The sequence below is a fragment of the Manacus candei genome, unplaced genomic scaffold (genome assembly GCF_025592945.1).
Source record: "Manacus candei isolate 608988 ecotype Guabito, Panama unplaced genomic scaffold, ASM2559294v1 h1tg000070l, whole genome shotgun sequence".
Lineage (NCBI taxonomy): Eukaryota > Metazoa > Chordata > Aves > Passeriformes > Pipridae > Manacus > Manacus candei.
Window position 1 is genome coordinate 752,243 of NW_026138118.1, and position 101,448 is coordinate 853,690.

Genomic DNA, 101,448 nt, shown 5'->3' on the forward strand with positions numbered 1-101,448 from the left:
CTCCCGGCGATCCCGCTGCCATCCCCGGCCGGTCCCAGGCTCGCTTGGGATCCCAGTCCCAGCCGTGACCATCTATGGTAGCGCAGCGAGCGCAGGAAGCGGCGCCGGGGGCAGCCGAGCTCGGCGGGTTTCTCCTCCTTCCCATCCTGTCAACGTGTCCCAGCCCTCGCCGGGACAGACACGCCGTCTGTTTGTCTGCACAGACCCCCAGCTCCGTCTGTTTGTCCGCACCAGACCCTCGGCTCCGAGGGCGGGTTTAACCCCCTCCCCAGGGCGGCTGGGACCCGAAAACAGAGAGAAAAGCAAAGCTCCGGTCCCCACTGCTGCCCTTTCCCTAACCACAGCAGCAAAGACACCTTTTTGGAACGAGTCTTGCCCTGATGGTAACAGCAGACAGTGGAGCCTCCTGTGGGAACAATCCCAAGCCGAATCCATGGATCTCTTACTGCATCCAAGTTATTTTCCTCTTGACCACCCTGATCTCAGTCTCTCCAGCAACAAAGTTGGGACGATATTTATCCACGCTCTGACAAGTGATTTGAGACCCTCGGGGGTCTGTGAGCCCAAGGCTCTGGAGTGCTCCATCCCCCTGGAAGCACAGGAGCCTCGCAGGAGTTTTTTAATGCTTGGGATGTGCCAGCACTCCCCACAGAGCCAGCAATGACAATCACCCCTGGTACGACGAATCCAGGGCCCAGAGCCCCCCTGGATTTACCCTGAGAGAGGGTGGAGCTGCTTTGGTGGTCCCATGAGGACCTTTCTCCCACCCTGAACCACCAGATGTAGCTTGGAGGGGCCTTGCCCTCAGCTCCTGCTGTTGCAGCCATTTGGGAGGACCCGATGATCCCTTCCACCTCCTCCCAGCCCCAGCCCAAACCACCCCCCTCCCCAGCCAAGTGCTGTCCTTGCAAGAGCAGAACGATACTGACCCCAAAGGGGGCTCATCCCACCCAGCCCCCCCCTGGGGTCCAGGGTGCAGCCCCAGCCATGTCTCCAGGGCCCCAACCTCCAGCCTAAACTCCCTCTCAGGGGTGCCAACCTCTCCCAGCACCGTAAACCACCCTCAGCCCCTTTGGAGTGGTCCCAGGCCTCCTGAGGACCCCACTGCACCAATAACCCCGATGGGGCCCAGCCGTCCCTGCAGGGGCTCTCAGGTTCCCCCCAGCTTCTCTTTGGGGGTGTCAGGCATGTCGAAGCCCCTGGAGCCCCCCAGACCCTCTAGAGGGTCCCAGACCTCTTAAGGACCCCAGAGGCCCAATAACACTTTCTGAGGGGGGGGGTCTGCAGCCCTCCCCCGGGGGGGTCCCAGATGCCCCTGCTGGGGCTCTCAACCCCTCTTTGTGGATATCAGGCACCTCTCGGTCCCTGGAGCCCCCCCGACCCCTCCCGGGGGGCCCAGACCTCTGAGGACCCCACAGCCCCAATAACCCCTCCTGGGGGAGTGGTCTGCAGTCCTCCCCCGGGGGTTGGTCCCAGCTGCCTCTGCCGGGGCTCCCAGCCCTCCCAAACTCTCTGTGTGATCCTCGGGCACCTCCCGGAACCCGAAGCCCCCCAGACCCTCCCGGGGGTCCCGCTCCCCCCGGCCCCTCCCATAGCAGAGACCACGCCCATAAGCCCCGCCCCTCGCCCTCTCCGGCCACGCCCACACCGCACAGCCGCCAATCGCGAGGCGGCAGCCGCCGCAGGCCCCGCCCCCTCGCGCAGGGCCGTGCGCACATCCGGCGCGCGGGGCGGGGCCGGAAGCGGCGGGCGCGGGAGCGGCGGGAGGTGAGCGGGGACCGGCACCGGGAACCAGGAACCGGGAACGGGAACAGCGGGAGCGAGAGGGGGGACACGGCCCTGGGCACGGTCACGGCTGCGGGAGCGAGCGGGGACGGGCATCGGGCACCGCGCGGGGGGACACGGCCCAGCCCCGGGGGCGGGAGGGGACCAGGAACCGGGTGGGGAGGACACGGCCGTGAGCCTGGTCCTGGGGGCGGTACCGGGGGCTGGGAACCGGGAGGGGCGGAGACACGGTCGCTGCCCGCCGGGAAGATGAGCCCAGTACCGGGGTCACTGCCGGAGGGGTCCCACCCGCCGGGACCGGAGCTGCTGCGGTCGATCCGCTAAACGCGGTGCTTTTGGGGTGATTTAGTCACGGAACGGTGCAAACGCCTCGGCGGGGCTGTGACCGGGGCAGCCTCGGGGGTCCCTGCGGGAGCGGGGGTGTCTCGGGGGTGCGGGGACACACGTTCCCGGGGCTGGAGCGACTCACCGGGCAGGCAGGTGTGTGCCAGGGGATTTGTGCTGGACAGGCAGGTGTGTGCCAGGGGATTTGTGCTGGACAGGCAGGTGTGTGCCAGGGGATTTGTCTTGCACAGGCAGGTGTGTGCCAGGGGATTTGTCTTGCACAGGCAGGTGTGTGCCAGAGGGTTTATCCTGGACAGGCAGGTGTGTGCCAGGGGTTTATCCGCCTTCCCACACTGACTTGCCGCAGCCCGGAGCGAGGATGTTGGTGTGGTTTGTGCTCCACGCCCCAGGTACCGTCTCCGTCTTCCCGGGGTGGTTCCTGCCCTCAGCCTGTTGCTGATTCCTCCTGCTGCATCCCGGCGGTGCTTAGGGCGGGACAAGCGTGGCATTGCTCTGGCTTTTGTGATGCTGAAATGAAAAAATAACAGTGTGAATGTTTTACACATCAAGTCACAGGATTTTTGCCCATCTGGGATTCTCCAGGACCTGTGCTGTAGGTGCACTGGAAACCCAGGAATCCATGGCATCAAGGAACCGCTGTGTTCCCATCCTCTTCCAGAGGCGATCCTTGTGTCCCTGGAATATTGCTGAGCTTTCTGGAAGCCAAAAATACCCCCTATTATTCATGTAGAAAGTTCAGCCAAGCAGCCTGTGCTGGAGCAGGCACAGCTCAGGAGGGATGCTGACGAGCTTCCATGCTCTGAATTCCTGATATGGAGCTTGGTGCTGTGTCCAATTTAGCTTAGATCCGAGATCCTCAGTTACTTCCCTAGTGGATTCATTGCCCTGGCTGGGAATGGAAATGAGAGGAGTGTGGCAACAGAGTCTGGGAAATGCAACCCCCCTAATCCAGTTAATTGTGGTGAAAAAGGAATCTTTGCTCTAGTGCGGAGCGAGGCGACAATTTAACCGTCTCTTAATGTGTGAATAAAACACCAAATAACATTTTTAATGGCTTTGTTATATGGGAGAGCTGGAATAGAGGCCAGATGGATTTTTTTTTTTTTTAAAGCACTTTTGGTTTTCTAAATAAAGTGGATGTGACATAGCAGGAGCAGCCAGCACGGGTTCTGGCACCATGTCAGAAAGTATTGTTGGAGTATAAACAGCCGAGATCTCTGTCCTGGCAGCTGCTGGGACCAGCAATAGCTGTCTTGTGTTCGTGGCTGGTCCTGACCACTGGCTAAATTCAGGCATTTGACTCCTGTCTTGCTTCAAATAATTCCTTCCTTGATGAGCTGAACTGTTTAAAAAAAAAAATTCTTTGGGCTTTTGGCAGATATAAATGTTGGAAATCATCTGGTAGCTGATCCCCTGAGATATTCCAGTGTCAGCTCAGAAATAAACTGTGGTATGTTCCTAATTTAGTTGTCCCATCTTTATTTCTCTTGCCCGTAGAAACAGGAAGTCGCTGATGTAAATCTCATGGTGCTGACAGCAGTTTGTCGGGCTTCTCACAGCTCAGTGTGAGCAGGAGCGTAGGTTTGACTTGCTTTGGCTATAAAACCAACATTTGTGTCTTCCAGAACGTCTAAGGAAGGGCTCAGGTTAATGTGCTGTCTCAGGCAACCGAGTAATTTAATTTGTGCTGGTTTTATGAGAGCTTGCTCCCCGCTCTGAGGAACCTTTGGCTGGGATGTGCCACTGCTCGATGTTCCTCGAGCAGGAGACTCCTCTTGCTGTGATGTCCAGGCTGGCTTTGGGGTAACTGGTGTTTTTACAGATAAAATCCCTTCTCTTTACTGCTCTGCTCAGTGTATCCAAACAGTCTCGCTGTAGATGGAGCCTGTTTTTGGTACAGCGTGTTCAAAACCGTGTTCCCAAGCTGTGATGGAAATAAAGGGCAGTTGATACATTAACAAATGTGCTGTGAAAAGGAATGGCCTCCCTGGCCCCCAGTGAAATGTGTGTTTGCTGCGAGCCCATCACTTCCGCTCCATTGGCAATCGGAGTTCAAGTGAATTTAAACAAGACCTGGGTTTAAATCCTGCAGGGAGAGCTTCCTCTCCACTCTGGAGAACTCCAACCCCTGGAAAGTCTTCCTCACCCCTCCAGAGCACAGGATGATGTGCAGAACAACAATGACTCTTTGATGATCTGTGTGTCTCAGCCTCCCCTTTAGAGAAGGGAAATGAGACCTGATTATTTGCACTGAGATTTGTGAAGTCAATTTGTCACTTGCTGTCAAATTATTTTTACATTCAAAGTGATCCATGGACAAAACACTCTCTAGCTGTAGCCCAAGCAGGTCCTCTTTTTGATTATTTTTATTTTCCTTGCTAAATGTTAATCTCTGGATTACAAGCTCTGATTTAGTTACGACTAAATCTTTTTATTTCACTCCATATGGGTATGCAGGCAGCAGAAATAGCTGCATCCACAGTGCAAAGAGCACAGGGGAGGGTGAGTCAAGAGACTGACTGAGATCCAGGACTTTGGGCTGCCTGCACTTAGTTCTCATTTTGCTGCCAATTTACCAAGTGACTTATCTTTTAAGTTGCCCTAATGCCACCCATTAAAAACAAATTAAAATGAGTTCACCATCTGCCCCATAGCACCAGGTTTACAGAGCACTGTGAGTTTATGGCTGTTGTCAGGAAAAACAAGGAAGGGCATGTCAAATTGGCATGGAGAGTGGAAGGAATGTGTGTCTCAAGGAACAGTGGGGTGTTAAAGGACATTAATCCCAACAGCTGATGTGATATGCTCCTCGCAGCAGCGTGTTTTACTGCTGGGGGTAGGAAGCAGCCCTTCCATCTGGACTTTCTGGTTTGTAATCCTGATTTGAACTGCAGTTTGCCACTGGGTAATGGGGCTGATCAGATTAGAGCCTCGCCTGGAATGTGGTGGGGATCAGTGGTGCAGAACAGCAGCTTTGTCTGCCCAGCACACCCGGTGTCCTTCCTGAACCCCCTGTGTTACATCCCTCTGCCTTGCTGCTCTCAAAGCCAGGCAGAGCTCCCTTAACAGGTGGCTCTTTTGGGGGAAAAAACCCACACTTTGAGCGTGCTGAGAGCGGGGGAGGCAGAGCTCTCTCTGCTCTTGGCTGTGCTCCCACAGGGAGACGTGAGCCCTGTGCTGGATGCAGCAGAGAACTGAGGATCCTGCGGTCGGGATTTCTACATGGCACAGAATTCAAGAGGCAGAGGTGTCATTACTGTGATTATAGGGGTGGCTGCCATCGAGTTTCAGCTTCTCTGAACTCTTTCTTGTGTGTCTGGAAGCCGTCCAGTCACTGCTGTCTAGTTTTATGCACAGCCTGTCCTCTGGCTCGCTCTTGGGCAGAGGAGGAAACCGCTCTTTTCCTCTTGGAAGGGGGGTGGCCTCTCCCCTGCCCCCCACAGCAGTGCTGCTCCTCCTCATGTAACCAGGGGAGAGAGGGGTGGAAAATGGCCTTGTTTGTCTTGTGACATCAGCGCTGCTGCTCGTGACTAATGCTGGATCTGCCCCACATCCTCTGGAAATTAGGTGAAAACATGCACTTTGGAGCAGGGCTGAGAAGGCTTGTGAGTGAAAGCAAAACCCTAGTGAGAACGTGAGGTTTCATTTCTGAGGGGATCTGGTATCATTTCATCGTTCAGTTGAGTAAACCCTGCCTCCCTCTTTGAGTATTCTAGGGAATATTTTGGGAAAGACCCTCTCCTCCAGGAGCTGGAGCTTTTGCAGGCTCTAGCAGTGAGAAGGAAGCTGTGTCCAGGCCATAAGAGTGATTCATACTGTAAAATCTTTTGGTGAGTGGTGATAAGATAAAAATGCAATTGGTGACTTGCTGCTCCCTCCCTGCATTCCCTGTGCATTACTGTGCTCCGAGCGTGACCCATCTTGTTGCTTGGTGCAGAGGCTCTGCAAAGCAGTAATTAATGGAAAGTTTAGATGACTTTTAAGACTTTTCCAGATGAGATGCTGCAAATGGCTTGTGTGTGCCTCCATCTCTCTGCTGTGCAGTGCCTGCAGAGGAGGCTGTAGAGGAAGAACAGGGGCGCGTTGTTGCAGCAGCGGCTCTGCCGCCCCAGCTCGTGCAGCTGCTCCTCTTGGCGTGTGCCAGGGCGGCTCATTCTGCAGGCTGAGGCTCTGCACTGTAGTGATGCTGGGCTTACAGATGTTCCCTGCAGGAATTCAGGGCCCCAGGGGGTCCCTGTGGATGCATTTGCAGGGTCAAACTCTCTGGTTTTCACCTGGAGCGTGTGAGCTCCCAGCAGAGCAGTTGTGCTTCGTTTGCTGTGTGGTCGTAGCTGGGACTTTGGCCAGGAACTGACTGCAGTGAGATTCTGGGCAGACTGGTGTGTTACTTGTGTCACTACAAGGTTAGAAGGCGGAAGTTTTGTGTCATTATACATGTAAGAAGTTCTTAAAATGGAATAGAAAGTATTAAAGGAGCGACTGTGGCAATAGCAAGTGGCTGTTGTGTAATCTGACTGTCTTTGCTAATGTGAGGGTATTTGCTGTCCATCATCAGGGTGCAGAGCTGGGTAGGAATTATTCTCCTGGAACTGGTAGAGCTTGTACCAGACAGCTGATAAACCCTCTGCAGTGTTTGGCACCCGAGTTCCACACTGTCAGAGGATGCAAATAATTGCCTTCTGCCTCTGCAGGTTGTGGACAGCGGTCGATATGGAAAGGCTGGTTGAACGGTTGGAGAAGGCTGTGGAGCGCCTGGAGACGGTGTGCCAAGGGCCTGGCATGTGTGGAGAGGGCTCCTCCAAAGGTAAGGCCCAAAGCACTTCCCCGGGGCAGTCTCTGTGCTGAAGGCCCGGCCGGGCAGTGCCGGGCACCGGCAGCAGCTGTGCCGAGCTGGCACAGGGCACTTGTGGGGCTCTGGGGGAGCTGGCCCTGCTCAGGGGGAAGTGGGGTTGGGAGCAGACCCTGCGCAGGCGCAGAGGGCTGTGGTTACTGTCCTGTGAAGATAAGAACTTCCTGTGGCTGCAGCACTTCCCTCCAGGCCGAGCCTCCTGCACTCGGATGGTGTGCCCCAGGTGGGAGGTGCAGCCTGGGAGCTCAGTGCCTGTGTGGGTGCTCCCAGTGCCTCCCAGTGATCCCTGTGCCCTGGTTCCTTCTCTGCAGGAGTGGCTCAGTACGTGCAGGCTTTCGATGCCCTTCTATCTGGCCCAGTAGCCGAATATGTGAAGATCAGCAAAGAAGTCGGCGGGGATGTGCAGAAACACGTAAGGACTCGTGTTCTCCCTCTGCTCTGGAGAGATGCTGCGTGTCCTTCAGGGCTGCAAGGGCCACATTTGCTGTCAGTGTCTGCATTCCTTTAGTGCTGCATTCTAGGATCTTTGTAATCCCTGAGGATTCAAAACAGATGCCCAGATAACCTCCAACAGGTTGCCACCTACGCACACACGATGAATCAAACCTGCTCCTGGAAATCTTAGGTAGTTAAGTACCTGGCTTTCTCTAGACCTTGTTGCAGGCCTTTAGGAGGCCTGAAAACTACCCAGCTCAGGAGCTGTTACACTCTTTTGAGGTTTCTCTTGAGGATGGCTGTCTCCAAAATACGTGGTTTGAGATCAGTGTAGCTGCTTCCTCCCAGAGCAGGAGCTGAGGGCGGTGGGATGACTTGTTAACATGAGTCTGGGTGCACGGGAATCTCTCTCATGTTTGTCTCTGTCCTTAGGCTGAGATGGTTCATGCGGGTTTGATGAGTGAAAGGGCTCTTCTGGTGGTGGCATCTCAGCATCAGCAGCCAGCAGAGGTGAGTCTGGGACGTCTCTGATCAGAAACCTGGTGGGCTTTTCCCTCGGAGCCAGGGGTGTCTGTGAGTGTAGGGGAGCCTGGGCTGTTACAGCTGCTCCAAAAGAGGAACTGGAGGAGCGCTGGGGACACTTGCACACCTGAGTGACACTTGCTGAAGGCATGAACTGCTCTGGGGGCTCCCCCAAGACCAAGCAGAGTTCTGGAGGTCGATTCTTAGAGCTGCAGAACTGGCATTTCCCAGTTGTTACAGCAACAATTGTTCTGTAGCTGTCGGAGCAGCTTGTGAGTGTCACCTCACAGCCTCTGTCTCCAGTTTCACCTGGCACCAGCACTGCACAATCACTGCTCCCTGAGAACCTGCAGACAGGAACTTGTCTGAGCCAGGAGCCACACTGGGATTTGTGTAGCGTGTGCTTTTCATTATGTGATGCTCACAGACTATCAGGCATCAAACTCCTCCTGGAGCAAAAGAGACACTTGTGTCTATTGAATGGCCTCTGAATAATAGCTGGGCTTTTAGGATTGATTTGTCCTTAGCAAGTAATTCAACACTTCACCCTGGGCTGCTGCTTCTCAGCAGGATGTGTGGCTGAGAATCTGATCCTGAATGTATTGGCTTTTCCCTGCTGAGAACTGTTTTCCCTGAGCAACAGGATCCCACCTTGCTTTTTGCAGTTATTATCTGGCTCAGCCATGGCTTCTACTGTTACCTTGTGGGAGCTGGATTTCTGTGCTCCTTCCCTAGTCACTGCAAAATAAATCTGCATCTTTTTCCCCAAACTCAGCATTGGAGGGTTGTTTATCTCTCACCAGGCTGGCTGGGATGCTCTACGTAGCCTCCAGCCTGAGAATCTGCTTACAAATCCCACTGACACGTTATTTAAATAAAGGATTATGAACAAAGAACACCTTAATCTAGGTTAGGTCTTTGTGCAGGTTGTCTGGCAGGAGTCTAGTTCTGGAGCAGCCAGTTTAAAATGCAAAATGTGTGAACTCTCAGTGCTTGTGGTGAAGAATTTCCCCATCTTGTGACTGGACAGTGGCACTAGGCCAGAGCTTCTGGAAGTGTGGCCTGGCCAGTGGTGCTTTGGGACCTCTCAGTTTTCATCTAAACAGGGGAAGGGACAGCAAGAGAAGCTGAGGCTTTGAAGAGCAACTTTTGCCCAAATTTGTCTCTCTCTGCTGCCACCAGCAGGAGACTTTCTAAGTGTAAAGGAACGAAAAGTTGCCTAAGAGGCAGCTCTGGAAACATGTAACCTTCTTGTTGCTTTGCTCTGACCCCAGAGCCCTTTTTAGCACTTCCAGTCAGCATTCCAAGTGAGCAACACACAGAAACAGTTTTTACCATCCAAATACTAAAGGTTTGGATTGATTTGAGAAATAACTGGAATCCTGAAGTCTGGCTTGGTAGGATGACCTTTGAACTTGCTGTGACTCTTGATTGTGGCGCAGGCTGCAGGTCCCAAACCTGCCCAGCACCCCATTCTCTGAGGGTTTGAGAAGGAGAGGAAAAATGTAACAAACTGTCTTAGAACAAAAGAATCCAGGAGAGGCAAATGCTATTTCTGTCCTGGTTACTAACAAGCTTTGTCAGTGTCTCCTAGATTGAACATGAGTCACAGTTCTTGGCGTACTCCCATCGTACCAATCCGACTGGGAGCAATGACTTCAGCCCTGGAGGAGCTGGGCTGTGGGGCTGAGCTGGGCTCGAGGGGAGGGCCAGGCCTGGGCAGGAGCTGGAGCAGAAACTTGTGCCAGTTGGAATCTTCTCCTGAGTCACCATCATCTCAGCAGAGCCGCCCATGAGGACGTGCAGCCGTTCCAGAGCAATGCTAATTAATCTTCTTACTTGTTATTGTCCCTCTGCAGAATGCCTTCTCAGCACTCCTGAAACCCATCTCGGAGCAAATCCAGGCGGTGCAGAATTTCAGGGAGAAGAACCGTGGTAGCAAAATGTTCAACCACTTATCTGCTGTCAGCGAGAGCATCCCAGCCCTGGGCTGGGTGGCCATGGTAAGGACTGCAGTGGGGAGTGGTTGGACTGGTGGGAAAAGTCTGGCTCACTGCTCAGCTGTTCCAATGTGTTCTTTCTGCTCTAGGCTCCAAAGCCTGGTCCTTATGTGAAGGAAATGACTGATGCTGCCATGTTTTACACCAATCGGATCCTCAAGGAGTACAAGGATGTGTAAGTTCATCTCATCCCTTAAGGATGTCGTTGAACTCAGTTTGCTGGGTGTGAAGGGGCTGCTCCAGTATCTGACCACAGCCTCCTTGGTCTTTAATTCCTCCTTCTTTGATCTCCTTGTGTCCTCAGAGATAAAAAGCAAGTGGACTGGGTGAAAGCTTATCTGAGTATCTGGACAGAGCTGCAGGCCTACATCAAAGAGTATCACACCACAGGGCTGACCTGGAGCAAAACAGTGAGTGCTGGCTCTGTCAGCAGGAGCTGATCATTGCATGATTATTGCAGCAGAAACAGAGCTTGTGCAAGTGCCTTTCCTCTTCTCTGCCCTTACAGGGTCCTGTAGCCACAGAAGGGGCTAAAGCAGCACCTGCTGCCCCTGCTGGGGTTGCACCCCCCCCTCCAGGCCCTCCCCCTCCTCCTGCCCCCGTGAGCTCCAGCACAGACGACTCTGCCTCGCGCTCCGCGCTCTTCGCCCAGATCAACCGGGGAGAAGGGATCACCTCGGGTGAGTGGGAGTGGCAGAGGGAGGGGAGGAGGGAGAGCAGCCACCAGCGAGGGAGCTGCTGTGCTGCAGGCCCTGGTTTTGCTGCTGTCCCTCAGTACACCTCCTTAGAAAGTACATGACAAAAACCCCTCTGGTCCCAGTATGGGGCAGAGGCAGCGCTGAGACAGATCAGTGGGACAAAGGGAGCTCACCCAGGGGAGAATTCCCACCCTCACCTGGCAAGTGCAACAAGACATTAACCTCTAGCTGGAATGGAGACTGTGCCCTGCATGTCTCCAGTGTAAAAGGTGCAGTTTTGAAACAAAGGTGAGGTCTTGGCTGAAGGCTTTTTCCAGCTGCAGAGTGGAAGAGCTGGCACACTCTGGTTCTGTGGCACATGTTGTGTTCTCATCAATATTGCATCGGTGTTTCCTGCTCCCTCCACTTGTCACAAGCTTGGGCTCAACTTAGGTCCAGTCCCAATAATTTATTTGCATTTTGACAAATGCTGTCATGATTGGTGTAACCACTGATGTCTGCTGTTTGTGGAACTGCATTCTTGGAGCAGAGCTGGGTCTCAGGTTTGACTTCTCTTGCAGGCTTGAGGCACGTTTCAGATGACATGAAAACCCACAAGAATCCAGCCCTGAAGAACCAAGGGGGCCCTGTGAGAAGTGGCCCCAAACCTTTCACTGCTCCCAAACCAGCCTGTAATGCTAATCCCTCCCAAACCACCTCTCCAAAGGCACCTCCACTGCTGGAGTTAGAGGGCAAAAAGTGGAGAGTGGTGAGTGCCTGGTGTTGGCATGAGTGGGTTGGAGGGATGGGAGCTTTGGAGCAGGGAAGGAGGGTCTCCTGGAGACCTTTCTTGTAAGAGGCACCAGCCTGAAAGCACCTGCAGTTTGCTTTTAAAGGAGCTGCCGTGCCCTGCTGCTGGTGTGGGTTAGTTGCTCTGCATTCAGAAAATGAAGGGTGTTTTCCCTGCCTTTTCAGGAAAACCAGGAGAATGCCACTAACCTGGTAATTAGTGACACAGAGTTGAAGCAGGTAGCATATGTTTTCAAGTGCACAAACAGTACACTCCAAATCAAAGGCAAGATCAACTCCATCACCCTCGGTGAGTGGGAAAACCCTGAAAACTGCTTCTGTGTGCTGGTGTGTTTGCAGAACCTGAGTCTCCAAAACCTTTCTGTGCTCTACTCTGCTTTTTTTTTTTTTTTGCAGATAACTGCAAGAAGCTGGGTCTGGTGTTTGATGACGTGGTGGGAATTGTAGAGATCATCAACAGCAGGGATGTTAAAGTTCAGGTGAGCGTCTGTCACCTCTCTCTGCCAGGAGTGTGACTGCTGCATCTGCAGCATCTGGTTCTTGGAGTAGTTTTATTTCCAGAACAGGAATGTGCATCTCTGGAGAACATTTATGAAACACCATCTGTCCTACTGCTCTGCAGCTCACCCAGCCCTTAAGAAAGGGCTGAAATTTGCCTCACTGAAAGGGTACAATTTGCCTCCTGCTTCTGGGCTGTAAGGAAAAGCTGAGGCTCTGTGAGGTGGGCAGCAGGAGGCCAGCAGTAGAATATACTCCAATTCCAGTTTTGGTACCTGGTTTGGGATGGTCAGTTTGCCCAGCACCCACTGAAATTTTGTTGTAGAGCTCAAAACAAGAAGTTAACTTCGGATTTTTGCTAAAGGTGGGAATATTTGAATCCCACGTGTCTGGGAGGGGGATGGTTGGAGACAAACGCCAAAGAAAAATGCTGTGGCTGCCCAGTCCAAGCTAATGCTGCTCTGGCCCTGCCAGGTCATGGGTAAAGTGCCAACGATTTCCATCAACAAGACAGACGGTTGCCATGTGTACCTGAGCCAGAGCTCCCTGGACTGCGAGATCGTCAGTGCCAAGTCGTCGGAGATGAACGTCCTCATTCCCACAGAGGGGGGGGACTTTGTAAGTGTCTGCTGTGAAATCCTTGTGGAGCTCTGCTTTGGGGGTGTGTTTTGAGCCCTGCAGGGAATGCCAGTTACAGCATGGTGTGGAGGGACAGCTTCTAGAGTCTGGTGGTTGTGAATGGTTCTTGGTGTTTTGTGAGAGCTGCTTCTTCCTCGGCATCTCTCGGGGGCAGAACAGGCAGTGATGGTGGCACAGGAGGGGGCACAGTACATATCTACGAAAAGAAATGCCTAAAGCAGTGGGAGTAGTTATTAGTCTTAGCCATAAACTGATTTTTGATCTGTTTTCACCCTCCAGACTGAATTCCCTGTCCCAGAACAGTTCAAGACAGTGTGGAACGGTCAGAAGTTGGTCACCACTGTGACGGAAATTGCTGGCTAAGCAGAAAAGCACCAAGGCTCATGCCCTCCCCTGGCCCTGCTGTGGGACAAATCTGCTTTCAGATGATTCTCTTAGATTTCTTGTACCTTTCTGCTCTCAAACTGCTTCTCTTCTACCCGAGAGACACAGCTACCTGCCGTCACTGAAATTCCTCTGCCTGGGGTTTGGGGTAGGTGGCGGGTGAGTTATTGTCCACATCTATCAGCAGGAAGGTGTATTTTCTCTCCCCTCTAACTGCACCAATTGATCAGAGTGAACTTCACAGCCAGTCCTGGCAGTTGGCTTTCAGAGTGTTGTTCGGGGTTTTTTTTGTATTTTGCCTTTAAGCAAACTGTTAATGTGAGAGGAATGTTGTCCCCTTTTTAACGAGTAACGGTGTCTGTCGGAGTCCACAGTACCCAGTTGCTATGGCAGATGTCTTGAGAAGGTTCTGGAAGCTGCCAATTCCAGCTCCATGTACTAGCTGGTGGCGTTACAGGACATGGGAATGGTTTTGTTGGACCAAAGGGCCGTAGCATTCCACCCTGACCTCTCTTTCATCATTCCTACTAGCTCAGTGTATTTCTGATTGTGCCATGACAGGAGGCTTTAATTACCCAGTGCCACAGGAAGGCTGCAGTGGTGTAACCCTGGTTACTTGGCAGCCTGGCTGGTAGCTTGGAGCTGAGCACCTCTTACTCCATGAGCCCTCCACCTTCACAAGGGAACCTTTGCCCCAGGGCTTCCTTCTTGGGAGCAGCTGAACTCAGGTTCAGTCTTCCAGGTTGGTTCTTCTGAACCTGTTCCCCTTCCACCGAGGAAGGGGCCTCCTCCATTCCAGGTCAGTTGTAAATACCCGAGTTGGATCAAGTCGGTTCATCGCTCCCTTCCTCATCTGCAATCAGCCCCCATGAAGTGAATCCTACCCTTTTCCCCCTGTTGCTTGGCTCTTTTATTTTGGTGGGAGGTCGTAGCCTCTGTTCCAGGGCCCTGGAGCAGAGAGATGGATCACACAGTACTGTACTGGCCCATAAAGGGAGCTGCACGTGCTTTGACCTTCATTTTTTCCAACGCCTCGGGTGGCATAAGCATATCTTAAAATGCATTCCCTCTGTAAAAGTGTCAATGTTCTTTTTCTCTAGTACAAAACTTACAAAAAAAAAAAAAAAGCAAATTTTTTTTATTTTGAAACTGTCCTGTGACTTGTACTCGTCTTCTCCTGAGGCTTGTGAAAAAAACCTTTCTTATGTACTTAAGATTATACAGAAGATAGAATAAAGTTAATGCCAACTTGCTCATTACTGTGGCTCTGGTCTCTTTTTGGGGGCACACAGGAGCTCAGGTAGGACAAGATGCACCTCTGCCTTGCTTTCCTCAATTCCTTTGAATAGTTTTCCACAGGGAAGCACAGACCTTCCTCAGCTCCCCTCGAAACAGTCTCAGTAGTTGTCAAATCTCACCTTTTTTAGTTGGTTAGATGTAAAGTTCTTTATTGATTTCAGTTGTACAAAAGTGCACAAACCAAGCCATTAGTTGAAAACTGTTCAAGCTGTTAATACCTGCTGAATTCCAAACCCTCCTTTTTCCCCAGAAACGCCTAAATTTGGCCCTTTTCCCCATCCTGAAGGACAGGCTGTAATTTAATTCCCCTGCATACAGCCATGTAAGTCTTGCTGATCCCTGCACTAGTGATTTGGGTTAATACTGCCATTGTGTCCTGCGAGGAACAGGTGATGGAGAACAAACCTCTGGCACAGCTGATCCTTCTGCACCACCCAGAGACCAGACTGGCCACAGCTCTGAGAGCTGAAGCAGATTTGCCAGGCCCTGTGCAGGATGCAGTGTGTCAGACTCAGTGCAAGGCTCAGCCCACCCATGTGGGACTGGAATTACACCAGGAATTCCACTGCTGTGGAAGTGCTGAGCTAAACCCCCTCTTCTTCCCCTTCCCCAGATCCCTGCAGGCTTGGACACACAAAGTGCTGTTGCACAGTAGCATTAACTAGAGCAGTAAACCCTTCCCAGTGCTCTCACAGGAGCTTCACTGGAGGAAGGGGAGGATAGTGGTGTCAAACCACTCTTCTGAGAAGTGCAGGTGATCCCCTTTCACCCCCAGGAACACCAGCTTCCCTGCTTTGTCCATCTCCTGCAGCCCCAGGCGATCCTATGGAGAGAAGTACAGGGTTCCACCTCTGCTCTTCAAACCTCCCCCTCATGGAGGGGAAGAAGGAATTTTGTGTGAATCTTACAGGAGCAGATTTCATTAAACACACACTGAAGGGGATCCTGAGCCAGGCATGAACCACCAGTGGCACTTCCACTGCCAGAACTGGCTGGAGAGAAATGCCTTCCCAAACAAACAGCTACTGGCAAGGGGAGGCAATGCCCCAGGAATGGCAGAGATGGTGAGAAGAGCAGAGCTGTGGGGTTTAGAGCTCCTGAAGGCCCCAGGGACACTAAAGAGTGGAAAGAGCAGAAGACACTCCCCCCAGCACGTACCTCCTTGTACAGCGAGGTCTCCTGCAGCGGGACGGTCTCCTTGGCTTGGCCACTTCTGTAAAACCCAAACCACTGCAGGATAAAAACAAGGGAACAGCTGCTGAAGGGCTTCCAGGAGCCAAGCAGGCCTTCAGCAGCTTCTGCTGGAGACTGTGTGGTGTCAGGCCCGTGTTTGTGCCCAGCCTGCTCCTCAGCAACCTCCAGACAAAACAGAAGCCCCAAAACACCGCCCAGAAGCAGCTCCTGCCCTGCCTTCCTCACCTCAGAGGCTGGAGGGTCCACCATGGTATCGTTGAGGAATTTCACCATCACAAACTTTTTCAGAGCCATCAGGTTCTTCTTGTAGGTCTCGTTGATGCCCTGCATGGAAGCAACAGAACAGATCCAAGCCACTGGAAAGCCCAGAGACAGGTCAGGGAAACTGCTCCAACCTGCTCTTCAGCTGCACAGGGAGCCCTGGACTGCCCCAGCCTCGAGGGTGGGAATGTGCCACGTGTCAACAATCCCATGACATTTGGGTTCATCTCCAGGCTGTAGGGAGGGGATGGGCCTTTCCTGCCTTCCCAGGAGAGGGAGAGGCTTCACCCACTTGAAGGTGGTCTGAGCACGTGGCATGTCCACACCAACCACTCCAAAGGAGCTCAGTGACACAGGAGCTGCTCTGCCACAGACCAATCTCACTCATCAGTCTACCAGCAAAAATACCTTGGGATTCAGGGCAAAAAGGGCTTCCCTTGGGACTCCAGCAAAGCTGCTGCCAAGGAGAACCAACATAAATGAAGTCACTGCTAAAGCTTCTGCTCTCCTGGTCACATCCTCCTCCTCCTCCTCCTTACCCTCTCCTGGTTGATATCAGCCAAAAAGATGCTGTTTTTCCTGTAGTCCTCCTCCTTCAGCGGGTCGTGCCAATACTCTGCTTGTACCAAGCTGGAGAGGAGAGAAAGCAAGGATCAGACTGGAAACCCAGAGCTGCTCCCATGGCTCTGGCTGCTGATGGATGTACTCACTGCTCCTGAACAGCTTGAGTGTAGGCTCCCAGATCCAGGGTCTTCCGGATCCAGTCGCAGATGTGGGAGCTCTCCCCAGGACAGCGTGGAAAGCCGTACACGCCTGGGGGATGGAGAGGTATGACAGCTCAGGGAGCCAAAATTAAATCCCTTAATCCTTCTGGAGGGTAAAGAACCACCTCTTACAGAGCAGGAGCCAAGAATTATCCAGGGAATCAGGCAGCCTTTAATCCTGCAATCCCATTAGGCAGCCGTCCTGCCCCAGGAACTGTGGCAAAGATAATGGATGGGGAGTGCTGGACACTGTCCAGCTCACCTGGGGTGTTCCCAGGATGGCTCCCTATAAGTCTCCCCCACTACACTACAAAGAAATACACTCAAGCCATGGAACTTCTAAGGAGAGAGTATGTGAAACTCATTTCCAGCCACTTTTAACTGTACACCTCTTAAAATTCCATTTCATACCTCCCTTTCCCTGGGGCTTTGGCCTTCCAGGTGCTGATTGTAAAATACCCAGGTGGTTTAGTTGCACAAAGGCTTTGATCTGTAGAAATTTCTCCTGAAATACCTAATCCCTAGTGCCCTCAAGGCATGTAAGAAATCTACTCAGACAATGAGTCATCTACTTACAAAGGTCCCTTTTCACTGCTAGTTAAGCAAGCCCAGAAGATAATGCAGTTGGCTGAAGCTAATAATTGGGCCAAAGCAGATCACCAGATCCAAGAGCAAAGGGACAGTTTAATTCATAAAGAAAAGGTTCAGAGTTAAGGGAGAGGCCAAAAAAAATCCCATTCCTCTTGCTAACAGGAGCCCCCCACCCCTTCAGGGTGACCAGGAGGTGTGACAGCTGGAGAGGACACTACCTTGGTGCTGTCCCCCGATGGAGATCAAGTTGAGCATGGGAGGAGAAGGGCACCTCTGGGCCACGGCCCTCCTGTGGGGGAGGATGAAGAGCTGAGCTCGGCGTGCCAAGGCCATGAGACCTGGCTCACATGCACAGCTCACATGCCAAGGCCACAGGTGCTGGTTCTGTGTGGGCTTGAGCACTTGTGTAACGTTTGCAGAGAGAATTTTAACCCTTCCTGGGGGAGAAGGGCCACAGGCAAACGCGCTCTGAGCGCTCCTGCCTCTGTGAAGGAGTTTGGCAGTTTATGTCTGCTTAGTACTTCTAAAGGGTTTTAAATCAGAGCCTGAACCCCAAACAGAAATCACTGGAGATGGAGCAGGATGTGAACTCACAGGAATTGGCCTCCCTGGGAGAAGCCCATGGCATTGTAGCCTCCCTTCAGATGTGGGTCCGCGGCGAGTTGGCTGCAAACCTCCCTCACCTGATCGTTCACGTTCATGAAGAAGCTGTTCTCCATGTCCTGAGGGATTAGCCAGGTTAAAACATGTCATTTGTACACCTTTATGATGCCTGGTGTTATTTGAAACTCTGCAAGCAGATCACAGTTCTGGTTTTGAAAGAAGACCTGAGCTTTCACAGTGAGGGAAGTGAAACCCCAGTTCTGAGACTTCACCACATCTTTGTTCCCTCCTCTGGCAAAACCGCCTCGTGTGGGGACAGTGACATTTCCCCAAACTTCTTCACAATTTGAGTACCTTCAAATTTTATATATATAAAAATAAAATTAAATGTATAGGTACATAAAACTAAATCAAACTTCACCCATCTCCTCCAGAAAACAGAAAACTACATACATTGCACATTATCCTGAGAGATTATTCAAAGGAATTCCAGAGGGCTACATTAAACTGTCAAAACCCACAGAGGTGCAGAAGTCTAATTTGTTACACTGAAGTGAATAAACAGTTGTAAATCAAGAAGGGTGGGCAGGGATAAAGCTCTGCTTTAGCACAGCATCTATCACATGTATTACCTGGAGTGGTTAGGGTGTGCTAATCAGTGGATTTGCATATTAATCCAATTTAGATTAGGGATTTGGTTTTCCCCAGTTCTTTTCTGCAGGTATTAGCTGGACTTTATTAACGTGTCAAAGCTGTTTACTTCACTGAGAAGAAAACAATTAGCAGGGAAAGCACAACACGAATCGTTGTGGAATCCTGTTAATACCAGAGACTGCAGCAACTTCAGACCCACCCCCTGGCCACCCCTGTCACAGAAACCCCAGTGACACCCCAGTTACCTGTATCAGGTTGCTTCCAATCTTGAGAGACAGAACGTAAATCCCCGGGATTTTTTTCTCCACCATCTTTTGAACGTAGCCCATGCTCATCGGGTTACAGCAGCTGTCTCCTGGGAGAGGGAACACCGGGATGCACCGTCACGCCACGGCCCGGGGCCCTGACCTCCACAAACACACGGCGAGCCCGCGCTGCGACGGGGCCGGGACCCGCCAGCCACTCGCAGGGCCGGCGGAGGAGGGTCAGCACCTCCCGGCCCCGGTGGGCACCGGCGGAAGGGGACACCGGAGAGGGGCCGGCGAGCGCCCCTCGGGCCTGCTCGGCTCCCAGCCTCCCCCGCCGCCCCGCGGAGGGTCCCGCTCACCCATGCCGTGCCAGATGACCAGGGGTGCGGCGGTGGCCGCGCGTTCCAGGCACAGCCCGAGCAGCAGCAGCAGCACCGGCATCGCCGCCCTGAGCGCCGCCATCTTGACCGACCACATGACTCGCCCCCGGCACCGGGGGGCGTGGCCTCGTGGGGCGGGACCAGCGCTGGGGGCGTGGTCTATCAGCAAGGGGCGTGGCTGGGGAAGCTCCCACCGGGGTCGCGGGTTCGAGTCCCAGCATAGCTCCATCCCCCCGAAATCTCGAATCCCTCCACGGGACACAGAGCCGGGAGATCCACGAGCCCTCTGGTCCTCTCTCTGGGCTGGGGAGACACCTCTCCCCCTGCGTGAGCTACCCCTGGGGGACAGGGTGGGGCAGGGAAGGAGCCTCCCAGGGCAGTGGGTACCCCCAGGGGACAGACCCCGCTGCCCTGCCAGGCTGTTGTGGTCGAGGGTTATAAAGCAGAGGTGTAAGTAAGGCTGTCCTGGGGAGGTTTGAGGCTGCTGTAGATCCCCGTGCTCACGAAGTGTCCATGCCGGCAGCGCAGCCTGCTCCGCTCTCACCGTGCCGGGAGGAAATGCCAGTGGTCACTGCCTGGCTGCTCCCGTGTTCGTTGACATTTTTGGTTTGCTTCCCAAGAGGGAGCAGGCAGCAGCGTTGCAGGCAGGACAGGATGCAGTGCCACGAGGACAACACGCAGGCAGGGGAGGGGGGGAAGCAGAGCAGGATGAAACCCCTCCTGCAGTGAGGGAAGGGACTGGAAGCACCCACTCCTCTCCCTCCCTGTGACAGTCACCTCTCTGCCCCACTCAGGAAACCTTTGCTTTCTGTCCCCAGATATGCAGGGTTCCTGCTGGTTATCACAAATACCTTTGGCATAGTCGCAGGAATTATTGCTCCCACTGCAGTTGGACTTTTCGTCAGCCAGGTAATTTGGGGCCACAGACCAACAGCACATCCCTGGAAAAAAAAAAACAACACCACAAATCTGCTCTCAGCAATGGATTTCTTTCTTTGCACTGAATCAAAAATTACACCAAGCCAACCCACTCTCCCAAAGAGCACATGGGATGTAACACCCAGCAAAACAGCTCAGCACTATTTTTGGGGACACAGGGATGACTCAGAAAGCAGGAAGAGCTCTGCATGGGACCCATCTGGGTGTACTTGGAGATGGGGAGAGGGTCGAGGGAGTGGAGTGAGGGGGAAGCTCTGTGCCAGGCAGGAAAGCTTCCTGAATTCAGCACAGCATGTAATGCTTCCGAAAATGCCAAGGCAGGAAATGGTTCTGCAACAAGAGGGGTCTGGCAATTCCTCCCTGTGAGCTGGTGGGTGCTGACACAGGTTGGACTGTGGTTGGAAGTGTCCAAGGCCAGGTTGGACAGGGCTTGGAGCAGCCTGGGCTAGTGGAAGGTGTCCCTGTCCATGGCAGGGGGTGGAACGAGGAGAGCTTTAAGGTCCCTTCCAACCCAAGCCATTCCATGATTCCCTGATTCCATATGTCTGGAGTTGAGCAAAGCTCTTCTGCTGTTGGCAGGAGTTACAAGCAGAGGATGGAGATGAGTCAACGCCTTCCCTAGTGGGTGGCAGCAGTTGGGTGGTCACTGCAAGGACACAAAGGGAAGGCTGACACCATCGTGCCCTATTTTTGCCCCCCAGGATCTCCACAGTGGCTGGAGGAATTCCTTCTTCCTCCTTGCAGCCCTCAACCTCTTTGGCCTGATCTTCTACACAGCCTTTGGCAGTGGGACCATCCAGGACTGGGCCAGGCAGGACAGTGCTGTGGGGTGAGAGCCACGAGCTTGGGAAGGGGCCCAGGGGAGCAGGGGTAGCACTTCCACCCACCTCTGTCCACCTCCTGACCCAAATCTGCTCCCCTGGGGAGGCACCAGCCCTTCACCCTGTGAGAAGGAGCACTGCAGCATGGACAGATCCCAAATGGGATCCATGGATTGCTGGCAAGCTGGACGCCAGCCAAGCCTGCAGCTATTTCCAGCAAAGCTGTTCTGAGATGAAGTAAATTGATAATGAAGCACTAACGTTAGTTTTTAACCAGAGGCTTTTCACACCCTCTGCACACAGACTGCCCACACTTTTTTTTCCTCTTCTTAATGAGACAAGCTGATTATTCATTTATCCTTCATCCTCTCTTAGAAGCAACTGGGGCAAAAAATAATTGATGGCATTGCAAAGCCCAGGCTGCAGCAGGGAGTGGGCTGCGATCCACCCTTGCTCCAGACTGTGCCAAAATGGTGCAAAAAGAGGATCCAGATCCCAGGCAGAGCCCCAAAACCCACCAACACTTTACTGAAAGAGTGAAGTGAAACTGAACTGTGTTCCCAAATCTGGTTCAAGGAATTTGGGGCTCTGAGGGTGTGAGAAGCTCTGATAAGTTACACTTGCTGCTGGTTGGGAGTGGAGAAGCTTCAGCATTGAGTCCAACTCCTGGCCCTGCACAGGACACCCCAAGAATTGCGCATCAATTGTTTTTCTGGGTTTGTTTTTTTTTCTTTCTTTCCCTTGTATTATTATTATTGCTGTTGTTGCTGTCAGGATCAAGTCCAATTCCTGGCCCTGCACAGGACACCCCAGAAATTGTGTTCCCTTTCCTTTCGTTGTTGTTAATATTATTATTATTACTGTTATCATTATAATAATTATAATAATAATAATAATAATTGTTATTGTCATAATTATCATTATAATAATTATTATTGTTATTGTCGTTGTTATTATTGTCAGTGATATTGTTATTATTGTTGTTGTTGTTATCATCATCATCCATTGTTATTGTACTTTAACTCGTTTCCAATCATCAGCAATAATCAATATCGGGGGCGGAGCCACGGCAGTCCCGCGGTTGCCATGGCAACCGCCCGCGCCGCCCTCCGTCCGCCAGGGGGCGCCGCCGCGGCCGCGCCCTCCCATAACCCCCCGCGGCGGCGGCGGGCCCGCCTCTTCCCCGCCTCCATCATGGCGGTGAGTGGCGGCGCCGCGGGCCCGGCCCGGCTCCATCCGCCGCCATCGCCCGCGCCGGGGCTCGCCCGGCCACGGCAGGAGCGGGACGGGCAGGCGGGACAACTGCGGGGGCGGGATGGGCGGGCAGCGCTCGGTGCGGCGCCCGTGGGGAGCGGTTGCGGTGACAGGCCGCGGCCCGCCCGCTGCTGGGGAAGGGGCGGCGGGGGCGCGGTGTCCGCCTGCGGGAGCCCTTCCCCCGGGCACCCCCGGTTACCGCCGGTGTGGTTTCTCCGCAGCAAGACCAGGGTGAGAAGGAGAACCCGATGCGGGAGCTGCGGATCCGCAAACTCTGCCTCAACATCTGCGTCGGGGAGAGCGGGGACCGGCTGACCCGCGCCGCCAAAGTGCTGGAGCAGCTCACGGGCCAGACCCCCGTGTTCTCCAAAGGTGAGGGGCAGCAACAGTTTGTTCCTGGTGGTTTTCCTGGCTCTTCCTGGTTGTTTCTCTTGGTTTCCTCCCTCTCTTGGGCGTGCGGAGGGTGCAGGGGCAGCGCCCCTCCCAGGAAGGGGCTCCGGTGTGGGAAGGGCCGCTCTGATGTGGGTCCTGCTGGAGAATTGAGGGTTTTAAATAATCAGGGGCTGGCGGGTGGTTGCGTCAGGTCCATTCTGCCTCCAGACTCTGCTGCTGCTCTGCCAACATCCCCAAAGAGAGGCCGCCTTGGCTCTTTTTAATTCTCTTTAATTTTTTTGGTGGTACGGAGCTCTGAACCCCCCGGGTGGGGATTCTCTGGCTGTTCCCTGAGTGCGGTTGTTGCTGCCCACAGCCCGGTACACGGTGAGGTCCTTTGGGATCAGGAGGAACGAGAAGATCGCTGTTCACTGCACGGTGCGCGGGGCCAAGGCAGAGGAGATCCTGGAGAAGGGGTTGAAGGTGAGAATTTGGGCTGGATCTTTGGTCTGTGGAAGAACAAAACCTCCCCGTTCCTAGTGAAGAGATGTGTGTTCCAAAATGCTGCACCTGATCTGGATGCCAGTCAGTCGTGGATACAGTCTGATACAGGGAACGTTCAGTTTCTTTGGGTGCTGTTTCATCCTTATTTATGAGCTCATTTTGGGAGGGAATTTGTCTTTGCTGCTGGGATTTCTGAGCAGCCTGGGGGAGGAAAATCTCAGGGATGAAGATTTAGTAGCATGTGAGCGGGTTGGGGGTCTGGTAGCAGCTGGCAGAACACGTTACTTGTTACTCCCAGGATTTGTTACTCTCAGTCAGTAACAAAATAGTGACCAACAACCAACGTTTCAGGTGAGAGAATACGAGTTGAGGAAAAACAACTTCTCAGACACCGGGAACTTTGGCTTTGGAATCCAGGAACACATCGATCTGGGCATTAAATACGATCCCAGCATCGGTATCTACGGCCTGGACTTCTACGTGGTGAGTGTTCCCTGCTTCCCTGCAGCAGCTGGGCTCGTGGGAAAGCTCTGGAAGGATAACTGCCTTCCCATGGAACTTGCTGCCAAGTGCTGGAAGGTAACCTTGGTTCTAACCTGAGATTCCCAGGCCTGCTGTAAAATCCTTGATTTATGGAAAGCCTCCCAAAAGCCTCTTCAGAAGCAAATACTGTTGCTTTGGGATGACACAGAGATAGCTGGGCTGGGTTTGGGGAGGGAAAGAGCAGCAGCACTGTGGAACTTCCAGGCTCCCCTCCTAGAGAAAGGTTTAATTTAAGAAAATCAATAAATACAGGGGGTGAAGCAGTGCTGTTGGCCTCCTCCTGCAGGTGCTGGGCAGGCCAGGCTTCAGCATTGCTGACAAGAAACGCAGGACTGGCAACATCGGGGCCAAGCACAGAATTGGGAAGGAGGAAGCCATGCGCTGGTTTCAGCAAAAGGTAAAGGCCCTCTTTGTTTTTCTATGCCAAGGATTCCCAAGCAAGAGTCAGCAAAATGCTTTGTGGAAGGGCTGCAGCAAGTTGCTGGGCAGGGGAAGATCTTGATCAGTGCTTAAATCAGAGATTTTTACTGCTCCAGAGCAGTAGAAGCTGCATTTGAGCACGAGGTGCTGTTCGTGCTTTTTTATTTGTGTGTGTGGTGAACTGAAAGAGCAGCTCTTGCAGGAGAGCTGGAAGGAGTGGAAAAGGTTTTTGGAGATGTTACAAGTACATGGATCACGAGTGATGGGGCAGGGTTAGGATTTGTTGCTCTGACCCTGCTCCCAGCTCAGCTGCCAGGCTTGGAGGATGGAGCTATCCAAATAAATCCTTGGGGCCATATAATGAATAATTGGATCATGAAGGGGAGCTGCTGAAGGCTGGGTTGGAAGTCTCAGGGGTGGGGACTGCTGATAGTTTTTCAGAGGTGGAAAGGATGGATGTTCTGTCTGGAGGCTCTTTACTCTGCCTGGACCTACACGGGTCATACCCTGCACAGGGAGGGCTCCAGCCTGCTCCTGCTGAATCCCTTTCCCCTCCTCCTGTCTCACTTGGTTCTTTTGTTTTTCTTTTTGTTTTTCACAGTATGATGGCATCATCCTTCCTGGTAAATGAGCAGTTCCTGTTACCAAAAAAGTAAATAAAATTTTCTAACCCCTTACTTGTGTTGTGAATTTTATGGGGGGGCTCTTCCAGACCTGGGAAGCTGCTGGGAGCAAGAGACACCTGCACTCGAAAGACAGGAGCTTTTCAGCTGGATTTGGAAGTGAAAACACAAGTTAAATATTGAAATTTCACAGGAAGTAAAAAATATTTTTTCCAGTTTTTCTCTCCAGATCCCTCAGACCTGCTTCTCCCTGAGATACAGCAATGCAAGAGCATCCTTACTGCCACCAGTCCCAAGGAGAAGCAGGACCTACATTGGGTGACACTGTGTCTTCAGAAAGTTATGTCAGGATTATTTTCTTAAATATCCAACCACACAGAGTCCTTCTCCTGCTGGTGCCTCCAGCCCTGGGTTCAATCAGAGTGTGAGTCACAGCAAACTCCAAGCCAACCTGCAAAACTACTTGGACACTGCAGCTCTAGACACTACTTTGCTGCAGCCCCATTTTAGAAAGCGCCAAAGTCTTTCCCCATGACATTATTTCCATTATTCAGCAGTTCCTGCGCCCCACACAAATCTCTGCAGATCCTGCCAGGTGAGCCCTGGCTCCCTGTGACTCACCAAATGCTGGGGCTGCTCTTACCTGGCTCTCAGACTGGTTAGTCCAGGGTGGAAGCACTGGGATTTGCAGGTTGAGGCACAGAGACCCTCAACTTTTCCCTTTCAACATTCTCCTCACCCCTCCCCGCCCCCAGACACCTGACTGCTTATATCACTTCTACATTCACAGCAGGCTTTTGGGGTGGTGTGGGCTCAGTGGGGGGCATGGAAAGGGCTGGACTCAGGTCCAGACTCAGACCTGAGATACAGCACTGCAAGAACATCCTCACTGCCAATCCCAAAGGGAAGCAGGAGTTATCCTGGATGTCCCCAGCCAAGGGCATTGCTGCAGCAACAGGGGAAGGCAGTGAACCACATGAGAAGTGGTTGAGGGTGCTTGGGAAAGACAAGGAGCTGCTGGAGAGTGTCCCGTGGAGGCCACAAAGATGATTAAAGGACTGGAGCATCTCTGTGACGAAGAGACTGGGAGAGCTGGCCCTGGTCAGTCTGGAGAAGGGAAGGCTGAGAGGATCCAACCATTTGTATGGATCCATCAATCCATACAAATACCCATCAACCCCTACAAATATCAATCCACACAAGTATCACCAAGGAGAGTCAGAGGATGGTGCCAGACTCTTTTCAAGTGACAGGACACGGAGCAATGGACATAAACTAAAACACAAGTTCCACCTCAACATGGGGCAGAACTACTTTCTACGGAGGGTGGCAGAGCCCTGGAACAGCTGCCTAGGGAAAGCGTGGAATCTCCCTCTCCGGAGACACTCCAAACTCACCTGGACGCGTTCCTGTGTCACTGGATGATCTCCAGGGGTCCCTTCCATCTCAATCACTCTGTAATTCCGTGGAAACCCGTTACGATCCCGGCAACGCCCCCTCAGCTCCCTCAGGGCCGGGCATGGCGGCCGCGCCCCCCTCAGCTCCGCCCTGCCCGCACTCAAGATGGCGCCGCGCGCGCCGCCGCCAGGCCTCAACATGGCGGCGCCGAACTCTGCCCTCACCCTTCATGGCCGGGGCCGCGCTGCGCCGCTTCCGCTTCCTGCCCGCAGCCAAGATGGCGGCGGCGGCGGGGCCGCGCCGTGTGCCCGGCGGGCGCTGAAGCCGCTTCCGCCGCCCGGCCCGGCCAGCACTAAACATGGCGGAGTCGGTGCTGGAAGTCGTGGGCCGGCTGCAGGCGCGGCTGGCGGGCAGCGCCGAGCCAAAGAAGGTGACGGCGGCTCCTCCGGCCCGCCGGGGGGGGCCCGACGGCGGGGAGGGGGCGCGGGAGGGCGCGGGGAGCGGCGCGGGGCCTGCCCACCGCCGCGGGTCCCCCTCCGCGGAGTGCCGTGCCCGGCTGCGGTCCGTGGGGCGAGGCGGGCAGGCGGTCCGGGGGCTGTCCGCGATGGGATCCCCTGCTCTGTCACCAGCCCGGGCCGGGCTCGTTGCAGCGGGCTGCGGTCCCTTTCGGGGTGCCCCCCTGGCAGCGGCGGGCAGGGGTCCCGTGTGGGGTCCCCCCGTGGCACGGGTGGGGTGCGGGCAGGAGTCCCTTTTTGGGGTCCCCCTGTGGCACACGCGGGGTGCGGCTGGGCAGGGATCCGTTTTGGGGTCCCCCTGTAGCAGTGGCGGGCAGGGGTCCCTCGTGGAGTCCCCCCGCCACAGTATCGGGCCGGGCTCCCTTTTGGGTACCCCCCGTGGCAGTGACAGGCGGGCGTCCCTTTTGGGGTCCCCGCTGGCAGGGGCTGGGGCGCGGTTGGGCATCGGGAGAACTCGCCGGAAGAGTCTTTCCCTGGTGACGTGTTCCCCGTGGAGGAGCCGCGGTGCCCGAGCGGGGGCAGGAGGGGACGGGGCGGGGGGGGCACAACCGCGGGGCTGGAGGGGGAGCGCGGGGGGGACGGGACCCCCTGGCACCGCCGCGGGCGTGGGTGGGGGCGAGGGGCTGGCTCCGTCTGGGGGAGTTTCTTGGCTCTTCTTGCCCCTTCTCCACGCCGGGAACGTGCCCGCTGCCAAAATGTGCTGCCCGCAGCAGCTGCCGTGGGGCGGCCGCTGTGCTCGCATTGCCCCGACCTGCCCCGGCTCGGCGTGCTCGGTGACATTCGGCTGCCGGCAGCGAATTGTCCCCTGCTGGGACAAACCGGCCTCCCGAGCTGCTTTTTCAAGGGAAATTTTGGAGTTACGGTTGATCCCGGGCGTGCTGTGAACCCGTTCTGCGAGATGTCCTGTTTTAAAGGGGGAGCATCTGTTGTGGCTGCTCACGGATGTTTGGTTCGTGTTTTGTGTAGTTCGGGTGAAAGAGGAGGCAGGGAGGGCTGTGCAGGTGCTCTGTGCTTGTCTGGCTTTGTTTAACTGAGGCAAACACCTGCAGAACTCTCTTTCTAAGATCTCCTGCTGCCCAGGAAGAAGAGTGGATGATCAAGTGCTGACCCTTTGAAATGGGAGCCCCTGCACCAGCTCCAGCCTCGCTGGGGGTGATGTGATAGGATCAGGTTACTCTCCTCATCCTGTCAGCCAGGGCCAGGGCAGGGTTTAACTGGTGGAGCCCCAAATGGAGCTGAGGGACTGCCAGGGAGCCAATTGCAAGGGGTGTGGGCTCTGTGGTGCCGAGAACACGGGCGAGACTTCAAATATTGCACAGAGAATTAGTGCTGCTGTTCCCTGACCCTTGTGTCAGCTTGGGGCAAGAAGTGCTTGTGTGTGTTTCTGGGGCGCTGCAGGACTTGGGGCACTGTTTGCACAGCCTGACTCTCTCTCCAGTGACCTCGTGGAGTAAAGTGGTTTCTTGCTCTGTTGATCCTGTGCAGTCTTGCGAGGGCGGGCAGAGGAGGTAGAGCAGGGTGGTGACACCAAAACCTTTTCCCTTCCCCAGCAGAAAGGTCTTTTCATCTGTACTCTTGATTTCTGGTACCTTTCCAGCTATATCCTTGAAAGCATTAGTGTTTTAAAGCTTGAATTTAGTAGCCATTGCATTTCTTTGATGGATTTTCTGAGGATCTTCGTGTGCCATAAAAGTTTACCCTGCCAGCAGGACAAATCCACGGCATCCCTGGGTGCTGCCCACACCTTACACTGTTTCCAGTCTTCACTTTTCTTGCCTTGTCCTTTGAAAATGTCATATCAGGAACGTGAAAGAACAATATTTGCCCAGTAAAGTGTTCAACTCGTTGCCTTGCTGAAAGGTGTTAAGTATTATTATTGATTTTAGGTGAAAATTGGCACAGAATGGCGTGAGGGAAATCTTGGACAGTGCTGTAATGGTTTGGAAAGTCTTTTTTTTCCCAGCAGAGAAGGTACAAACTCTGCTGCAGGACTGAGGGAAGAAATAGGAGAAGGAAAACATGAATAAGAGCATCTTCACGGAGAGGAAGCAGCCAGTCTGTGCTGGAGTAATTTGATATTAATCTGTGTTTTTAGTGTCGTAACGGTCTGGATGAGTTTTAGAATAAGAAAACAATCCACCCATGTTCAACAAAACCTGATTGGAGCTGGAACCAAGGGAAGTTTTCATGGGTTGTGTCTTGTGGCTGATTGACTGGAACTCTGCTCTGCACTGGGGTGTTTTGGAAGAGCTTTGTCCTGTGTGTTTGATCTGGTGCCTCCCAAGATACAGGCCTGGTGTTCTCTGTCTTCTGCCTGGTCGCCTTTTCCTCACAGGACTCGTAGGATCTTGGTTTTTTCTGAGATGAGCTGCCAGATTTAGAATCACAGAATCATTAGGGTTGGAAGAGACTTCCAGGATCATCGAGTCCAACCTTTGACCCAACCCTTCCATATCAACTCAGTGCCACATCAAGTCATTCCTTGAACACCTCCAGGGACGGTCACTCCACCACCTCCCTGGGCAGCCCCTTCCAATGCCTGACCACCCTTTCCAGGAAGAAATTCTTCCTGATGTCCAAAATTCTTCCTGATGTCCCTTGGAGTGGGTTTGGCTGATTTCAGTGGGATGCACTCCATCAGCTCATTTCCATGGGAAGTACACATTAGTACAAGTTTTTAAGCCTCACTGCTTTGGATTTGTCTCACTTTGTGCATCTCATGCACGAGGACTTGTGCTCCACAGAGGCTGCAGGCGTTGACTGAAGTGGGTGTGGAATAACCCAGCTCCCTGTGAGACGTGTTCTGGATCAAATGTGTGGGTCCCCTGGTCTCAAACCACATTGAGAACAGCATTCCCATTGAGAACAGCGCTTTTCTTCCTGGAATTCAGCCCTGAAGGCAACAAATAACTAAAGAGCTGTGGGAAATGCTACAGTGGGGTGTAGCTAGAAAATAATTGAGAGGCTTTATGGATACCAGAACAAGTCCTCCCCAGGCTCTTATTCTCATGGTGGGATTTTGTAAGCTCTGAAACAACCTCTCTAGGAAGTTAATCAGCTTAAAGGGATGCTGTTGTCTTAATAGTGTCCTGTTTGACTTTTTCTAGCTCGTGCAAAATCCACCCTTCTTCCCCTTCCAGTGGACCTTTGTGCACACTAGTCCAAACTCCTTTGCTGTCATTGCCAGAAGAATCTTGGCCTTCCTAGAGGGATCCTGACTCAGGAATTGTGGCAGGCCTTGCCTGTCTGGGGGAAGGCAGCAGAGCTGGGCTATGTCTCTGCTGTCTCTGGTTTGATGGCTTCAGTTGCCAGTGCACTTGTTGAGCAGCTGGGCTGGCAAGGCAACAGAGCAGTTACTCTTGGTATCACTGTTTCAGTCTTCTAAAAAACAAGAAAACCGAAACCTTGTGTCACGGTTATTAAGTCCTAAATATAAAAGAGTTGGTTTCTAGTGAACAGGAAGTGTCCTGGTTTTGCTTAAGCCAGGTGAACCCTCGGTGTCGAGGAGGGTTTTCTCTCTCGAGGCTAAAAGAACTCATTTCCTTCAAAAGGGAGACTTGTAAAGCTCTCTGACCCTTGCATGGTGGACGTGAGGGTGACTGGAATAGCTGAGGCTGACAGTGCTGATTTGAGCACGAGCACAGTGTTTTAAAGAGAAGATCTGGATCAGGGGCAGCCCTTTGTATGGCATATAGCATAGGAGTGCTGAGCAAAGCCTGGGCTGTATAGGGGCTATAATAATGGGAATGCTGATGAGGCTGGACTGTGGCTATAGCTGAGCTGTGGGAAATAATGTGAGGGGCAACAGTGCTGTCAGATGTGTTCTACCATGTGCTGTAGCTACAGAGCCAATAGACGTGGGTGAAGCAATGTCCCAAACCACCTGGGTGGCAGAGGTACAAGTACATCCCATTCACCTTGAATCCCACAGTCATTAGGGTTGGAAAAGACCTTCGAGACCATCGAGTCCAACCTGTGACCAGTCCCCACCTTGCCAACCAGACCAGAGCACTGAGTGCCATGTCCAGTCGTTCCTTGAACACTTCCAGCCCATTCCAATGTCTGGCAACCCTTCCAGTGAAGAAATTCTTCCTGATGTCCCACCTTAACCTCCCGTGGTGCAGCTTGAGGCCGTTGCCCCTTGTCAAGCTCCTGCACCTTGTTGCTGGGGTGACATTGGAGTCCCTGTCCCATGGAGTGGCTGTAGGTGCTGACAGGGCCTCGCTTGGGGTGCGTGGAGGAAACACTTCCCTGGTGTTCAGTGAAGGGAAGAGAAACGAGTGGGATGAGAGGCAGAGGCCGTGGAAGGGCTCAGGAGCCTTTTTAGCACCTGGGAGCAGAGAGACTGTCAGCAGCACTGGCCCGGGGGGGGTCAGCACAGGAGACACAGGTTCCCCTTTTAGGTCTTTTAGAGCATCTTGAAATCTTCCTTCCCCTTTTTTTTTGTGTTTGTTCCCACCTCCCTTGCCAAGGGATTCGATTCCAGCGCCGCTTTCCGAGTCCTTCCTTCCTCTTGCTGCGTGCCTCTTCCCAATGCTTTAAGCCAGATTTAAGTTGCAGGCCCGTGTGAGGAAAACATTAATATTTGATTGCGTTACAAGACTCAGATGTGTTCTCTTAGGCAAAGAGATGATAATTTCTTTACAGTTTGCCCTTGTGTTCAGCTACTCAGGAGCTCTTTTGGAGCGAGACAGCAGCTGGCAGCCACTTGGATCTTCCTAACAGGCTCTCAGGCAGTGCAGAATTTTCCTCCTCCCTAATCCCGGTCTGTGGTTCCGTGTGACAACTCCTGAACGCTTTTCCTCTTGTCTCCACAGCTGCTGAAAAGTCTGAAGAGGCTCTCAGAGTTGCCCATCACAGTTGACATTCTCGTGGTAAGAGCTGTGAAATCTGTCCCTCTTTCATCGTGTCTGTCGAGTCACGGGATAAGTGTTTTCCACGGAAATGCTGCTTTCCCTGGAAGGGGGTGTGTTTCCTTGGCCACCTGCTCCAGCCTGGTGTCACGGGCGTGATTGTGATAAGGTTCTGGAAGTGCCAGGAACGGGCAAGGAGCGTGTCAGAGCGGGTGGGAAGCCACGGAGGACAGTCTGTCATCCTCAGTTCTTCCAAAAGCTTAACACTTGACTGGGATATGAGAGTCGGAGAGGATCCCAGTGATAAATCAGCATGAAATTAGGAAGAGAGCTAATCCTTAAAATTATTGATGGCTTCTGTTCTCAAATTTATCAGCTACCATGGCAAATACTAACCTGGTTTATTAATACACATAATTAGACTCAGGTAGGATTAAGTCTTTGATTTACCCATAGTAAATGACATAATGTCAGCAGGAAACATGGTAAATGTGGTCTCTTTGCTGCTAGATCAAGGAACTTTATCCCTACCTCTCAGCAGGAGGTGGTGTGTTGACTTCATTGACTCCTTAGGAAGCTTAGCAGGGGTGAGAATGCCCGTTTTGCTAAGATGGATTCATGTTCTTGGCTCTCCCACGCAGGAGACGGGTGTTGGGAAGACTGTGAACAGCCTTCGGAAGCACGAGCTCGTGGGAGACTTTGCCAAGGACCTCGTGGCCAGGTGGAAGAAGCTGGTGCCAGTGGCCCAAGAGGCAGAGCGGTGAGTGAACCTCATGGATGAGCCTTGGGATGTCTCTGCAGGGGACATCATAAACCTCTCTGGCCAAGGAAGCAAAGTGAAGGCTCTGGAAAAGCTCATAAAACAAATGTCTAACTCTGCCTGGGGGTTTTTGCCTGGTTTTGGCACAAACTTCCTGCCTTTGCTGGCTGATGGCTGCAGTTTTGTGTGGAAGTAGGGGGGCCAATTTTCAAGAATTTGATGGAGAGATTAACAGGAGATGCCAGAAGAGTGCCTTAAATAAAGCAAGAGCTGCAATGTGCTTGCTTCCCATTTTATGGTGCCAAAGACAGGAAGTTCCAGGCCCAAGGAAAGGAAGTGGCCTGCTTTGAAAGAAGGCTTTTATGAACCAAAACCCTGGGGAAACTGGGAGTTGCTGACAGCAGGCATGTTGCAGTAACAAAGCTGTGTTGAACCCAGCAATGAGATCAAATAGATTTGAGTGATAAAGACCCAGTTATTCATTCCTATGTGCTTCCCTGGGAACTGGGTGACATTCCCCATGGGCACCACACAGCCAGGGAGAAGGTTCTGTGCACATCTGTCTCTAGTTCTAATAAAAGTGTTTAATCAATTCTTGCACTAGAAATGCAGTTTTTAAATCCCTGAACGTTGCCATACCTGAGAAAATCAGTGGCATTCTCACCACAAAACTACCAAATACAGCCTTAGTCTTCTGTAAGAGATGTTCCAGTCCACATGGTCTGTAGGGATTGGCTCTTTTCAGTCACAGTGGGAAGTTTTAATCTAACTGTTTTGGTTTTTTCTCCCCTCAGAAATAACCTGGACTCTGAAGACCGCGACTACGAGAGGAGCAGCTCGAGCAAAAGACATCAGGAGTCCTCCCTCAGAGAGGATGAGGAGCCTGACCAGGATTATTCAGAACCCTTCCAGCCATCTTGCAGCCAGTCCTACAGCCCAGATCATAGGGAAAAGAAGTCCAAAAGGTATCCCAGGCCTGAGAGAGCCCATGAGACTTACGGCTATAGCAGCCACCAGGGGAAGGGTTGGGGCAGATCTTCCCCGGTGCTCTCTTCAGATCAGGAGTACTCGGACTGTGGACAAGCTGTGTCACCTGAGCCGAGCGAGAGCCCTCAGGATATGGACACAGACCCTTATGCCTCTGAGGAGCAGGAAGAACCCCCAGTGTTCCACCGGAAAGCCAGCAAAGGCCACAGCTTTCAGGAGAAGCTCGTGGGAGGCCGGAACTCCGGTGACTTCTGTGACAAAGGGAACACGAGTCGAAGCAAAGAGCACAAATCTCACAAGAAGCAGCGACTTGATGGCAGGGGGGACGAGAGGACCTCTGCCTTCAGCCCAGAAAGATTGCACAAGACCTCTTTTAAAGAGCAGCTCCGAGAATCCCCGGTGGCAGCGGCCGGCAAGGAGAAGCAGAGGACGTCAGATGGCACCAAGAAGGAGAAGAACCGAGAAAGCAGCACCTCCAAAAAGGAGAAGCTGCACACGGAAGAGTCTTTGGACAACCACGTTAAGAAGCAAAAGCATCGGGACTCTGAAAAAAGCAAATTGGAGAAGCCCAAGCCGAGCCTGGAGAGCTCCAGCACGGAGCGGGAGAAGCGGAAAGCTGAGGCTGACTCGTCAAACAGGGTCAAGGAAAAGGGGCTTTCTGGGAGCTTAAAATCCTCGGAGGGGAAGCGCAAAATCTCCGACGTGGACAAAAAATCGGCGGGTTTTTCCTCAAATTCTGGGGAGGGGGAAGCGGAGGATGAGTTTGAACAGCCTACCATGTCCTTTGAGTCGTATCTCAGCTACGACCAGCCCCAGAAAAAGAAAAAGAAAGTGGTCAAACCCTCGGCTGGGTCAGCGGGGGAGAAGGACCGAGGGCACAGCAAACAGAACGGATCCAAAGCCAGCAGCAACAGCTCGAGCTCGAGTCAGAAAAGTCCAAGCCACAAGAAAACAAGTGAGAAAAAGGCAGAGAAGAAACCTCCAGAGCCTCCTAAACCAAAGAGGGTAAGGTTTGGAAGGATGTGACAGTGAGCAAAGAAGGCAGGATCAGCTGCTCTCGGTCCTCTGCTGTCTGGGGCTTGTTGGTTTTCCCCTTGGAAAAGTGGGTGAAGAGGGAGGGGAAGAAAGAAATGCAGTGGGTGTTTTTTATGCTTATTATTTTGTGTTTGGTCAAAAAATGGGGAGAGTAAAAGAGAAAACCTTCAGCTAAATACTCATATGGAAGAGTATTGGACAGTGATGCACTTGTTAAACAGGCAGAGTATCTGTAGAGGTGAGTCAGCTCAGAATCCAGCCCAGTGTTCAGTGCATCTCCTGCTAACAAGGTTCCCATGTGTCCCCTCTCAAGTATTTACACTCTAAAATGAGTCTTTTTTTATCTGTATTGGTACTACAGTTTTGTTAATTAAATCTGTTGGTATCCAGAAATGGGAGAACTGGTGTTACAGGCAGCTTATTCTAAAAGACAAACCTTCTTTTGTGAAAGCCTGGAAAATGAGCAGTATTTCTGTTCGTATTCATTGTCACATGGGTACCAGGGCTTGGTGTATAAATAGGGACTAACATATAAAACCTTTACTGTTTCATCCTTTTACTGAACTTTGAAGCACTTGGCTCTTCAAAAATTGTTTTTTATAATGTTAACAGCATTTAAAATTCTGCTTTGCCATTCATTCTAAAACGTGCCTCATATCAAAGTTTTAAGTTTCCCTCAGTTTGTGACATTCCCTCCTCTACCACTGCAGAGTTTTTTTGCAGCAGGAGGAGAAGAGGCAGAACAGGTAAATGACATATCAAGGATATGTTTCTGCTTGTCCTGGGTAGGTTAAAGATGTGGATGGCTCTTACTGGAGGAAGCTGAGTGATTCAGATCCCAGATTTTGGCTTCTTCATATTGACAGCCTAGTCAGAGCCACCCCCGAGGCTGTTTCCCAGTGGGAAGTGATCAGCATTGAGTGGTTTATTCAAACTGTGCAGAAGAATGCAGTTCAGTGCTGTTTGTACACTGGTGGGATGTCACATTCTCCTGTACTCCTGTCTCACTTGCATGTCCATCCTCTCTTTCCAGATAATCTTAGATGTGGTACCAACGTTACCAGACATCCCACTGCCCCCGATCCAGGCCAACTATCGTCCTCTTCCCTCCATCGAGTCCATTACTTGCTCCCAGACAAAAAGGAAAGGTATGTTGGGCAGGAAAATAGGTTTGGAACGAGCCAGTTTGTGGGAGAGAGCAGGAGTGGATGCTGGCTGGGTCCAGGTCTTTCTGTTGGGCTCTTTTCAGAGAAAAGCAGCTGCTTTCCCACCTGCTCCGGCAGAAACGAGGAAAATCCTTTGCTGACCCTTCTTTGGGGTTTGGGCTTTGGGCTTTCCCTTCCTGAGAGAGGTTGCAGGTCTCCTGGAGAAGGCTTTGCCCGTGGGGTTGCTCCTGGATTAATCCAATTTGTGTCTCTGTGGTGTTCATCGGGGTGGGCTCTTCATTTCTCTGCTCCCTTCTCACTCCGAGTCCTTCCCCTCACAGCAGTGTCCTCGCCGGTCGAAGAGAGCGAAGCAGGTTTCACAGGCCGACGGTTAAACTCAAAAATGCAGGTGTACTCGGGCTCCAAAACCGCCTACCTCCCAAAGATGATGTCCTTGTACCAGCAGTGCATCAGAGTCCTCAGCAACAACATCGACTGTAAGTGCCTTGCCTCAGTTACACTGAAATTTTGGCAGCTTGTTTGTATAAATCCCGGCAGCGCCTGGAGCGTGGGAACACCTGCCCCTTGTCACAAATATGGGACAGATCTCCCTGAAAGCTCATGTGCTGCAGGGATCAGCACCCAGAATGCTTTCAGGCAGTGCTAAAGCGCTGGGAATTGTGGCAAACAGAGCCTGCATGGGCACTTCTTAACCTGGAGGTACCGGTGCCTCAGGTTCATTTCCCCTTCCCCTGCAGTTTTTCCCACTGCATTTGAAGGTGTCAAACCCTTTCCTAGGCAAGGAAGGAGCAGGACAAATAATACTCTGTGCATCTTGCTTCTCTCTAGCAATCTATGAAGTGGGTGGTGTCCCTTTCTCCGTGCTGGAGCCGGTGTTGGAGAGATGCACCCCGGAGCAGCTGTATCGCATCGAGGAATGTAATCATGTGAGTGCCTCAGCTGGGAAGGGATGTGACATGGAACAGTCATGTTCTGTCCTCATCTGCAGTAGCAGAATAGCAGAGAACAAAGGGTTTTTTTATAACAAGAGTTGGCTTTTGATAGTCCTGAGTTCCTGGTTTTCCCATCTTGCCCCTCTGCGGAATTCCAGCGACGCCGGTGCCGAGGGGAGAGGGGAGTGGAGGTGTGCCCGGAGGGATGCCAGCTCCGTGTGGGTTTGTTTCAGGTGCTCATTGAGGACACGGATCAGCTGTGGCACAATCACTGCCTCAGAGATTTCAAGAATGAGAAACCAGAGGAGTTCGAGTCGTGGCGGGAGATGTACCTGCGGCTGCACGACGCGCGCGAGCAGCGGCTGCTCATGCTGGCGCGGAACATCGGCTCGGCCCACGCCAACAAACCCAAAGGTGGGGCTGAGGGAGGGTGTTTTGGGGTGACTGGCTTAAAACTAGTCCAGTTTAGGAGGTGCATAGCTCTGGGTTCTTTATGTGGTGGCCTTTGCTTCTGGGTTTGGCAGCCTCTCGCTCTCGTCCCAGCGGTGTTGATGCGGAGCGATCTTTTGGTATTTTACAGCAGGAATGTTTAGGGCTGAATGCTGGGATTGAAGAAAAGTAGAGTGGGGAGAATCATTCCTGCTCTTTTGATGAATGTAATGAGAACTCCTGAGCTGATCAGTCTGATTTTTCACAGCTCATGCTGTGACTGCAAGAGGTTCAGACCTTGGGGAGGAGACTTGTTACCAGAGCTTGGGAGTGGATGGACTGGGGAGAGGTGGATGAACTTGAAGACAAGCACTGAGGAGCCTCCTTTATAGTAAGCTGAATCTAAGTGATGTTTCCCTCTGGCCTCTTGCAGGGAGAGTGGCCAAAATGGCATTTGTGAACTCTGCAGCGAAGCCCCCTCGGGATGTACGAAGGAGACAAGAGAAGTTTGGAACTGGAGGGCCTCTTCTGCCAGAGAAGACCAAGTGAGTGTTTCTCAGTAGCTCTTGCTGCTCAGGACCTCCTACCAGCTTCCCCCTGAAGCTCTGCATCCGGGCAGGAAAGGATACTGAGTGTCTGGGAGCTCCTTTTGCAGTGAAAGTTGTAACTCTGCTGGGCTGTTTCTTGCTGGGAAGTACAGAGGTGGTTCCACGTGGTATCAGCCGTGGTGCTGTTGGCAAACATGGCTCATGGCTGTAGAACTGCATCAAACTGTGGTGAACCTTTACTGAAATGCCTGTCCCCTGTGTGTTTCAGAATCAAACCTGTCCTGTACACATCCAGCAAAAGCCACGCTCGAGTGAGTGACGAGCAGTCCTACGATGGGCCCAGCACCAGCAGTGCCCACTCTGTCCCATCTTCAGGTAGCACCTTCTCCTCCTTCGACCCCAGGAAACCCCCAGTGAAGAGTAAGTACAACCTGCAGAACATCCCTGTGGCCTCTTTTTGCTCCTTCTTCACCAACAGCTGCTTGTGCTGCAGGAGAATTCCAGGCTATGCAGGAGGGTTTGATGTTGGCATCTCCTCTCCCTGAGGAGAGCCTGTTCAAACTTGTTTCACAAGGGAAAGCACAGGGAAACATCCAATTCACTTTTTCTTCTCAGAGCTGACTGTGTCAGCCTGTCCTACTGGCACCAGTGCCCTCCTGCTGTCCTGTGTCTGTCCAGCTGTTGGGAACTATGAAAATGTGGTGGAGTTCTCTTGGGAGGGAAGCAGGGAGGGTTTAACCAGAGGTCTGTGTTCTTGCAGTGCAGAAAGCAGTGGGTTCTCCTCAGTCTGTGACCTGATAAATAGGATGGGCCACGATCAGAGAGCACACACTTACCAGGGCTGCAGCTTTGAATTGCTCTCTGCTCTTACTCTGCCACTGCTCCTTTCATGTGTGGGAGTTTGTTGTTTGATTTGTCTTTTTTTTTTTTTTTTTCCCCTTCTTTCTCCGTTGCAGAAATTGCACCAATGATGGCAAAGACTATCAAAGCTTTCAAAAACAGGTTCTCTCGGAGATAAGTTTGCAGTGCTGACCTGGGACTTTCTCTCACGGGAAGGAGTGGCACTGGAGGGGGAGAAGGTTCCCAAACAGCCCTTACCCTTGGACTCTTTGGAGGCTGCAGCTGCTGGGAGAAGCTTCAATCTGCACAAGATGACGGCACAGTATTTTATCTTTTATTCTGGTCCCTTTCTCAGTGTCAAGCCCCCCCTCTTTCCCCCCTGCCCTCAACATCCTGTTTCTGGCTTTGGCATCCGTCGAAAGAAGGGTGTACAGAATCTCCTGACACAGGAAAATGTGAAGTCTTGGCACCTGCTGAGAGTGGAAGATCCAGAGACTTATTTACTATTTAACCTCTTAATAAATTATGAAATGGTTTTAATTAATATTTTGCCCCTCTACCCTGCTGTGTTATTTATGTTGCTCCCAGTAGTCTCTCCCCTCCCAGTCCAGTGCAAGGGGTCATCCTCTGTGACTTGAGCTGGAATCCATCTGTCTGAGTGGAAACTGGGTGTCACGGGAGTCTTTCCTTGTGATCTGGTACCTGCTGGGCCCAAAGTCTCACCTGGAGACTCTGGGACAGGTAGGGCTGGTGGCCCATCCACTTGTCACTCCTTCAGCAAGTGCATCGAGTCCCGAGGCTTCACTCCCTGCTCGTGTGTGTTAATAAAACCTGAGCTCTTGACCTTCCCCCCTGCTGTTGCTGTAGATCCTGTACAGATGCTTTTGTGGCCGTGCAGGGATGCCAAGAGCCTTTGGGGACGTTTCCTCTGCTGCTGTTGTTGTCTTCTGCTGGCTACTGGGAATAAAATTGCAAGGGATTGGGGAGGAATTTTACTGTGCACCAAGTGGGATTTTAACTTTTTATTGGGAGAGGAATAGGGGACTTTGCAATTGAAAGAAGTTTTTAAATATCAATGAAGGCACAGTTTGCCTCTTTTAGTGGAAAGAAGGAATACTTTTATCTTGTTTTCTGTGTGGAATTGGAAAGGATTTATTTCCAGTTTGGAAGCTGGTGCCTAAATCCTGTCTTTGCCTCTGTATGTTTTGCTCTGCCCCCTCTTTGGAAGAGTCCAAGGACTGTGGTCTCTGAACCTGGAACCACTTGAACGAGGTTGGAGGGAAGTGAGTGACAGAACGTGGTTGTTCTAACGTGTGTCCTTCACAGCAGGAGTTCAAAAGGCTCCGTTGTACTTGGTGTCTGAGGAGCTGGAGCTCGGGAAGGAAAAGGTGTGTGAGGTGACACGGTGGAGCCAGTGGCTGGTGGGAGTGTGAGGAAGTGCCCTGGGGCTCCTGGGAGTGTCAGAGCCCGGTGCTGCTGAGGGGTGTGGTGGCAGCTGGGCTCGCTGGACACACCCAGGCTGTGCCATGTGGAGCCTCGTGGGGAAGGTTTCTGCTCGTGGGTTGTGTCTGTCCCCAGGTGAATTCCTCAGGGCTGGTGCAAGCAGAGGATGGGGCTGGTGAGACCCAGGTCTCGTGGTGGCCTCTGTGAGGGCTCAGAGGCCCGACTGGATCGGAGAGGGGAGGGATTCTCCTGTTCCAAGCCATATTTGCTGCCCTAGGACTTCACTGTCTGGGTGGAAAAGATGCTGGTAGTGGATGCTGTTGTTGTTGGCAGCTCCTGAGAAGCTCTGCTGCTGGCTTTCCGTGGCTGCCAAATCCCAAACCGGTGGAGTTGTCTGTGTGCACTGACCGGGGGAAACCTCGCTGGGAAGGGTCCTCCCTGGAGGGCTCTGGAAAAATCCCTGTTTGCTTCTGCTTTCTCTTGGGTTGTCTGTTTCTTTCCTTTTTTTTTTTTTTTTTTCTTTTTCTCCCTCCCTTTTAAAAGATTTCTTGCTTTAAAACCATTCTGTCTGCTGTTTATTTGGTCTGTTCTTTTCTTAGTTTGAAGTTCTTGGAAAAATGTTCTCAGACTCTCATGTGCTGTAAGTTTGTTACAGTCCCAGATGCTTAAATGTTACCGTGCAGCATCTTCAGTGTGTGTTGTGCTGTAAAATAATGGCTCCTTACTCCTGCGTTTTTGCTGTATTTAATTTTGCTGTATTTTTAATTAGATAACAATATATTCTCTTTCTGCTGACCGTTGTGCTACCGTTTATTTCTCCTCTGTACTTGGGGCAGGGGCAGAGGGGAGGGAAGCAGAGCTTGGCATCGTGTTCAGACACGATGGAGCTTCCAACAAAGGAGCTGGGTGATGCCCAAGAACAATTTTGGGCGCTGCTAAAACTGCCAGTTAATTAATACTCCAGCTCAATATTCAGAGGGGGGTGTTGCCCAGTCGTTGCTGTTTTGGGGTGATGCTCCTTCCCTCTCAGAGCAGCCCCTTTGCTCCAGGCTTTGCCAGCTGTGTCCGTGTTTTAGCTCTGTGGGATGGCAGGGAGGTGACCCTGTGTCTGGAGTGACTCTGCTCTGTGCACCCCACGGGGATGATGCCAATTCTTTGCCCTTCCCTTCCTTTTGCTCGGACACTACAGGGCAGAGGAGGGTTATCCCCCGACCGGGAGCAGAGGAGGGTTATTTCCATGGGATAAGTCTGGGATTAAAGTGCTCATTCCCAGCCTTGTGCAGTTGTTCTGTGCTCCACCACACACAGAGGACCGAGCAGAGCTGCCTCTTCCCCCTTCCCCGCCCCATCCCGGCGGGATGAGTTGACGGGAGTGAGGAGAGGGGGGAGGGATTTGGCCTCGTTTGTATTTTGGTCCCATAACTGTGTATATACGATTTTCTATGTTCCCTTTTTTTTTTTTTTTTTTTTTTTTGTGGTAACCGAGATGAATATTTTAATTAGATAAGTTATATGAAAAGAGGAGAATCATGTTTCAATAAAAGCCAAACGCTGGACCCTGGGCTGCTTGTTCTTTCCTGGCTCTGACAGTGGATGTTAAACTAACGGGTCTCTGTGGCCCCTTGGAGGGTGATGCTCCGGGATTGGGATTCCCGAAGGGAATGCTGCTCCTGCTCCCTTCCTGGCTGGAAAAGGCCCCCAGGTTTGACGCTCGGAGCCTTTCCGAGCCCTCTCGCCGGGACCACCGGGGTTACCCAGCACGTGCAGCGCCAGGCCACGCCCACATGGGCGGGGCTTTGGGCTATGTGGGCGGGGTAATGGGCGTGTTCGGTGTTTGTGGGCGTGGTGATAAAAGTGGGCGCGGCCTCGTGACAGTGGGCGCGGTTTCTGATGCACTGACTCCCGTGCTCTATGGGGCGGTGGGCGTGTCCTGGGCTCTGTGGGCGCGCCCACGCGACTCCGTGGGCGTGGTCAGGGGGCGGTGGGCGCGTCCGGAGGGCTCTGTGGGCGGAGCAACAGGGTGATGGGCGTGTCTTCTTAGCTCTGTGGGCGTGGCAACCCAACAACGGGCGTGCCCTGAGCGCCCTGTGGGGCGTGGCTTTCAGTGCAACGGGCGCGTCCTTATGGCTCTGTGGGCGGGGCGACACCACAATGGGCGTGCCCTGGTCGGCTGTGGGCGTGGCCTCGGCGGGGCAGTGGGCGTGCCCCGACGCAGCGCATGCGCGGTGCGCAGCCATGGCGCACGGACACGGGCCCGGGCGGTGCCGCTGCTGCTGCGGGGAGGAGGCGGCGGAGCGGGGGGCGGCCTGGGCGCTCTACCTGCGCATCGACCGCCAGCGCCTGCAGTGCCTCAACGAGCGCCGGGAGGGGTCCGGGGCTCTCGTGTTCCGCGCCTGGGAGGAGCGCGGCGACCGCGCGAAGGTGAGGGCCGGCGGCGCGAGGGGGTCCCTGGGGCGTGTGGGGTGCGCGGCAGGGCAGGGAGGGGGGTCCTGGGTGCTGCCCCTCGGCTCGGGGCTGGGCGGGCGCATCTGGAGCGATGCGGGCAGTTCTGGGCTGTTCGGTGCGGGAAAGAGGAGGAGGTGCTGGGGAGGGTCCGGTGGAGGCCGCAGGGATGATTTGGGGTCTGGAGCATCTCTGGGATGAGGAGACACCGCGGGAGCTGGGCCTGGTCAGTCTGGGGGAGGGAAGGTGGAGAGGGGACCCATAAATCCACACAGATATCTCATCAATCCATACAAATATCTCCAGGGGGTGTCAGAGGATGGTCCCAGACTCTGTTCAGCGACAGGGCAAGGAGCAATGGCCATAAACTAAAACACAAGTTCCACCTCAACCTGAGGCAGAACACCTTTCCATGGAGGTGGCAGAGCCTGGAACAGCTGCCCAGGGAGGGTGTGGAGTCTCTGGAGACATCCCAGACCCACCTGGACACATCCCTCTGTCACCTGCTCCAGGTGACCCTGCCTGGGCAGGGGGGTTGGATTGGGTGATCTCCAGAAGTCCCATCCAACCCCAAATACTCTGTGACTCTGTGAGGGAGGTGCTGTAGGGTCTGCTGTGCCCCTGAGCCCCTCTGGGGTGACCCCCCTGCCTGTCCCCCTGCTCCCCCCACCAGCCCCAGTCCTGACCTGCTCTTCCTTCTCTTCCCAGTTCGTGGAAAGCGATGACGACGAGGAGCTGCTGTTTAACATCCCGTAAGTTCCACCAGCCCTTGTTCCTCCCCTGGGGACGAGGCACAGCGTGTGCCCCTCCAACAGGGGCTGATTTTGGAGAGACTGGAGGTGCAGACGGCGCTCTGTGTGTCTGGGCAGGTTCACAGGCAGCGTGAAGTTAAAAGGAGTCCTTGTGATGGGCGAGGACGATGGAACGCACCCGGCAGAGATGAGGCTGTGAGTAAAACCAGCTTTTCACCTTTCTGGAGCTGAGCTGAGCTGAGCTGAGCTGAGCACCCTCACGCTGTGCCCAGGCACCACTGAGGGCTGTGCTCTGGTGCTGTGCTGCCTGGTCATCCCAAGGACCCAAGAGGGAAAATAAACTGCAGCTTGTGTGGGATGGGTGCTGCCTTTTCTTCAGAGAAATGAGGGGCTGGTTTGAGTTAGAATATTTGGTTCAGACACTGGCTGTGCACTGTGAGGAACCAACCTGCCATGGGCTCAGTGGGGTGGGACAGAGGGTCCAGAGGGGAGCTCTGAGCAGTGGGAAGGAGGGACTGTGAAGAGAAGTGACAGTATTCTGCAGTCAGGTGAGGTTTGTAAGGCTCCTGCTGTGCTGAGCCACGTGGCCTCTTCGAGCTCCTGAAGGGAGACAGATCCTTCTTTACACTGCTGCTTTCTTATTTTAACAAGAGTGTTGAGTGCTCTGCAGTTCCTGCTTCTGAGGGGAAAAACACACCTTAATCGAGCCAACATTGTCCTGTGTGTCCCACAGAGAGGATGTGAAGCCCTGCTGGGCTCACCTTGCACCTGGTCCTGTTGTTGTGCTCTGAGGGACAAAGGAGATGCACAGCCCAAGTGCTGGTGCTGAATTTTAGCTGGAATTACCTGCTATGTGGCACCCAGCTTCCCTTGTTTTCCTCCAATATCTGGACTCCCTCATGTACCCAAGAGAGATCTGCATCTCCCCAGCTTTGTCCCATGCTTTTCCATGTTATTTCTTCAGCCTTTTGTTGTTTTCTTTGTGGGGACATGAGAAGACAAAGTCAATTCAGCTTCTCCTCGAGAAGAATGTGGGCAGTGCTAATGGATGGGGAGGAAAACAATTATCTTGCCCTGCTGTTAACAACTCCCTGGGTTTCCTTCCTGTCTCCCCAGGTTCAGGAACATTCCTCACATGTCCTTTGATGACACAGCCAGGGAAGCAGAGCAGACCTTCAGCCTGAACCGGGACCCCCTGGGCGAGCTGGAGTATCCCACCAAGTGAGAGACACACCCTGGGGGGTTGGGGGCTGCTCCTCCCTGCCACAGGAGCTCAGTCCAGCCTGCCCACGTGCTGCCAAATTTAGGGCAGTGTCAGCCCAGGGCAGAATTCGCCTCCCCAGCTCTGTCCTGCCCTTGCCAGGTTGGAGCTCTGGCCTGAAACCTCCTCCCTGGAGCCTGGGGGTGGCAGTTCCAGTGCCCCAGGGCTTCTTGTGATGCCTTAAAATCTATATTTTACCTTAAATTCTTAACAAGGAATGTTAAAGAGGTATTTTTAAGAATTTTGTACAGAGGTAGTAGCAGGCTAAAGCTGTACTAAAATTCATATAATATAGATTTGAAGGCATCACTGAGGGTGCAGAATCACCCTGGTGTCCTGTCCCCTGTCCCTGGGCCCTGTGACAGCTCGTTGCTGACCCACGGCTGTGAGGGAGCAGCTCCTCCTGCACCTCAGATGTTTGATCCCAAGTCCGAGTGGGATCAGGGGGAGCTGGAGTGGGGCTGTGGGGCTGTGCTGGAGTGGCAGCTCCGGCCTCAGGGTGTGTTTCCTTCCAGAATTGCCCGTTTCTCCAACGTTTACCACCTCTCCATGCACTTCCCAAAGAACTTCGGGGCGGAGACAACGAAGATCTTTTACATCGGCCTGAAGGGGGAGTGGACAGAAGTGAGTGAGGGCAGAGAGGGACGAGCCCGAGCCAGGGGGGTGCGAAGGGCTCGAAATCATTGATTAAGTCAAATTCTGGTGGTGGGACAGAGCCGCGAGCGGTGCGGGGGGCCCGAGGGCGGGTTGGAATCCCGCTCCCCCTGGACATAACAGCCCCCATCTCCACCCAGGCTCATCGCCACGAGGTCACCATCTGCAACTACGAGGCCTCCGCGAACCCCGCCGACCACAGGCTGGAGCAGATCACGCCTCAGACACACTTCATCTCCTGAGGGCTGGGACGGGGCGGCTTCCGGGACACCGGGGCGGCTCCCGGGACACGACATCCAGCCCCACGTGTCGGGACAGGCGCGGCCGGGCCGCGTGTGTGAGGCGCTGCCCGCGGGCCGGGCTGTGGCGGGCAATAAACAGGCTGAGGTGCAGAGCTGTGCGCTGTCCCTGAGTGCGGCCGTCGCGGGGGTGTCTCCCGGTGCCCGGTTCCATCATGGCCGCCGCGGCGTCTCCCCGCCGCCGTCGCTCCCGCGTGACGTCACTTCGCGCCGCGCCGGCGGAAGTTCCGGCGCGAGGCGGGGGGGGAGAGCCGCGAGGAGCGCGCGCGCCGGGCCGCGGGAGAGGTGAGGGGGGGGGGCGGCGGCACGTACCACCGGGGGGGGCGGGGGGAGACGGGCGGGAAAACCGGGGTGGGGGGGATGTACCACTGCGGCGGGCGCGGGGGGGGGGAGAGCCGTGAGGGCCGCGGGGATGGGGGGGGGTGGCGGGGCTCCCTCACGGGGGTTAACGGGGGAGGGGGATCCGAGGGGCCGCGGTTCTGGCTCCCGTAGCGGGGCCACCCGCTTCCCACCCCCTGCGAGCCTTTAGGAGTCACAGCGGGAAAAGCCTCTCCGAAAATCCCTGTTTTCCACGGAAAACCGGCGCTCCCGCCCCGGCCGGGGCAGGTCAGGCCGGCTCCCGCCTCCACTGCATCCGCTTCCAGGCGGGATTCGTTTCTTTGGGGCCCGTGCGAGCGGCTGGGCCGCCGTAATTATTAACGCTAATAAACGCTAATTGCGCCCCGTCCTAATGAGCGTCGCGAGGGGTGTGTGTGTGTGTCAGTGTGAGTACCACACTTTAACCAGCCCCAGTCGGACCCGGCTCCCCCCGCACCCCCCGTATCGTTCTGGTGATGCTTCCACACCCACGCGGGCTGTGGGGCTTTGTCCTTCCCGCCGCTCCCGGTGTCGTGTTCCCTCGCAGGGCATTCCCAGTGTCCCCACGGGGTGTTTGGGGCAGCTCTGACCAGCCCTTCCTTTCCCCCAGAGCCCCCCCCCCAGCAAGGCAGAGCCGTGAGGGGCTGAGCCTGCCCGGGGGAGCGGCTCCGTCTGCCAGGGTTTTTCAGAGATGCTTTTATTTATGGCTCCTGTCGCCAGGATTTTTGGCAGGTGCTGCTGCTCCTCCTGGCTGGTTGTTTTGCCCCTGGAGTACACACACACACACGAGCACGTGGGCCGCGTGTCTGTGTCAGATCCGGGGAGCCGGGTTGTTTCCCGGTGTTTTTATTGGAGCCGGGAAGCGGCTGATGAGCAGTCGGGCGGACGAGTCAGACAGGTCTTTGGCCCGGGCTGGGAGAGGAGGAGGCTGTTTCCCTTGGGTAAGGATGTCTGCTGGGACACCGCGGTTTTGGGGAAGGTTTGGGTGATCCGAACCGTGCTGGGGATGGTGCTGCCGTGGGATGTGAGGCTGGAGCAGGCTGTGGGCTCTGCAGCTTCCTCAGAGGGGCAGCTCCGATCTCTGCTCTGCGTGAGCAGGGACAGGACCTGAGGGAACGGCTGGAGCTGTGTCAGGGCAGGGTCAGGGTGGATCTCAGGAAAAGGTTCTTCCCCCAGAGGGTGGTCGGGCACTGAACGGGCTCCCCAGGGCAGTGGGCACAGCCCCAGAGCTGAAGGAGTGTTTGGACAACGCTCTGAGGGACAGGGTGGGATTGTTGGGGTGTCAGTGTAGGGCTAGGAGTTGGGCTGGATGATCCTTGTGGGTCCATTCCAACTCAGGATATTCTGTGATCTTCCTCTGGGAGGCTGATCCTGCTCCTGGGGGATGATGGCAGTGCTGTAAACGAGCTCTGATCTAATTAGTCCTGGTGGGTCAGCGGGGTCATGTGAGGAGCTGGGAATAAACACCATGGACTGTTGTGGGAGCTGTCACCCCTGCTGAACCCGGGATCTGGGAGGTGACAGCCCTTGGTGCTGGCAGGACACTGTGGCAGTGGGGACAGTGGTGGTGGCTTTGGCTGCAGTCACAGGGCAGGACAAGGATGTCATCCATCACTGGGGGGGCACAGCTCCAGGAGGGGCTGGGGCTCAGGCCAGCTGCCAGTGCTCCAGCTTATCCCTAAAAAAGCTCCATAAAACAGGGCTGGACCTTTTTTAGTGCAGTAAACCCTGTGCTGCTGCTGGCATTTCCTGCTTTCCTGTCGGAGCAGATGTGGGTCAGGCTCCTCCATGGCTCCACTGGCAGGGATGAGGGGATGAAGGAATGAAGGGATGCTGGGGCTGCACCCTCTGCCCACGCCGGTGCAGTCACAGGAATAACTTTGGCTCTGAGGTGTAATTTTTGAGCTAATTTTAACACTTCCAGCACCCCACAGTGTGCGACATAGGAAGTGTTTGCTGCTTCCTGACTCTCCAGCACCACCAGGCCGGGGATGGAGTGGGGTGTCCCGAGGGCTTGAAACATCAAAGCCTTCACCTACCCTTTAATTTTCCCCCAAGCAGCTGCTGCCTCCACAGCAAATAGTTGCTGGGGGGGGGGGGGGGACAAGAGAGGGGAAGAGGAGTTTATTTTCCTGCCTCACCCTTGTCCCTGTGTCCTGCAGGTGCCAGTGTCGAGTCCCTCTCGGTGTATGTGTGGTAACAACATGTCTGTCCCCCTCCTCGCCGACGCCGTGACCGTCTCAGGGGCAGAGCGGGAGACCGCCGCGGTAAGGGAGGGCCCCCCTCCTGCTGCCTCCCTCCTGGCAGGGGGCTGGAAAACAGGGAGATGCTTCCATGAGGTTCAGAGGAGCCTTGAGCCGGGCCTGTGGTCCCTCAGCTCATCAGAGTGGGAGGCAGGGCCAGCAAGGGCTCGCCTTGCTTGGGAAAAGTGACTGTCCTTGGGCTGGGATGTTCCGGTGTGGAAGCACAGACACAGCCTCGCAGCTCGGCCTTGGAAGCTGGAGCTGATTTGGCTATTTAAGCTTTTAAAAGAAAACCCCCTCCCAGTCCTTCCCTGGGGTGCCCAGGCTGCTTTCCCTCTGCCCCCCATGGCTTTCTGTAGCCTCAGATGAAAAGCCCATGGGGATGGGTTTGTGAGTGTTTGGTGATACACAAAAGAAATTCCTCCCCATGAGGTTGGGGAGGCCCTGGCACAGCTTGCCCGGAGAAGCTGTGGCTGCCCCATCCCTGGAAGTGTCCAAGGCTGGGTTGGAGCAACCTGGGCTAGTGGAAGGTGTCCCTGCCCATGGCAGGGGGTGGCAGTGGATGACATTTAAGGTCCCTTCCAACACAAACCATTCTGCAGTTCAGACTGAGCCTCTGCCATGTCCCTGATCCACCCATCCCTCGTGCTCCAAACAGCACAGACGTGTCCTGAGCGTCGCTGAGTCTCTTCTAGGCAGTGACTCAGTGTCCATTTGCCACCTCACTGCTGGCCCAGCCCAGCCCAGCCCTGCCCCTCTCCCAGGGCTCCAACTCTCACATCAGCTAATCCTCTCCTTTTGCTGTTTGACAGGTCATTTTCCTACATGGCCTTGGAGACACGGGGTGAGTATCCCTGGAGCAGGCTCTGCTGGAGACGTGTGGCTTTGCTGACGTTTGCATTTTGCCCTTTGCTGCTGCTCTCCCCGGGGCAGGGGCAGCCCGAGATCAGTGTGGGGCTTTGGGCTGGGGTCCATAACTGTTCCTGCACTGCCCTGACAGGGAATGGCAGGGAATCACAGGGAATTGAGGCCGGCAGCTGTCTGCACTTGAATATTTATGATGCCGGCAGCCTGGCAGCCCCCACCCCCCGCGGGTGGTGCTGCCTTTCAGGATTGCTGATAAGCACTGCAGCTTTTCCAGTCCTTGGGAGCTGGGCTGTGCCTGGCCCAGGGCATCTCTGGCGTGCAAGGCCACCTAGGGAGGACAGTGTGGGGTGTGGAGGTGACAAAGGCGCTTCTCCCTCTGCAGGAGATCCCCTCCCCCTTGTCCTCCCTGCCTCCAGCTCCAGGGCTTTGTGTGCTGCCCTCGCCCTGATGCAGAGGGGGATCAGCGACAGCAGGGGCTCAGTGCTGGGGCTTCACAGGGGGATCAGGCTGTTGGGGAGGGCAGGACCTGGTAAAATAACATCAGGGGAGGGGCAGGGTGGGCACAAGCCTTGGGGCAAGTGGCTCAGACAAGCCTTGAACACCCTGTGCCCTCCCTCTCTTGCAGGCACAGCTGGGCCGACGCTCTCTCCTCCATCCGCCTCCCCTACGTGAAATACATTTGCCCTCACGCGTAAGTGCTGCCCCTGCCTGGGGGTGCCCTGGGGGGGGTCCTGGGGGGCTGTGAGACTACCAGGGCTGTTTGTTGGGGGAGGCAGATGGTGGCCTGAGCCCTGACCTGCCCATGGGGCTGCACAGCCAGGCTGGCTCAGCTGCCGTGGCCGGTTCCTGCTGCAGGCAGAGCGGTTCCCCACAGAGCTACCAGCACAGGAGCTGCTGCTCTGAGGCTCTTTTCCTCCCCCTCCTGTCCTCTGCTTATCCCTGGTGGCTGCAGTGAAAGCCAAAGGCACTGGAGCTCCTTCTCCGTCTGCTGGTCAGGCAGGAGGGGGCTCAGCAGGAAGGGAAGGACACAGTCCTGATGTGTCCCCAGTGCCAATAGCCTGTGCAGGGGACACTCACTGGGCTGGGAGAGCTCTGCTGTCCCTTTCCAATGTCCCATCTTGGCCTTGGGAGCAGCAAACAGGAGAGGGATGCAGGTGCTCTGCTCCCCACCTGGGCTGCTTGGCAGTGCCCTGGAGCCTCGAGCTCATCCAGGATCTGCTCAGGGATGGCAGATGATCCCCGGGGTCACCTTGCAGCCCCTGGGCCGGGTCTGGTGGCCCTGATCTGCCACTTTCCCTTGGGAGTCATGTCCTGCAACTGTGGACAGGAGGGACAGTCCCCCCTGTGCTCCTTGACTCTGCCTTGAGCTAAACCACCCCCACTGTTTCTCCACAGGCCCCGGATCCCAGTGACCCTCAACATGAAGATGGTCATGCCCTCCTGGTCAGTGCTTTGGGGGGGCAGGGGTGGGTGGGACCCTTTTGGGGAGTGGGAGGGATGAAGAGCCAAAATCCACTGCCCTGTGGGAGTCAGGGAGGGCAAAGCACACTCAGCTCCTGCCTCCCCATACCCTGAGTGCTGGGAGAGGTTGGGGCTGACCCTGCTGCTTCTCCCAGGTTTGACCTCATGGGATTGACTCCGGACGCACCTGAGGATGAAGCTGGGATCAAGAAAGCTGCAGAAAACAGTAAGAAGCCTGGGGAAGGGGGAAGTGGTGGGCTCCTGAGTGCCTCTCCCTCGCTGGGGCTGAAGCAATGTTTTCCTTCCACCTCTCCTTCCTCTCTGCCCTTCTGTGATCCCAGTCCACCTTCTCCCTGGGGTCTCTGCCTCTCCCTGATGTGCCAAATGTCCTGTGTGCATCTGGAAGTGTCAGGTGATGCTTTTTACCCCTTCCCCACCTTCCACTGACCCGCTTCTCCGTCTTCTCCCAGTTAAAGCAATTATTGAGCATGAGATGAAGAACGGGATCCCCGCCAACCGCATCATCCTGGGGGGCTTCTCACAGGTGAGCTGGAGAACATGAGGGTTGGGACCCCAAAAGACACCTCTCAGAGGGATGTTCTGTGGTGAGGAGGTGGGTGAGTGCCCCAGGATCCCCCCCCAGCACTAACTCCATCCTCCTCTGCTCCAGGGCGGTGCCTTGTCGCTGTACACGGCTCTCACCTGCCAGCACCAGCTGGCTGGAATTGTGGCACTCAGCTGCTGGCTCCCTCTCCACAAGGCCTTCCCACAGGTATCCCGTGCTGCCGTGTCCACAGGGAGGGGCGGGGGGGATTTTCCCATCTGGACTTCTCCAGAGCGGAGTTTCCCAGCAGCTTTCCCCCACAGCCCTGTTGAGCTGCTGGGTGGTGTGTTGGGCACAGGGATGCAGCAGTGCCCCCCCATCCCTGCTGGAATGCCTTCGCCTGGGCACGCCTCAGCATTCCCTTCTCGCGGCAGGCGGCGAACAACGGCGTGAACAAGGACATTGCCATCCTGCAGTGCCACGGGGAGATGGATCCCATGATCCCCGTCCGCTTCGGGGCCCTCACTGCCGAGAAGCTGAAATCTGTCGTCACCCCCACCAAGGTCCAGTTCAAAACCTACCCTGGCGTGATGCACAGTTCCTGTCCTCAGGTCAGTGCCGTGGGAGGGGATGGGAGCCCCCCGGGAATGTCTCTGCTCCCTGTGAGCAGGGACAGGGCCCAGGGAACGGCTGGAGCTGTCCCAGGGCAGGGTTAGGTTGGATCTCAGGAAAAGGTTCTTCCCCCAGAGGGTGGTTGGGTACTGAACAGGCTCCCCAGGGCAGTGGGCACGGCCCCAAGGCTGCCAGAGCTCAAGAAGCATTTGGATGATCCTCTCAGGGACAGGGTGGGATTGTTGGGGTGTCAGTGCGGGGCCAGGAGTTGGACTGGATGATCCTTGTGGGTCCCTTCCAGCTCAACATATTCTGTGACCCTCAGGGGTTGGAATCACCTTTGGGATCTTTGGGACCATCCCCAGCACGGTGGGTCAGGGAAAACACACGGGATGTGTTTGTTCCCACCTCGCACAGGGGAGGCCGCAGAGCCCCCGTGCCCCCATGCCCAGGGCAGGGCCCACCCTTTGGGGTGCCCCCGGGGTGACGGGCCCTGCGCTCCCCGCAGGAGATGATGGCGGTGAAGGAGTTCATCGAGAAGCTGCTGCCGCGGATCTGAGCGGAGCCGCTCGGGACTGTCGCAGGGGAGGGTGCCGAGGTCACAGCCGCCCATCTGCCCCCCGTGACCCGCCTGCTGCAAACGGAAGCCATGGCCCCCCACTGCACCTCCCGCCGCACCCCCACCTCCCCCCGCCGCCTCTCACCGCGCCCGCCCGGGCCGGGGGTGCCCCCGCTCCCCCTGCTGCTCTCGGAGCCGAGGGTGGAGCGGTCGAAGGCGAGTCTTGGAGTGGCCTTTTCTCTCCTCCTCTTGCTCCGAGCGGGTTCCGTGGGGGTCCCGTCCCCCCCGGGCCCCTGCAATGTGCGGGCTGGCACAGGGTGGGGGAGGTGTTTCTGTTGGGTTTGGGTTTTTTGTACCAGTATTAGGGGTGGGACGTGCCCGGGTGCGGCGGGGGGAGCGGGACGGGCACAGGGCAGGGCTGGGGCACCCCTGTGGCCTAGCCCGGGCTGTGCCCTCGGGGGCTGCTCTCGGCCTTCCCTCAGGTGACTCACGGGTTTTCAATCAGAGCTCAGGAACCCGGGACTCCCCTGCAGATGCCCCCAGGCCCCGGGGCAGGCTCTGCCCTGGGCCGGTACCGCCAAAGGCTGCCCGGGGCCGGGGCAGGGTCAGCGCAGCCCCCGCACCTCCTGCACGGCCCCGCCTGTCGCACACGCACACTCCCCCCGGCCTGGGCAGCTCTGCCCTCCTCAGATAATCGCCTCCTTCCTCCTCCTCCTCCTCCTCCTCCTCCTCCTCCTCCTCCTGCTTTTACAATCTCCTCCTCGGCCCTGTGGGGGTCCCAGAGGTGTCTACCCCCATTCCCCAGCCCAGCTCTGCGCCCTCAGAGCCCTGAAGCTTCGTTTACAGTCACAGGCGGAGCCGCCCGGCGCCGGCCCCGTCCTTAATGTCTCTCTTGCTGCTACTTGTCCTTTCCTTTGGACTTGGGCTGGCTCGGGGAGGGAGAGGTGATGTCCCTGGACCCCAGGTTTGGCTCCTGGCGCAGCTGGAAGAAGCAGCTTTGCCCCCAAGCCATCATCTCACCAGCGTCTGAGGCCTGGGTGCTGCTGCGCCCCGTCCTGTGGGCAGCGCAGGGGTCTCTGTGCTCCCTGGGGGTCTCTCTGCTCCCTGGGGCTGTGGGCTCTTGTCCCACCGTGTACAATCACCAGGGTCCCCGGGGTCCCTTGCCCATGGGTTTGTCCTCTCCTGAGTGCTGGCATCGTGCTGGGTGCGGGGCCGGGACCGTCCCCAGCAGCTCCCCGGGTCAGGGCCCCGAATGTCTCCTCTGGGTGGGCTCCTGGCCCCCCCTCCCCTCCCCTCCTGCAGGGCCAAGGGCAGTGGCTGTGGAGCAGCACTGCCCTCACCTCCCCCCCGGGCTGAGCCCACACCCCCATGGCCTGGGGCTGATCATGTATTTTAGAAACCCCCACACCACCCCTGGCCCCAGGGCTGTCCCCACTCTCCCCTGGTCTGGGCCCAGCCTCTCACCCTGTGGAGCTTCTGCCCAGTGCCCCAGGACCAGCAGTGGGCTGGGGCCAGGGCTGGCAGCTCCCCAGGGCCAGGGGCTGCTCTGGGGGCTGGTGGGGGACTCTGGAGGGGGCTCTGCTCCAGCCGTGCCCCCCCAGCCCGGGATGCCCAAAGCAATAACCTGCTCTCCGGAGAGTTGGATCTGTGGGACCCACCCTTGGTTGGGTTCTTGGCTTGGGGTTTGGTTGGGTTTTTAATTTTTTTCTCCCCTTTGGGAAGTCTTAAACCAGCAAAGCTGATGCTGGTGTTGGGGGGAGCCCGGCACTGCCCCTGCCCTGGGGGTCAGTCCTGGCCTGGGGGTCAGTCCTGCTGGATCTTCTGTGTTGTGTTTTAACACTGCTCTGTCCCCTCTCCCTGTGCTGGGCCAGGGTGGGGGCACAGGGGGCTGGCTGGGGTGGGAGTGCAGCTCCCTGTGGATCACTGGCTGGGGTGGGAGTGCAGCTCCCTGGGGGTACTGAGGGCTGGCGATGGACAGACCGACCTGTTTGACTGTGAACTGGAACCGTGTGCGATGGGGGGACCCGGGACCATCCCTGGGGGGCCTCGTTTGGCCCCCTCCTGCAGAGCATTCCTGCTCACTCCCCACCTGGGAACCCAGGAGGGAGAATGGCTTCTCTCCATTCCTCAATACAGCTTTGGTTTGGTTTTTTTGTTTCGTTTTTTTGGTTGTTTTTTTTTTTCCTTTTTTTTTTTTCCTTCTCTCGTCTTCCTTGTACATGTTTGGGGTTTTTTGTGTGTGTGTGCGTGTGTTCCACAGAGAAACAAGGTTAAATAAATCCTGAACCTACCCCAGAGCTGAGCTGGCCTCATTCCTGGGCAGGACCCCCAACAGCACCTCTGGGAAGGGAGGGTTGGGGAGGGGAGCGGGTTAGAACGAGGCCCCAAGGTGCCATTTTTGGGGGCAGCAGCTCTGGCTGAGGGGAAGCAGAACAAAGCTGCCACTTAGAAAGTAGGAAAGTTTATTTAAAAACAAATCAAAAGCTCAATTCATAATTTAGAAGCATAAGTTATTCATCCAGCCGACAGCAAAGGGGGCTGACTGCGTCATCCCTGCCTGACAGAGCCCTTGGAGCTGCCAGGAATAAACAGGAGCAGTATGAGAGGCTCCTGGGCAGCCTTTGGCAACAGGATTGGGGAAGCAGCTGCCACAGGGAACGTGGAAGCAAAACCAGGCACCAGTGGGGTGATAAACCAGGCCAGGCTGGCACAGCCCTGGCAGGGGCTTCTCTGGCTCAGCAGGAGCACGTGGGATGAGATTTGGTCCCCAAAACCATGCTGGGGGCAGGGAAAAGTGTGTGTGTGTGTGTGCAAAGCCCTTGGCCCTGGAGACCTGGGCTGGGGAAATGAGCCGTGGTGGCCTTGGAATGTGACTGGTCCCTGTGGGAATGGGGAATGGGGGTGTTCCTGGGGCTCAGCACCTTCTCCATGCCCAGGGCAGGGGCTGTGGGTCCCTCCCCCCGAGACCAAGAGCCAGGTGGGGCAGCAGGGAACGGGGGTCTCCTCTGCAGTCTGGGCTCAGCAGGACTCACAGTGTCCAAGTGCTGGATGCAGCCACTTCCCAGGGCACAGGGAGGGCCCAGGAGCAGCTCCAGTGGTGGCTGCAGGGCCCAGCCAAGCACAGCCCCTGGACATTCCCATGGGGGGTTCCATGGGAGCCAAACCAAGCCCTGGCTCTTTTCTCCATTGTGGTTCTGCTCTGGGAGATGCAAAGGACTTGAGGGGGGATGAGGATGAGGAAGGCTGAGGATGCTCCAGCCTTCCTGCCCCGTGCCAGAGGCAGGAGGGGGAGCTGGAGCTGCTCCCAGGACGGTGATGGCCTCGCTGGGGCCATGGAAGGCAGGAAGGGCTGGCCTGGAGCAGCCCCGGAGCCCGGCCAGCCCTCGGCCATGGCTCAGTTCTTGCTGAAGCCCGTGGGATTCTGCAGCTGCCACCGCCACAGGTCCTCACCTGGAATGGGGAGAGGGGAGGTGAGGGTGGGCCAGGCCTGGCAGTGCCCCGTGGGCCAGGGAGGGGGTGTCCTTACACATCTTGTCCAGGCCAAAGGCAGCTTTCCAGCCCAGCTCCCGCTCGGCCAGCGCCGGGTCTGCGTAGCAGGAGGCCACGTCCCCCTCCCGCCGGGCCGTGACCTTGTACTTGATCTGCAGGGAAAGCAGCTCTGGGGGCACTGAGGGGGCAGTGCCAGGGGCTGCTGTGGCAGTGATGGCTTGGGGGGGGGGGTGAGGGAGGTCTCTGGGAACAGCTGGTTCTGTGCCCTGCAGGTCAGACCTTACCTCCCTCCCCGAGGCTTTTTCCATGGCCTGGACCATCTGCAGGACGGAGTAGCCGGTGCCTGTGCCCAGATTGTAGATCTGGCAGGAGGATAAGGGACATGGATCAGCTGCTTTTGGAAGGAGACAAGGGCCAAACTCTGCCTTTATCTCCCTGGGGACCCCCACGCCCCCCCAGGGCTGGCAGCCCCCAGTGTCCCCCGGGTACCTTGCAGCCACAGTTCTCCTTGAGCTTCTTCAGAGCAGCGATGTGGCCTTTGGCCAAATCCACGACGTGGATGTAATCCCTGACTCCTGCAGGGGGGCAGAGGGTGAGGGCAGAGCCCTGTGCCCGGGGTGACCCCAGGCTGGGGGGGCTGCAGGGCAGTTCTGCTCCACCCTTTCCATGCCATACCTGTTCCATCATCTGTCTTGTAGTCGTTCCCAAACACACTCAGGAATTCCCGGCGTCCCACTGCCACCTGACAGAGGAACAAGGAGCCCTGTCAGCCTGTGACCCCCCCCCCCCCATATGACCCCAGGGGTCCCCAAAGGCTGCAGTGGGGCGGTACCTGCGCCACGTAGGGCATGAGGTTGTTTGGGATCCCCTGAGGATCTTCCCCGATCATCCCTGACTCGTGGGCACCGGTGGGGTTGAAGTAGCGCAGGAGAACAGCGTTCCAGTCCTGGGGGGACACAGACACTGCCTGGGTGGCTGCCTGGGGGGCTGCCTGCTCACCCCTGGCTCCAGTGGGAACAGCCCTTGGCTCCCGGCCCCGCGGGGCAGCCCCTCACCCGCTCTGCTTTGCAGAGATCCCGGATCATCTCCTCGATGAAGAACTTGGATTTGCCATAGGGGTTGGTGCAGCCTCCCACCGGGTGGTTCTCGTCCACGGGGAGGTATTTGGGGTCCCCGTAGACGGTGGCAGAGCTGCTGAACACGATGTTCCTCACGCCGTGGGCCTGCATGGTCTGGGGGGCAGGAACAGCCAGCGCTGAGCCAGGGAGGTCCCTGTGCTGGGGGGTCAGCCCTGCCCAGGCACCACCACATCCCAGGCATGGGGAGCACATGGAGCAGCACATGGAGCAGCACAGCCACCTCAGCACAGGATCACGCCCTTGTTCTTCCTGTGGAACCCAGCCAAGATCCTGGTCTCTCCCATATCCCACAGCACAGGTCCCTCAGGCTTTACCCCAAGGCAGGGAGTTCTCTCAGTGTTCATTTGGATGATCTCTGCCCTTTTCCACCCATTCCCCGTTTTTCCTGCAGCTCTGAAATTCCCCCTTTATGGTGGTCCCAGCCCCCCCTGCAGCCCCTCAGCACCACCCCGGGCACCCCCTCTCACCTCCAGCAGCCGGATGGTCCCGGTGAGGTTCACTCTGTAATATTCCAGAGGCTTCTGCACCGACTCCCCCACCGCCTTCAGCCCCGCAAGGTGCAGCACGGCCGAGAACTGGTGCTGCACGGGAGGGGGGAACAGCGGCAGGACATGGGATCTCCGGGCAGGAACCAGCCGGGATTTCCCCCCCCAGGAGCGCCATTCACCCCCCCGGGGGGGCTCCACGCCCCGCAGGAACAGGGGTTTTCCTCAGCGCTGCCCTTCTTCCCCCGGTTCCCACCTCACTCCCCCCAGGGGCCACCTCGGGCGCCGCAGCTCCTGCTCTCACCTTCCTGAAGAGCTCCTGGAGCGCGGCCCCATCGGTGATATCCAGCTCCTGGAAGAGGACGGGCCGCTGCACGATCTGCTCCACCCGCCGGAGGCTCTCGGGGAGCGCGTCCGACCCTGGGGGATGGAGGGGAGTGAGGAGCTGGGATTTCTGCGGGTCCCGGTCCAGCCCGGGGAGGGACGAGGCTCCTCCGTACCTCGGATGGCGTTGTGGAAGTTGTCAATGACCACGGGGACGTATCCAGCCTCCAGCAGCTCCAGCACGCAGTGGCTGCCGATGTACCCAGCGCCGCCCGTCACCAGGATCTTCTCGGCCATGGCTCTCCCTGGGGCAGGAAAATCCTTCAGCTCCGTGTGGGGCGGCCTGGAACGGGCACAGCTGGGGCACTGTCACGTCAGCAGCGCCTCCGGCACTTCCTGCAGCTCTCCCGGGGACAGGGATGGGCTGGAGCGCGACCTGCCAGCGCGAGCACACCTCCCGGACACGGAGGGTGGGTCTGGCACTGCCACAGCCCGGGAAAAGCCCTCGTCCTTCCTGTGAGATCCCGCTCTCTCCCGTATCCCACAGCGCAGACCCCTCGGGGTTCGCCCCAGAGCACAGGTGCAGGGAGTTGGGATGAATTCGGGTGGTCTCCACAGGGGGCTCGGCTCTGCCCTTTCCCCACCCATTCCCTGGTTTTCCTGCAGCTCTGGAGTGCCCCCTTCATCGCGGTCCCAGCTGCCCTTACCAGCGCTGGCCCCGTTCCACCCCCGCTTCCCAGGACACCGCAGGGATCTCTGTGGGACCCGGGAAGGAGCTCCCGGGAAGGAGCAGCAGCTCCTGTTCCACTCCCGGAGGGAAGGACCCGCCGCGTTACCGGGATGTGGGACCAGCACAGGGAGAGGTTCCACCCCGAGCCCCCCAAAATGCTGTGAGGGCAGCGCCGGGGGGGAACAGCCCCTGGGGAGGGAGAATAAGGCGGATTTCAGCGCGGGGGAGGATACGGGGGTGGGACCGGGGCACGGGCAGGGCCGGGCGGGGGTGCCCGGGGGGGCTCAGGGGATCCCGGGGGGCTCCCCTGGGGTGGGACAGGGCCTTCCTGGGGGTCCCTGGGGCCGAACGTGCCCCGGGGGCTGGAATTACCCCAGGGGCTGGATCTATCCTAGGGGTCCTGGGGTATCCCAGGGGCTGGAATTACCCCTGGCTGGAGATACCCTGAGGGTACCCTGGGGATACCCTGGGGGTATATCCAGGGGCTGGAATTACCCCAGGGGTCCGAGGACATCCCAGGGGCTGGAATTACCCCGGGGGCTGGAGTTACTGCAGGAGCCGGATCAATCCAAGGGCTCCTGTGCTATCCCAGGGGGCCGGATTTACCCCAGGGGTATCCCAGGGGCTGGAATGATCTCGGGCGCCGGGGTTTTGGGCTCTCCCTGCTACAGGAAGGCACGGCCGAATGGGGCAGCACATCCGTCTTCCCATTCCCGTCCCCATTCCCATTCCCCTCAGTCACTCACCCTCCGCTCCCGCTCCGCCCGCGGGCGCGGCCCCTTTAAGGCCCCTCCATGGAAACGTGTCCCCGCTACGGGAACCCGGCGCGGACAAAACACCCCGAGGGACGGCGGCGCCCGGCGGCGGGAGGAGGGAACTGCGCCCTCCCCAAAACCCCCGGTTATTGCCCGATTCCGCCCCATTTCAGCGCCGGTTGTTGTTGAACGTTTATTTAATTGCCACAGTTCATTGAAGGGATGTGGAGAGACGGTGCCGCACGCAGAGAAAGGCGAACCCCACCCGGAAGAAGGACGAGGCTCCCGCCTCGCAAATAAACTGTTAAAATAAATTATTTTAAATAGATTTGGGGGGTGTGGGGTGTTCCCCGTGACCTGTGAGGAGCAGGGGGTGTTTCACACTCTCTGCCACGGCCCCAGATGATGTGGTCTTTCCACGTGGAGGAGGCACTTGGAGCTGAAGCAGCAGCTTTAACTGGTTCAGTTTATTAGAAACGTGATTTTTTCAAAATGTTAAATAATGTTTCTTATCCTAGTGTTTAAAGGTATCTTACAACAGATACACTGTCCTTTGCCACAGTCTCTGTAAGACTGTCCAAGGCTGCCCCAGGACATTCAGAGGCTTTTGACTCAGGCTTAACATTTGTAGTGAGAAGGGAAGGGCAAAGCCCGACCTGGAGAAGTGCTCCAACTGGAAAAACTGTGGATTATCCCTGGCTGGTGGCCTAAGGCTCAAGGCAGGAGTCAGTGGATGCTGGTCTGACCAGAGCCCATCCACATCCTCCCTTCCCTAAGGCAAATGGTGACATCCTCAAGGTCAAATCTAATATTCTCGTTTCCCTCATTTCTTCACAAATTCTGGTGGATTATGAGTTTCCTCTCAAGTGCTGGGCCAGGAAGGAGCACTGGAGATCAGAGAGGAATTCCAGGCAGTGCCAGATCCTCGCTTTCTTCTCGATCCAGGGAGAAACTCCCCTCAGTGTCACAGTCTGCAGGATGCCTGGGACACCTTGGAGTTGGTTCTTCGGTTGAGAGCGTTGCAGATGAAGGTTCCCGTGTCCATGAGCTTCTGCAGATCCACACCCTGCACGGGGGAAGCACAGCATGGCCTTGGCACTGCTTCTGTTGGGTACAGCTGCCCAGTAACAACTGGGATCACTGGGAGAGACTACCAGGGAGCGAGGGAGCCTTTGGAGGGAACTTTAATGCAGTCTCACTGACAGCAAGGGTCAGATCCCAGGGTGTGATGTGGGAGAGAATCCCAGAGTGGTCTGGGTTGGGAGGGACCTTAAAGCTCATCTCACTCCACCTCTGCCATGGGCCTTCCACTATCCCAGGTTGCTCCAACCTGGCCTTGGACACTTCCAGGGATGGGGCAGCCACAGCTTCTCTGGGAAACTGTGCCAGGGCCTCCCCACCTTCACAGGGAAGGATTTCTCCCCAATATCCCATCTAATATCCAACATCCCTCTGTCAGTGTGAAGCCATTCCTTGTGTCCTGTCCCTCCAGGGACAGACTATTTACCAGATAGTCTCTCTCCACCTTTCCTGTGGGCTCCCTTCAGGAAGGCCACAATTAGGTCACCCCAAGGCTGAACAATCCCAAGAGGAGGGAATGCTCCCAGCAGAGGGGGTGGGATTGGTGTGGAAGGACCACACACAGACCCAGTGTGACTCTCCCCATCCCCACCAAGCTCAGGCTCCCTGGGCCGAACCCTGAGCCCTGCTGAGGCCTGAGCAGAGCCCTGGAGCAGGAGGGGGATGCAGGGGCTGCCCCACTCACCGTGTGGATGCCCAGCCCGTTCAGCATGTACACCAGGTCCTCCGTGGCCACGTTCCCCGACGCTCCCTGGGCGTAGGGGCAGCCCCCGAGGCCGGCGACGGACGCGTCCACCACGCTCACCCCCATCTGCAGAGGAACCCACACCACAGCCAGGCATGACTGCTCTGCCAGCACAACCTCCTGCCCCTCACAGCTTCCATTCACAAGCAAAGAAACGAACAAACCCAAAGGAAGATGCTTTATTTGTGTGGACACCCCATCCCTGGAAGGGTCCAAGGCCAGGTCGGAGCACCCTGGGCTAGTGGGAGGTGTCCCCGCCCAGGGGGAACGAGATGGGATTTAAGGTCCCTGCCAACCCAAACCACCCCATGAGTCTGTGATCCAAAGGAAGGATCCTACCTGGAGGGCCACCAGGATGTTGGCCAGGGCCTGTCCATAGGTGTCGTGGCAGTGAACAGCCAGAGCCCCCACGGGCACCTCCTTCATCACCATGCTCAGCATCTCCTTCATGCTCCCGGGGGTGCCCACGCCGATGGTGTCCCCCAGGGAGATCTCGTAGCATCCCATGGAGTACATCTTCTTGGAGACCTGTCCAAAAGCCAGGATGTGCCCTGGGAAGTACATCACCCCCTTCCCCAGAGCTGCACACAGGGATAGGTGTGTGATGACCTGGAGCAGCCACGAGACTCTTCTGTGGGACTGAAAACCTCCAGGTGCCCAAACCTCCCTGAATTCCCCTGTGCAGTCCAGCTGGACTCAGTCTCCCCTCCCTGTGGTGGCTGGAACCTTTCCCAGCCTTCCCTTTCCCAGGCTTCCCTTTCCCAGGCTTTGGCTAAATGGTTTGACACCCCCCCCAGCCCCAGTGCCCAACTCATATCCCTAAAAATGAGCCGAAAACTTCCTCAGAAATTCTGGTTGTATCTGTGTTAAACTCACCTCTGCAACTTTAGCTGCAGAAATCTTCCCTTCATAGGGACATCCAAGGACACAGGAAACGTATCTGTGGTTAAGAAAAGCACACACTTTTCAGCTAGAAAAATGGCAAGGACATTCAGCTGGCCAAATCAGTCAGGACTTAGTGCATCTTGCATGTCTTTATGATGGAAGAATTAGTTTCATGTTCCAAAAGTTCAGTGGCCAAATCTTATGGAATTAATTACTGAACAATTACAGAATTAACTGCTCAACAATTGCAGAATTAACTGCTCAACAATTGCAGAATTAACTGCTCAACAATTCCTTCTTCCAGGGACATGAAAAATCTGCCAAGACAAGAGCACGCAGCATTCCTGGGATTGTGATCTTTGCACTTCCATGTGGAATGTCTGCCAAGAAACTTGTTATTCTGGATCCTTCTGACAACAGAATAACCACATGGTGGGTGAATCCAACTGGAGGAGCGTGGACTGCCCTGAGCAGAACAGGCTTTGCACCAAGGCAGCAGCTGAAACCTTGAGTGTGGTCCAAACTAAAGCTCCTCCATGCCCTGAGCTCACAAAAATCCAGGCAGAGACATCCCAAAAAATAGAAGTTGTAAAGAAATCCTGCCCCTCAGTGCTGCGTGGGCTGGGCTCCAAAGGGATAAACTCCAGCAGCCACGTCTCCTGCTCAACGCCAAGGTGGCTGCAGGAATTCCTTACCCCTGAGTGGGAATGCTGGCTGCAGGAATTCCTTACCCCCTGACAGGAATGTTGGCTGCCCTTGCTGCTGCCATCACCTCGCTGAACCTCTCCAGGCTCTCCTCTATGGAGCAGTTGATGTTCTTCTTCGTGAACAGCTCGGACGCTGCTCCAAAGATCGACACCTCCTTGGCCCCTGCAGCCACCTGCAAATAAACACCATAAATCACAGAACCATTAGAGCTGGAAAAGACCTCTGAGAGCAGCAAGTCCAACCCTCAGCCCACCACTGCCAGTTTTTAAATCCCAGCTGGGTGGTTTTTCTTGCATGGGAAATGACAAGCTCAGCCATGACTGAATTCAAGTGATTTCAGGAGTTCAATTCAAGTCACTTCATGGCCAAGTGTTAATTCAAGTGTTTCAATGGCCTCTCTTGGTAGAGAAGTCTCAAACCAGCCCCATAAAACACTTCCCTTTACAGAAACTTTTCTGTTCCTAAATAAAACTGCCCTGATTATCTAGACTTTAAGGCTGGACCTGATGATTTTGGAGGTCTTCTCCAACCTCAGTGACTCTATGATGTTCCATGATCTATAACTACAGTTCTCTCACTCTGTAGAAGTACTTTTTCCCCAAATAACCCAGTTCCTCCCCAAAGTTTGTTCCACAGCAGAACCACCACGACACATCCAAGTTTGCCTCCAAAAGTGCAAAGTTACAGGTGCAGCAGCAAAGCTGGGAGCTGTCAGGAGAGCTGTGGGACACCAGAGGGGACTGAAAGCAAGACAAACACGTGGCTGTTGAGGTGCTGCCAGCCCTTACCGCTGCCTGGAATCCCTTCAGGTTGGGGGTCAGCACAGGGTAACTGATCCCAGGCACCTTAGTGATGCCCTGCATGACCTCGGTGTGATCAGCCATCTGCAAAGAAACCAGCAGAGCTCTGTAACAGGGACAACAGCCAACCTAGAAAACAATCCTTCAAATGCCTTTTTGTAATGGGAACAGAAATACTTAGGGCTGAGAGAAATGGGCCTCTGAGAGCAAACACTGCACAGTGTGAGGGATCAGAGGTCAGTCACTCAGCCAGGCTGACGTGCACGACCAGCTGTCCCTCTGCCCTTCCCCAGGGTCCAAAGGGGAAGTCTGGAATATTGCAACTGGTTCTTGCCCAGCAATGAAGGGTTTGGAGGAGCAGAGTCACTGGGTTACTGTTGTGACACTGTAAATCCAGCTGGAACACCGACCTGAGGGACCCACTTGGGGGACACAAAGCTGGTGGCCTCTATGACCTGCAGCCCCGTCTCTGACAGCATGTTGATCAAACTGATCTTCACCGGGGTGGGCACAACGTTCTAAGGGGAAAAAGAGGAAGAAAAGAAAAGAAAAACGACCTCAAGTCATTATTTCCACAGTAAAGTTTTCATTGAAAAAAAAATAAAATTAAAAATTAAAAAACAAAAGATCGTTTTTCAACATAAAAAAGGCGGCATTTAAAGAAAACGAAAAAGAAGAAGAAGGAGAAGAAGGAGAAGAAGGAGAAGAAAAAGGAAAAGGAGAAGAAGGAGAAGGAGAAGGAGAAGGAGAAGGAGAAGGAGAAGGAGAAGGAGGAAAAGAAAAAGAAAAAAAAGAAGAAGAAAAAGAAAAAAAAAAAGAAGAAGAAGAAGGAAAAGAAGAAGGAAAAGCAGAAGGAAAAGCCCTGCTGGTGGGCAGAGTGGCACATTTGGGGTATTTGATTCCAGAACCCCCCAGGGAGGGGTTGAGGGGCCGGGCAGGGCTGAGGTTGAGCTGCCCCCCCTGTACCTTCTCGTTCTGGAGCCCGTCACGGGGTCCCACCTCCACCACCTTCACCCGCTTCGGGTACGGCCCCGTCCCTGTCGCTGCCACGCTCACCTGGCACAGAGGGCAGTGTCAGCAGGGACCCCGGAGCCCCCCAGCCCGCTCACCCCCACCCACCACAAGATCTGAAAATACACTCTAGGAAGCTAAACCAATCAAAGGTTGTTTAAGTAAAAGTTTAAGTTGTCTTTAACTAAAGATTGATGTTGGTGTCTCGTAGCAATAAAATACAAAACTATTTCAAAGGTTAAGTAAAAGAAGTCTAAGTTATCTTTAACTAAAGATTAATGTTGATGCCTTGTAAGGATTAAATGACTGACTGTCAAGGAGGGGCTTGAGGTGTTAAAGTGTATAAAAGCTCGCAAAATCCTTGTTTCAGTGGGGTGTTTATGCAGGAGCTATCCCGACGCTACCCCGACGACATGGCTTAACAGCATCATGCCAAATTTGATTGTTTTGAATCACCGGCCTCGATCTCCCCCATCCCGGTGCCCCCCCGGTCCCCTGGACCCCTCCATCCCGCCCGGGTGTCCCGGTCCCCCCTCACCGGCCCCGAGCGCTCCCCGGCCCCGATGCTCCCTCGGCCCGCTCCCCCCGGCCCCTCGGTCCCCTCGGTCCCCTCGGTCCCCCCGTTCCCCCTCACGGGCCGCAGCGATCCCGCCCAGCGCGGGAGCAGCCGCCGCGCCGCCGCCATGTCCGACCGCGATCACGTGACCGCGCCCGCCCCCCGCACGTGACACGGGCGGTCACGTGGCCGCGCCGCCCACGTGGAGCCCGAACCGGGGCTTGGACCCTCCGTGTCGTTCATCCCTCATCCCCTCCATCCCCTCATCCCCTCCATCCCCTCATCCCCTCCATCCTCTCATCCCCTCCGTCCCCAGCCCCTACCTGTGCCCAGGCGCCGTCCCTGGGCGCTCCCGTCGTGTCGTACTGTGGCATGTTTCGCTCTGGCCCCGGCACTGCCCGGCCCCGCGCCCGCCGCGCACTTATAGGATGGGTTTATCCGGTGGCCCGGGCGCTGAGTAAACACGGCGCTGTTTGTTTTGGACGGGCCCCCGCGCTGCGACAGAGGTTACCGGCATGATGGGGTGGCTCTCTTGTCCCTTTTCGGTGTCTAACGGCGTCATCGCGGGGCCCGGTGATGCTCCTGTGAGGGACTCCTGGCAGGCGGTCAGGATGTTTGTCCATTGAGAAACAGCCCAGGGGCTCTGTTCTGGCAGCTTTTGCTTGTGCTGGGTGGGGCAGTAACCAGCAGTGCCTGTTTGCAGCGTTGTGGGTCCTCCACCTCCACCCGGGCTGCTCTGGTGAGGAGTTTCATCACTCAGAAAGTTCAGCCCTCTCTGGAGAGGGTCAACATGCACGCTGGAAATCTGCTCTCACTCAAACAGCAGAAGTTCAGCTCAGAACAGTGGCTTTTCTTCAATTCACTAAGAACAAAACCTCTTCTCCTTGTAGCTGTCCCCACAGGATATAAATAAAAGTTTGTGGGTGGATTCGTATTAGATTACGGTTTTTGTGTAGATCTCTTCCAACAAGCTTCTGTTGCATTTATTTGTGATGAAAGAGGTGATCACAACTGTTCCAATCAACACCAAAGGAATACAAGGTAGAAGGGATTAGAGGAGACCTTCTCTTAAGTGAAACATTATTTATTCAACAATAAATGAAAAATCCTCTTGGATTCAGTCAAAAAGAAAGGCACTGGGAGATGCTGTGCCCATCCCACAGCTGTCACAACACACCCTCGAGCTTCACGGCCCAGCCAGACTGAGGGGGGAGAGGAGACGGGAGCATGTAGGGCAGGGTGATGAGCAGCCCTTTCCCTGGGGTTTCTTCCTGCCACTTCAGAGTCCCTGCATATCCCAGCATGGTCACCTGCAGAGGAGGGCAGGGGACAATCAGCTGGAGCTCACACAGGCCCCCTCTGCACACCCCAGAGCATCTCCCATTCATCCCCACCCGCCATTCACAGGGCACAGGGCACACTTGGGATGTTTTGAGGCCAAACATTTGATGTTTGTTGGTTGTTTGTGGGTTTGTTTGTTACTGAGGCCTCGCCTCTGTTTGTTTAGAGCAGAGGGCACTGGAGCATTTGCGTCAGGGTGACACCTGCCATGAGCAGGTCAGTGCCCCTGAGCACGGGCTGAGGTGCAGGAACAGCCATCCCTGCCCTGGGTGAGGCTGGATATGGATTTACTTCCCCTCCCTGCATCAGCAGGACCGGAAGATTCCAGGGGAGAAGAATCTGCCTATTCCATGGCAGCTATGAGCCTGTCCTGGCAACTCCTGTCCAGTGTTCCATGTTCAGCGAACCAAGGAATAGCCTGGGATGCTGCAAGGATCTGGAGGGAGGCCAGAGCACACAACTCTCCTGCTCTCCCCAGTTCCCAGATGAAGCCAGACTGGCCCTTCCCGGCCTATAAACACCCAAAATATGCTCTCAGTGTGTGTTGTCTGTTTTTCAGGTTCCTTACTTGTGTGGCTGGGCATGGAATGGGCGAGCAGAGCTTCAAAACGCTGTCCCGAGGCCAGAGCAGGAAGATGGCATAGATGACCTGTCCCTTGGAGGTGTACCTGTGGGACAGGGAGTCCAGCAGGGTCAGGAGCCCCATGGCAGCACCAGGCACGAGAACACCAGCTCACCTGTCACCACACAGGGGTCACCTACTTTCCCCTCATTCCAAACCCTGTCACTTTGGACCCGCCACCAGCGCTGGCTGATGAAACCCAAACAAAGTCCATGTGTGCAAATGTCATCTGTGAACGTGTCCTGGGCTCAGCGTCATCCCCGTCACTGCTCTGCATTTCCACACTGAACACACTCGAGGAAACAAAAACAACTCCAGTTTGTAGAGATTTCTGGCCAGAGCCACTGCCTAAAGCAGTCCTGACTTTTTTTGAAAAGAAGGGTTGTTTTTTAACAATTCAAGCACGGTGGGTGACGTCCTAATTTGTATTCTCTTCTTTCAAGCAAGATATTCCCCAGGTAACAGCCTGGGGCAGTAACTGAATGTTCCAACTGTAGGATATTACCTAAACACCATCTGCACCTGATGGCAACGGTTCAGAGTGTGCCAAATTTAAGAACAAATAAGAAACAAATGTCAGCTGGGGAAGTCCCAGCCCAGATGGTGCTGAGCAGCAGAATCCTTACCAGACTGTGTCTGTGCTGTTCTCCATCTGCACTCTCCAAGGCCGGGATTCATAAATTGCCTCCCCATTGATGTCCAGCCACCTCCCAAGGGCCAGGAGTCTTTCTTGGAAGATGGGGACAATCACCCCTTCTTTGGTAGGTCCCACGTTGAGAAGGTAGTTGCCTCCCAGGCTCACAGTCTGGACCAGCTCCTGTGACAGATAAACCAAGGTAACAAGCTGCATCACCTTCACCTCTGAGGACACAGAAACACCTTTTGTTTTGGTGTTTCTTTTCTCCTGCCCCATGCTGCTTCTTTCTCACAGCAATTAAATCATCTGTGACACTTGAGCTAATGGCTCAGTAGATTAAATGAAGGGCAGTATTTACACAGCCCAGTCTGTTAAAAGCATAATAAGCTCTGGAAATTGGTTTGATTAAAGTATGATTACCTTCAGATCACAAAATAATGTTACAAGTTGGAATAAAAGTATCTAGCATATCTGAAAATGTGTCAATATTTCCCATGAAATATATTATTTTCCCATTATAGACCAGATCTTATTTAGAACATCACTGTATCTAAATATGAATGATGGCACTCATCAACTGCTCCTTAACTCCAGCCTGAGTGTATGGAACACACGACAACTCCTTTGGCAAGTAGGGGGATGAAGGAAACCTCTAGTTCTCAGATTTTCCCCCACAGCTGTTATGATTTCAGCTTCCTCACCTCAATGATACTTGCTTCATCCATGACCTCAGCGATGCTCATGTTGCTCCGGTAGCCCCAGGACAGCTTGTCAATGGAGGAGCACATCTCCCACTTGTGATCTGGCAGAGTGCCTGGCCTGTATTTGTCAGCACAGTTGTAGAACCCTCCGTGCCGGCACGAGCAGCGGTTACACCACCGGTCGTTAACGACGACGGTGTCCTGAGGGAACACACTCAGCTCAGGGCAGAGAACGTTTTGTCTTGGATTGTTCCACCTGCAATCACCCCCCTAAGCCAGCAAAGGCGTCCAAGTGAGGAGGTAAACACCTAAAATTAAAATTCCCTGTGTATTGAAAGAGAGAATCCTCCTGAGAAGGCTGAGTCCCTCCCTGAGAGAGCCCCTCCCTGTTCTCTCAGGCAGTGCTGCAAAGGACAGTGGAGCTTCTCACAGGAGCACTGTGGGGCCTTCTTGGTTTTTGTGGAAGAATAAAACACATTTGGCATCTGCCAGGCGGGTTTTTGGTGTTATCACACATCTCTCTGCTGCCAGACCTCCCACACCCACACAAGGAGGGACAGCAGACACTGGTACCTTGACGGGACTGTCGTTATAGAGCCAGGCAAGGAAAGAGGTGGAATTCCAGTAGGAATCTGGAGCTTCCCAGTCTCCATCCGACCAAATCAAGTCTGGTTTGTACCTAAGAGAGATAAATGTTATCTCAAAATGGCTCATTTTCTCCTGCCACAGTGTTTCCTGTATCTGACATAATTTTACTTCCCCTTCCCACTGCCTGTGTCACCAGGAGGTTTTGCTTCACTTTCTGCTTCACACAAAGCTCTAAGGGAGGTTGTTGCAGCAGCAAAGAACGATGTGTTGATCCACAGCTCAAGAGAGGATGCATTTTCTTCCAAAAAAACAGAATTTGGCATCTCAAAGGCACATTCTTTCTGTCCGTGTGCCCAAGCCTCGTATTTTTGTCAGAAAGGGGAGGCAAGGCAAGGATGTAAATCCACAGTGAAATCACTCTTCTACTCTACAAATACCAGGCAGGTTGCCCCACTTCCAGCCACCCTGCACAAAGGCAGGATTAAAGGGAATTGTTTTTCCACGAAAAATTTGTCCCTACCTTATTCTACAGATTAGACTGTTCACAGGACAAATGTGAATCCATTTTCTAATGGTTAGTAATGAGATTTGCCTTGGCAAAAATTAACACTCTCTTCTCTGGAACCGGGAAGTGCTCACGGTTCTGAACTGGCTGTAGCTCTTACTTTAACACGAGATCATAAAGTTCTGGCATCATCTTCTTTACAACGAAGTTCTGGGTCTTGAAGCCATTTTTTTTGTCAGCAAGATAGAGTGGGTTAAACCACTCCATGAGGGAGTGATAGAGCCCATAGCGTAGGTTCCTGAAGGACAGAAACGGAGGGAAGAGTTAGGCTCCAGTGGGGATTAAGAACTGCTGGCATTATTATTTCATTATTTGCAAGCACTAGGTTTTTCACACTAAACTTATCATTTTTTGCTGTTTGTCAGCACAGCCAGGAGGATTCACTGCAATATTATGCAAAAAAAAAACCCCAAACAACTGATTCAGCTGACAGAACAGCAGTTTGGCAGTGCCATACCTCTCCCTGAGGGCTTCTCCCAGCTCTCCTACGAGGTCTCGGTGGGGCCCTACATCCACAGAATTCCAGTTCCAGGACCTGGGCGACCCCCAGTTGGTGAAGCCTTCATGGTGCTTTGTGGTCAGGACCACGTACCTGAGGGGAAAAAGCTTTTGATCAGGACAGCAAGGGGACAGCTGAGATGTTCCACAGTCACTAAAACAGCCAGGGACTGGATAACCACACTGCGAGGAGCCCTCTGCCACTACCCTTCAAATTCAGAAGCAACTACAAGAATAACAGAGGTTTTAAGTGGATTTTAATGCCAGAGAAGAATGAACAGTCGAGACTTAGGAAGCAGCAAGACCAGGCATCTCCTCAGCACTCTGGGCATTGACTCATCCCCTCAGGGACCCCTGCAGCCTCTTGGGGACCCCAGGCACAATGCCCCCATCCTCTCTGGGCCTCTCCAGGGACTCAGGGACCCCCAGACATGGGTCTCCTCTCTGCTCGGTCACCACGGACCTCCAACCCTCAGATATTCCCAGAAATAGCTCCTCTATATCCCTAGGGATGCCCAGACCCTCCCATCCCCTCAGGGACTCATGGCCATGGGTACTTATTCCCTCAGAGACCCCCTCATCACCTCAGAGACCCCCAGACTCTCCCCATCCCCTCAGGGACCCTCAGACCCCATCCTTGTTCCCTCAGGGACCCCCTGTTCTCTCAGGGACCTCCAGATCCACCACCCATCCCCTCAGGGACCCTCAGACCCTCCCCAGCCCCTCAGGAACCCATGGCCAGGCACCCATTCCCTCAGGGACTCCTCCATCCCCTCAGGGACCCCCAGATCCAGCCCCTATCCCCTCAGGAACCCCTGGCCACGGCACCCATTCCCTCAGGGACCCCCTGTCCCCTCATGGACCCTCAGACCCTCCTCAGCCCCTCAGGGACCCCACCCCAGCCAGCCCCAGGTGCCGACCTGGCCCCTGCCCGCCAGAAGAGCTCTGCCCACTGCCGGGGCTGGAAGTCGTAGGCAGTGAAATGGGGGGCGAACTCGGCGTAAGAGGTGCCGGGCGGGAACCGGGTCCGCACGAAGCGCTCGTAGGCGGCATTGCGCTGGCCCTGCCAGTGCCACCAGAACCACTCGGAGCCCCAGGCGGGCACCGAGAACACCCCCCAGTGCACGAACACGCCGACCTTGGCGCGGTCGAACCAGGCCGGCAGCGGGCGCGCGTCCAGGCTGCCCCAGTCCGGGCGGTACGGCGGGGCCGCCAGGCACGGCCCGAGCGCGGCCGCCACGCACAGCACCGCGCCCGCCGCCATGGCCCGTGACGTCACGGCCGACGCCGTGGGGACCGGGGCAACGGCGGGACCGCGGGGCCGCGGGTTCGAGGCTGCGGTCCGCCACATTCCCGCGGGGGTGACCGATCCAACCCTTAGCCCCGAGCGGGAACATCCCCGAGGGTCACGCCAAGTGCTCCTTGAGCTCTGGCAGCCTTGGTGCTGCAACCGCGTCCCCCTTGGTTAGCCCCGTGCCCCCTGCTCCTGGCTTGCCAGGCCGCCTGGAGCTTCCCACGTTCCCCAGGTTTTGCCAGTGTCACGGAGCGCTTCTCTCGTTTATTCTGACGAGCTAAACCTGCCTGTGTTAAGTCTGAGTGAACGGCCTTGTCAACTGGAGGTGTTTATGCACCGGGGAAGAAACAGAAATAAAACATGAGAAGTGGCTGTAATGTTTAATCATGTAACATCCACCAAACACTGGTCAGCTCTCCTGGAATTTGCTGGAGGAAACGTGGTACCTGCAGGGTCCTGTCTGCCCCAGCTATGGCTGAGTCCATAAACCACAGTGAGAACATTCTAGTTTTTCATGATTGCATGCTAAAATCAACATGGTCCCAAATGCTGTGAGACACAATTGGCCAAGACTGTCTGCAAGTCCAGAGGAACCATCTGCACCTTTCCTAGGAAGAGCCAAGGTACCTCCTGCTGCTGCCATCCTGCTCCTGTGGGATCCAGCCAGGCATTCCCTGCCAGTGGGAGCTCATCATGACTTTGTGTTGTCTCTGTTGTTCACCTTTGCCAGGACATGAGGACTTTTTTTGTCACTGTGCTGCACATACACAACCCCCAGAGTCTGGTATAAATAGATGCACCTCTGTCTCATGTGCTCTCAGCACTCTGCTGATGGTGCTGGCACAGCTCTGCCTGTACCCAGTGAAGGGGTTTAGAGAGATTATGTGATCCCTGGGGATTTCTGGAGGACCTGAAGGTCTGTGGAGGGTTTTACTTGATGTTACCTCTGTGTTAAGGAGTGTAAGGAAGACACCACTGAATGTGATAAAAACACATTGGGGGTTATTTGTGGACAGGCAGGGGGAATTGTCATAAAATATTAGGATCTGCTGTTCTGGGATGTGGTTTTATCCACTGTCTTGTGGCTGGCACTGGTAACTCTGCAGCCTGTGTAAGTTATAGAATCACAGAATCATTTAGATGGGAAAAGACTTCCAAGATCACCGAGTCCAATCTTTGACCAATCCCCACCTTGTCACCCAGCCCAGAGCACTGAGTGCCACATCCAGGGATGGGCAGCCCCTTCCAGTGTTTAACCCTTCCAGTGAAGAAATTCCTCCTGATGTCCAACCTGAACCTCCCCTGGCAGGAGGTGGTAGAATCACAGAATATTCTGGGTTGGAAGGGACCAACAAGGATCATCAAGTCCAGCTCCTGCACAGGACACCCCAACAATCCCACCATGTGCCTGAGGGCAAAGTCCGTGCGCTTCATGTCCCAGCACTGAAGGACAATATCAGCAGGAGCTGTCTCCATGGCAGGCAGCTGATCCTCATCTCCCAGGTCCTCCATCAGAAGAGAAAAGAAACAGGGAAGTGATCCAGACTGTTTCTGCCAGCCTGAGTTCCCGGGGCTCCCATGGATGCCTCCCTACGTCACGTGCGCGTCCTCGCAGACGGTCTCTACCACGGAGGACCTGTGGGTGCTCTCGGCCTCCGGGCTCTCCTCGGGGGCCTTCAGCTGCCTCCTGAAGTGAGAAAACACCCTCCTCAGGGAGGAATTCAGCTCCTTGCTCCGCAGGGCGTAAATGATGGGGTTCACCATGGAGTTGAGCAGGCAGAGGGTGCTGCAGAAGGCGAACACCTTGCGCAGGCGGTCGCTCAGCCTGAAGAAGACGCTGTAGATCATGAGCACGAGGACGGGGGACCAGCAGAGCACGAGGACAGCCAGCACCATGACCAGGGTCTTGGCCAGCCTCACGTCCATCCTCATGCGGGTGTTCTGCTTCCCAGCCTGTGCCTGGTGCTGCTCCATGTAGGCCACGTGCTGGTGGGCCCTCCACAGCACGTGGGCGTAGGCGTAGACGATGCAGCCCAGCAGGAGCAGGGTCAGGCACACCCAGCCCGACAGGTAGTTGTTGTCCACGAAGGGGAACAGCTCGGAGCAGGAGGAGTCCAGCGTGCAGCAGTTCCAGCCCAGGAGGGGCAGGGAAGCCACGGTGGCGCAGGTGGCCCAGAGCACTCCCAGGGCTATCCAGGCTCTTCTCCTCGTCATCAGGAGCTTGTACTCGGAGGGCCGGCTGATGGAGACGTAGCGGTCCAGGGCTGTGAGCAGCAGGCTGCTGAGGGAGGCAGAGAAGGAGGTGTTCACCCCTCCCAGCTGCAGCAGGAACGCCTCCTTGGAGAAACCAGTTCCGTTGAACACGTGGAAGTTCACGAAGCTGCAGACAAAGATGATGCTGGCCAGGATGTCAGCGAGGGCCAGGCTGCTGATGAAGATGTAGGAAGGCTTTTTCCTGGTCCTGGGGGAAGAGAAGATCAAGTAGAGCACCAAGGAGTTCTCCAAAACACACAGTGTCCCAAAGAGGCAGCACAGGGTGGCAATGCTTATCTTCTGTGCCTGTGTGCTGAGCACCATGAAGCACTCCATGGTGCTCCCACTGCACTTGGAGGCGTTTTCAGGTATCTTACAAATATCCATGGTTGTTAACTGGATCTAGGACCTTGCAGAGAGCCTTCCTGCTTCCTTCTGCTCTTCCTCAGATGCTCTGAAAAAGGTAGAGGGGAAGAGGACTTACACAACAGGCAGTAAATTCAACCCAGACACATTCCCCCCCTTTAGAGGGAAGCAAGCAAAAGGAAAATAGCCCATGGGGACCTATTTTCAGGTCCACAGCCCAAATGCTGGAGCCAACTTCCACCCTTTCCCAGCAGAGGTCCAGGCTTTGTCAGGTGATGTAGCTGAGCCCCATCTGTCACAGCCCACGGGTACCACGTCTGCACCACGTCCATTCCCGGGCCGGTTCCTCACCACAAGAGGGAAGCAGCAACACTGGGAATTGCACAGATCCTGGGCCAGTTCTTACCAGTCCTCCAGGATTCACTGCTCAGGGCACCCTGTGGCAGCAGAGTTGGGTTTTTCTCTCCACTTCTGCAGCTCAATGCATTTAACCCCTTTCATCTTCGTCACACTGAGGGGCTTGTCCTTCAGGTTGTTTTCTCCCATCCTTGCTGTGGGTTACACTGGTGTTCAAACCAAGTGCACTTCCACTGAGGGCTCAGTTGTGCTGCCCCAGGTTACAGGGAACAAAGGTTACAGAGAGCAGGTGAAGAGGCAGCTCTGGGATACACTAAACCTGCCTGATTTACAGCAAGATGCTATGTTCCAAGTGCCAAGCATCTGCTGGAAAATCCCACAAGACAGGACCCCATTCTAGAAAGCATCTGCCTGGCTTTGAGTGTCCAGGATCCTTTATCCAGGCAACGGGACCATGAGTTCCCACCGCTGGAGGAGAGCACTGACCTGACAGCATTACCTTTTCCCCAGAACAAACAAGTCACTATCTCTCCTTCCCCTCAGCTCTTTTTTGAAAGGGGAAATGTGCCAAACACGTGAGGCACAGCTGGGACTGTGACAGCCACAGCTCCCTGAGGAGCAGGGCAGGGGCTGGGCTGCTGGGCTGGGGGCTCCAGCCACCTATAATCCACCACCTGTGGTTTCTCTGCCTGTTTTGGGAAATCCAGCAATAGCAGCAGCTGTTTGTAGAGGTGACAACAGCCAGCACTGACCAACAAACCTCCATCTACAACATCTGAGACGTATTTTATACCTGACCCCGTGACTTCCTTCCCCACTGATTTCCCTGACACTCATCCCCAGTTCTGTTGTTTGCAGCAGTTGAAAAATACCCTCGAGCTTCTCAGTACTTGACATGCTGCCCAGGAGATCCTGGAGAAGAGCCTCAGCCCCACACTTCACTCCTGCTGCCTGTGGAGCTGGAATATTGGCGGCTCCAGGACGTTTGGTGCGTGTTACAGGCAGAGCAGGTCTATCCTGAGCTGGATTTCTTGGCATGTCAGGCTGGAGGAGTCCTGGACTTTGGCTGACATGTGGGCTCAGCGTTGCAGCAAGTCTCTCTCCTCTTACATCAGGCCCTGGCATGGGGTAACAGGACTGGGGATGTTGCACTCACATCTCAGAGCTCTCGTTTCCTGCAGCTCTTCACAGGAACACGACACGGGCAGAGGGAATTACCAACTGCTGTGATTAAACCTGACAACATCCCTCCCTCCAGAGAGAGGTGGATTTTAGCAGACAGATGGACTTTTCATATCACAGGGCTCACCAGGGACCACCAGAGTAACAACTGCCTTGAGTATCCAAACCTCCCCAGCCAAACTCCAGCATCCAGGCCAAGACATCCTTTAATTAAGCAGACTCCAGCATCATCTTGGCATCCCTTACCTGCAGCCAGCATTCCCAGGGCCATCATAAATCCTCTAATTTGAAGTTGTGTAATATCCAACTAACTTACTTAGAAGCTTGGAAACTGCTGAACGCTGGGCAAGAGACTGAAGGCAGCAAAATGCCATCCCTGACATTACATTGCTTGGGGAGAGAATTTGGTTATAATGGTAAATAACTCCTGCACTGCCTGTCCCCCTTTTTTGTTTGCGTTTTTTTTTTGGACATAAAGCTGCTTTTTCATGCCTAAGGGACATTTCCCTCTCACCAGATGAGCTCCTGGATTGGTTTGTTCGTGCCCCCTACCTCCTGCACAGCTCAGCTCCTGGGAAACACTCCAGCCCATATCTGGGGGAGAGCTGATCTGCAGCATCCTCCACTGGGCAAATCCCACATCCAGGGTGGAAAACCCCTTTCCAGGAGCAGCATCTCCACCTCCCTGGGAATTCCAGCCCCACAACCAGCCCAAGGAGCCCAGGGAGTCCCAGCTGACAGCTCAGCTCAGCCACAAAGAGCAAAGTGGCTTCTCGCCCTCCTTTTGCTCCAGGAGCTGTGGCACAGAGGGACTGGTGCCCTGGAAGGAGCCAAGTGTGGATTCCCTGGGCTTCTGCACAGGAATAACTCTGTCTGGCACAGTGTCTCCTGCCAGCAGGATCTCCCAGGGGGGGAATATTTTGCCAAAACAAAGCACCCTTGCAACGGAGAACCCCCCCAGACAGTGCCAGGACCAACAGCAGAGGCCCAGGAAACAACACCCCGAATAAATGAGGAGCCCAGTTATTAGGAACAGAATCCAGGAATGACATTTGGGAATGCAACATATTCCTGATACAGCCCCAGTGACTGCAAACTCTGCCCAGAGCAGCAGAGAAACCTCCCCCTCCATTAGATCTGCTGTGAGCCCACTCACTCCAGCCTAATAACTCCACTGGCTTTGGGGGAAATTAAATTTACAAATGGAAAAGTCCTTTTCCTTCTCAGTGCATTGCTGGGATTGATTCCAGCTGTCAGACTTGCAGCACTTCTCACGCAGCAGCACGATTCCTGCTTCCACTCCTGCATTTACAGAGCCATCACAGCATCCTGGTGATTAATAAGTTACATATCAGTTGCTTAGATAATGTAAAATTAAGTTTTCCTGCTGCAATCAGCCCGTGCATTGTGCCTGCAGCACTCTGAAAGTCTTGAATATTTCATGTTCAGAATTTCTGAGAGATGTATTGTTACGGTAAAATAAAATATCTTAAATGATCACCTGATGATTTATGCAAAAATTGTCATAAATGCTTGGATATTTCACTTACTGAAAAAGCAAAATACCTTCTGCTTTACAAATATTTCAGTTTATCTGTGAGTTCTTGTTCTAGTTGCAGAAGTTTTTCCATTATTTTGGAAATAGCTGTTCATCCCAGCCTGTCCCTCTGACCACACCAAATACTGGGGAGTGGAATTCCCTCCCTGCTGTAGGACCTGTCTGGCACAAATGTCACACTGAAGATTATTTGCTTTATTTCTTTCCAGAGTCCAGCTCTGCCCACGTGTGACTGCCTGGGGGGGGACAGTGTTTGAAGCCCAGGATGGGGTGGGTGCAGAGCAGCTGTGAGGGTCAGTTTGGGTACAAAACAGGGCAAAACAGAGCTGCCCTCACTCCACCAAAACCACCACCCACAGAGTCAGAGTAAACACTGAGCTCAGCATCACACTCCTCCCTGTGAGACTTTTGGAAATACCTGTGACACACAGAATCATGGAATGGTTGGGTTGGAAGGGACCTTGAAGCTCACCCAGTCCCACCCCCTGCCATGGGCAGGGACACCTCCCACTAGCCCAGGTTGCTCCAAGCCCTGTCCAACCTGGCCTTGGACACTTCCAGGGATGGGGCAGCCACAGCTTCTCTGGGCAACCTGTGCCAGGGCCTCCCCACCCTCACAGGGAAGGATTCCTTCCCAATATCCTGTCTAATCCTGTCAGCAGGATTGTCCCATCCCCATAGTTCCTGATGAACTGACCCAACGTTAATATTTCCAAAAATCAGCTGTAAAGACTTACCCCACAGCCTGCTATTAAGCACTTACCTTTCATCCTCTCCTTAAGAAAGAATTGGTCCTAAAACCCAATTTCCCCCCCTTTGCCACACGCCGCAGCTCATCCCGAGCAGCACCAGGGATCTCCCTGTGCAGCGGAGCCTCCCCAGCCCGCCCCGTGCGTGGGCTCCGGGGGATGATGTGAGAAAAAGGACCCTGCCGGATGCTGTGGGGCAGCAAAGGCGAACCACTCACCTCCCCGCGGCTGCTCGGGGGCTTCCCATCCCTCTGGCTCCCAGGGCAGCCCGTGCAGCTGCGGGCGGAGCAGCGGCTGCTTCCCTCTCCTCTCCCGCACTTCTGCTTTCAGCTGGCTCTCTTGTACCACTCTGGTTTATTCCCCCGGGCTGGAAAACCATCAGTGCAAGTCCTCCCTCCGCCTTCTTGCTCTTTCTGAGAATGTGTGTCGGGTTTTCTTTCCTTCCCCACTTCCCCTCTTGGGTGTTGTGTTCTTCTGCCTGCTAATGCCACATCTCACAACTGCTTGAGTGCTCTTGGCTTGCTGAAATAATTCTCTCACTCCATCTGATTCTTCCATGTACCTGCAGCGTTTGAGGCAAGGGACAGTCAAGGGGCTCTTCTGATTTCTCTGGGGAAGGGGAAGAGGAGGGAGAGGAAAAGGCCTAGGAGGCAGACATGGAAAAGTCTGCATATACCTGGCTGTTTCAGGGCAGGTTTAAGGGCAAGCTCAGAAATCTACTGTCTTTCAGCCCCATTAGCAGCACAAACCTCACCCCTCTGTGCTCCCCAAAGTGGGGAAGGCCCTGCTTTGTGCACACGCTCAGCTAATGCCAGAGGAATGAGGTGATTTTCTCTCTTGCAAGGTCTTCAGTGATACAATCCTGTGGTGAGGACAGACCCAGGGCTGCAGAGCCTGCAGTCACTGCTCTGCCTGCTCTCAGCCATCCTTCCTCCCATAACCACTTCCCCCCTTGGCTGGGCAGCAGCTGCCTGGAGCTGGGTGTGGGCAGGTTGTGCTGGTGCTGCTGGAAAGCAGGGACAGCTGCTGGGTGACAGCAGGGACAGTGTCGCTGTGTTGGTGGGTAGAGGCAAGTTTGCCCCAAATCCCAGAGGAATTGGCCACATGTGGTTGTGTACAGACCATCCACGCTGCAGTGGGGAGCACACACAGTGCTGGGTGTGAAGCAAAGACGTGATCCTTGGCCCCTGGACGCACCTTACCCTGCTCTGCCACCCTACAGAGCCATCCCACAGCCCCATCCCAGCACCAGCAACCTGCCTTCTCCAGGTGGGAGCTCAACCTTCCCTCCTGCTTGGATCCCAGTTCCCCCATTCCGGGATGGTTTTGAACAGCAGTTACACCTCGTGCTCTCCGGATCCTGCTTTGCCTCTTTCCCCTCTGCGGTTATCTGTGGCCCAGGGGGGTTCCCGGCAGCCGGAGCTCGGGCGGTCAGCGATGCTCGGCTGCCCTCTCCAGGGAAACCTGCAGCACTCGCGGGGCATCGGCCTGTGAAGGCTTGAGAAAAGAGGCAGAATTGGGAACCCAGCGCTTCCCCTCGGCCCCTGGCCGGGAAAAGGGGATTCCCAGCTCACCAGGGCGCTTGGACACTGCAGGGACCTGCCTGACCCTTTAGATGCTGCTCAGAGCTGGGCGGGTTTGGAAGCCCCTCTCTGGATCTCGTGTGTGGAAACCACAATAACAGTGAAAGGCCTCTCGAGCTGTTGTGTAAGCGGAGCAGAAGAGGTGGGTTATCAGCTCGGTCTCAAAAAATAAGGGCTTCCATTTCAGTTCCCACGAACTGACAAATTTTCCTTTGCAGGAACAGCTACGAGACTGTAAAGAATAGGTGAGAAACAGGAAGATGCTTTATAGTATTCCTGAGTACAAAAAGCAGCTCTCAGCCTCAGACTGTTCCCTGCTCTGACACACCTTCACATCCAGCAGGATTCTGTGAAATATGGACCCAAGTTTCCTCTGTCTGCAGGCAGAACTGTTGTGACACAGGAGTCTCTGTGTTACAGGAAAGAAACATTATTATGGCAGCATAGTTAAAAGTTTGTATTTTGAGTCTCGTTTATGGCAAAAATTGTCATGCCAGGGTAAAGGAAAATCATTAAAGATGACTTGTAATGTAAGGGCTTTTTGTTTAGCTTGGGTTTTTCCCCTTGGCATCATCAGCAGCTAATCCAGCTGGGAGTAGCCCTGCTTTGGGAACACCCCCATACTCAGGGTCAACATCTGGGGTCAGGAATCAGCTTTACCCTCCCATTAAGGTCACATTCTGCTTTTGCCTTTTTTGTCTGCTGGCCCCAAGCAGAAGCACAGCCAAATCATAACTGCTGGGAACTGTAGGAACACCAGAAACTGGGGAGGGGATTGGCTTTCAGTGGCCTCTGGCTCAGCTGGGTGACGTTACCTGAATTCAGTGTACCTGATTTTATGGCATTTAAGCCAGAATTATATTCAGGTGTGACTGAGCTGTCAGACAGTGGTGCAGGGGTTTGCTGAGCTCTTTGGGGCAGTCTTGGCAGCACTTTGCACTCCTGGCCTTGGTGCCAGGAGCTGAACTGGATCCTCCCGAGGCTGAGCAGAACTGGCAAGTGGGCAGACAGCCCTAGGAAGGGATGCTTTCCTTGTGGCCCTCACACAGGTAGTAGCCCTGGCTGCAGAGGTGTCTGGCTGTTGGGTGCCCTTCTTACTGGGGTGCAGGAGGAGCTGGGGCTGTGTCTGGTGAGCTGCCAGCTCTGGTCCTGCAGCGTGCTGGGGGAAAGGGTCAAGGAAATGCTGTGCAGGCACTGGGGAAAAGGGACTGTGAGCTTGGTGTTGCTCAGTAGTGGTGTCTCTGTCTGCAGAGCAGAGGGAACACCCCGGGGCTGTGTTGGGACACAGCTCATGTGATGGGACACTCAGACACCAGCCCTGGCAGGAAGGGTGTCTGTGCCTTGTGGGAGGACTTGCTTGTATTTCTCTGACTGTTGTGTTTGCTGAAGCTGAATTTGAAAACTGGGTGGCCCAGACAGGGCAGGGAGTGGAGGCACAGCTCACCTTGATAAGGTGTGACTCAGAGCCAGGTGAGTGACTTTATATTGCACTCTTAGAGGAAATGCTCAGAAAAAATAACCCCAGACTTATTCTCTTGTCTAGCACAGCTCCTGAGAGCAAACAGGGCCTGTCCAAGGGGTCTTCCTGTCCCTCAGGAGAGCTGTTCCTGCCGCAGAAACTCCTGTGCTGCCCTGTGGGGAGGAGGTTGAGGGTGGCAATGTTTTCCCTGCTGATAGGATGTGAACCAGGCGTATTGATTTGAAGAGTCCTGCAGGGTTCTGTGACTCAGGGCTGGTGGAGTTTGAATGGGGAGCTGTTGAAACAGAAAACACACAGGGTGTGACTTGGGAGTTGTGCCTGGAGGTGCTTTTATTTATGGAGTTGAGAAGTCATGTTCTGGAGCTGATGTACCTCAGGTACTGGTGGACACTGACTTAATTCATATCTACAGCTTACATAGAAAATATCATTAAGTCTCCTGCTTTTGTTTTATTTAATGTTCTTATGAGGAGCTTTAAACAATTAAAGTATGTAATTTTATTAAATTGTTGGGGTTCTTGTTCCTCTTCTCTATTTACTCTGCAGAGATTCAAATATCCACCCAGTTCCTGTAGATCGTTGCTGTGGATTTCCTGAGCTTTATTTGACAGAGGAAAAGGAGTCCTCTGCCAGACAGAATAAAGGATATTCTAAACATGACTGTATACTCCATACTCTAGTGCAGATTTTCAAGAAAATACAAACTCAACACATTTCTCACACGAGGATAGATCGATACCCTGTTTAATGTTTGACTCAGATGGAAATGTCTGTCTAGTTTCAAGTGTGTCATGGGGGCTCTGAGAGCTGTAAAAAGTAAACATCTTGGGCTTACTAAAAGTCACGTAGTACCGGAAACTTGTCACTGTAAAACAGAGCTGGGGCAACGGTTCACTGTTAACTTAACAAATGATTCATCCCTGCTGCTGACTTCCTGCAGGATCCACCACGGGTAATTCCAGTGAAACCCTCCAGCAGGAGTTTTGGCACTCCATAAACACACGAATGTGTAGATGCTCCAGCGTGGTGAGACCCATCCCAGCCACAGCTGGAAGCGGCTCAGTTTGGGGCTAATGAAGCTCCAGGGACTTTGTCTTCACTGGAACTTCGGTTCAAAGTGCTGGTTGTGGCAGTGCCAGCACAGATGGAGCTGCTTCCCTGGGCTGGATTAACATTTGCTGTGAGGGGGAACAGAGATGCTGAGTGAAAAATAGCAGTGTCCAGGGAAAACCTTGAATTGTTGTCGCTGCAGCAGCAAAAATATGGTGGGGAGATGAGTAGGATTTGGGTAATGCAGAAACTGGCTCCCTGGGAACATGAAGAAAGTCTGTATTCGTTGCAGCAAGCCTTGGATTACGTGAGGAAGCAGAATAATCCTGACAGAGCAGACACTTGCACAATAGAAAAACCATGTACATGTTGTGAGAGGATGTAGTGGAGCTGAGGTCACTGAGTGCGTGTCCCCACGTGGCACAGCACAGTCAGGTTTGGAAGCACTGCCCTGGCTCTGGAGTTTGGTCTGTGGCAGCTGGAGGGCTGTGTGGGTATGAAGGGTGGGCACAACATGGTCCTGGAGGCAGCTAAAATACCTCAGACTACCTGTGAGTACCTGAGGGGAACGTAGTGCCACAAGCTTTGGAGCAAGAAGTCTTATGCTGAGGCCTTTGGAAAAAATAGAGGGGTTAAAAATAGTTGTTTGAAGGAGCGAAGTAGCTTCTCTTGAAGGAATCTCAGATTTTGATGATAAGGGGGACTGAACCCTGGATTCAGTCTGTGCTGTGTCTTCAGGACACGGCAGGAATTTGAGAGTTTCTGTCCCTGCCAAGGTTACCATGGCTCTGGGAATATCTCCTTTTCTTCCATTGCAAGATTGAAAACCAGCCCAAGGCTTCAACAGCCGAAGTGTAAAAAATGGGTAACTTTGCAATTTGGGCATTGTGGTGTTTGGGATATTCTGGACTGCCCGTCCTTTTGATTTAAAAAATACCCCTTTGTGTATTTTTGAACTCTGAACAACACAGTTTACTGCAGTCACTGGGTTCCCAGTGTGTTTCAGCAGAACAGTCCCTGCACAAGTACAGCAGTGGTTTATCCCTGACATTTCTGCTCCTGTCAGGCTAAATGTGTCAGCCTGACCCCGAAACCAGCTCTGAAAGACGAGATGTTTTTTGAATTCTCAAAGATAGTGAAGAAAAACTGCCAGACCTTGTGTCATCCTTGATCTGGATTGAAAAGCACACGGATGTTCTGCTCCCCGGACAAGGGAGCGCGTTTGCAGCCTGTAAAATACTGTTTCTTAATCCCAGTGACATGTCCTGACTTGAAAACTGAGATGAGACTGTTTCAGCAGAAATAAACTAAAGATAGAACCAAAGCAAAAATCTGCTGATGTGCATTATAGGGGAGTTGCTTGAGATAATCAGTGGAATTTCAAGGCTTAAGGGTTTGGTTACAACAGATATTGTTGTCTTCTAGCTAAAATGAAAGCTGCTACAAGGATCTCAGCCATAACATTATGCCAAAAAATCCAAAGCAAAGGGAGGAAAACAAAGTAATTTCAGCTTGGTTTGTGCAAACATACGATAAAGAATATGAACAAAGGTCGGGGCTCGGGTATGTCAACACATCTCATGTATTTAAACATCTGATGGGTTTTTTTAATAACTGCGTAACAAATACAAACTTCTTTACGTTATCCTGGTAGTGCCTGAAGACCCTGGGGTGGGTCACAGCCCTGTAACACCACATGCTGGTCAGTAAGGAAACACTTTTGGTTCAGATGTTTTAGGGATAAAAGAGGAAAGAGTAGTTTTTTCCATTCTGTAGCTAAAAATGCAGGGTAACTCAAGGAACCCAGGGGGTCTGTCTGTACCTCAAAATAAAAAAAATCTGAATGTTCATGTGTTGGTTTTAAGTACTGCTTTGATCTGGTGGTGTTGGAACTGAGTTAGTTCTTTTCCATTTTCTTTGGAAATTCCTTTTTTTTGGCCCTTAATGTGGTGTGCAGTGCTCAACTGGCCCCTCAGCAGTGGGCAGGGAGCACTCTTAAACCTGAAAATTTTTAACATATATTTAATTTTCATTCACCCTATAATTCTAAAGGCCAAATCTTGTGGGTTTTGGTGTAAAATTATACTTTGAGGTTAAGTAAGAGGATGTGAATATAAACACGAACTGCAGCCGCTGCCAGGGGCTTTGCGTTCCCACAGCAGCAGTTTAAACCCGCGGAAGCTTTCCCCTGTATTTTGACACGAAATAAAAAAAATCCCTCTACGCTATTTTTAATACTTTAAATTTAAACATTAAATAGTTTAACTAAGCGCAGGTGTGTGGAATTGGCTCAGTGAACCCTCTGACACCAGAGCGCTGCGGGATCTCTGAGGGGCCAGATTTTACTCTTTGTTCGCTGAATCCCCTCGCACAGCCGCGGGTTGTGTGTGTGTTTTTGTGCGTTTGTCCTTTTTTTTTTGTGTGTGTGTGCGTGAATTATTTTACATCATTGAAGCCCCAAGCGGCAGCTGGCGCGGCCGTCCCACAACCTTTTGTTGTGCTAATTCCCGAGCGGGGCTGAGCGGAGGGGGTTGCTGGCAGCGTGTCCCGGGGCTGTGGAGTGGAACCCGGGGGCTGTGGAGGCGAGCCCGGGGACCCTCGGGCGGTACCCGGCGGAGGGGTCGAGCCGGGCGGGACAAAGCCCCTCAGCCGCTCCCGCGCTGCCCTTCGTGAGGGGATTCAAATGGCGGCCCCGCCCGCCCGCGCGCCGCGGCCGCTCTGCCCCGGCCCCGCCTAGCAACAGGCGGAGCTTGGCGCCCATTGGCGGAGCGAGAGAGCGGCGCGCTCCTATTGGCTGAAGGCGCGGGGAGCAGTGAGGGGGGAGGAGGGTGAAGGTGTTAAACTGCGCAGGACGCGGCCGCCATTTTGTGAAGGAGCGAGAGGGGCAGCGCAGGGTGGAGGGAGCTTTGAGGGTGGGGGGGTTGGAGACTGACGGCGGAGCAAGGGGTCGGTTCCGAGTGGCCCGTGTGTGTTGCCTCTGCTTGCGGGCGAACGGAGCGGACTGAAGTCGGTAAGGGCGGAGCGGTGCGGGAAGGGCCGGGCGCGGCCGCCGCCATGTTGTGCTCCGTTGTGGGGCGGTGGAGACGGGGGGTCCCGGCTCCCCGCGGGGCTCGGGGAGAGGAGAAAGTTCCGAGGCGAAGAAGCGCCGGTTCGTGGGAGCAGCAGCAGCTGGGCTGAGACTGGTTATATTCCCTTGGTTTGAGTCCAAACAAGGCGAAAGAAATGGAGATGGGCGGCTCCTCTAGAGTTGAGGGAGGGATGGGCTGGGGGCTGATGAGTTCGGAGGTTTACAGGAGGTGAACAGATTGACTCGAGATTAAAATCTTAGAGATTACAGGAAAGTACAAGCCATGGGCTAAACAGGAAGTGAGTGTAAGAGTTAATAAGGAATTACTTGGCTAACGAAGGTGAAAAAAAACAGCTGACAGATGAGAAATGGAGCTCTGTGATGCTTGGGGAGTGCAGGGGGTGTCACGGGAAGTGACAATTGGGGGCAGTTCCTATACTGGTCCCAGTTAGGTGGGTGCGTTCTCCAGGGGCAGTTTACAGGGAGGGGTTTCTTTGTGCTCAAGTGATCCGTTGAGCTCTAGTTTCCCTAAAGTTAATCCCAAAGTATTTTACTTTTTCCATATTTAAAAAAAAAAAAAAAAAAAGATGAGGTTCTTCACTGCCTACTGAAATGCTTTTTAAGACATAGAGAGTGAGAGAGCATAATAAAAAGGCTGTTACTGGTGAAATGCGAAGTACGATGCTGAAGTTTGTATAAGGAGAGTAAGACAAATACTGCCTTGTGTTTTTGGATGGGGGGTTGTTTGTAGCATGTTGTCATTTTTAGCCAGAGATACAGCTGACTCTGAATTTGCTGCTTCCCCCTCCCAAATCGAAACAATTGTTTCCTTACTCTGACGTCAAATGTCCTTCTCTTTTCTGCAGCGGGACTTCTCCCTTGGAGCTTCTGTGCCGAGAATCCGATGTTGGGCTCGGCTCCCTGGCTGAAGACAGCACATCAGCCCATGAAAACTTCTATTCCCAGCCAAAGGAAGGAGTCCAGCACAAGGCAGCACCTGTTCTTTCAGGCTTGGAAGCAAGAAAGGGGGCAAGAGTTGGAGGGTGTGGAATCTGAGAAGACAACTGAGAGGTAAATGGGGTGGGAGAGGGGAAATTACTGCAGGAATGTCAGCAGAAAGGTGCCAAGCACCATGTGATGGTGTCTGGCAGTTCAATTGCAGTCTGTTTGGAGGTGGTTTTCAGTTCACTTTGGGTTTACAGAGTAGTTCTTGCACTTAGCAGGAAGCCTGGAGGGAGTGGCTTTATCAGTGCAAACTTTGCCCTATCTTTAGGTGTAACAAGCTTGTTTTAAATCTCTCCAGCACTCAATAGTAACACCTTTTATTACTCAAGTGGTATCCAGTAAAGAAGTAAAAACCACTACTCAGAATTGATACAAGTTTTGGTTAGACTGATTTGTGTCCCCTTGCTTAGAATCTAAACATTCTCTGAAATATCTTCTGCTTAAAAAAAAGAGTGATGAAAACTCACCCGACTTTTCTCCCTGTTTTTACAGGTGACATTTAAGTTGAAGATGGGTGGTGGAGAAAGATACAACATTCCAGTTCCCCAGTCTAGAAATACCACCAAGAACCATCAACAACTTAAAAACAGGCAGAAGAACAAAGAGCAGAACTCGCAGATGAAGACCTACATGAAGAAGGAAAGAGGACGTGGAGGCAGCTCATCCCCTGGTGCATGGCAGGCCATGCAGAAAGGGGGCAAGAGCAACGTTCCCTTCCCCAGCAATCCCAACAATCACAACCTGTTGTTCACCCCCCAGAGCAACCAGAACTATGCTGGAGCCAAGTTCAGCGAGCCACCCTCCCCAAGTGTTCTTCCTAAGCCTCCGAGCCACTGGGTACCTGTTTCTTTTAAACCTTCTGACAAAGAAATTATGACATTTCAGCTGAAAACATTACTAAAAGTCCAGGCTTGAGATGTAACTTTTCCTTATTTTTCAGAAGTGATTTAAATTGACAGGGTTTCAAATCTGAGCATTGTTATTCCTAACTCCAGCTGCACAGGTGTGCAGAGCCAGGTGTTCTTGCTGCATGTAGTTAGTCACTTGGAAGAGGGGTGGAAGTTTACATTCCCCTCATGTTTTACCTCAAAAGTTCAGTGCTGTGTTCACGTCACTGTGAAATAGGTATTTTTCTCTAAAATCAATCAAATCAAATCCTGAACAGTCACCATTTATTGTATTTATTGTGAGAGTAAATGGGACTGTCTCCCAGAATTGGAAAATTGTGATTTGAATCGTTAGAAAACCAGCTCTTACCTAACTTAATGCAGCATGAACTGGAAAAAAAAAAAACTGCACTGAAAGCTTTAGTCAGGTTATTTGCTGCTTTTCAGACTGGTGTAAAATTGTGCTAAACAAACATTCTGTGGATTTGCTGAGCAGAAACCTCCCCCTGGGCACAAGGTGAAGCACAGATGATTCTCTTACCTGTACCTGTGAGCTTTGGTGGCACTCCTGGAGGGGGGGATGAGCATTTCAAGCCCGTGACTCTAATCTAGAAGGTCCTGAAGGGATGGAAGAAGTCCAGGCAGATCCGTAATGCCTCTCTCCAACTCCAGCAGTGCTTCCTGGGAATCTCCACGAGTCAGAGTGCCAACTAAAGACTTTGCATTGCCAGGTGACTGCCAAAAAACTCCCCAAAAATCCCTTGGATGTCCACTGCACTGAGTTCTAAACCACATTTTTCTATCAGTTTTTATAATGATAAAAGGTGAGGTAGTTCCTTAGACTGGTCTTAAATTGGTTCCCTTCTAATAATTAACAGTAGTTTGGGGCAGGTATTCAGTGTTTTCACAGGGAAGACAGAGCCATGTAAATACATGTAAAACATTGTAGCATATGTAAATTTATGCTGGGCTTTCCTGCACAGAAGTATTTTTAGTACAAAACTGCTGAATGTAAGATGACCATGTTGAGTACGTGGCCTAGTTTAAAAAAAATGTTATTTTGTTTAAAAAAAAAGAAAAAAAAAGACATTTGTGGCTGTGCCCTTGCACTTCACATGCAGTGAATATGCACGTTGTACTTCGTTGTGAGCTCATTTTTTAAGGTTAAATCAGTGCAAAAGAGGCTTATTTAGATTTTTTAAATAAAATAAAACTTAAAAAAAAAATAGAGCTGATGAAGTTTCAGCTCCTCCTGTTGAGAATGTGGAGGAGAGGTGTGTGTTCAGTGATGAAAAAACACTGATGTGTTCCAAATCAATGCCTGGGTTTGGGTGCTTGATAAAACCGAAGGATTGTAACCATTTTGTGTTTTGAAAATGCATCAATGCTCTGCAAGACATCAGTTTCTCCCAGTATTTGCTCAAATCCTTCAGCAACAGCTCCTGTGCTGTCACATTCCAGCTGATCCTGCAGCAGGAACAGCTGAACTGTGAGAACAGGATCATCCAGGCTTCTTTCAAAATACAGGAATTACCAAAAAAAGTGCTTTAATTTGAAAGGGACTTTTGCAGATTGTGAAATGTTCTGAGGTGTCTTTCTGTACATTCCAAACACAGTGGCAGCTGAATGTTTACAAATTATTGCTCCCAATCAGATGGAATTGGCAGTCTCTAAACCTGTGTTGTGACCTGGACCATCACCAGAGTCTGAGCTGTATCCCAGTTAATTATCTGTTCTTCATTTCAAATTGTCAATTACCGATGGTGTTTGTACAAATTGGAAACAAAAAAATTTAAATAAACTTTTTTTTTTACCCCCTAAAAGCATCTATTTGTTTTCAGATGGAAATGGGAAAGTGGGATGACATCATTTTGGCAGCTCCCTTCACAAAGAAGGTTTAACTGCAGCCTTTTCCTTCATGCCCTTCCAGAGGTTTGGGAACATAGGGCTTGAAAATTAACACTAATTAACATTCCTCACAGAACCAGAACCTGGCGACACTGGGGCTCCGTCTCCCACAGACTAATTAATTAAGTCAGAAGGTGCTCTCAAGTTATAGTCAAAACTTGTACATTTTATTCCCAATTCACAGGGTTATTTGCACAGATGGAACACAAAACTCAAGAAGAAAGGATGTGGATGAATAAAACATCAGCATCTTTGATCAAACACACTACAGGGTACAGAGTCTTCCCTTCCTACAATAGTCTCATCAGCAAGAGCATCTTTAGACAAATATTATAGCAATGGACTACAGACTTTTTAAGCAAGTTACAAGATAAATGGAGAAAACCAGCAATTCTCAATGGGTGATTATGTCCTAAAAATGTGTCAATTTATCCCTTTGTATTTCAGAATGTTCATCTGCACCATCCCTGGCAATCCCGGCTCCGAGCACGCCCCGGGCTGTGCCCCCAGGCTGGACAGGCAGGGAAAAGCTCTGTCCGAGCAGAGAGCTCAAAGTAACATTGAAACGGAAAAATTCCACTTCCAATCAAACCATGATACTGTACATTAAACATCTTGAAAAGACATAGAAAGGATAACATTGAGCTTTCAGAGACCAGTCTATCAGAGTCCCTAATTAAACACCCAGCTACTTAAACCACTAAATTGAAGAGTTTTAATTACCAGTTGGGTGCATGGACTTTAGGTGAAAAAGAAGTTCCAATAGAGCCTTCTATGACTGCTGCCACCCATCGATTTGCTGCAGATACTTTAGAGCACAGCCATTATTTCAGCAGAATATTATTATTTTTTTTTTACACACTACTTCAATTCTACAAATTTCGCAGGAATGACAAAAATCTAGTTTACCACAGGAAAAAAAAACGCAATTCCCACCGTTCTTGAGACTCCAAAAGAAAGATGCCTAGACATGATCTTTTGTAGCCTGCAATGTTCTTGCATTCCAGCTGTGCATAACCTGCAGGAAGCTTGCACAAGACAGGCTCCTGCTTTTTTTAGGGCAGGACTAGGATACCTGCATCAAGGAAGGGAGATGTTATCTAGATGGGCTGTGGCTTGACTTGCATGAATGCATAAACATTCCCTGCCCTTTTGGCCACATCCTGCTAACTCGTCCCCAACTGAAAGGCCCACAGAACAGCTTCTTCACAATTTTTCCATGGGAGCAAGAACTAGGACAACATCTTTATTCATGCACTCTTGAAACATCGTGGGTTTGTGTTCGGCTTTTCTGGCTTGTTCATATACACAAGTCAAGTCAAAGTTTAGTCCTACCTCTGGGAGAGAAAGAAAGAACCATCAGAACTGGCAGACACTACATTATACTTGCAATGAACTGGATTTTCAAAACAAAAAAAAAATTAAACTTGTGCTATACATAAATGTTGAGGCACACAATATAAGGACATGCTGACACAATAGCAAAGGAATAGTTACTGTTATTCTGCAGTCTCAAATCACTCAGCCTGGGCTCGGAGATGTTCTCCGCCCTCCTCCCACTGACCCAGCTCTAACCCCAGCTGGACTAAGGTAGAGCATGAACGACCTTGCAGGTCCCTGACAGAAACAAACCCTGCTTTCCCCACCACAGTCATGAAGACCCCTTTTAAGCAGGATTTAGTCATGAAGACCACACAGATGAAGCTGAAAAGGGTGGGGGGTTCTGCTGTTAGAAGCAGACAGCTGCAGGATAATTCACAGCTCAGCTTACACAGTGTAAGAGTGTAACAAACTAATTAAGTGCTTTCCAGAGCGTTTTTTTCTTTGAGTGGCAGAACCTCCTCCAGTGCCAGGAGGCAGCTCCATCTCTGAATGTCACCAGCAAAGCTTTGTCACCTCCCACAGAACCACTGCTGGCGCCAGTTTTGATATGGCACCTATAAATTGATAAGGTGACACTACAAATTTGATTCTATTAGCACCTTCAGTTGTTGCTTTTATGTAGTTCATAACCCGGCTAATAAAATCGGAATTATAACCATAGGACAAGTTCATCCAGCAATAATGAAAGTTAATGGTAAATAAAATTCAATATATTAGACTAAAACTTATTCTTATCATTCTCATTGTCTCGTACCCCTTTAAAACTGTGAAAAGACATTTATTCAGATATTAAATGATAAATTCCTGCCTTTACTGAAATACCATAGGAAGGATTTTACTCCATAAGGGGTGCATAGCTCTATTCCTAACCATGCTTTGGAGTCAAATTCTAAAGCTACAATAATTCCAGTGGATCAGTATTTCCTTCATTTTTTTATTACAGCATGTTTGCTAAATTTACAGCAAGCAGAAAATAAGCTGGGTCTGTAGTTATTTTGATCAAAACATCGATGTTTTAAAGGTAGTACACAATATTTGTTAAAAAGAACATATAAAAATACCTTTTTAGAAGCCTCTATAAGAAAGGAAATACAAAGTTTAATCCCACAACTTTCCTCTGCTAGAGCTGCACGCTACTGCTACAGTTTTAAATAGACTTTTTGCTGTTTTTTTAAACTATACATCCAGGAAAGTCTACAAAATTAAAGGAACGTGCATATAAATGATTGCATAGCAGAACATGAACATTAACTGCAAACAGTAAAGAAAAAGTTAGAAATACTATCAAACGTACAAAGATTCTACGATCAAACCCCTAAAGCACGTTCCAACACTCCAAAGCCATCTGCACTTCTTCAAAGGCCCTGCTGAAACACTAAAGCCAAACCCTAAAACATTTCTCTAAAAAGGAACTTTTGGAAATCAATGTCTTTATATGCTACGACATCAGACAGCGAGGAACACTAAATGTTTGATGCTGGCTTTTGAAAGTAAATAGAAAAAAAAACAAACCAACACCAAAAGCCATTTCCATAACAAAGGATCTTGCCTTCTAGAGAAATACTGGTGAGATTACACACTGGGTTTGTTATTTTTCACACTCATTTTTCTAAAGATACTGTATTAAGTGATAAACTACATAGCTAGAGATGCAGCTCTTGTTCATATCCAACTCCAAACGTTTGTTCTGAAGTAAACCAAAATCTTGTAACCAAACCACTATCAATTCTGAGGAAGGAGTGATTCAGACTTGCTTGACCAACTGCTATTTGCTGTGTAAAAGCAAGCCTGGTTACCCAGGAAGAGAGATGGCTACGGTTTGATACCTATGAATACACCAACTAACCACAGGAGTCATTGGCATAAAAGTTTAGTTCTTATATACTGTACACACACAACTCGAAACAATCTACTTGTATCTAACAGCAGGAAAACTAAGCAATTTTATGGTTAACTGCTCACTAAAATTTAGAATAGATACAAAAACTGCATAAAATGTATATACAACCTAATATTCAGTTGCTCTGCCGTTTGCTGAAATCTGAATTTGATTTTCCATTTCAAAGGTGGGTTTTTTTCCCCCCTCTCACACCTTTAGTAGCAGCCGGGCCAAAGGCAGTGAAGCCTCTGTCCCGACACGTCACGACACTGCACAGCCCAACTCTCTCCCCGTGTTGTACATGCAGTGTCAGTACCACCTCTCCAGGGTTAAAGAGAAATCTCCAAAATATCTCTCCAAAGGGCTCCAATTACCACCCTACTGGTGCTGGTGGGCACGGAGAACACCGAAACCTGCCCCGGAGCCACGGGAACAGACTGCCAGGCTGATTTCCCAGCAGCCAGTGCTGCACTACAACTGTCCAGTTTTCTGTTCTCTCACAAAGTTTAGCGTCAAAAGAACCAGTTAAACAGCTGGTTTAACTGCTCAGCACAAACTGGTACCAATTTCTCTATGGGTGTGACATTTGTAAAAGGACAATGTTGCAAGTTACGATCAATCGACTCATCACCAATATCTAAGCATTAAAAATGCAAATCTTTACAAAAATATACATAGAGACACCACAACCAAATCAGTAGCTGCCCATGACATGTAACCAAGTGGACATTCTCTCTCCCTCTCTCTCTGTCTCTCTCTCTCTCTCTCTGTGGCTTCTCAACACTGTTTTAATTTTAACCATTGTGGGCTACAGGGAAAACTGACAAAGAAAATATTTTTTAGCACTGTTGCAACATCATATTCCTGATAATTTAAGTAAACTGAACTGTGTGTAAATGAATCTTACATGCCTAAACCAACATGGAAACACTGTTAGTGGCCACTGGACTTGGGACTAGTCCAAGACCTCGATCTGGATTTTGACCTAGATCTAGAATGTGATCTTGACTGTGATTTGGATCTAGCTGGTTCTTTTTTTCTCGACTCCTTCTCATATCTTGAGCTGGACTTATAGTGTGTTTTAGAATCTGTTTTAGAGGTGCCTCTAGATTTGGTGTGAGATGCAGACCTAGACCGTGATTTAGCCTTCATTTCTTTCTTGGGCTGTGACTTGGATCGTGATCTTGAATTGGACTTAGATCTTGAAAAAGATCGATTGCGGTGTTTGAACCTATCAGAATAAAGGGGAGAGAGGAGATTTGAATGTAAAAACACTATTCTTACACATCTAGTACAGCAAAAATTGTTTACCGTTTTTGCAGGAGAAACTTTTTTTTTTTTTTTAAACCTATAGTTAAAGGAATACAGTGATCTAGCTTTCAATTCAAAGGGTGTAAAAAGTGTTTTACCTATCATTGTCCGAATGGCTTCTGCTACGACGAGGTCTTCCCGTAGGTCTACTGCTAAAAAGGTACATCAGAAAAAGTAAACGGTGACAAATACCTATGCAGACACACAAATGCTTCATAAATTAATTTTCAAGCTGTGCACTTTTAAATTATTCTCCAATGAAGCACAGAGCCATTTCATTCACTGTCTCTGATCTGATGCAGCATGCAAGATATGCAACTCCCACAGGTTACTCCCACGACAGAAAAGGATTATTCACAATTTTCTAACAATTAAACAGCCAATGTGGTGTTTCTCCTCCAGCAGGCTGCTGTGCAGCTGAGGCCAAACACACACTACACACTTACTTTCTGGGACTATAGGATCTTCTATAGCTGTAATCAAAGGACCGACTCCTAGACCGTCTCCTCTCGTAACTGCGACTCCGGGATCGCCTGTATCTGTCATAGTCATCGTAACGAGAGGAACTGTACAGGTTTCTCCCTTCCTTGGCTTTCATTTGGTTTGGTGCTGTAAAAAATAGCAATACATAAGTTGAAAAAGATGCCCCACTTTCCCCCTTAGTGACTAATCCATATATCTGGTGTTTAGCAAACGCTCGTTTGTGATTCTATCAGAGATGTTTAGGGAAGGACACGAGAGGCCACTTTATGCTGCTGTAACCACTGGACAAAAATTAATGCAGCCTCGTGGGCATTATAAATCTAGGAAAAAAAACAAACAAAAAGCCCCTCAAAACCAGTAAGAAAGGACTAATGCTCCATAAAACCAGAACACAGAACTGGCAGAGGTGATTTCAGGCCAGCTGGAAACTGGTATGTCAGGTCAAACCCATGACCGAGACATTCTAACATTCCTGAATTTACCCAATGAGTGAAAGCTAACAGGGAATTAATTAAACACTCATTTTCCTGATTCCACAGCACCAGGCATCACACCTGATCCACAGCTTTCTTTAATGATTAAAAGCCAGCTAATATGGAGGCATCAGTGGATGCCACACAAAGAGAAGTTTGATTCCAAAAGGACCCCCCAGTAAAACAATGCACATTCAATCTGTAGCTTAGTTATTAAAGTAATTAAGAATGAATGAACTTATTAGTGTTCCATTGTATTTCCTCTAAACAGCACAGCTCTCTTTTCTTTGTATCAAATCCCACTCTCATTCAAACCCAAAGACCATGCTCTAAGTATTTTAAACATCCCACACTGTAACAACCACTGTACTAAATGCCTTTAATTATTATGCTTAAGTGCTGCTGCTTACAACACTAAGGGAGATTTAGTTAATGTTGTTCAGAAGCTTATTAGAAATCCCAGTGTTTATACACAGGACAGAAACTTGTCCTTTAGAGTGTAAAATTTCCATTGACTTCAATAAAAGTTAATTGTGTGTATTTGAGGGAAAACTGGACAGTCAGGTTGTTTCTCTGAGAGCTGTAACTAAAGATCTTTAAGGTACTTTTATTCCCAAGCAGCATACAAGTATTACAGTCCTGGTTTAGATCAGCAGGTTTGTGCCAGGTTTACCAAGAGCATGTTTTGGTTTTATATAATATCTGTACCTCCCTGCAAATTAAGACTATGTACACAAAAAACCTCAGTTTCCTTTACAGTTATCTGTTCAGAAAAGCAGGATTCTGTTCCCTGTTGAACTGAGATACCTTGAAATTTACTTTTATCCTGAAACCAAATGGAAATGAACACGTTACCTGAATCCTGGGAATAACAGAGAACTGCACAGAATGCTCCTAAGAATGACTGTGGCAAGTGACTGTTGTACTTAGTTATCTGTTTATAACTAAAACGAGTCATTAATAGTTACTGGATAAAAAGCAAACCATCCACACGCTATTTATATACAAGTCAGAACATATCAGAACAACCAGTAACACATGGAATGCTGTCTGGTGCTAAAATTAAGGGTAAAATCACAGTGGGATGAAACACACACAAGGCACTTACTCTTCCGATCCCCCTGTGCAAACTGGATTTCTATTTGCCTTCCACAAATCCACTTTCGATCCAAATTATGGAGAGCATCCTCTGCATCACGGACATCTTCGAATGTGGGGAGTGTTAAGGTACTTGGGAATTTGAGCAGTTTACACATTTGGTATTTAAAATAAAAATAAAAGTCAGTTATTGTCTAATTTTACAGGCGGCTTTTTTTTCAAGTTCTTTTGTCATGTTACACTAGGCACTAGTGAATTATTTTTTTTAATTAACCACCAGCTGAGAACTCCTGTAATAAAATTAAACTCTCAGAATATGACCAGAACTTATCCATCAGCAAGCAGTTGCTATGTGATACTCTAACTTTTCTCTTCTCCCACTTGTACTTATGCAAAGAAAATAAAGGTATCCTTTTCCAAATACACTTATTAATGGTCATTTAGTTCTCTCCACTGCACTGAGTTTATTAAAATTAAACCCTATTCCTAAATTATGTTGGACGTACCAACAGTAAATATCAACGTTAGAACTGGGATAAAGCTTTACCAAAGTGGTTTTAAATTTGTGTGTGTACAGACCTTGCCCAGGCTGAGGTAAGAGCAGACCCTGCCAGCCCTGCACTGTCAGGCAGGGCCAACGTGCAGGGTCACACATTCATTTTCATGCTGCAATTTGTGCACCTGCTCCAGCTACGGGACCCAAAACAATGAGTTCCCTTCTCCTCGAGGCAACTCAGTTCTCAGCAGCATCAGCTCTGCAGAAGATAAACTGCCCTGCTGTAGCATCTCCCTCGATAAACCCCATTTCATTCAGACCACAGTTACAGGAGCACTCACAAGAGAAATATTACAGGTTTTGTCAATGGACTAAACCAGAATAATTCATCAAATCACTGCTTACATGACAGACAGAAGAAAAACTGTTATTCTGTAGGATACATCAGGTATGACTCCTTTAATCTTGGCCACCATTCAACTTCATCTTGACCTTTAACTCTTTAAGTGCTTGTCAGAAGGACTTGTCATGAGATGCTTGGCCAAAAATGACAGATGGCTTTATCTTTTACTTTGAAAAACAACCTTTTCCCCCTTTTGTGGATAAAGCGAAGCTTTGTCTCCCATTATGGCTTGTCCTTCTTCCAGCTTTTCTTTATTTTTTCTTTTCCCAAACTCTCCCTTCTCTTCAAGCCTGATCCTTAAGAGGTCTTTGGCTTGTCTACTTGCCTTAATTGTTGAACTCTACTCTAAAGGTTCTTTCATGCTTTCTCTTTGGGGTCGCCATTACTGTACAGCTTTACATTCTGAGGCAACAACAGAGGACAGCAAATTAGGGGACAATATTAAAGAGAGAAGTTCACCTAATTTTTTATACAATCTGATTTTGATCAAGTGATTCCAGTTTCCATTTGTTAAATTAACAATATATTATATTGGAATACCAGCCACATTTTGCTAAGCACAACTTTACTTACACACCAGTGATAATTAAAACGTGGCAGACAATTTTGAGTCAGTGATAAATTTGCATTTAAATCATATAATATTAATTTCAGTGACATAAGCAAGCTTTTATATTACTGGACTTGATTTAAGTTTTGCAAAAAAGGCAAAGAACAATTGAGAGAAGTTAATCTTCAAAAATAACGAAACACCACGACATAAGTAAGACACTTATTAGATACAACACAAAAGTAAACTGCTTTTTCATTTAGATTGGTTACCTCTTACACAAACTTGAATTTCAAACTTCAACACCCCTCACTAATGAGCCATCTGAAGAAAGGATATTGAACATAAGCAAATCCTCTGGGACGGCGAGTGTAGAAGTCAAGTGGAACGTAAACATCAACTATAGGCCCATAACGACCAAATTCACGGCGCAAATCTTCAGACCTGGAACATCACAAACAGCTTATATGGTTTTTTTCACTGTTGAAAGTGTTACAAAACATCCACCGAATTTAAAAAAAATAAAAATCTACCATCAGTAAGATCAACTCTGATTTTTGGAAGCAGTTGGGAGAGGAGGAAAGTAGCAAAACATTTTGGGAGGGGAAAAAAAGTGTTTGAGCAATTCAGCCTTGGGAGAACACTGGGATTCTCTGAATCACTCCAGACTCAAGATATACCCTGGCAGTTGGAAACCAGCCTTCAGCATAACTCAAAGGAGTATCAACTGAGGAGTGATGCACATCAGTTAATTCAAAGCAGGAGGTACCAGCAAAGGTGGGCAGAAAGCGGGGAAAAAAGGACCGTTAAGAATTATTATTATTATTCAAGTACCTCACATAGCTCAACAGTCATTTTGCAACACCCAAACATCAATTATAAGATCCAAATAAACATTACAAGAATGAACCAGTCACCCAAACTCATTTGCATAGAATAATCAATACTTACAACCACATCAAACAGAACAGATCTCCAGTGAGCAACTACTCATGCCCTCAGGACAGTTTTCCCAAGGAACTGGCTTTAGAGATCTGGGACAAAACCCTCCAAGTGCAACTATCCCTGGAACAACCACTCTGTCCTCAACAGAGAGGCTTCTTAATCACATCAGCTTCTTTATATGTATTTTTGTGACATTTGAGGACAAAAACCTGTATGAGAAAGACTAATATAATACCATATTTAGAGGGTACAGTGAGTTACTACTGTTTTTTTAGTATTTTTACACTTCTCTTTCTCACCAGTTGCGAAACAAATCTCCACACAGTCAGTGCTGGCAGAAGGGAACTACAACAACCAGCACTGAGACCTCACAATGAAACCATCTCCAGGGACACTGAGCTACCGAATCACAAGCTTATGGTGAAGCCTCAACAGGATCCACATAATTTTAAAGAATTTGGAAGTAATCGTCCTCCTCATCTGTTCTTACAGTACATTAAACGACTGGAAAGAGAAAATTAATGCAAAAAAACCCAGAAAAAATTATTTTGAAGCTATTTATACTTCTAATCACAAGGTTCCTAATTCATTCCATTCCACCGTGCCCACGCTGCTGTTATTTGCTGAGCAACTTTGATACAAGTCGTCCAGGCAGAGAGTTGGAAAAGTTGCATTTTGTAGAATTATATCTCGCAAGGGAGTTCTATAAAAATTCTACAAAAAATCAACAGCACACGAGTGCTCTGACACGGGCACTCCGCACCAAAATGCTCTATAAATGTCCCACAACTGACAACACTAAAGGAACACGATAAACTGCAAAAGAGGAATGGAGAAAACTAGCAGCTTACCGAAAACACCTAAATAAGAACCCGTGTGATGCGCACTTCGAGATTATTTTAATTCCCTGTGAGGAGTTCTCTCACTGCACGTTCTTAGTCCTCACGGGGTCTCGCTACAACGCGGTTACAACGGAGAACAAGCGCCGCTTCCCCCGCTCCGTCCTCAGCATTTAACGCAGGGACATTCCACCTGAACCGGCTGCGGTTCCCGCACTAACGGAACCGGCCACGCCAGGCATTTTGGGGCATAAACGCGCTATTTTCTCACAATCCAACTACAACGCTGCTTTTTCAAGAGGAGCATTCCCAGCTTCAGCGGGGCAACATCCCGCCTGGAATCTCCCGCTCAGCGGCGGGTGCGGGAGTCTCCACTTTCTCGCGGCCCAGCTTTGTTCTGGAAGGCGCTGTTTGGGAAAACGGGATCCTCGTGGAGAAGGCGGGGAACGGGCAGCACCGCGAGGAGCGCAGCGAAATGGACGGCAGGGAGAGAGGAGGGAGGGAGACAGGAATGCGGGGGGAGAGAGAGAGCGGGCCGGGCTCGCCGCGGGGGGACCCCCGCGCGCGCGGCCTAGCGAGCCCGCCAAAGCCTGCGCGAGCCCCCGCTCCGCCCCCACTCACCGGGTGTCGTCGGCCACGTTCCGCACGAAGAGCGAGGTGTTGGGGGGCCGCAGGTAGCGGGACATGTCGGCGTCGGCGGTGAGGGGGAGGAAGGAAGGAAGGAAGGAGGGAAGGAGGGAGGGCGGCGCGGCCCGGGCGCGGCGGGAGCGGCTGAGGCGACCTGAGGGGAGCTGCACCGCCCGCCCGCCCGCGCGCCGCCTCTCGCGAGACTTCCCGCGCGCGCGGGGGCTTCCGGCGAGAGCGGAGCGCGGCGCCAAAACCTGCCCCCTCTCCCTCCGTAGGGGCCGCTCCGCGCATGCGCCGAACTCGATCTCCCCCCCTTCGCCACGAGCGGGAGCGCGCGGTCCCGCGCCTCGGCGCGCGCCGCGCGTGCGCAGTACGTTCCCCGCGCGCCGGGCCACGAGCGTTCGCTTTTCCCGCCGAAAAGGAGGAGAGGTGGGGGTGAGGGCAAGATGGCGGCGGAGCCCACCCGTGAGGGGAGAGGGGGCTCCCGCCTCACGCAGCTGCCTCAGGGCGCCATGGCCCCCTCCTGTGCACTCCTGTGTGCTCCTGTGTGCTCCCTGGTGCTCCCGTAATATATGTACTCCTCTGTATACTCCTGTGCACCCCTGCACAGCAAACTGAGACTGTGTACTCCAGTGGACTCCTGTGCACTCATGTGTGCTCCTGTGTATTCCTGTAATATGTCCTCCTGTGTACTCCACCACAAACTGTGACAGCTTCAACCTACAGCCCTCTTCCCTCACTCTTGAGCCACTTGAGCTCCCCTTGAGCCGCTTCCTGAGGCGCAAAGGATTGCAGTTCTCTGGCCCCTGTTACCCACAGTGAGCCCCGGGAGTTTTTATTGTACTGTTGCAAAATGTAGAAGAAATTCTTTGCGGGGGGAGTCATCAGACATTGCAATGGGCTGCCCATCTAGATGGAGGATTCACCATCCCTCGACTTGTTTGAGAGGCTGGATGTGGCACTCAGAGCCATGGTCTAGTAGGTAAGGTGGCGTTAGGTCAAAGGTTGGACTCCACGATCTCAGAGGTCTTTTCAAGCCTAGTTAATTCTGTGATTCTGTAATATGTACAAATTTTCTTAGAAAGGGATTTTTTTAATGTTTGATCTTCGTATACTTTCATGCCTAATCAGCAAAAAGGGAGATTTAATCTGAAACAAAAAAAGGGAGATTTAATCTGAAACAGAGCAGCCAACAAGCTCCATGTGTCAAAAAAACCCAAATTAATTGTTGGCAGAATTGCCTTGTTAAGGTTTAGGGCTGGACATACTTCAGTGATCTCAGACTTAGGGGGAGGTTAACAGAGCTTGGCGAGAAGGATTTACCACTGATAGTGGACACAAGGAATGCTGAATTTATGGGCCACAAGGACATCTGGCAGAACTCCCAAGAGAAGGAAGAAACTAATAAAGACAGCAACTGTGCTGAAATCAGATATTATTTCTTACCACCCTTGTGTGATTCACCACGTACAGGAGGAGAAATGGCAGATCTGTGACCAAACTGTCACAGGATTTGATGAAGGGTTCAATGAAGTGTGTTTGCATTTCATGAGAGGGATTTTCAACAAACTGCTGCTGGGACTGAAAGACTTGGAGTTGTTGCAGCCCTGATGTCTGCCACTAGCGGATTTTCACTTTTTTCTTTAATATTCATGAATGAAAACTGGTGGGTGGGCATTGCTGTTCATACCCTGGCAATCTCACGCTCAGAACTGCACGGGTTTTACAGTTTTTGAATGACAAATGAAGTTCAATCACACACACAGGAGATGTGTGTCAGCTATATACACAACTCTTCCAAAAAAAAAAAAAGAGGAGTTTATGGTGGTTATACACTCAGTGGTCTGTTCAGGACTCTGCAGAAAAGAGATGGGGGTCTCTGAATTTTTAGTAGATTAAAATTAAAATGGCTTAATATCAGTTAAAGTTCTAAACAGGATTAGTGCGTTTTTAGTGTGTAGTATCTACAATCTATAACTTGATAAATCACTTTTGTGTTCCAGTTGTCATTGATTGAGGTTGAATAGATGTGAGTTTGCCAGGCAGATTGTGTCAAGTGTGCTGGGAATATTTAGGTAGGTACTGAACCAAAATAACACCTTCATGTTTCTTTTCAAAGCAAACACACATATAAACATTTTGCTTTAATGTCATCAAAGCAAATCCCTGCTGTAGTGTAACAAATGAGTAATGAATGATCTCTGCATTGGTTTAGAAATCAACCCGAAGTGTCTCGTATTTTCCATCCTACATTTACAGATACAGCATTTGATCAGTGTTCTGTGAAGTTACTGTTGGAAAACCACGTTGTGTGTTTGGTTTCAGGGTGTAGTTTGCAGCAGTTACCCAGCAACTCCCAAACAATGGTGGCGAGCTCTTGGATGGCTTTTTGCAGCTCTGATCCTTTAAAGCAGCCTCCTCCTCCCTGAGTTCTACCAGCCTTGATTTCTCTGCTGTTGATCTTATTTCTGTGCAGCTCTCCCATGGAATTTAATTCTGGCTGCAAGAGTCTACTTAGCATTAGAACTGCCTGGGAAGCAAAATGAACACAATGATCCTTTATGCCAGTAACACTCCCCATGAGAACAGCCTTATCCCAGAATAAGAATACACTTCCCAAGTTGCTTGTACCCCATTGTAAGTGTTACTAACTAAAACACAGCCTCCCCCTCACAAACTGCTCTTCTAGCACAGGAACATGTACACTCAGCACTCTTAATTGGAATGGAACCTCTCCATGAGGCTTTTAAATGGCATAATCAGTCCAGGAGCTTTTTTTCATGGAGATCTTACACCCCAGACCAGCTCTAAGAAATCTGCAGTGGCTTGTATAAGTATGAAATGGGGCTGCTGATATAATAGTAGAAGCTGATCAGCAGGGAAGAGAGAAATGGTTTTAGGCACAGGTCCTGTGCATTTTATACTTCAGTAGAGACACAGAGTCTGAACAAAACAATCAGGTTTACTTGAGCTTCCCAAACTGGGACTGTGACAAGATCCTGGGAGTTCGTTGCAAACAGAAAGAATTTTTAATTCTCTTTGCTCTTGTAGTGCCTCATTTTTTTGTTAATTGTACTCATATGCAGTTCAGAATAGGAACAGCTACCCTATTATTACTTTGTAATTGTTAATGACTGTTAAATACATCAGAGCTTTTAAAATACTGCTGTTTCCATTCCTGTGACATGTGGT

General features: G+C 52.5%; 13 protein-coding genes and 1 long non-coding RNA gene across 24 annotated transcripts; 8 read left to right on the plus strand and 6 right to left on the minus strand.

Annotated features, from left to right (window-relative positions):
- The first annotated feature begins 1,748 nt into the window (after positions 1 to 1,748).
- CAP1 (cyclase associated actin cytoskeleton regulatory protein 1) lies at positions 1,749 to 14,203 on the plus strand. Its single transcript, XM_051807051.1, has 13 exons — positions 1,749 to 1,767; positions 6,822 to 6,934; positions 7,291 to 7,391; positions 7,847 to 7,924; positions 9,796 to 9,939; positions 10,026 to 10,111; positions 10,241 to 10,346; positions 10,445 to 10,616; positions 11,195 to 11,382; positions 11,589 to 11,712; positions 11,820 to 11,902; positions 12,396 to 12,539; positions 12,840 to 14,203. Exons 2-13 carry the CDS (start codon positions 6,841 to 6,843, stop codon positions 12,921 to 12,923), a joined length of 1,404 nt encoding a protein of 467 aa, XP_051663011.1. The 5' UTR covers positions 1,749 to 1,767; positions 6,822 to 6,840; the 3' UTR covers positions 12,924 to 14,203.
- PPT1 (palmitoyl-protein thioesterase 1) lies at positions 2,581 to 19,071 on the minus strand. Of its 2 annotated transcripts, none has more exons than XM_051807053.1 (9): positions 18,918 to 19,071; positions 18,556 to 18,665; positions 17,648 to 17,775; positions 17,272 to 17,342; positions 16,409 to 16,511; positions 16,238 to 16,328; positions 15,663 to 15,761; positions 15,402 to 15,473; positions 2,581 to 2,637 (listed from the first exon to the last, which is right to left on the minus strand). In XM_051807053.1, exons 1-9 carry the CDS (start codon positions 19,033 to 19,035, stop codon positions 2,596 to 2,598), a joined length of 834 nt encoding a protein of 277 aa, XP_051663013.1. In that variant the 5' UTR covers positions 19,036 to 19,071; the 3' UTR covers positions 2,581 to 2,595. The 2 variants fall into 2 exon arrangements, with proteins under 2 accessions (XP_051663013.1, XP_051663012.1); XM_051807052.1 differs by lacking the exon at positions 2,581 to 2,637 and adding an exon at positions 14,376 to 15,066.
- An 81-nt stretch (positions 19,072 to 19,152) lies between these two features.
- LOC127479738 (uncharacterized) lies at positions 19,153 to 21,016 on the plus strand. Its single transcript, XR_007907669.1, has 3 exons — positions 19,153 to 19,265; positions 19,757 to 19,847; positions 20,579 to 21,016. It is a non-coding gene; the product is annotated as an uncharacterized LOC127479738 (long non-coding RNA).
- Positions 21,017 to 21,785: 769 nt separating this feature from the next.
- RPL11 (ribosomal protein L11) lies at positions 21,786 to 24,468 on the plus strand. Its single transcript, XM_051807054.1, has 6 exons — positions 21,786 to 21,898; positions 22,174 to 22,324; positions 22,701 to 22,807; positions 23,180 to 23,311; positions 23,658 to 23,768; positions 24,393 to 24,468. The coding sequence occupies exons 1-6, from the start codon at positions 21,893 to 21,895 to the stop codon at positions 24,420 to 24,422; spliced, it is 537 nt and encodes a 178-aa protein (XP_051663014.1). The 5' UTR covers positions 21,786 to 21,892; the 3' UTR covers positions 24,423 to 24,468.
- Positions 24,469 to 26,073: 1,605 nt separating this feature from the next.
- ELOA (elongin A) lies at positions 26,074 to 40,116 on the plus strand. Of its 2 annotated transcripts, none has more exons than XM_051807063.1 (11): positions 26,074 to 26,242; positions 31,145 to 31,201; positions 31,822 to 31,940; positions 32,735 to 33,932; positions 34,996 to 35,110; positions 35,449 to 35,604; positions 35,957 to 36,054; positions 36,294 to 36,474; positions 36,923 to 37,034; positions 37,306 to 37,457; positions 37,994 to 40,116. In XM_051807063.1, exons 1-11 carry the CDS (start codon positions 26,171 to 26,173, stop codon positions 38,053 to 38,055), a joined length of 2,322 nt encoding a protein of 773 aa, XP_051663023.1. In that variant the 5' UTR covers positions 26,074 to 26,170; the 3' UTR covers positions 38,056 to 40,116. The 2 variants fall into 2 exon arrangements, with proteins under 2 accessions (XP_051663023.1, XP_051663024.1); XM_051807064.1 differs by having other exon boundaries at positions 35,452 to 35,604.
- Positions 40,117 to 41,524: 1,408 nt separating this feature from the next.
- PITHD1 (PITH domain containing 1) lies at positions 41,525 to 44,811 on the plus strand. Its single transcript, XM_051807322.1, has 6 exons — positions 41,525 to 41,741; positions 42,471 to 42,514; positions 42,632 to 42,709; positions 43,631 to 43,735; positions 44,291 to 44,399; positions 44,570 to 44,811. Exons 1-6 carry the CDS (start codon positions 41,556 to 41,558, stop codon positions 44,669 to 44,671), a joined length of 624 nt encoding a protein of 207 aa, XP_051663282.1. The 5' UTR covers positions 41,525 to 41,555; the 3' UTR covers positions 44,672 to 44,811.
- Positions 44,812 to 44,865: 54 nt separating this feature from the next.
- Positions 44,866 to 53,668, plus strand: LYPLA2 (lysophospholipase 2). The gene is made up of 10 exons (XM_051807323.1): positions 44,866 to 45,013; positions 47,248 to 47,352; positions 48,141 to 48,172; positions 48,821 to 48,886; positions 49,591 to 49,638; positions 49,812 to 49,882; positions 50,127 to 50,200; positions 50,327 to 50,428; positions 50,635 to 50,811; positions 51,321 to 53,668. Exons 2-10 carry the CDS (start codon positions 47,275 to 47,277, stop codon positions 51,369 to 51,371), a joined length of 699 nt encoding a protein of 232 aa, XP_051663283.1. The 5' UTR covers positions 44,866 to 45,013; positions 47,248 to 47,274; the 3' UTR covers positions 51,372 to 53,668.
- Positions 53,669 to 53,816: 148 nt separating this feature from the next.
- Positions 53,817 to 58,340, minus strand: GALE (UDP-galactose-4-epimerase). 2 transcript variants are annotated; one of them, XM_051807305.1, is made up of 11 exons: positions 58,285 to 58,340; positions 56,985 to 57,113; positions 56,789 to 56,904; positions 56,467 to 56,580; positions 55,916 to 56,092; positions 55,693 to 55,806; positions 55,536 to 55,602; positions 55,350 to 55,435; positions 55,145 to 55,222; positions 54,898 to 55,012; positions 53,817 to 54,821 (listed from the first exon to the last, which is right to left on the minus strand). In XM_051807305.1, the coding sequence occupies exons 2-11, from the start codon at positions 57,103 to 57,105 to the stop codon at positions 54,766 to 54,768; spliced, it is 1,044 nt and encodes a 347-aa protein (XP_051663265.1). In that variant the 5' UTR covers positions 57,106 to 57,113; positions 58,285 to 58,340; the 3' UTR covers positions 53,817 to 54,765. The 2 variants fall into 2 exon arrangements, with proteins under 2 accessions (XP_051663265.1, XP_051663264.1); XM_051807304.1 differs by having other exon boundaries at positions 56,985 to 57,151; positions 58,285 to 58,328.
- Positions 57,103 to 58,606, plus strand: LOC127479833 (collagen alpha-1(II) chain-like). Its single transcript, XM_051807295.1, has 2 exons — positions 57,103 to 57,388; positions 57,475 to 58,606. Exons 1-2 carry the CDS (start codon positions 57,228 to 57,230, stop codon positions 58,604 to 58,606), a joined length of 1,293 nt encoding a protein of 430 aa, XP_051663255.1. The 5' UTR covers positions 57,103 to 57,227.
- A 139-nt stretch (positions 58,607 to 58,745) lies between these two features.
- Positions 58,746 to 64,467, minus strand: HMGCL (3-hydroxy-3-methylglutaryl-CoA lyase). Of its 2 annotated transcripts, none has more exons than XM_051807309.1 (9): positions 64,402 to 64,467; positions 63,478 to 63,567; positions 62,922 to 63,029; positions 62,500 to 62,595; positions 61,735 to 61,883; positions 60,995 to 61,058; positions 60,458 to 60,646; positions 60,059 to 60,184; positions 58,746 to 59,359 (listed from the first exon to the last, which is right to left on the minus strand). In XM_051807309.1, the coding sequence occupies exons 1-9, from the start codon at positions 64,450 to 64,452 to the stop codon at positions 59,258 to 59,260; spliced, it is 975 nt and encodes a 324-aa protein (XP_051663269.1). In that variant the 5' UTR covers positions 64,453 to 64,467; the 3' UTR covers positions 58,746 to 59,257. The 2 variants fall into 2 exon arrangements, with proteins under 2 accessions (XP_051663269.1, XP_051663268.1); XM_051807308.1 differs by lacking the exon at positions 64,402 to 64,467 and adding an exon at positions 64,157 to 64,301.
- Positions 64,468 to 65,141: 674 nt separating this feature from the next.
- Positions 65,142 to 70,294, minus strand: FUCA1 (alpha-L-fucosidase 1). Of its 2 annotated transcripts, XM_051807293.1 has the most exons (8): positions 69,951 to 70,294; positions 68,990 to 69,124; positions 68,633 to 68,770; positions 67,953 to 68,058; positions 67,380 to 67,580; positions 66,668 to 66,858; positions 65,988 to 66,087; positions 65,142 to 65,388 (listed from the first exon to the last, which is right to left on the minus strand). In XM_051807293.1, the coding sequence occupies exons 1-8, from the start codon at positions 70,292 to 70,294 to the stop codon at positions 65,245 to 65,247; spliced, it is 1,359 nt and encodes a 452-aa protein (XP_051663253.1). In that variant the 3' UTR covers positions 65,142 to 65,244. The 2 variants fall into 2 exon arrangements, with proteins under 2 accessions (XP_051663253.1, XP_051663254.1); XM_051807294.1 differs by lacking the exon at positions 65,988 to 66,087 and having other exon boundaries at positions 65,300 to 65,388.
- A 403-nt stretch (positions 70,295 to 70,697) lies between these two features.
- On the minus strand, positions 70,698 to 77,130 carry CNR2 (cannabinoid receptor 2). Of its 2 annotated transcripts, none has more exons than XM_051807302.1 (2): positions 77,008 to 77,130; positions 70,698 to 73,031 (listed from the first exon to the last, which is right to left on the minus strand). In XM_051807302.1, the coding sequence occupies exon 2, from the start codon at positions 72,962 to 72,964 to the stop codon at positions 71,915 to 71,917; it is 1,050 nt and encodes a 349-aa protein (XP_051663262.1). In that variant the 5' UTR covers positions 72,965 to 73,031; positions 77,008 to 77,130; the 3' UTR covers positions 70,698 to 71,914. The 2 variants fall into 2 exon arrangements, with proteins under 2 accessions (XP_051663262.1, XP_051663263.1); XM_051807303.1 differs by lacking the exon at positions 77,008 to 77,130 and adding an exon at positions 73,350 to 73,691.
- A 6,621-nt stretch (positions 77,131 to 83,751) lies between these two features.
- On the plus strand, positions 83,752 to 87,087 carry PNRC2 (proline rich nuclear receptor coactivator 2). Its single transcript, XM_051807329.1, has 3 exons — positions 83,752 to 83,912; positions 84,836 to 85,040; positions 85,467 to 87,087. The coding sequence occupies exon 3, from the start codon at positions 85,485 to 85,487 to the stop codon at positions 85,887 to 85,889; it is 405 nt and encodes a 134-aa protein (XP_051663289.1). The 5' UTR covers positions 83,752 to 83,912; positions 84,836 to 85,040; positions 85,467 to 85,484; the 3' UTR covers positions 85,890 to 87,087.
- Positions 87,088 to 87,914: 827 nt separating this feature from the next.
- On the minus strand, positions 87,915 to 98,520 carry SRSF10 (serine and arginine rich splicing factor 10). 5 transcript variants are annotated; one of them, XM_051807314.1, is made up of 7 exons: positions 98,251 to 98,503; positions 96,183 to 96,289; positions 94,407 to 94,508; positions 92,789 to 92,951; positions 92,441 to 92,494; positions 92,161 to 92,262; positions 87,915 to 89,106 (listed from the first exon to the last, which is right to left on the minus strand). In XM_051807314.1, the coding sequence occupies exons 1-7, from the start codon at positions 98,313 to 98,315 to the stop codon at positions 89,088 to 89,090; spliced, it is 612 nt and encodes a 203-aa protein (XP_051663274.1). In that variant the 5' UTR covers positions 98,316 to 98,503; the 3' UTR covers positions 87,915 to 89,087. The 5 variants fall into 5 exon arrangements, with proteins under 5 accessions (XP_051663274.1, XP_051663276.1, XP_051663275.1 ...); XM_051807316.1 differs by lacking the exon at positions 92,161 to 92,262 and having other exon boundaries at positions 92,441 to 92,491; positions 98,251 to 98,497; XM_051807315.1 differs by lacking the exon at positions 92,161 to 92,262 and having other exon boundaries at positions 98,251 to 98,485.
- Between the last annotated feature and the right edge of the window lie 2,928 nt (positions 98,521 to 101,448).

What these genes read in the sequence shown, in the direction of transcription:
- CNR2 (XM_051807302.1), bottom strand. Translation starts at nt 72,964, where the DNA reads ATGGATATTTGTAAGATACCTGAAAACGCCTCCAAGTGCAGTGGGAGC.
- CAP1 (XM_051807051.1), top strand. Translation starts at nt 6,841, where the DNA reads ATGGAAAGGCTGGTTGAACGGTTGGAGAAGGCTGTGGAGCGCCTGGAG. An exon ending in CCCTGGGCTGGGTGGCCATG is followed by an intron (nt 9,940 to 10,025) that starts GTAAGGACTGCA and finishes TTTCTGCTCTAG; the next exon opens with GCTCCAAAGCCTGGTCCTTA. An exon ending in GGCTGACCTGGAGCAAAACA is followed by an intron (nt 10,347 to 10,444) that starts GTGAGTGCTGGC and finishes CTGCCCTTACAG; the next exon opens with GGTCCTGTAGCCACAGAAGG.
- HMGCL (XM_051807309.1), bottom strand. Translation starts at nt 64,452, where the DNA reads ATGCCACAGTACGACACGACGGGAGCGCCCAGGGACGGCGCCTGGGCA. An exon ending in GGGACGGCGCCTGGGCACAG is followed by an intron (nt 63,568 to 64,401) that starts GTAGGGGCTGGG and finishes CCTCTGTGCCAG; the next exon opens with GTGAGCGTGGCAGCGACAGG. An exon ending in ACGGGCTCCAGAACGAGAAG is followed by an intron (nt 63,030 to 63,477) that starts GTACAGGGGGGG and finishes TTTTCCCCTTAG; the next exon opens with AACGTTGTGCCCACCCCGGT.
- PNRC2 (XM_051807329.1), top strand. Translation starts at nt 85,485, where the DNA reads ATGGGTGGTGGAGAAAGATACAACATTCCAGTTCCCCAGTCTAGAAAT.
- LYPLA2 (XM_051807323.1), top strand. Translation starts at nt 47,275, where the DNA reads ATGTGTGGTAACAACATGTCTGTCCCCCTCCTCGCCGACGCCGTGACC. An exon ending in CAGAGCGGGAGACCGCCGCG is followed by an intron (nt 47,353 to 48,140) that starts GTAAGGGAGGGC and finishes GCTGTTTGACAG; the next exon opens with GTCATTTTCCTACATGGCCT. An exon ending in TCCACAAGGCCTTCCCACAG is followed by an intron (nt 50,429 to 50,634) that starts GTATCCCGTGCT and finishes TTCTCGCGGCAG; the next exon opens with GCGGCGAACAACGGCGTGAA.
- PITHD1 (XM_051807322.1), top strand. Translation starts at nt 41,556, where the DNA reads ATGGCGCACGGACACGGGCCCGGGCGGTGCCGCTGCTGCTGCGGGGAG. An exon ending in GAGCTGGAGTATCCCACCAA is followed by an intron (nt 43,736 to 44,290) that starts GTGAGAGACACA and finishes GTTTCCTTCCAG; the next exon opens with AATTGCCCGTTTCTCCAACG. An exon ending in TGAAGGGGGAGTGGACAGAA is followed by an intron (nt 44,400 to 44,569) that starts GTGAGTGAGGGC and finishes ATCTCCACCCAG; the next exon opens with GCTCATCGCCACGAGGTCAC.
- FUCA1 (XM_051807293.1), bottom strand. Translation starts at nt 70,294, where the DNA reads ATGGCGGCGGGCGCGGTGCTGTGCGTGGCGGCCGCGCTCGGGCCGTGC. An exon ending in GGAGAAGCCCTCAGGGAGAG is followed by an intron (nt 68,771 to 68,989) that starts GTATGGCACTGC and finishes TCTGTCCTTCAG; the next exon opens with GAACCTACGCTATGGGCTCT. An exon ending in ATGAAGCAAGTATCATTGAG is followed by an intron (nt 66,859 to 67,379) that starts GTGAGGAAGCTG and finishes TATCTGTCACAG; the next exon opens with GAGCTGGTCCAGACTGTGAG.
- RPL11 (XM_051807054.1), top strand. An exon ending in GACCCCCGTGTTCTCCAAAG is followed by an intron (nt 22,325 to 22,700) that starts GTGAGGGGCAGC and finishes TGCTGCCCACAG; the next exon opens with CCCGGTACACGGTGAGGTCC. An exon ending in TCCTGGAGAAGGGGTTGAAG is followed by an intron (nt 22,808 to 23,179) that starts GTGAGAATTTGG and finishes CCAACGTTTCAG; the next exon opens with GTGAGAGAATACGAGTTGAG.
- LOC127479833 (XM_051807295.1), top strand. Translation starts at nt 57,228, where the DNA reads ATGGGCTGGAGCGCGACCTGCCAGCGCGAGCACACCTCCCGGACACGG. An exon ending in GGGTTCGCCCCAGAGCACAG is followed by an intron (nt 57,389 to 57,474) that starts GTGCAGGGAGTT and finishes GTTTTCCTGCAG; the next exon opens with CTCTGGAGTGCCCCCTTCAT.
- PPT1 (XM_051807052.1), bottom strand. Translation starts at nt 19,035, where the DNA reads ATGTGGTCGGTCAAGATGGCGGCGCTCAGGGCGGCGATGCCGGTGCTG. An exon ending in ACTCAAGCTGTTCAGGAGCA is followed by an intron (nt 16,329 to 16,408) that starts GTGAGTACATCC and finishes TCTCCTCTCCAG; the next exon opens with CTTGGTACAAGCAGAGTATT. An exon ending in CTGATATCAACCAGGAGAGG is followed by an intron (nt 15,762 to 16,237) that starts GTAAGGAGGAGG and finishes GCTTCCATGCAG; the next exon opens with GGCATCAACGAGACCTACAA.
- SRSF10 (XM_051807312.1), bottom strand. Translation starts at nt 98,315, where the DNA reads ATGTCCCGCTACCTGCGGCCCCCCAACACCTCGCTCTTCGTGCGGAAC. An exon ending in TGCACAGGGGGATCGGAAGA is followed by an intron (nt 92,952 to 94,406) that starts GTAAGTGCCTTG and finishes TATTTTTTACAG; the next exon opens with CACCAAACCAAATGAAAGCC. An exon ending in AGCCATTCGGACAATGATAG is followed by an intron (nt 92,263 to 92,440) that starts GTAAAACACTTT and finishes TTATTCTGATAG; the next exon opens with GTTCAAACACCGCAATCGAT.
- ELOA (XM_051807063.1), top strand. Translation starts at nt 26,171, where the DNA reads ATGGCGGAGTCGGTGCTGGAAGTCGTGGGCCGGCTGCAGGCGCGGCTG. An exon ending in GTGGCCCAAGAGGCAGAGCG is followed by an intron (nt 31,941 to 32,734) that starts GTGAGTGAACCT and finishes TTCTCCCCTCAG; the next exon opens with AAATAACCTGGACTCTGAAG. An exon ending in CCTCAGCAACAACATCGACT is followed by an intron (nt 35,605 to 35,956) that starts GTAAGTGCCTTG and finishes GCTTCTCTCTAG; the next exon opens with CAATCTATGAAGTGGGTGGT.
- GALE (XM_051807305.1), bottom strand. Translation starts at nt 57,105, where the DNA reads ATGGCCGAGAAGATCCTGGTGACGGGCGGCGCTGGGTACATCGGCAGC. An exon ending in AAAAAGCCTCGGGGAGGGAG is followed by an intron (nt 55,013 to 55,144) that starts GTAAGGTCTGAC and finishes CTTTCCCTGCAG; the next exon opens with ATCAAGTACAAGGTCACGGC. An exon ending in CTTTGGCCTGGACAAGATGT is followed by an intron (nt 54,822 to 54,897) that starts GTAAGGACACCC and finishes TCCCCATTCCAG; the next exon opens with GTGAGGACCTGTGGCGGTGG.